This window comes from Cyprinodon tularosa, unplaced genomic scaffold (assembly GCF_016077235.1).
Source record: "Cyprinodon tularosa strain WSP-4 unplaced genomic scaffold, ASM1607723v1 ctg108, whole genome shotgun sequence".
Taxonomy (NCBI): Eukaryota; Metazoa; Chordata; class Actinopteri; order Cyprinodontiformes; family Cyprinodontidae; genus Cyprinodon; species Cyprinodon tularosa.
Window position 1 is genome coordinate 640,365 of NW_024037871.1, and position 144,179 is coordinate 784,543.

Consider the following 144,179-nt stretch of genomic DNA (forward strand, 5'->3'; position numbering starts at 1 on the left):
CTGATGTAAACATACACTATATTGCCAAAAGTATTTGCTCACCTGCCTTGACTCACATATGAGCTTAAGTGACATCCCGTTCCTAATCCATAGGGTTCAATATGACGTCGGTCCACCCTTTGCAGCTAGAACAGCTTCAACTCTTCTGGGAAGGCTGTCCACAAGGTTTAGGAGTGTGTTTATGGGAATTTTTGACCATTCTTCCAGAAGCGCATTTGTGAGGTCGCACACTGATGTTGGACGAGAAGGCCTGGCTCTCAGTCTCCGCTCTAATTCATCCCAAAGGTGTTCTATCGGGTTGAGGTCAGGACTCTGTGCAGGCCAGTCAAGTTCATCCACACCAGACTCTGTCATCCATGTCTTTATGGACCTTGCTTTGTGCACTGGTGCACAGTCATGTTGGAAGAGGAAGGGGCCAGCTCCAAACTGTTCCCACAAAGTTGGGAGCATGGAATTGTCCAAAATGTCTTGGTATGCTGAAGCATTCAGAGTTCCTTTCACTGGAACTAAGGGGCCAAGCCCAGCTCCTGAAAAACAACCCCACACCATAATCCCCCCTCCACCAAACTTTACACTTGGCACAATGCAGTCAGACAAGTACCGTTCTCCTGGCAACCGCCAAACCCAGACCCGTCCATCAGATTGCCAGATGGAGAAGCGCGATTCGTCACTCCAGAGAACGCGTCTCCACTGCTCTAGAGTCCAGTGGCGGCGTGCTTTACACCACCGCATCCGACGCTTTGCATTGCACTTGGTGATGTATGGCTTGGATGCAGCTGCTCGACCATGGAAACCCATTCCATGAAGCTCTCTGCGCACTGTTCTTGAGCTAATCTGAAGGCCACATGAAGTTTGGAGGTCTGTAGTGATTGACTCTGCAGAAAGTTGGCGACCTCTTCGCACTATGCGCGTCAGCATCCGCTGACCCCGCTCCGTCAGTTTACGTGGCCTACCACTTCGTGGCTGAGTTGCTGTCGTTCCCAAACACTTCCATTTTCTTATAATACAGCTGACAGTTGACTGTGGAATATTTAGGAGCGAGGAAATTTCACGACTGGATTTGTTGCACAGGTGGCATCCTATCACAGTTCCACGCTGGAATTCACTGAGCTCCTGAGAGCGACCCATTCTTTCACAAATGTTTGTAAAAACAGTCTGCATGCCTAGGTGCTTGAATTTATACACCTGTGGCCATGGAAGTGATTGGAACACCTGATTCCAATAATTTGGATGGGTGAGCAAATACTTTTGGCAATATAGTGTATCAATACTGAACAATGATGTTAAACTTTCCATATATCGCGCAGAACTGATTTGCTGTTGTTTATCACACTTTGCATTTTTATTTAAATAATACAGCAGTGCTCTGTTATCATGTTAAAATTTTTTTATTATTTTCTACTAATGTAATCTTCCAAACAACTTTCCCCTGACCTTTCCGGTTTGACTTCTGGATGCTGTTGGTTACCTAATGTTCACCAACAATGTAGATTAGAAAGCAGCTGTAGGGGGAAAGACGTGGAGAGATATTCCTTGATGTCTTTGCACAAATATCTAACCATAAGTGACAACTCAGAGCAAAACTTTAATAAGGATGAGAAATGTTTCCTTGCTAACTATGCATAGCCCTGTCCAATGTTGCTACACCTATTAAAGCAATTTGAAAAACTATAAATGTAAAAAAAAATATCCTGGTAACCAGATTTACATTCATAACCATTTAAAGATAATATGTCTAAACATTTTAAAACATATATGAAAAAGTCAGAAATTACTCAAACACAATAATTTCGAACTTTTAACATGCTCCTTGCACCCTTTAACTGTCTGTCTCAAACCATTACCTGATCGCACAAATTATTTGCTAGTCAAAAATAATTCAATCTAATGAAGTTCCTACAAAAATAAACCAATCAATCATTATATTATTTATAAAGCAACCACCATACCAAAAGAAGAGTACAGGGTTTTACCATCATTTATTAATTTGTGCAATTTTCGGGGCGATTTTCCAGTCGTGCGAGAATTTTCCGATCGGGCCGAGTTTCAGCCTGATAGTGCGTCGTGTGTCGTGTACAGGGGGTTATGAGGGGCGATCAGCCTCTCACGACCACCTCCCGATCAGGAATCATGAGAGTCGTGGGCAAATCGCTCAGTGCGCATGCACAAACAAGGATTCTTCTTTTTTTTCTTCCTCTCAGATGTAAACGCAGAAGCATGGCAGGGGTGCATTATTTCTGTAAAATTGACAGACCGTAGTAGCCTCGTTTGCTCAGCCATGTCTTTGTCCAAATATGCCGTCACTTTTCTTTTTAGGGCTTTCAGCACAAAATTGCAGAAATTGCCAATGCAGTGCATTTGTGTCTAGTGAGCTTAATATTCCTCTTCTATTTGTTTGGCTTCCGGATAGACGAGTCAGAGTAGCTCCATCTCACTGCAGAGCTGAGTCCGACATGGTTGTTAGTCATACAGTGTGAGCAGGTAGATCACATTGTATGGGCCGAACATAAATCGTGGGCTGTGAACTAACACTGTACGACGAAACCCTGCGGTTTTAAAAAATTACACAGTGTATGCCGGCTTAAGTCTTATCACATATTCAGATTTTTTTTTTTCAGCTTTGAGGAGCAACCTCAGAGGCATTAACAGAACAGTTATGTTCACACTGAGCTAAAAATGTTCAGAGATAAACTCTATTGAAGCTAACTGGTTGTAACTGAGTTTATTTACTTATTAGTGCTATCAGATTAAAAGGGGGCTGAATGCAAGTTAACATAAAATGCTACTTGTTTTGCAAAAAATGTTGAAAACAAAGATTTTCCACTTTAATTTGATTGACCTCATATAAATCCTGATAAAATATGATGTAGTTTTTGCTCATAAAAATGGGGAAAAGTTCAAACTATGCATCTGCAAGGGAATATGCAAGTTATTCTCTTATTTTAGCAAACACGCATGCAGGATCACACAGACCAGCTGCCGTGGGGACGTTGTGCATGTATACCATGTATACATGCCTGGTGGTATATGAAACATATAACTCCAGTTTAGCAGTGGAGGTGGGTTTTTTTTTGTTTCTTTTTTCTAATGTTCACTTTCCACCTACCTCCTTGACCTGCTACTATTGATAATTTCTGTATATGAGCGTGTGAGAATCCAGTAGAAATCTACGGAGAGATCACCCCCGCTGCTTGTATCCTCTCACCCCCTTCCCTTCCCCATCTCTCTGCCTCCTCTCCTGGCGCCCTGGTATGAAAGAGAAAGCTGTTGTTAATAAAAAAGTTTTAAAATAATGGGATGAAAAGGGAGGTGAAATTGAGCGGCCCTGGCCGTATTATTTCTTCTCTGTATGGGAGCTGGCCTCTCGCGGTCTCTCCGACGCTCCCTGAAGGGGAGGGGGTCACTAGCCCGATGACCATTCCTGCCCTGGGGCCAGAGCAAATCATTTGCCTCTCTGAGGCTTCAAAGGGGAGCAATTACACTTAAGTAACCAAATGAATAGATAGCCCAGCTTGGCAGCAGTTTGGGAGGGGGGGACAGTGGAGACTTTTGAGGGAAGAGGCACCACACCTCATGGATAATATGCAACAGCTTGCATCCCTGAGAGTGAAGAAGAAAATAAACAAGCCAATGTTATGCCGCTAATTTCAGTAAAAAAAAAAAGGTGCTGAAACGTTCCTAAACCAAAACAACAACATCATTGAGAATGGTTTACCAATGTAGACGATAGCTTTTAAAGTAATTATTGCCTGACAGAAATAGAGCCTCTGCCACTGGCCACTGTGGCTGCAGAATATCACATAAACTCAGATTGTGTGGAGAATCACATAATGGAAAACTTGGAAGAAATTAGACATCTTTTAGTCCTCTGATGAGCTGTACTGTTTTTTCTTCTAAGGTTTTTCTAAGCTAATCATCTAAGCCAGTCATGATCCCTTTGTTTGTTTACAGTGTAATCAATGCATGTACAAACTTCAAAAAGTCTAAAACAAGATGTAAATCATCCTGCAGCCAAGTCAAACTGAATGAACATTAACTGCAGCCCTGAGAACTTTGAGTCCCAGCTTGTGTCAGCGGCACACATAAAGTCAGCCTCAGCCTGCCGATAAAAGGCTTGAAAAAGGGCCCTATTGAGTGAAGTGGAGACTGGGAGTTTGGTAGGGGAGCTCACCTGTGGAGAAGAGTCTATAGCTGCATAGAATGCCCAACAGCTGCCAGGGTTGTAAGTCTAGGCACCTAGTGGAGCTGCCGAATGGGAAATGCAAGGAGCTCTTTGAATGCACTGCCACTTAGTAACAGAAGGCATGTGCCAAACTTGCAGAATGAGAATGAAAACTCCCCCTTCGGAGTTCACTAAATATCAGCAGCGACTCTCTTTTCATCCATGTCCCCGGTCTCCCCCTTCCTCTTTCTTTCTCTTTTAGTCTATTATAATTCCACCATAAAAGAACAATAGTTGACTGAAAGACCCCCAAACCACAGAGATATACCAACAATCGGCAGGGAGAGGGGAGGGGATGGGGGCCCGGCTGAAGTGTGGAAGCCATCAATTACAGAGGGCCTAAAGTTAACATCCCAGCAGGGTAGGTGCATTAGAATGCAGATATGGACAGGCCATGGGCAGCAGATGCCAAGCGGAGCGGTCAAAAGAGCATCTCAGACTCCTGACAGGACATATGCAATGTGGGAGACTCCCGCCTCTCCTGCCTCGGCCTGGAATCTGCAGAAGAATGGAAAATTAAATTGAATGATGATTGCACTAGTGGCTCAAAAGAACCATTGTGCGAAACTAACTGGAATTATGGGTTTGAGAAGCAACAAACAACTGACATCTCACAAAACGGTTGCCAATGCACATGGCTGCAGCGCAAGTTTCAATAAATCTCACACATCAGCAGTTAGGCTGATGTGCGAGAATGCAACAAGTGTCCCTGAGAGCTCCGGCTTGGTTCAAAACGCTCCACAATTCCCAAGTAATGGGATTTTCCCCCTTCTTCCTTTGCATCCTGCTCCATTCTAACTGCTCAGCAAGACTCGGCCCTGTGGGCTTCCTTACTCTGCTAATTTACATTAGGCTGGAGGCTATCTTCACAGTCAGGATAGTGCAGTTGTATTTTCAGGCTCATTAAGCAATAGCACAAAAAGAAAGGGGGGGGTCTTACCCCTCCCACCAACTTTCCCGTCAAAACCCTGTTCATAGGAGGGTAACAAAAGCACACAGGAGAGATAAATGATGGCATGAAGAACTGAAGCAAAGTTCTAAATTACAGTTGTTTGTGTTTACTGTGTCAGAAGGTTTGGTATCTGAGGAAGAGAAGAAGGAGGAGAAGGAGGAGGAGGAGAACCTGCGGGGTCTCTGCCCCTGAGAACCAATCCGGCTGCTCCATAGCAGCTCTATTCAGGCTCGACTCATGCTTGTTTATTTGAAAGAAGCCCCGCTTTTTTAACTTCCCACCCTCTCCATTGTTCGGCCGCTCATGGGGAGGACTTTGAAATTGTAATCTCGGGATATTCAAACACACACATTTGTTCTGACCTTTGGTGTCTGCAATAACATTATTACTGCAAGACAAGCATTGTCAGGCTAAACCTACAGTGCGTTCAGCCACGGCACCACTTAAAACGCTCACCCTTTGGTGTTTTATTGACTTAAGCACATATATGTATAAATGTATGTTTACATAAAACGGCTCTCTTTTTCATCCTGTATTAAACTAACTAGTGAAAGAAAAATACGAGTTCAGGGAAGGAAAAAATAATGAAAAAGTAAAATTTATTTAGTTAATTTCTATGGTGCCAATTTATTACAAATGTCGTCTCAAATAACTTTATTAAACACACAAGAACAGCCAATTGCCATTGAAATAATCCCTATTTTTGTTATTTTTCATTTTGTTTTTTTAATCCTTTTTTCTATATTATTAATATAATTTGTTTTCAAGTTGTATAATCTTTCTTTTGGTGTTTTTCCTCTTAGTGCATCTCAGGCTTCAAATGCATCTATTTTGAATCGTCATTGATGTTTTTGGACATGTTTATACCTTTATAAGAGTGCTGCTCTTCTTTTCATTGGTATTCTCGGGTTTTAGTTACCCTATTTTTTTACGGTTGGATGTTTACAGTACTGCTCCAGTTTGCACCCATCTTTGATATATCTAGTTGTGATTCAACGATGAATATTTTCAAGTATTTTTCTTTGATCGACTTACCGTCCTCTGGAAGGAAGTGTTGCAAGGTGACTCCATTACATCAAATATTGTTAGCTCTTGAACTTTTTTACTTTTTTTAAACTTTATTTGTGATTTTATGAAACAGACCCACCCTTATTGCATTGCAATGAGAACTGAAAGGTTTGGGTGAGTGGTTATCTGATATCCGACAGTATAGGACAGTAGTCTGCAGGATGCTCAGACCTGTGTTCATAACTCCACCTCCGTTTAAGCCTCTTTACACCTACCATTTCTGCTGTTTTCAATTTTTATAATAATTTTAATGTTTATCTCTAATGTTCACTAATATACTGAAGTTTCCATAAAACAACTGGATGTATTTGAATTAAATTACATAAACTCTTTATTAACTAAGTATAGGTTTTCTTAAGGTGGTTGGTTGCAATAGATTTTAAATGGGAGGTATCATAGTAGGGAGGATTAAATAGGAATTAATCACGTCATGAATATGTCACACTTTTTCCTAGTCTTCCAGAAAATATTTAAATGAAATAAACAAAAAATACAAGGTTCAAACTTGTTGAAATCTAAAAAAAAAAAAAAAAAAAAAAAAAACAGTTTAAGCAGGAAAAATATTTCTTGCAAATAGTAATTAGCGGGTAGATGTCATTCCAGGTTATTATTATGGTTTGCTCAGTCGTCACAGTAATCGTATGTTAATTTTTGATAATAACCAGGGCTCACATTTTAAACCTCAGCAAACATGCATCCACTGTAGGATTGAAGGGCTGCTGCTGCCTATCTTCTGCAATCATTGGGCAAGAGGCGATGTACTATATATTGATTGCCAGCCCATCACAGGAAAAGTAATACAGTTATTTTGAATTAAGTCTCATAATACATTATAGTGGAAAAAGTTGTATTTTAAACATTAAATGCCTCATTCTGTTATTAAAGCAAATGCTACTGTGTGTTATTCTTTTCAAACTTAAATAGCCAAGTTTCAGATTATTATCCAGTGAAAAAATGAATTTCTAATTATTATATTGTAAAGGGTGTAAAGCGTGATGGAAAATGGATGGATGGATGGATGGATGGATGGATGGATGGATGGATGGATGGATGGATGGATGGATGGATGGATGGATGGATGGATGGATGGATGGATGGATGGATGGATGGATGGATGGATGGATATATTAAAGTTAACTGTATTACGCTTCAATAGTTGAATGATCATCTCAAACTATTGAGTCCAACTTTATGAGTTCTTGTTCAGTGACTTTCTGAGCTAATATTTTCTATTAAGGGTAAGGTGGAGTAAGAACTAAAAAAAACAAAAATACACAATAGTCACTGTTTTTTATGGATTTAATCCTGCAGGAAAAGAGTGAAAATTGTTGCTCCCTCTCAGATGTATTCTATCCAGTCTTTGGCTGCGAGGAGCGTATGAGATTGTGGTGACATTCTTTGGTTTGGGAATGAAACCACAGAGTAGCCACACAAAGTTCCTCGTCCAAAGTGCTCAACCTAGCTCGCCCACTTGTATTGTCTCTAGGCTTTCCTCAAGAATGTGTATTTCTATGGCCGATGGCAGGCCAGATGAAATTGCCAACTGCATTGTCACCTCTTGTGGTTTTTCTCCTTAACGACCTCCACCGGCAGCGGAGGCCGTGAGTGAAACAGCTCAATCAGAAGTAGCAAAAAAAAACAAAATGTGAAATCTTTGAGCATCAGCATGGGAGCAAACATTAGCTCAAGGTTAAAATTTAGATCCTAACACCACTAACTAATGGAATCCACCCCGCTGTATGCTGGTTCGACTCAAAAAAAGCAGCAATTGTAAAACCGCAGGACACTCCATCCCCTGATTGCTTTTTTACAGTCCAAAAAAGAAGCTGTGATGGATGCAATTTGCTTCCCCTGCTTTCGCACGGCACGAATATTTCCCTCATTACCCGGCGCTCAAACACAGGGCACTGAGATGCCACAAGAGGAAGTGGCTTTGGCAGAAAATGTCAAACCAGCGTTTAAGCACAGGACCCAAGGCAGTCTGATGTGGATGGAATCAACTAGTAAAGTCAAATGAAAGGTCACAGATATTTTCCACACTGCTGAAAAACTCAAATAACTGTTATTTGAGTTGCTGGTAAAATCAGGATCTCCAAGCTGGTCACCTTATGTGATAATGGTGCAAAAAATGAAAGAATTCAGAGATAAAGAAAATAGGACCAGTAGATTTGAATATGACAGGATGTTGTTTTCTTTTCTGCATTTTGAGCAAAGCATCACTTATTTTCTACAGTTCGGGGGGAAATGTCAAAATAGTCTCTAAACTCTGTTATATAAACTACTTTTGTCTACTCCAATGTTGCAGGATCTTGCAAGATAACACACAAGCTATGTGTGTGCTATATGTGTCCCAAAGGGATTTGAGTAAACCAACTCAGAGTGGTGGAAAATTGTAAAGTGGAAAGAAAATGATATACCCTGTTGAATGTTTTTATATGAAACAAGAAAAATAAGGAGAGCATTTCTAGTCAGCTCCTATACAAAGTCCCTCACTTAACCTGTGAAGTGATGTTAAACATGTTGATGGAGTAGTCAAAGCCTAAAATAAAATTCCACAGAGAATCTGTGCTTACTTTAATAAAAAAAAAAAAAAAAAAAATTTAAAAATGCTCTCTCTCCATTTTGACTGGAGTTGAACTACTTAACAAACACCATTTAAAAAATGTTGGTTAATGAAATATCCTAAATGTTCTGCAGCAAAAGGTTGAGTTTTGACTTAGGGCAGGGAAATATGAAACTTTTGAAAGTTTTTAAATTTAAGACATATCACATGTCTTCATTTTCCCCCTCTAAAGGATGTAGTCTTTCATATTAGATTATCAAACAAAAGGACAATTAAAAACAGTTTGCTGTTTAAGCATGACAAAGAGTGAAGTTAAAAGTTTAAGGGTTCAGAATACTTTTTTAAGACACTGTAAAGAGTTTCAAAGGGGCTAGGTTTGCTTTATTGGCTAAGTGATGTTTATTTAACTCTGCAGAATAAAATCCATGCACCGTAAGTAAACAATGGCGTACGTTTGATCGTACAAACTAAAGGAACAGAAATGCATCATCCATTTGCAGATGGTTTTGATCAAGTGGATGCTTTGGCTTTTGTTGGGAGGCCTCCAAGAAAAAAAAAATCATATGAATCACATGAAAAGTGTATAGCCTAAATCTGTTTTCTCACACCATGCTACCACTTGGCCCTTGCACTTTATGGAGTAGATAAATGGTTTGATCAGAGCTCCTTGGTGCAGAGAGCGGCTCCTGCACACCCATATGTAAAAAAAAAATAAAAGAAACGTAAACTTCTGGTGCCAGCTGAGGGGAAAGTGCTTCCCATGGAGCTCGCATTGGCCTTGAAGAGCAGATCTGCTTTCAAACTGACTAACACCTTCTGACACGACTCACTTGCCTGCATGCTGTTACAAAAAATGTCTTTAGGGTTAGAGGAGGAGGATGGGAGGCCCAAGCTAAATATGCTATCTTTGGGTTTACCTGTATCGAATGAATCTCCATGAACTCTCATCCCATTCCCTTTACATGCAAGTGCCGACGTGAGACACTTGCCGACACTTGCTGGCATTTAAACACAAACCAGCTGGGCGGCGAGAAGCTACGGGGCACGGGAGAAGACAGAGGGCTGGTTTAGTCTGATAGGAAATGAAGGGAGCAGACTCAACATCAGGTCTTACTCAGACCTGAATCATTGACCCAGAAGTTGCACCTCTTACCTGACGAACGCTAAACTATTTTCTCTACCTGAGGGCTTTCAAGAGATCTCATTGCGGGACCTCTAAACACATCTCTGTCAGTCAAAGAATTGTTTGTTCTTTGACACATTTTAAAACACAAAAAAAGTCACTGATTCTGCAGTTTGTCAATACAGTCATATTAGTAGAAAAATAAATCTATCAAACTTATAGGAGATGGTGGAGAGAGATATTTTTTCTTCTTACCAGGTCCCATTGAATGTGTTTCCCAGGGTCCATGGCTGCTGAAATCCTCTTTTGAATCTTGACTTAGTTTGGTGGCAAGAAGGTCCTACTGACGCCCTTAAAGAGAAATCATTCTGAATACCCTGCATGACAAAAATTTAAACACTTAACAATGCATCTTCTATACATCTCACTATTAGTTGTTTCTACTTTTGAAAATATCGGCAATATTTACAAAATGATATCTCTCCTCCCTCCCTTAGTAAACAGATGAAACTTTAGAACCTCCCATTTAGTGAAGACACGTCAAGAAAATTTCTATATATTAAGAAGGAACTGAGCAAACATAACCTGCTGTCGCACCTGTCGAGGTGTAAAAAATGATCTCTGTATTCGGATTTGTTCTGAGTAATATTTAAAAATATATATTTTGTCTCAAACTTACAGACAGAATAGGTGGAGCACTAATAACAGCTGGTAAGTCCTATATGAGACGTTGTTGACAGGACAATAATTAGTCCAGCATGCTTTAAAGCTCCTTATATGTGCATTTTGATACATATAAAGGAAGATGCTCTGGGAGATAAACAATAGAAATATAATGTTTTCTTACTTGTAGGAAAAAGGTTTAGGAAATAATTTGGGACACAATATTTTATCTTATTTTTTGTATCTTTATTTATCTGGTCTGATCAAACGTCAACTGATTTAATCTTTTTATTTGGGAACAAAAATTACTTTATTTTTTACATATCTTATAGCAAGTTTTTTTAGTTTGAATGCTTTTGATAAACTAAGAAATAAAACGATGATGTTACTGCAGAATGGGCACCAGAATGTGTGTTTGTTTGAGATTTGGGCCCAGATGAACTCTGCCTGAGCAGCACTCATACAAGATCCACTGTGAGCAGATGTACACAAAGGAAAGCTTTTACTTTTTAAGGCCCAAATTACCTGGTTTAACACTGAAAATGTAAGAACATATATATATTTCACATTTTTAAAACAGGAGCTCACTGTTTATCCCAATAACCAATCACTTGGACCCAGCAAACCTTCCTGCTGTTCAGTCTCCTTTAGTTGAGCAGTCCAGCATGAGCTGCAGCCCTCTGCCTGCTTCCTCCCAGCTCCACGCAGCGGACTATGAAATATTCAGAGGACAATTGGTTAAGTGGAGTTACCCAGTTGCTTTTTTTCTCTCTCCCTCCCCGAGGTATCTTCCCTTTTTGATCCTGCCGAGCCTGGCGCCTTGCAAAACGCAACTTTGTCTGGCTTATTAAATAGTATGACCTGGAGAAAGAAAACGCCTGTTGCTTCTCAGCCGAGCCCATTGTGAAGAAGAAGAGCTGCTGACAGCCTTTAAATTGCTGTAATGCTGTGTGACCAACAGTCATACCTAATCAATTTCTATTCTAGGTGCGGAAGGACTTTTTTTTAAATAATTCTGTTAGCATTCCAATTGCTTTGATCTGGGAATCAGATTTTAATATTTTGAAATTAGTTTTTGTTTCATGTGTTTCTAATCTACTCTGATATTAATGCCATTGTGCGTGTTTACAGTAAAATATTTCGCTGTACTGCTGTTAATGGATGTAAATACGCAGGGAAGTCCTCCCCACCGCTTAATTGCGCTAAAATTGGTCAAAGCTATTTTGTGAGCGCCATCAATAACCCCGCTCTGCATGGGGTCTGTATGATTAAAGTCCCCTTGCCTTCTCGCAGGCCTCTCGGTGTCCTATCCAAATAAAAAAAAGGCAGTGGGCCAATCAAACCCGCAGGCTGAGACGTCACAGAGCCAGCAGGAGGAGCTCATTGGAGGGAGCGGAGAAAGGGGAACAGCCCCGGTCCTTTTATAGAAGACCCCCGTCCCGTGCGTAAAAAACGCTACTGGGCACTGTTGACAGGCTGAAAGCCTCACAGTGGAGACCTCACGCTTGGGTTGCAGCATACAACTAAACGGGCCACGCCGATGTGCATGGCCCCAGCCTCTTTTACCATGATGAATCCTGCGCAGGGGTCACCGTCTCAAGACGCCAAACTGCAGCTCCACCAAAAGGAGGACGCGGAAAACGCGGAGGGTGACGAGCTTCAGCCTAAAGACATGACCACGGAGAAAGGATACAAACCGCCGCGGAGCAGCCTTCCCTTCAGCGTCGAGTCGCTGATTTCCAAGAAAAGCACCTGTCGGACTTCTTACCCCGCTTCTGACTCTGCTGTGCTGCAGACCCCCGGGTCCGCTCAGGGCGCGCAGTTTTCTCCCAGGACTTTTTACGCAGAGAAAAGGCTCTCTGGAGAGAGTTCGCAGGGAGTTCCCAGGAGCTCCGGGGAGGACTGTGCGCAGTTTTGTGACAAAGATCAGAGCACTTGGTTCCAGACGTCCACCTTCTCTACACCTCCACGTAAGTCCGTCCCATCAGCTGTAGAAGACAACAGTGCGTAATGGATTGTCCATTCATTCTTTTATCAAAATAAGTTGAACTACTCCATTAAAATTACGCTTATTCTCCCTCAACACGGGTTGCATTTTCTCCTCCTGTGGATAAATGGAATAATCCAAAATTATATTTTAGCATCTGATTTTATTTTTTTTTTCATTATACCTTAAACTCCTGGTTATTATTTTCTTTACTAGGCTGGCCTGTAATTTACATGAGATACTTTAAATCTATTTGGTTCAATCAGTAAATGCACCACAAAGTAATCAGGGTGTTTTACTATTTTAAAAAAAAGTTCAAGTTCACGTTAAGTTTCTTAAAATTCAGATCGATTCAATATAAACTGTAAATTAGAGTTGCGCACAGTTTAATCTTACAGTGCAATCAAATACAGATTGTCTTATTTGCCGATTGGAAGTAGAAAGTGGTCTATAAAGTTAAATCAAATGATTGCAACTCCTGTTTTGAACACAAATTTGTATTTAGATTGACGTCTTTATGCATGCATTCGGCTCAAAATGGCCTGATGCACCGCAGTGGATCAATTCCAGTTGATCCACTGCGGTCCGATCCTGCATCAGCTGATCTAAGGTCGAACTAATCTTAAATATTTTCCCGTTTCTCTTCAACAGGGAGCTCCAGCCCCACTCAGTGTACTCTAAGGAAGCACAAAAACAACAGGAAACCTCGCACACCGTTCACTACCTCCCAACTGTTAGCGCTGGAGCGCAAGTTCCGCCAGAAGCAGTACCTCTCCATCGCCGAGAGAGCCGAGTTCTCCAACTCTCTCAACCTTACGGAGACTCAGGTTAAAATCTGGTTCCAGAACCGCAGAGCCAAAGCCAAGAGACTGCAAGAGGCCGAGCTGGAGAAGTTTAAGTTGGCCTCTAAGCCTGTCCTACCTGCGTTCGCACTGCCTTTCCCCCTCGGAGCGCACATGAGCGCACCGTCTTGGGGTCCTTCCAGCGCCTTTCCGAGGCCCAGCCTGCCGGTCCCGGGACTGTTCAGCGGACCCGTCACCTATGGGATGTATTATTTGTCTTAGGAATTTCGGCAGACTGTTTTGGAATGGAAAGAATTTTGTATTATCGAATTAAAACCTCAAAGTCAAATTGAGACATGTTTTATAAACATGCGCACATTTCTGGGATTAAATGATCTGCCCAATTTAGCCTTAAATATCTCAGAAAAAATAAATGCCTTCATTTCAGGTGATCCACTACGGTCCGAATCAAGAGCTGCAGGAAAAAAAATCAAAGGAAAATGTAACAGAAAAGTACTTATTATTCTGTGTCTGTGCCTTATGACCGCGACTCTATTGTCATTTGTTTCTATTTTTATCCAAGTGTGATTCTTCGTTGAATCTGCTGTTTTCCCAGCAGTTCAAATTTCTATATTTTGTAAAAACCACTAAAAGGGACCAAATTATATTTTAGAAATAAAATTATTAGATTTTAACCCTCACAATATGGCCTTAATGGTATAGTTTTTTTTCCTTTTTGCTAATTGTAAATAAAATGTGTAGTGTTGCAGAATAAGCATTGCAGCCTTATTTGAAGGGCAAGAAAAGTTGTATTTATTGAATGTCTTTGTATCTGTACCGTGTACATATCTTTGTACAAAAAATCCAAAAACAAAAAAACTGACTTTAATAAAACATTTAAAGACTTGAAACTTCTCTATCTGTATTTGATGCAGTTGCGTCATTTGTGTCTCATGTGTGAAAGTTATAAACTTTAACAATGACTTTTGTTTTGCTTTGTGACTTTCTGCATATTTGATGATTGTTTTCCTCCCACAGCCTCTTGTTGAAGTTTGCCAGACCTCTACACCTGATTGCTACTTTGAGGAATGTCAAAATAGGGAATTTGTTCCTGCTTGGTGATTCTTTTTTCCTCCTATCTTTTCTAAAACTTCTGTATTAGTGTTAAATTTGCTTATTCAACATTTTGGTGCCCAAATGTGCTCGTTAAATGTTAAAATATATTTGCTTTTGCTTTTTTATTTTGTTGTAATCCGAGATAAGGAAAAACTCCAACATTTTCCGCTTCCTTTTTCAGAAAAACAACATCTTTAATCCAAATGTAAAACTGATTTAGTGCCACTATAGAATTACATGCACATATGAAGTTGAATTTAAACACATGTAGCCTGGATACAGTATTATTAAAAAGGACAAATGGATATCTGACCTCAAAGGCTCTGCAGTTTAAAATAAGAAATGCTGCTATGTCATCAGATAGTATGAAATCCAGATAAGTCGGATTCAAATGCTACACGAAAGCTTCAACCTCCATTATAGGGAATTTGTACAGCTTCTTTTTTAACCCTATGAAAATCATACGTTATTTAAACCAACTTGGTCCATCAGCTGCTCGTTCAAGGGCTTGCATTGTGTGAGACTAATAGAACTTCATTCCAATATATCCAAAAGTGAAAAAAGGCCATCACCAGATCAATATTTGTATATTTGTGTGATACCTTAAAAATGGTAAATTAAGAAATTAAATTGTTTAACATGTTCACATATTTTCTATAAAGAACCAAAAAGTGCCCCAGTTATCTGCCAAAATAAAACCTTGATGAATTAAATTAGATTTACATGTTAAAATATTGATTATAAATATCAATCAATTAACACAATGCTCTTACGATGAAAACAAAGTTGTAATGATTCAATCTAATATACGGATTTTGTACTTATGAATATTTACAAGACAATTTACGTTGCTTAATGAGAAGACAGAATTCATGTGAAAGATAATATTTCAAATGTGAATTTCTTACATGTTACAAATGTCCAAATGTCTTTGTAAAATTTTCTTATAACATCTCACAGCTCATCAAGTCCATTCTTTGACTTTTATAAATCAGAAATCAAATTATGACTAAATAGTCTATACATCAGTTTTATTTAAGTGACAACATATACAAATATTTCTTTTTTGTTTTCATTTATGTGTGAATTTTCTGAACTCATACTCTACATAGAATTAAGAAGATAAGGCTTGTGATCCATGTTTAAGGTTTATCATTCTAATCTAAAACAACTATTTGAAGAAACTATCACTTTTTTATTTTTCATTTTATTTCTGTCAAATATTTAGATAAAGTTGAGTCATCAAATACTTTGTGAAATGCTATTATTTTGCTTTTGGGATTAATAAAGATTTTTTTATTAAATTGAATGAGTGATATATAGAAATTATTGATTTTAATTATTAATTAATTTTCATTTTAGAAATATCTCTACGAGAGAACCCAGCCATACATAATCCTACGTTTGACCATAAGAGTTATTATCAGGTCACTACTACACACATGCTTTGGGTTCTCAAGAAGCCTCACCGGCTCCCTTTCGAAGCGTTCTGGAACAGTCCCTGCAAATGATTCGAATCAATTGCACGTTTTTAATCCGTCCAGTAGGGGGCAGTAGTGTCTCCCCGCTTGCTGCTAGCTTCCAGCTCAAGAAGAAAGGACTTCCGTTGCTCCGTTCTGTCACTGTTATCTGCAGCGAGGTGAGTTCACAACTGCTTTAACCGCTGGAAGATTTAGAGAGAATAATTGTGTAGAAAACTATCGTGCCGTTTCACGACTGTTCCATGATGGGGTGAATTGTTCGGTGAACACACGGGAGGCTGGGTGTATTGAAAAAAACGCTCTTGTTCAAACAGGAACGTCTGACCTTGGCTAGCAGGCTAACCAAACGAGCTAACATTAGCTAGTGTTAATGTTAGAAAATGTCAAGGACGGCGACTTTAACCAGTTCTTGCTGTATTTTGATATATATATATTTTAAAGTTTTTATTTTAGATAAAACGCTCTACTGTGCACAGGTCATTGTTAGGCATTAAACGAAAATATTAGTGTTGAATTGATGCCGCAAAAGGTATCAAAAATACACCAATTTCTTTCTACGTAAAAGCTCTTAATGTGTTAGACTCTTTACCCTTATAATTACAAATAACAGACAAGGACAGATTATAACGTAAAGGTTTTTCATCTAAGTTTTTGTGATATGTTTGTGGTCAGTTTACAAATACGAGCATAATTAACACATATTCTCATTGTTCTAGTGCATTTTTGCAATTAAGAGTCGCATTTACTGTGCACTCCCCATTGTTATTTTATTTTTATTGTATCAATGTTTGTGCTCTGTTTGTTTATTATTCTGCTATTGAGTAACTGAATGCGTTTTTTCAGGGACCTACAAAAGAACTACCCAACACCTCCATGTCAAAGCTAATAATTTGATCTCAAAGAGCACTTAGAAACGTAACATTTGTAAAGTTAAAAAAATAAAACCACAGAATTGAATAGAACTGAAGTTCTGAAATAATTTGCATCCCCAACATTTATGTTAACTGTTAAAACTGAGAATTTAAGCCAAAGATAACCAAGACGGGGGGGATTATTAGTATATCAGTGGATAGGACATGGCACATAGACTATCTGTTTTGAAGTGTAATAACTTTTCATCTTCACATAATATCACTGCGGCAACGTAAAAAGCGCTCAGGCCATCCTTTCTCTAAAGACTACCTGAAACATGTTTTATTTGACTTTTTGCAGAAATGTGAAATGTTGTTTCATCTGGCTGAGTTGACTATTTGTACAACTATATAATGACTTTTCTGTTTTCAGAGAGTCAAGATGGCAGGCCGTCGTGCAGCCCTGAAAGCTATTGACTGGTTGGCATTTGCTGAGCGGGTGCCACCCAACCAGCGAGGCATGTTCAACGCCTTGAAGACTCGCACTGATGCCATCTCTGCAAAGTATGTCGTATCCCGTGGGTTGTAGCAGTGATTTCATTTGGCTTTTTGTTCCTGTTATGGTTGAAGTGAAGGTAGATCTTGTCTTTGTATTTACTCCCAGGTCGAAATTAAACAGTTCATGCATTAGGAAGATATCTTTGTTTCTGAAAGTTGGTTCTAAAAGAGCAAAGAAACAAATTTAATCCTGTTTGAAAAATGCATACTGTAAAAATAACACATAGTGAATACTTTAAGCAAATCTTTCTTTTCTAGCTATTTTGTGCTATTTTCAAGATGCCTAAAATAAAAACTGGTAAATGGAGATGAAAGGTTCAGTATCTTAAAGTAAAGCTTAGATAATCATTATTTGAATAGGCTTATTCAGCTAGGAAACTGGGATATCTTCTGAATTTCAAAATTAAGCAAATATGTGCTCTTTAGATTCAATAATCTGATTTGTAATGGGCTGGAAACTTGCACAAGTAGGTTTTAATTATTGTTTAAGCCTAAATCAGCAATCAACTAGCCTGGCCCACCAGACTGATATGTGCATGGCGTGTTAGTCTGGTACAGAGCTGGTACAGTTTGAGGTGGGACTAACAGGGTCGGCCTCAGCAGGTTAGAACCAATCTTATGACTACGGATGTGAATCAAAACTAAAAAGCGCTTCCCTTTTTTTTTTTTTTTTTTTTTTTTTTTTTTTTTTTTTTTTGTAATTTTGTAGTCTGTGACATGTGACAAGCCATCGAAGAAACTCTCCAGTTTGCCATTTCTGACAGTTTTGCCTAAAAAGATCTGAGGACATAAGGTGTGCTCTCCCTTTCTCAAAATGTATTGCAACTGCTTCTTTCATTAGCAAGCTAGTTGTTAGCAGAGAACTTGGTGATTCTGGCACTGAGAGTTACACACCCTATAGTCCGCTGTGATTAGTCCGGCCAGATCTGGCCACAGTCAAAGGCAGTTTACCAAACTACATTTAATAATAATTGAACTTTATTGATCTCACATTGAAGAAATTTACCCCTGCATTTTAACCCCTCCCCTTGGGAACCAGAGTGCAGGCTGTGGGTATTGAACCAGGTACTTGCAACCTTCTCAGAGCACAAGCACACTGCTCTAACCACTAGGGCAACATTCCCAAAATTATACTGTAGTAAGTGTGATTGGCCAGGTTAGCAATCACCACAATTGGTTTCATCTACTAAAGAAAAGGCTCGAAAGACTCAACTGACATAATAATAATAATAATAATAATAATGGTATGGCAGACTAGCACGTTACTACATTAAACCAAATTAGGGCTGCAATAATTAATTGGGTTAATCGTGATTTATTCATCGATCATTAACTAGAGTGTAGAGACTATAAAAGATGCCTTTAGCTGACAGCAAACCAGTTAGAGCAGTATTTATATCAAAATTGCATTTAAGATTTTAAAAGCTTTCCGTCAGTCAATATGCTCTATGCGGAGCTCCTAAATTGGAAAAGTTTTAGTTTCACCTGCTTTAACTTTAAGGTTTAAGTAACCTTTTGCTATCAGATTATTATTCGAATTATTGGAAGAATAATCGATTTGCAAAATAATCGTTAGTTGCAACCTTAACCCAAATATTTTTTTCTAACACTGGTGACCTTTGAGTTACAGGTACAATGAACTTTTTTTTTTTTTTCAGGATTTCTTTTGGTTGTATCTTCCTTTTATCACAGTGTGATTACATTGCAACATTTTTGTTTATTTATTCCAAATGTTTATACACATTTGTCTGCTCACCATTCCTTTCTGCTTTGTGTGTTAAAACTGATTCTTCTGTTCATACCAGACTGGCCTCATTGCCTGAGACTCCTGCACCCATCGACTGGAGCTACTACAGGAGCGCCGTGGCTAAAGCAGGCATGGTTGATGAGTTTGAGAAGAAGGTAATTTTTCTTTCCAAACACTTAACAATATCAGTGTTCCCATGAAAAAATGTGATCTAAAGAATTTAAGATTCTGCCTATTCTGTGCTGAAATTAATCTAGATAGATTTTTACTGGTTTTTATCTTTTTATAACTGTGCATTAAAAAAGGGAAATAAAAGATGTTATCTCTCTAAACGGACAGTTTTTCTTTAGTATGTGGTCATCCAGATGGTTTATGTCACAAAAAACTCTTCTCGGGTTTGTGCATCGCAGTGATGAGATGTGTATCTTGTTCATTTTACAGTTTAAAGCCCTGCAGATCCCTGAGCCTGCCGACACACACACGGCCACCATCAACACACAGGAGGCTGAAGCTGTGAGTGGCTATACATCTTTTTTTTTTTCATGGAAAATATAAAAATGTATCTGGCTTTTAAAAAGTGAACATACACATTTTTTTTATTGATAATATACTCATATTATATGGCATTGTAGTTTAATTAACTTTATATTTTGTTTTTCCACTTCTACCAGAACAAAAATGCAGCAGCCTACATAGAAGCATCAAAGGCACGCATCACTATGTATGAGCAAGAGGTAAGACTGTGTTTAAAGCTGGGAGTTAATACTGGCTCAAGGTCATCAGGTATGTTCTTAAACAAAACTTTTCTCCTTTTTTTGTGTGTTCAGCTGGATAAATTTAAGAACATGATTCCCTTCGATCAGATGACCATCGAAGACCTAAATGATGCCTTCCCTGAGACCAAGTTAGACAAGGCCAAACATCCTTACTGGCCTCACAAGCCCATTGCTGAGCTGTAATCCCACTACCAGGCACTCTTGTCTCAATAAAGATTATGTATTTTAAGGAGAACTACTTACTGTCTCTGTTTTTGAGGAATGTAGTGATGTTGGCAGATGTTATTAAAGGAACACTGTGGACTTTGTGACCTAAAGAGTTGAAGCATATGAATTATTTTAAATGATTCCTCAGGCCAAAACACAGCGCTTGACATCAATGCTACGAGTGGGGCTCCCCTTTTGAAATACAGACTATGTAAGATGGGAGAAGATGCACTGTCGTTGCCCAGGTGATGTGACCTGGAAGAACGCCCCGTCCGACCCAGTGGCCGTTCACTGGAGCGCCGTCACTGGTCCACCGGGGCCAAAAAATGGCATCGATGCAACACTAGTTACAGGCTTGAATCTAGTTTCCTCAGACGTCAACTGCTAACTACTACACATCAACTCTTTAAGATTTATTGGCAGTGTGGTAAAAACATTTAGAGGGAATTAAACCCCAGCTTATAGGGTGTGAAAGCTAATCTTTATTTTAGACTGCTCATCCTGTGATTACTCTTACATATACAGTAAAAAACAAAAAAATATATATTTTTACCTCAATTAAAAATGAAAGTTACTCATTTTGTTTTTTAAGTTTTTAACCGATACTTTATTGTAGTTGAGGCGACTCTATTTGTATACTTTATTGCGGCATTCATCAACAATGCGATTATGTTTTAAAGAAAAAATGCACATGTAGAGAAAAAAAAAATCTAAACTTTTCAGGAAAAAATAGGTAAAACTTAATATAGCAATTGAACAAGTAAATAAAATATTTCAATGTTAGGAGGAAACATTTAGCAAGCTGTAATATCAATCCTGGTTCAAATAAGGCTTCAGTTTCCACTCATTCAGGTTGCAATGATTCTTTTCCAGAGCTGAATAACACAGAATAAGTGCTTGTTAAGGTTTCTAATGATATAAAGGGTTTTCCTCCACATAGTCCCTGCTAGACCAACCACGAGAAAATGTAAATAGACTGTGATCCTAATGAGATTTTAAATTCTATTAATTAACAGAGTAACTATTGCATTTAAAATAGATTAAACAATACACCCTGGTGTCTGCCCTGTTTTCATTGAAAAATCCTTTTGGTTTTTTTTTTTTTTTTGCATGATCTGTGACATTTAGGTTTATAAAGCTAAGTTGGCAGTTAAATGTCTTTCATTTTTTGGACCAAAAGCAATGACATTCTTTTTTCTTTTCTTCATAAAATTGGAGCATTGAGGATCTACGAGAAATTTAAAGTTGCATGTGATGAGCCTAGATATGTTGTAGCACTCCCAATGACAGCATACTCAATCAGTATGCTGTCAAACGCAGCAAATTCATCTCATTCAAAAGTTTGACCTACTCTCAGTGCTGTGTTTCTACGGAAGAGGATTAGGGCCATTGGAAAAAAACAACAAAAAAAGTTAACTGATTTTTAAATTTTATTTCAGTATAATGTGTGAAAAAAGTCAGAATTCTAACTTCTTTCTCAGAATTCTGACTTCTTTCTCAGAATTGTCACTTTTTTTTTCTCAGAATTCTGACTTCTGTCTCAGAATTCTGACTTTAATCTCAGAATTCAACCTTTTTTCTTAGAATTCTGACTTTAATCTCAGAATTTTGGATACTAATATAGATGGGCACCATGAAGGAAGAGATGTGGGACCAATCAGCTTCACTGACAAAGATGTGAGTTGTTTGGGAGGGCCAGTAACACATTGGTGGAAAATGACGCAATTAGGCAACTTTTTACGTGCCCGAAGGGTCCCTGGTGATTCTATTCCATTAATGGAGGAGAATTAAAAAAAGACAGCTAATCTCTAAAACAGCTGTTAGCTGTCAGAATTCAGTCAGAATTCTGAGATTAAAATCAGAATTCTGAGATTAAAGTCAGAATTTTTAAAATTAAAGTCAGAATCCTGACTTTTTTCCATATTAAACTGAAATAATATTTAAAAATCAGTTAACTTTTTTCTTTACTTTTTCAGTGGCCCTAATCCCTTCCCGCAGTGGGTCTAATATAACCTGGCTGAAATAGAAATGCACATAAAAGTCGAAGCTGTGTCCACAAGGAGGCGCGCTAGCCTTATTTATAGTGGGATAGATCGGATAAGTCATAAATATTGTCCCGCAGTGGAGAATTTCAGGTGTGACGGTGGCAAAAATGGTGTAAAGAAAAATTTAAGGTGCACACAAGGCTAAATAATGTGAAATAAGCACAGTTTTAATAGTGAACCTGCTAAAAAAAAAAAAATGGAAAAAGAAAGAAGTGCTATTAAATGGCAGATTCAGATGAAAAAAAAGAGAAATGAAAAAAAAAAAAGCTGGTTGACAGACTTTTTTGTTGCTTTTGTTCCTGAGCTCTGGAGTGCTGTCCGGTTAAAGTTCAATCATTCCCACTGCCTCCACATCTCCTTGGATCTACCGTCGGTCTATAACGTATATGGGCGGGACATCCCTGCTCGGTCTTGTTCCGTAGTTCTGATTGGTTCGGCTTCAGTTTCCTAAGTAGCTGATTGGATAAAATCAGCATGGAAAGGGAGGGGCTTCGTGAAACATAATTTCCGTTGTGTTTTCCCACTTCAAAGTCAGTGGCGATTGACGGGAGTACAGCTTAGGTAAGTTTTTTCAGAAAAAACAAAAGAATTTTTAACCAAATATGTTATGTTTGCCGCATGTTTTAGCACAGGGCCATGTAAATGTACTGGCCTTTTCATTTAGTGTTAGCAAGAATCTGGTCTTGCGATTAAATAACGGAAAGCGTTGACTCTCCGTCAAAAATGCTATCATGGAGGTCAAAGAGAGTATAAAACATAACTGGAAGGCGAACATGGTTTTAATAACCGTTTCTAGAATAACATACGTGTGTGTGGTCGTCTCTATGGACTGCCATCTTCACGGCATGGAGCCTGTTAGCCATGAGAGGAAACGTTAGCAGCGTGTCGCCTTCACCTCTCAGATGTTTTTATACTGAACTGATTTAAACACACTGGACAGATAGGACAGGTTAAGGCATCTATCTCCCCGATTTCACCAATAATGCTTATTTATTTATTCACAGTTTTATTTTATGACTGTACATTCCTAATTGTAGCCCTTTATTCCATCTTTGCTAGTTTATAGAATGGGAAAATTCCCAATTTTCTGTTCCCCGGATTGTTTCTTGACTTTCATGTTTACAAAGCAGCCAATCAGCCCTGCAGAGGAAATTTCCAGTGGTCAGGAAGCCTCTGCTGTCAGAGGAAAACATCTAAAACTATTTGAGCTGTTTGGAAATATGAGCAGAGCGCAGCTAAATAGCTAACTGCTGCTGTTATCTTCCAATTTGCACAAATAATACATGCTATTTTCAGTTTAAAGACTATAAACTTAAGTTAAGTCTATAACTTAGACATTTCTATTTTCTAACACACTTAATGGGCCTAACAAGCAAGGTTTGACTCTCATAGAATGGTTTGCAGTTTTGAAATGTGGCTAGATGTGCTGGTGGTCTGTGTATGTTGGCCCCTGAATATTGGAGTGGACACTAGTTTCATTGTTTTTTTGAGGACAATGGAAGCAGGCCTGTACAGCAGGAGAGTGATGGGACACAAGGGCTTGGAGTCTGTGCTTCTCTAATGTTGCAAAACTCCCAAGTGTGAGGAAACAAAGAGACAATGTTGGTGGAGTAACAGCTTTCTTATCCAGCATGCAGTAGTTTTGTTGCTGCATATCCTGCACTCACTGCTGGATATATCAGCAATTTTGTAAATAGTATTATATTTTTCATGAGAAATTTGATGCTTTAATGTTAAGCCCCCAACAAGACAAAATATTTTAAAAATGTTCGAGTTTAATTTAAATCATCTAAATAAGAAACCATGATTGTCGCTCAAACTAGCAACATTTTTACTCTTTATCAAATTTTTGACAATCTCATAAGCCAGTGGCCTCATTGGCCATTGAGTACACTGACTCAATGGCAGCAATTTCTTCAGCAGTGACTTCATTCAGGAAAGACATAGCCGTACAGAAATGTTGAACTAGGAGCACTTTCTGGGGGCGTTCAAAGGTAATAACTGTCAATTACTCCTTCCAGGAAAGAAACACGAATAAACTTAGGATCCCTGAGCCGTGGATACTTTATTGGAAAGGAAAAATACATACTTTAGAGCGTGACACCACTTTCAATGAACTCTGGGAGTGAGAGTTAGCTGAATCAGGCTCAAAATCTGATAATGATTTGATAGAAAATCTGTTTTTTTAATATTTTTTTATACTTATCCTCATCAAAACTCATCCAACTTTTAGATGTTTGTTTATTTCTTGTTATTTTAAGATTGTATGGAACAAAATCATATGGGAAACCTCATAATTAACCTTTTCAGGTGTAAATCAGTCTCCTTAAGACATAGAGTGATTGCAAATGTAATCCGTTTAGATCAGTGCTTCTCAATTATTATATGTTACGCCCCCCCTAGCAAGAAGAAAACTATTCGCGCCCCCCACGCCCCACGTGACTATCCATCTCTGCATAACATTTTATCCTTATTAACATTAAAGAAAAAAAAAAGAAAGACATATGGTCAAACTTACAAAGAATAACTTTATTAAATCGTGTTTTAAGTCATGTTTTAAACATGTTTAAACTGTAAACATGTTTGACAAACTAATTGCACCATTGCAAAATTAAATCAAATCAATAAATAATATTTAATAATTATAATAACTAATAAACTACAAAAAAAATAACTAATTTATATTTAGTTCAGCAACATTAACTCAGGAGCACAATATATAAAACACTTGAACCTACAAAACAAAAATGAATTAAACAATTTGTGCTCATTTTTTCTTTTTTTGATCAAAATGAGGAGGAAGTCAGGTTTAATGGCTACAATGAGCACGTTTTGCAGTGCACAGCTTTTCGAAGCGAGGTTCGAAGCATGATAGTGCAACTCTCAGCTCCTGCTCAATGTTTAGCTGGGACCTGTACTTGGTCTTCAGTGCAGCAACAGCAGAGAAGCCAATCTCACAAAGGTAAGATGTTGCAAAAGGAAGCAGAATGCTTATAGCTTTCTCTCCTAAGAGTGGATACTGCCTCTCTACACTCAGCCAGAATGCACTGAGTGTCTGTGATGTGAACCTCAGTCTCAGTGTGGAGTCAGACGTCATGTCAATGAACTGCTCCTCTTCTGCAGAGCTGAAACCAGTTGGAGCTGCTGCACTGAAAGGGTCTCTCACCCAGTCATACTGGGAACTGTTTTCAGGGAAGTACTTTTTAAAGAATCCAATCAGTGAAGAAATATGCTGCTTAATGTGTGGAATCACTGAGATAGCATCATAGTCATTAGTGTCTACAAATTCATGCAGGTTCTCAAATGAATCTGTGTTTCCTTCATCAAGTTGCCTGCCCCACATTGCAAGCTTTCGGGTGAAAGAGCTAATCTTGTCTGTGACCTGAGGGAGGTGTTTATCTTTCCCTTGAAGCTGTAGATTCAGTTCATTTAGCTTTCCAAATATGTCACTCAGGTAGGCCAGTTTTCCCAGGAAGTTCTCATCACAAAATTTTTCTGCCACTTCATACTTGTGCTCCTGCTCCAAAAACACTCTTATTTGCTCTCTGAGCTCAAAAACACGGGACAAGACTTTTCCTCGTGAAAACCACCTTGCTTCACTGTGATAGAGCACAGTTTGATGTTCAGCTCCCATCTCCTCACAGATGGCAGAGAAGACTCTTGTTTTTAGTGGTCTGGTCTTTATAAAATTGACTACATCTATGATGTCAGTCATAACCTCACTTAATTCAGGGGAAAGTTGCCTGGATGCAAGTGCTTCTCTGTGTATAATACAGTGTGTCCACTCAGCATGAGGTGAGGCTGTCTTGATGAGTGCCCTAAGTCCTTTTCTCTTCCCTGCCATGGTTTGTGCACCATCACTGCAAACACCAATGCAGTTCTCCCACTTTAGCCCATTCTCAGTCAGAAAGGAGTCCAGAATTTTGAATAGCTCCTCAGCTGTGGCTCTGTCCCTGACATATTTACAAAAAAGTAGATCCTCACACAGGGAGTTAGACATGTCAAAACGTACATAAGCAATAAACAGACAGTCTTTGTTGCTGTCAGTTGCTTCATCAAATTGTAAGGCAAAACGTTTGTCTTTGAGTTTATCTACCAGCTGTTCTTGAAGATCGTTAGCAATGTCATCTATACGTCTGGCGACAGTGTCATTGGACAGAGGGATAGTTTTTAGTTTTGCTGCACTGGCGTCGTCCAGCATGACAGAGACCATGTCTAATGCTGCAGGCAGTATCAGCTCCTCTGCTATGGTGTGGGGCTTTTTGCACTGCGCAATTTGGTACGCCACCTTATATGATGCTAACAGCGCTCGATGGTTTACTGAAGTAGCCTTCACAAAGCGGGATGACTGTTGGCAATATTCAGCACGTTTTCGCTGAAAAAACTCTAGCGGCTTATCGGCGTGATTGGGGTGTAATGTATTTAAGTGACGCGCTAATTTATTTGGCTTCATGCTGTCCGCTGCGAGCATTTTTAGACACAGCAAACACACCGGTCTTTCCTCTTCTCCAACTGTAGTGACAGTGAAGCCAAGCGCTAAATACGCTTCGTCGTATTTCCTCGTCTTAGCTTTCGGGTGACTTTCTTTTCTCTCATTATCTTTGTCTCTCTCCGCTTTTCTTTTCATCCCTGTTAAAAACTTTTTCATGTTGGCGGTTTTTATGTTGAATAACAGAGGCTTTAGACAGAACGCAGTCGGAGCTTTCTGTTGACTCAACACTGGTAACCAGGTAACCTTGTAAGCCGTAAAATGTTGCACTGTCGCAAACGTGACAGAAGTAAAAATTACAGCGCCACTGCCGCCTACTGTAGTGGATGCGCAATTACACTTTATAATAGTACGGCCCCAAAAAAAAAGCCTGTTCCCTAGGGTCACACGCGCCCCCCCAGGTATCGCACCACGCCCCCCAAAGGGGGCGCGCCCCACTATTTGAGAAGGACTGGTTTAGATGAATATATATAAAAAGTCCATATATACAAAGGGAAACTTGGTCTGTCTTTCAAACCAAATTTTAACTCTCCATTCCTCCATTTTACCCCAAAGGAAAAGAAACAGCTTGTGTTTTGGCTTAATATTTAGCAACAGTTAGCAATTTGTTTATTTTTTCATAACTGGTTTAGCACAGATGCGGTGACCATTTTTGAACCGTTTTCTATTCGGGGCGACCAAAAAAACGGTTCACATAGATGATGAAGGAAATATTTGTGTCAATTTCTTTGTCCCGGAAGAAAACTAGAGCAAACACTGGGGAAGTGAGCGAGGGCTAGCTTGTAAGGCCTGGAAAGCAACATAAACTCAGTTTATGCTGGTAATAAATGCAAATGGAGAGAAAGTAGCAGACAGGGAAATGTGGTCAATAAGTCCAGGAAACAAAGCCTATAGCAGTATAAATACAGAGGTTTCTCAAGAGAACCTAATCTACCTATAAGCCAAAGGTTTTTGGTCTTTAGGAAGCATGTTTGCCCCACAACCACAAAGCAAAGTCCTACATGAAGTCGATAAGGGCAGCACAAATTTAGGAAAGTGTATAAATACAATGTCATTACTGTGGATTTGTAATGATGGAATCCTAACAATGTTTCCAACTTCCCTCCTGGGTCTAAGCATCTACTAAAAACATGCATCGGTTGGGGGTGCTGAGGACACTTAAAGAATAGTTATAAGAGGTACAAATATGGCAGGCAGGAAGATTTTGTATTGGTGGGAGTTAAATTCTGATTTTTCAATAAATATTTGATCCAAACAGTCATGCAGCTTTGCACACGTTTACCGGTATGTTTCTGATATCTACTAATTTTTATAACATCACTTGAATTCAATAAGTTCTAGCTATTAGTAATATATATAATGTAATATAATAATGAATGAAATTCCAGTGCTGTGTGCAGTAGCCCTCAAAGCTTTGCCCTTCATAGCAGCTTCCTGTTCTGGGGTTTGTTTATGGATCGCAGGGTTACTCCCATGTAACACGATCCTCCATGCTCCGCCGTGCACTGATTGAATTTCATCGATACAGCAGTTCACCCCTTCTCCCAGTCACTGATGCAGTAAAGTACATTTAGCAGGAAATGCATCAGAACAGACCTGCACTCAATCCTACTCTAAGTGTTGGAGACTGTGAGGGAGAAATTTGCATGTGTAGATCAACAAGTCTCATTACACAAATGATAAGCTATTCTAAAACAGGTTTCAAATCTATACATTTACATCTCTGTTGATGTGTCTTTTACAGTTGTTCTTTTTTTTCCTGCCTAACCTTAAAGTCAAAAAAGTCTTCCGTTTTACGTTAAAGTTACTGCTTTTTAAAATGTACTCTTGGCTTTTGTTTAGATTGAATATTTAGATTGGTAGTCTCAATGATTGAAATGAACATTAATAATAAAACCTTTATAACAATGAGATCTAGAAGGTTTAGAGGGGACATATTTGGACCAGCTTAGATCTTCTTGTTCTGATTTTAGTGGATTCATGATTTTCTCTAACATGATTAAAAATAAAGATAGCATTGAAACGGTTTGTTTCTCTGCTTCTTCCACTGATTAGAGGATCATTGTTGTCATGCCACACTTAAAAAAAAAAGTTTATTTCCCAAACAGGCTATTGTTTTACTATATATACATAAATAAAACTCAGATTAAATAATTTATATCTTGCTTTAACAGTTAGCACTGCTAGATTTACAAAGTCATCAGAATGTTGCTTTTTAATGTAACATTAGTATTTCGTAAATGCTTCCATGTTCTAGAGCAGGGGTCTTCAATGTTTTCCAGGCCAAGGACCCCTAAACTGATGGCGAGATGGAGCGGGGACCTGCTAATTTTGTATATATTGTATGAAACTGTTTTGTATCTAACTGGTCCTATAGTCACTCTATTACAGATGGAGAAATGTAACCAAAGTAATGTCGCCCTGGGATTATTAAAGTATTTCTGATTGTGATTCCTGGTTGATGGGACAGGTGTTGTGAATGAAACGGTGCCCAGCTTGCAAGTGCTTCTGTGTGTCACTTCTGTGTGCATTGATGACTAAAAGTCATTGTACTCTTAAGGTGATTATTTTAGATCAGCCAAGCCAGTGATGGATAAAGAATGTTTTGTTTTCTCCATGTTTGTATAATGGCTCACACTGGGGTTGCTGGGATCCCAAAGGATTACAAATGGGCAGCTTACTGGTTTTTAGACTAACGTCAGTCACTCTGTTTATCTCCTATCAGTTTGGGTATTGATCAAGGCATGAAGTGTTGTTTTCAGATCTTTAGTCTTTTTTCTGTTGTTAGATAAGCGACTTCTGACCATATTATTGAACAAGAAATGGAAAGGTCATGAGAGCTGTACAAAATGAAATTTCGCTTTGTATACTCTGTGTATACAAAATGACAATAAAGTTTGTCTAATATATGGCGCAGGGAGTGGTTCGTGAAATTAAAATTGTTCTTACCAAAAATACCAGTTTAATTTTACTATCTGCTACCAAAAAGGTAGATTCAGGTTGCATATTTTGTATTTTCTCAAGTTCCTCTAAAACATGTTTAATCCGACACATTAAAATTAGTAGATATTTGTTGGAGCAAAAATGTTTTTCCCCTGTTAAGGTGAAGGGAGCAGAAACAGACTTGTGGTGTGAACATAAAGACAGTATTTGACAAGCTGTAAGGGATGAATCTGTTTTTGAATAGAGGAGGGAAGTCTTGCCATATGAGGTGTTAATCATTAATTGTGTCTTAATTTGTCAGTGAGGTCGAGGTTTGGTTTGTGGAAAGAAAAAAAACCCTAATTAGTAAGAGGATGCTGATAAACAGCCTGGAATGCATGATATGCATCAGTCTGTGTGCCTTTTGAAAAGTTGATTTCAGAGCACTTGGCTGCTTTGTGTCTAGAGATGATCCTTTAATGCGTGACCTTGTAACTCTGCAGGCTGACTCACTGATAAGACAAGAAGTTGCAATTTACAAAAACAAAACAAAGAAAGAAATTCTGAAAAAAGGAACTGTATTTTTTCACCTTTTTGTTTGGTTAAGTTGTTTTCTTTGCATCAAGATTTTACCACTATTAAAGAAAATCCTCAATGGGAGTTTTTGCACTTAAAAAAGGTGTTCTTGTTTATGGGGGTAAGCAGAAAGATGCGGTGTGCATGTGAGGGGGTTTTGGGAAAAAGGGGGGAAACCATATATCTTTATCTCTAGCATGTGGATCCTGCTGAGTTTTGTCTGTCAGACAAAAGCTTGGCCTAATTTTTCAGTGGATCTCATTTTTTGTCTGCACAGATTTGTTCAAGGGTGGAAAAAAATCCCCTTTGTGAAGGGCAACACCCATTCAGAGCAAATGGCGAGGCAATATGCCAACTTTGCTGCTGTACAGAAATTTGGATTTGGACATACTTTTTTTTTTCTCAGATTCCCCCAGTCTCTAGAGGGACCCCTAATGGTCCCTGAGCTAAATCTTTACTATTTCAATGTGCATGTGAGCAGGATGAGAGGGCCGGTTGGAGATGTGGCCCTCAGTGGCCGAAGTGAGCATTTTCCTTGGTCTGTGATGGCATAATCAGAGGGCAGCCCCCCTTGGGAAGGTACTCTTTACTGGGCTACTTGGGCCTGCTTCGCTGGCCGTTGGCCATAGGGACTAGGCTTGGATCTGGTTGGTATCTTCCTCTTCCTGGCCCCTGAAAAGGCTTATTCCCAGGAAGGATGGTAATCTTTACCTTAGTCCTTAAAATCCTGGCTGCCGTGGTGGGTTGGTACCTACCCAGCAGACCAGCAGTCTTGCTTCTGGGTGCTTGGATCAGTGGAGACTTGATTCTCGTTTTAACTAGGGATGGGGATCGAAACCCGGTTCTATCAAGGACCCGGTTCCACTTTTTTCAAAACCCGAAAATCAATAACGTTTGGGCTTATTGATACCACTATCGAGTCTGGTCGTTTTTTTTTTTTTTTTCTCCCGGAGGTCCTGTAACATAATTGTGTGTCCCTCGAGTCGCGTCACAGCATTTAAATCTAATCAATCGAATCACTGCAGCATGTCCACCAATGTTTTGGAATGAAATTGTAAGCAAACAGATATTAAAAGTAAAACAAGCAAAGTCTGGCAGTTAACTTTGCTCGCGACTCGAGGATGGCTGAACAGAAAAGACTCCTCCTCCTCCTGCGGCTGCCGCCGCACCACAGTCGGGCCCGTCTTAATCATCCACTCAGAGTACCACTGGTAAGCGCGCACACAGACTTTGTAGCTTGTCCGGTCAGTTAAAAATAGTAATTGTGAAATCCGTGTTGTAATCGGCAGCATACAAGCTAGTTAGCTTGAAAAGTAAATAAAGTTTCAGACGTGCTGCGTGATGATGTGTTCAGATTGGCTCAGTAAAACGACAATTAGGTTATCATGATGCTTTAAAGTGTAACATAAAGAAAAGGGAAATTGAGTTTTGAGAAACATGAGTAATACAGTTGTATATTGCTCTAATTATTTTAGAATATATAATTAAACTACTGATGCCAACATTTATTAAAAATTACATTTAATTTAAAATACAATTATTTATTTGCTAAATATTTTCCTAATCACTAAAAACATGATGAAAGTGACAGTAGACAATACATTAACCAACAATTTTGAAAATATATTCTAGTTAGTTTTATGTCATTTCGAAGTGGCCTATTACATTAGCCATGTTTATTGAAGGCTAGAAACGTTTTTGTTATGCTCACTTGTTGAGCAATAAAAGCAGTACCAGTTCTGTTAAAAACATATTGTCGCATCGTCTTTCCACCAAATAACAGAAAAGTATCGATAGTGGTATCGATAAAGACTTGGATCGATAAGCAGTATCGATAAAGGTAGTGATATCAATAAATATTAACAATCCCCATCCCTAGTTTTAACATGTATGATTTTTCATGAAATTGTGTCTAACTAACAAGTTCAACAACCAGGCACCTCCAGGTGAAAAACCTGCTCACACATGTCCACTTGACACATACACTCTTGGTTAGCCACACACATTAACACACACCTGTGCGCCATCAAAACATATTGAATGGTTTAAGGGCAACTATGTGGCCAGCTTACTTTATTTTAATGACAGATCCCTCCCTGGCATAATCAGGTTCTCTCTATAGTATACGTACATACAATGCCATAACAGAACACATGAAAAAAAAAAAGGAAACTAATTTTGTCTTTATTCTAAATATTTTAAAATGCAGATTTTTTTTTAAATAATTGCTGTCTTTCACAGTCAGGGTGTGATCTTAAAAGTTGTTTTTTTTCTCATACAAAAAAAGAAAATTGACCAATCCTGAGAGGAAGGGTAAATTATCATCTTAGGTAAGGTAAATAAGAATCAACTAAAATCCGTACAAGCAGGTTAAACATTTATAAAGACTGCAAATGGGCAACTAAAATCTGATTGCTGCATCTGTGATTTCTAGTTTTATGACTCTCAGCAGTGGTGTCCAAAAACACAAATATACCTTTACATTGGTTGTTTGTAATAGCTGTAGAACAGAAGCATAATGCTAATGTTGTACAACTCTCTTGTGAAAAGAATGGCACTCATTTAGAGTGGGTGAACTATTTCTTTTTTGTTTAAGGAGAAAAATAAATGTCAATGCTCTGCAGCAAGAAGGATATTGATCTCTAGAGCAGAGGGAGCTGGATGTTTTCTGTCTTCGTTTGGAAGAATTTTGAAGCATGTGGTTAACAAAAGATGATATTAACACAGGAAGTGTCTGTATCAGCTGGGAGCTGTATAACATAGTGAGTGCAAACAAATGCATCTCACTTTTTTTTATCTTACAAATGATTAGATCAGTTATAAAAAACAACAACAATAACTATGAGTTTCAACAACTTTAATCATCTCTTTGGCATCAAGTATTTTTGAATTAAATTGAATCATTAACATCAGTTAGTCCTGCTCTGTATCTGTGATGAGATTAATCCATTTGATATTCCTGTTTGTCTGTAGTGGCCGTTGATGGACCATCCCTATGAAGACACAAGGCTACAATGGGACAGAGTACCTCAGAACAAGAGGTCCAAGACGACACTTCCCCGGTAGGTTTTAAAGGAAAGCATTAGTTATGAGTCAGAATTTAAAGACTGACTCATTTGTTTGCAAGTCGGGTCTTTATTAACATTTTTTAAAAGCACTTTTGCATCAGAAGAGATTTGCAATTTTACATATGGCTTTTAAATGAAATAAAATATAACTCCCCTAAGGGATTCAGTTGAGTTGCAAAAAGCGTGTTACTGGCATGACCAGTCATAATGAGCAAATTCCACATCCTAGCTGATTCATCCAAATACTAAATACTAAAGGCTGCATGTGCTTTACCACAGGATGAAATAAGCATTTATTGCAAAGAAGGTTTTATTAAACACACCCTATCATTTCTTTCTGTGACATTATTGGCAGTTAACTGGATCATTGTTTAGGATAAGAACATTATAATGTTCTGTGTGAATCATTGAAACTGATGTCATCTATTTGTCTTGATTTTCTATGATTTCCAGTAAATCCCATTAATGAAAACAACTGTTGTGAAATAACATATACTCGTGACATAAAAAAACAAAACAAAAGTGAAACCATGATTGATTAAAATCCTTTTTTTGCCTTTAATCTCTAATGTATGCTGTAATTTTTACATGTGGTATATATATATATGTATATATGTGGTAAAATGCCACATTTATTAGGTAAAAATTTTTTTAAAAATGCAGCTGTAGTAACCTAGCTGAATGCCTCTTCCAGGGATGCACTGATACCAGACTTTTTTTCAGGCCAAGTACTAGTACTGAGATTTCAGAAGTTGCCAACACAGCTTAAAAATCCAAATACTAAATAAACCCATCAGTTAATGAAGTATTGTATTCATATTCCTGGTTTTGCTAAGAAGACAAAGAGGGAGTTTAACCCTGGATCTGATACAGTTGAAATGCCGTCTCTTCTTGACGCCTTTACTGAACAAGGCCGGCCTTCATCAAGAGCAAATCCGCTTTTTATTATAGTTTCACATATTTTGAGCTGGAAGCTCTGCTTACAGCAGTCTGGATGCTAAGCTAGCTGGTGGGTTCATCTGGGAACAAAAGGGGATTGCTTATTTGTCATATTATTTACTTAAATGTGCTAAAATACTCATAAACCACTGAAAGCTTCTCAACTGTCTAGCTGCTAAAAGTCATGTTGTCGTTAACCGTAGCTTCTGCTACTTTATGCTAACGCCTGTCATATGGGTATCATTGCAACTCTTGTGTGTTCACCACAATACATTGTTGTTTTTTAATTAATCTTTTAGTCTTTTTTTTTTTTTTTTTTTTTTTTTTGGTACGATACTGTTGGTACACATCATATCGTGAGAATATTTTCCTGCTTTACTTTCCAAATCTGTCAGATTGCTAAGATATCTCTTGTTCCCAACTGCCTTTAGACAATGCCACAGATTTTATATAAACTTTAGCTTTTGGTACTGGCTGGCTCATTTTAAAACTTTTCTTTACTTTTAATAAAGCCAATCTAATTGGTTTGGTGTTTGTCTTAGCTCACTTTGATGTGGAGAATATAATATCTCCTATTCTTAGCTTTCAAGCAAGCACATTTAAATTGAAACATAAACAATCATTCTCCAGAGAATGATGCTCCCACCACTATGCTTTATTTCTGGTATGGTGTTCTTCGTGAGGCTTTTAAAAACCTTTTAAAACTGTTTTCCCAAGTTCTGGTTGGGTTTAAATGGACCATATCATGTTCTATCAATGTTAGACTATATTAAGTTTTATTTTTTTTACCAGGAAAAGCGGTTTCTCAGCCTTGTTCTGTAGTAAGGAAATATGAAGTATCCAGGAGCCTGTTGTCACTGGTAGAACACATCTAGTTCTCAACCAGAAGTTCCCACAGCTTTCTGTCTCGTTTAGAAAAGATCTAGTTCTTGCTAATGCCACATTCATTTCTTGCTCTCTCTAGTAATAAACTGGTTTCCCTTTGCCACATGGATCATACAATCCTCTTGTATTTTGTGTAGTAGCTTTGTATTTCCTAACTGATACATTTTTATAAAATCAGATAATTTTTGATCCTTTAAGATCTCTGAAAACTATGGCTTCAGTTAAATGGTACAGAGGGTAAATATATGTAGATGTTTCTATAAATGCACCTAAATTTAAATTCTGGTTTATTATCAAGAGGAATTTAAGGTGGAATGGAATCAAAGTGTCTAAGGCCATTTACACAAATCATTCTGTATTGTGAATCAGTTTATTTTCATTGTACAGGATGTATGTCACATTAAAGTGGAAAGGGCTTTAAATGATTCATCTTAGTATCCTATTTTAAACCTACAAAAGCTTCTGTTTTGAAGATGAGTTATTCTTGCAAGAGCCACTGTGTTTTCAACCCTCCCTCTTTCAGTTGTACTTTTATCCCATTCAGGCAATTTACTACCTAATGACCTTAGGCTTGTTGTAGTGGTATCTCTGATGACAGATAACACAGGATAAACTTCCCATGGCTCTCACCCAAAACCCCAAAGGCCATTTAGCTTCACTTTTAATCTACATGACCATATCTGATGGTTTGCTAAAGACATTCAAGGTAAACAGTAGTACTTATTTTTGCACCCACTCTACCCTAATTTTGACTGTGTCCAAAAAAGTGCACGTGAAGTAAAGACAATCTGATGAAATGCAACAGTTTTTTCTTTTGATTGCTGTCAGCTAGGCGTTGCTGCCTGCAGGGCAAATTCCTGCCTCCCACATGCCTTCAAAGCTCAGTGAGGTTATAGCTGCCGGCTTCATCTTTTTATGCAGCTAAGTGTTGGCATATAACCATTATCTTGTAGGCTATTACGTGTACTAGCATGCATCTGCATTTTTCTTTGTCTTTCAGGACAGATTTGAAAACCTCAAGACTTTTGTGGAGGAAGAGCTACAGACGAGTATGGTGAGTGGGGCTTTGTGTCACTGCAGCAGTTTCATTTCTGTCTTCCTTCTCTTTTAGCTGTTTTACCACTGCAGCAGGAGATTTTATTACTATGACTCACTGTAGCTGAAAGTGTAGTCAGACAATTTGTATAAATTTGCAAGCAGATTTGATAAGATCCTTTGAGATAAAAAAAACATGTTGCTGTCGTTTTGTTTTCTCATCCACTCCTTTCTTTTTCTTTTATTTCCTTTTTCCAGATGGTGGGAATGGTCATTGGCGCCGGTGTCGCCATAGTCCTCATCGCCATCCTCATCTTCTTCATCTTGCGGAGAATCCAACTTCGGAGTCAGTAAATTCAGAATCCTGTTTAATAGGCTGCTCTGAAATAAAATAAAAAATACATTATGAAATTCTTATGTTTATCTTAAAATTAACTTATATTTTACAGACATTGAGGCTCAGGAGGCACCCAAATATCGCTTCCGTAAGAGAGACAAAGTCATGTTCTACGGACGAAAGATTATGCGAAAAGTGAGTGCCTATCTGAAAATGTTGAGGTTTTTCACTATTGATAACACTGAAACCACAAACATTCCTTTAATTTGTTATTATACCAAATTATGTGGTAGACCAACATGAATTGGCACACAGTTAAGATAAACATTTAGACTTTTTTTTTTTAAAGCAAATAAAAAAAGCAGTTTGCATACCTTTACACTAAGTCTGATACGCTTAAATCAAATCCATTACAACCAACAGCCTCGAGGCTTCATTTAAATGTGGAACAGACAATCTTTATCCAGTTTAATCTTGATATAAATTAAGTGTTTCTTTGAAAGCCATGAGTTTTGTTAGAGGAACACGGCAGACAGCCCAAGGACAAAGTAAGAAGGAAGTTTAGATCAGAGTTGGGTATTAAACATTAGAGAAAAGATTTAAACAAGTGACAGAAAAGGAAACAATTAGAGAACAAATAAAAACTGCAAAGACAAGGCTGCTCATCCTAAACCTCCAGGCCAGGCAAGGAGAAAGTACCATGGTAACTCTGGAGGAGAGGTAGAGAACCACAGCAAACACATGGAAATCTGCTGACAGGATAATATTATTTATCTGCTGAAAATATGACCCTTAAAAAAAAAAAAAAGCAAAAAGATCTTTTGCAGAGAGCTGCAGTTCATTTAGGGGGCCTAGAAAATGTACTGGATGCAGGGTTCTATTTGTTTTTTTTTTCTTCTTCATGTCACACCGACTGCAGAGTGTATATATAGTGGCTCGTACTACATGGGGTGAGGAGCTCCTGATCTACTACAGTGCCGGTTATTAGCTAAGGCTGCAGGTGGAACACAGCGGTGTCTCACTGGGTCACTCTGACAGTTTGCATATTAAGGGGAGATATTGGGGTCATCTTCCAATATGGAGGAAAGATAAAAAAAAAAAACTGACTGTGCCTAATTAGTGCAATATGGTGAATAGAGGATAAAGTAGGAGGTTATTGAGCTTGGGAGCTACATTCAGAGCAATATTGGAAAAAAACTTATCAATGGCTGCAAAAGATTTTAAAGTGAAGGTTCAGTTTTCTTTTATAAAGATGAAACGACAGTACTACAGTAGGATGGTTAACCATATTAATATTTAGAATGGTCTAGTCAAAGTCTAGATTTATTCACTTCTATTTTCCAACAGGTTTCGCAGTCTACCTCTTCACTTGTGGGGACATCCTCCTCCTCTTCCTCTTCCTCTCGTCCACGCCTAAAGAAGAAGCAGAAAATGCTCAACATTGCCAAAAAGTAAAATCCAATTAAATCTGCTCTCTTCATCCACCTTTTTTCTGTCATCTTGCGTTACCACATTTTGTCTCACACTTACAGGATCCTGCGCTTCAAGAAGGAGGTACCCATCCTTCAGGCCAAGGAGCCCCCTCCCTCAGTGCTTGAGGCAGATCTTACTGAATTTGATGTGGCCAACTCCCACCTCCCTTCTGAGGTGCTCTACATGCTCAAAAATGTCCGGTAGGTTCTGGAAAAATGCGTTTGTTAAAGCTCTAGATGCAGCGCTTGTCCATGGTGTAACTCCAGAACTTTTTGTTTGTCGTAGCGTGCTGGGTCATTTTGAGAAGCCGCTCTTCCTAGAGCTCTGCAAACACATGGTCTTTCTGCAGTTCCAGCAGGGAGAGTACGTCTTCAGGCCCGGTCAGCCAGACAGCAGTATATACGTGGTTCAGGATGGAAAACTAGAACTGTGCCTTACAGGAATGGTAATGCTGCATTTCTTATCTCTTATTTTTGAACATGAATGACATCCAAACCGGCGTTTAATTAAATTAAACACAAATTTAAAGGGTGCTTTCTTTTGTTTTAGTGTTTAGGCTTCTTCTCTCACAAGGAAATACGTCTCAATTTTTTCTTTTTGTGCTTTTTTTTTTTAAAGATGAGAAGATTTGTATTAATATAATTGAATTTTAGCACTTGAAGAAACTAGTTTTTTTTTTTTTTACTCATTTGCGTAGTGATCTTTATAAAATTATAAATTTTTATTCATCGTGAATATGATTGCACGTGTTCTCAGACACATTAATGTTCAGCCACTCTGCTTTCTTGCTGCAGACTGCCTAATGGCTCAGAATCAAATCAGGAAGTTTATAACTTTTGTAATATGGCAAGTTTGCAGACAGAGTGTCTTTATGACCCTCATTAAAAAAGCCAAAGTGAAAGTTGTGTTTGGTGATGTTTTGTCTATGAGAGACACAATACGGAAAAGCCCACAACAACATTAAAGGATAGGAACATTCTCACATGGTCAAGTTCCCCAAGCTGACAGCAGCAGAAATAAAGGAGTTTCCAGTCTATTTCTGAAGTGTGATATTCTGTACTTTTATCCTAGAGGTTGCAGGGAGGTTTCCCCACATAGATGATTCCTGCACTCAGCAAAGAGGAGTGTAGCCATCTCTAGGGTTCTGGTGTAGAATTGGTGAAGGCTGACATTGTCTGTTATATTGTCAGTGATATATTAGCTACTTGCCAGTAACCCAATTATGGTTCTACCCTACCTCTATTTCAAGATACAGAAAGATAAGCCCCATTTACACTACCCTTGAAAAACCGATCCAGGCCGAGACCGGTCCGAGCTTGGATCGGTAACCAGGCCAAGCTCAGTTTTGACGACCGTTCACACGTCACACTTATCTCGGTTATCTCGACTCCTCGCCTCCTAGTGACGATGTGTGGTATTACTGCTAGGATTGAAGGAGGGACTCAAGCAGCTGGTGGCGGTAATGCACCAAACGCTGTTTGTCAACCGCCGTAAAACCCAAGAAGAAGAAGACGAAGGAGGAGGGAATCAAGCAAATCAAAATGGCGGCGCCTGTCACATTCAGAAAGTTATGCTTGATTATTATTGCTGTACTTCGGTGTTTGCGGTGGGTCAGGCGAAGACGGCAACCTTGCGCGGATGTACTTGAGAAAGTCGGCTTTTGGGAAGCCGACTTTCTGGAATGGAGTGTGAATCGGCATGTTCAGCCAGTCGGCGATGACGCGTTCTGCTCATGCGCTCTTGTTATCAGAGAACCGAGCCAGGAAAAAACCGAGCCGAACCCACCTCGGGAACTGGTCTGCAGTTAGCGCGGTCCGGTTATGCTTATCTCGGTTCAGTTCAGGTTGTTTCCGTTCACACACGACAAGTTATCTCAGTTACTGAGCTCGGACCGGTCTCGGCTCAGTTTTTTAAGGGTAGTGTAAACGGGGTATTAAATTAGTGAAATGAACAGCACCGATTACCCTCAGTCCTCTATGTTTAGTGGTAAAGAATTTGTGTCTGATGCTAAAAGTAAAATGAGAAAGACCTGCGTCTTAAAACAGTTTCTAAAACTTTTCCATAGAAAACATGATACAAAACTTCCAGAAAGAGAAAGTGAACAGGGCTGCTGCTGAAAGTATTTGCTTTACCCAGATCCTTATTTACTTTGAAACAACCAGCCTTCTAACTCGTTTTTAAACTTGACCCAGAGTAAATGCCTCCATCATGCTTATTCAGATATTTAAAAGTCGCAGTGGGAAGCACTGCTGCCTTGCAGCTAAAAAGGTTCGAGGTTCAATTCCTGACCCAGGGTCTTTCTCCATGGACTTTGCATGTATCCTGCTTGGGATAAGCATTATGGATGGTTGCTGAATTGTATACTACTGCTTTTGTACTGATTAAATTCATTATGGATACTCTTGTTCTGTTTTCTCTTTTAATAAGAATCCTGTTCAATGAAATTTGAGCAGCCTCCGAAATGGTACCAAATACTCTTTTTTTTTATAGTTTTGGAGGGTTCATTAGTTATTTAATGGATAGACTTTGATTGAAAGACGAGCAGATTGGTTAATATTTAGTTTTAATAATTATTTCTATATTCTTACAATTCACATGAAAATTAAGCTTCCATAAAAAATTAGACTGGTTTATATTCAGCATTAGTCCAGATTGAGACGTCTTAAAAAACAAAACATCTTTTCAAATGTCTGTAACAGAACTAGAAAAGAAAGGAAAAATCTGAAGGATTTTTTGTTTTTATTGAACATAGATCTAAATCTCTATTCCTGTTTTCCCAGGACGGCAAAGAGAACGTGGTCAAGGAGGTTTATGCTGGTGACAGTGTTCACAGCCTCCTCAGCATTCTGGATGTCATCACAGTAGGTCACTTCACACAGACACATCTACACACAGAAGCTTTTCCGATTCCTAGACAGAGATACTTTATCACGCTGTATTTAATCCCAACCACTCAGCATGAATTATATATACCTGAAATCATTAATATCCTCATAAAACCATGCCCAGAACTCACACAGAGATTATTGGTTCTATCTTGGTTTAAATCCATTATGATTTTAATGTCTAAATAATCAACTTCCTTTGTTTGTAGGGCCATCAGAAGCCTTACAGAACAGTGTCGGCTCGAGCTGCAGAGGTTTCCACTGTTCTCCGTTTACCTGTTGAGGCCTTCCTCTCCATATTTGAGAAGTATCCTGAGAGTCTGGTGCGAGTTGTTCAGGTGAGGTACCTTTATGCTTAAATCTATACATGTTCTGTAATAGAAATTGACTGTGGTTTAGGTGATCAAGTTGTCAGATATTACCTGCGGCGGCGGCGAACCGTTTTTTACTTGATCGTATTTACCCAACCCCACCCCCCCGCTGACCGGCCGGGCGGGGGGGTAAATACGATCAAGTAAAATGATACGACTGGCATAAAATCAAATACAAACAGCATGAAAATAAAACACGGTCCCATCCGTGGCGTAATCAGAGACAATGACAGACTAAGTGTGCTCCTGATGTCCTGTCTGCTCCGTAGCTTTGTTTTGGTCGCTGTAACCGCAGAAAATCCTGCTTCACAAAGATAGGATGTTATACATAGGATGAGTCCTGAACTGAATTAACCTGTGCCAAGAGGCACAGATGCACCGACTGATGTAACTGGGAGAGAATACCGCAATTTTTTTATATTTTTCAAAATAAAATATCACTCACACCGCTGCTTTAAGAGACTAATCAGTTAGAGAAAAAAAAAAAAACAACCTTATCTCAATTCATTAAACCTGCTTTGTCCAATCTGTAGCCTGATAGGAGTCCTGCTTTCCATTGCTACAAGTTACTGGGATTCGTAGGGCAGTGATTGAGTTAAGAGGAAGGTAGTTCATCATTTGCTAATATACTTTAAGCTTTGTCACACAGCAGGTGAATGTGTTCAAAGTCAGTAATTTTTTCCAATCTGCGTACCATATCCAACATATTCATGGTGTTCTGAACTGAACATGTGTTCATAGATGGTAAGATAAGTCAGATGCTTATCCAATCGTTTTCAGAGCATCGGTTATATAAACTGTCATTTCTGTATTTTATCAGTCTTTTAGGTCACAAACTTCTCTACAGCAGTAGCCATCTCTGCTACGTTAAAAGGCCTTTGTTCGTAGTTATGCATTATTATTTTTTATTATTATTTTTTTCTGGTAGCAGTCAGATCCATTACTGCTTCCATAAACACTGTTATTTGACATCTACAATCCCTCTTTGTGCATGCAGGTTGCTTTAGGGTCATAAACAGTTTAGGCAGAAGTCTGTTGATGGCAGCATTTAATTATTAGTATTAACAACCATGCAAGGAAAAAAAAGAAATCTGTTTTTAGAACGAAATTGGAATTTGACTTTCCTACCAGCTTATGAATGTAGCTTTAGCTAATTTATCTGAACAGTTAAAATACTTTAGAATGAAATTTGTCCAAAACAGAGCCTTTGGGAACTCCTTATGTTGAGGTTTTTTTCCTGTTGGTTTTATTTCTAATACATTTATAACTTATTTTATTTCTCTTTCTGTTCAGATTATAATGGTTCGCCTCCAGAGAGTTACAGTCCTTGCTCTGCACAACTACCTGGGCCTGACCAATGAGCTCTTCAGTCATGTGAGTTTTGGACACAATCAGGCAGTAAACGTGCAATTAATAGAAAACTATCTGTAGGTCTAATGCAGAGGCATACAAGGTAATTTTTCTTAGCATCTATTGTAGCTAATTTTACTTACAGTTCAAAGTAGATATATGTATTTAGATTGTACTGAAAGACACAACCACCTAGCTAAAGCTTATAAGCCATTTGAATGAGCAGTCAGAGGAGAAGAAATCATTACTTCAAAAACAACATTAAAACCAGGAACACAGTTTACACATGCGGGGACCAAAACCTTAATCATCAGAGGCATATTTAAGTGTTTTTAAATGGCAGTTTTTACATTTGCAGGGAGATTGGGATCCCTTCAAGCCCAAGAACATCTTCCCAGTTCTGAGGAGTTCTAGCATCATATTGTTTGGGTGCTTTGCATAGATAAATTGTTGCGCCTAGTAAAATAGATGGTATCATGAAAAATAGAATTAGTATGCAAAATAAAAAAAATTAAGCAGCATCGCATAGAATCAGCCAAAGGGGGAAGCCTTGGACATAACTCGGTCTCACAAGTGCGTGGTGACCCTAAATATAAAGACAATTTAAACAGAAGTCGTTTGAGGACAGTAAAGTTGGTGTTTTGTAGTGACAATCACAAACCTTGATCGTAGTCCCATAGAAAATATGTTTGCAGAGGTGAAAATCTGTCTGTTCCCACGTAGGGGGTCTAAAAACCTGACTCATTTAAACTGGTATTGCCTTATATAGAATGAGTCACAAATGTCAACAAACCTTTGTTTAATGCTTGTAAAATGATAACTATAATATTCGGCTCTTGTCTCACTGCTGTATCGATCACTATGGAAATGTATATAACTTGTATTAATAGTGACCTAAAAATCTCATGTCAAATGTGTATTATATAGAGGAAAAAGTTGTTTTAGACTTTTCAATAGACAGAATCCCATCTGGGGGAAAAAAAAAAATGTTTTTTATTCATTTAATCTTTTCTTAATTGAATTTCTTCTTTCATCGGCTCATAGGAAATGCAGCCTTCACGTCTCCCACCGCAGTCACCCCACGCTCCACGCACCAGTCCTGTCCGCCATGGGAAGCGCTTTGGCAGCTTGACTGTTCCAGAGGAGCATCGGGAAGCTGCAATTAAAGGGGAAGCTACAGGTATGGTCATAATTAAATCACAGTTAATATTAATTTATCTGGGAGTTTCCTTTTGATTATAGGAAGGTTCAATAAAGAGCATAAAACAGACAAAAAAAGAGATTTCAGGGATAATGGACTAGATTTACTACTGGTTAGTCTTTGACTTTTGAGTATATTTCCAAATCCAATTTCTTGTTTTTTTCTGTACACATCCAAGAAGCAATTGGAGGGGGAAAAAAAGAAAATTTAAGAAAAGGTAAAAAAAAAAAAAAAAAAACAAATAAAAAAACAGCAGTACAGCTAAGCTGCTTTTTTTTGTTTTACTTTGACAAACATCTCTCAAACTGAAAAAAAAATGTAGGGTTGCCTGATTGAAATGTGTTTCTGCACAATCTAGAAAAGTAGGGAAAGAGATGAAGAGCACAAGAACAGGACACACTTGCCTATCAATCTCTTAAGTGTTTACCTTCCTCTCATTTATCCTTTGTTTTTTTGCACCTTTTTATCTTTCCCTCCATCCTACTTTTGTTCATTTGCTTGATTTCTGTCAGAAATGTGTTTCAACTATTTAAATCTGCATAATTATAAATATAATTAATATGATTTGAAATGGGTTTAAAGAATTAACAAAGTAACCTTTTGTTGTTAAATCTCAGGCGGGGAACAAGGAAAAGAGGGTGGTCCGCCAAATCTTAGCAGGACAATTTCTATGCCTGTGGACATCTCTGGTGAGATATCACTGATCATTTTTTTTAACACTTTTCCAGTTTCAACAAATACTAGTCTCTTTCTTTAATTTCTTTAAAATCTTTCTTTTTTTTTTTTTTCGTCATGATCACTGAACGATTTGACCAAAACTTTTATTTTGATATATTAGGTGAATCAGGTGGGGGAAAAAAAAAACTTTTCCTCTTCAGGAGCAATATTGACAGACAATGTTGTTTTTTTGTTTTTTTTTCTTTTCTTTTCTTTTTTAGATTTTTGGTATAATTGCTGCTCAAAGTGGTTCGCTCTGTCAGCTAAAGACACATTTTAGCCAGTGATTGATTAATCGAGCACTAAATTAGATGATGATTATTTCAATAATCAATAATTGTTTCAGCCCTAACATGTATAATTTATTTGTTCCAGGAGAAAGATACAGTTAATCCAAAAGACTGTTTTACAAATAGTTTTAATAGATTAGAAATAGGGCTCATAACTAGCTCTAAAAATCCAAACTAAACTTCCCTAGTTGATTCTGAAACGTAACATTTGATAAACCCTTATTGGAAATGGAGGCAGTTTTTCTTTTTAAATCATCCTGTTCAGATTTCTCAAAATCGATCCCAACTCTATTGTTTTCCTGTGCGTTGACATCAATAGTAATACTTCCCAGCGTGAAACAAACCTTTTTTATTGCAGCTCAGTTGAAACAGATTAATTTATTCACGTTTCCTATAATGTCACGGTCTCGTTCTCCTTGTCAGGATGAAAAGGTCTCACTTCCCTATTTTTAGGATGCACAACAAGCTCAGCTCTTCTATGCTCACTGTAACATAAGAATTTATCTCATGATTTCAAGAAGTCTTATCAAATGCAATTGTCTTGCTACCGTGTGCAGATTATTGCATATTATTAAGATCAAAGAGACTTTTTAGAAAGATATATAAGGTTGTAAGACTTAGTTAGATGGATAGTTTTTGCATTGCATGAGCAACATGATTCTACAGATCATTCATCAAATGCTAAAATCAAAGACCTCCAAAACCTGGACGTTTGGTCATCTTATCATGGCCGATCAGTTTGTAGCTAAAATGTATTATGTTGGAGCTTATGCTAGGCTAAGCACAGCATACAGCTGCAGCCACTGACTCAGTGTCTGTGGTGAAAGTGATCACTCACACAGCCTCTGTGTCGTTTTTGAATATTGCTATATATTGATATTCAATTATCACCCAGCCCTATCCGAACAGCTTTCTATTTTACTTTTGCACTTTATGGTTTGAAATGCATAAAGAAAAAAATACATATTATTGACTAACCAGAGTTCAGGTTCAGGTCTGTTTTGCATTTAAGTGCAGCGCCTGCATTTAAATGCTCTCTGAGCCTTATCATCACAGTCGCTGCTTATCATTTCAACTTATAAACCATTACGAGCTTCCTCTTAAAGAGTCTTATCAACTAAACAGTTTGTTGCTTAAAAGACAATGTTTATTTTGTTCTGGTCTGCTTTTCAAAACTGTTCTAGCTGCAGTTTCTTTGTTGGTTATTTGGAAGCAGTAACTCATTGACTTATGGTTTTATGACCAAACTGATTAAAATTAAGGTCTGCAGAGAGGAAAATTTTTGCTTTATGAACTCTTTTAGAAGTTATGACGCATCAAAATGTTATTTATTTATAAACATAACAAATCAACAAGAAAGCAACCATTCCTGCTTTGAATTGCATAAACAAATATTTTATGTATATGTTTGTCCAGAGAAATGACTGAAGGTGAACCAATTTAAAGCCAGAATTAAATAGATTTGGAATAGATTCTTTACCATAGTAAAATTGTTTCCTTGTTGTTTTTGCAGGTATTCAGAAAAGTTTGAGATCAGATTTTGACATGGCATATGAGAGAGGACGGATTTCTGTGTCTGCAGAAGACGGCAACACTCCTCCCACATTCACTCGGGTTGGTCCACTACAAATCTCTGAGATAAGCTCACTTCTATGCAGGGTTCAAATGATCAAGATATGAAAAATGTATTTATCTCCAAATAAATGTGAATCTCTGGTAAAGGTAATAAAGTTACCATTGAATGCCTGACTAAAAGATTAAATTTAGCGTTACAATCCTCCTCACATGAACTAAGCAATTATGACCAGTGTGTTCAATTTCTCTTTGAAACAAAAAACTGAAGCTACAATAACTTATCATCATATTGATAAAACCAACTGCATAAATCTAGTTACTGTACTTCTATGAAACTATGTATTAAATTGCCTTTATTTAATAATGCATCTTCTATCTTCTTCAATCTTGCAGTCTGTTTCCCATGAACAACGTGAGAGGAGAGTAACAGTGGATGAGGTTCCATCAGGTATTTACTTGTATCCTGAGGAAGAATCGGGTTTAGACAACATTTTCACACCCGTATCCAGCCGCTCCAGCGCTTCTCTGTTTGAGGAAGCTCAAAAAGAAGTTCTCAGACTCATGCGGATTGAGGTATGATTTGCTTTTTCATTTATTTACAAACTGTATTTCATTTTACAGTTTGTTACAAAAAATTGTACTCAAGTAAGAGTAGCACTACTTTAACATTTTTTCTACTCAGGAAAAAGTAAAAAGTCATCTAAGAAATTACTCAAGTAAAATTAAAAAGGTATTTGGTAGAAGGGCTACTTGAGTACTGGGTAACTGTTGGATCACGACACCAGATTTAATGGTTATAAACTATGCAAAACATACTTTATATGCAAGTTCTGGCCTTTTAAAGAGTCGTATGACTAAAAATAAAAATGTCATGAATATAAATAACAAATTCATACTTTTAACATTTTTTTCCAACACAAAACCAATCCTTGCAACTGTATATTCATTAAGACAGGGTGAAGAAATATCTCTATTAATTTTTACTGTTTACTGTATGTTAACCTGATTTTACAGTAGTTCAAATTACTCAGAGAGGACAGAGTAGTCAGAGATTTTACTCAAGTGGGAATAATGATACTTTTCCTAGAATATTACTCCAGTAAAAGTAAGGAGTACAGAACAGTAAACCTACTCCTAAAAGTAAGTTGTTTTTTTCAAGCGTTTACTCAAGTAACTGTACCTGAGTTAATGTAAATATTTAATATACATCTCTGTTCTTGTGCAAGCAACATCAAATTAATCAAGCTCTACTTTAACATTATAGCTTAGTTTAAAGTAACTTATTAAATAATAACTTTGGTTATAGCATGTGGCTTAACTGAGAGTCCATGTTCTTTTTTGTAAGAATTGGTGATGCAGGCTAAATTTGTTTTTGACAGGCTTTAATTTATGAAATGTTAAGAGTGAAGGGGGAAGCACTTTGTACTTTCTTCATGTATGAGGGTACTAGAGCTAAAACAATCAGTTGGATAAATGGTGATTAAATGATTATTGAAATGATTATCAACTTATTTAGTAATTGATTAATCATTCACATGAATAAATAGACTGTAAAATATGCCCTTAGCTGAAAGGGCAGCTGACCTCAAAACAGAACGTAAATGGAAAAATATATATATTTTGTGTTAAAGATGAAAAACCATTTTTGTTTCTCAGTATGTTTTATCCAGACTTCCTTGAGCGGTGTAGTTTTAGCTTCACCCGATTAAGATCTGCATGAAATCTCTTTTACAGCACCTTCTGCTAACTGGCTGCTCATTGATTAATCTGAAAACTTATCGTCAGATTTATCGATTACTGAAATAATCGTTAGTCGCAGCCCGAGATTTTGCTTTCTTTTTATTGTTATTTCAAAAAACCTGTTGACATCCATCCATCCATCCATCCATCCATCCATCCATCCATCCATCCATCCATCCATCCATCCATCCATCCATCCATTTGTTTGAATATCCATTCACCCTTCCTTATCATCCTCTTTTTTTCATCTCTTCATTGATTGATCTATCTATCCTTCCATTTGATTATCCATCCATCGATTAGCCCAGATGTTAGTCCTTTCCTTTTTCTCCATCTTTCCATCCACTGATTTTGAAACTATCTGCAGTAGCTTCACATTGAGCTTTTATATTTATACTTCATCTACCGTGAATCTGGGAAGGTTTGCAGTTGCATTAAATGTGTGGAGGAACCATGGAATGAGCTTCCATCTAACTGAATCAATCTACAAAAACAAAATGCCATTTGCTTCTGTTTTTTTCTGCCTGTTGTTTTTTCTGAGTGGATAATGAGGTTAGCATTCCCTTGGTGATTGACAGTCTTCATCAGCACATCTAAAGTAATCATTTTAAACTCTAATAGTTGATGCTGTGTTAAAGGGGAATAACCCCATGTTGTTTCTGTGTGAAGATGGTGTTCACATTAATTTGATGCAATAGGGTAGATCCTCTTTCTGCAGGTTTGTGTTTCACAAAAAAATATTTCAAAATGTCAGTCATGCAACTAGAAGACAATTTCTCAGATGCATTTTACCGCTCATATTTTAAATAAGATGTGAATATTTTGTTTGTTTTCAATTAGCTTTGGCTCCTTTTATCTTCTCATCTACATAATTACTAGTGTTGCGCCGATGCCATTTTTGGCCCCGATACCTGATACCTGGCTGTGCAGTATTGGCCGATACCGATACCATAATAATGTAAAATAATTGCCATCATGGCTTTGTCAAGCTGCTGTTTACCTTTGTGAAGCAGGAAAAAATCTAATACAAAGTGAATCCAGTAGAACATTTTATTGCCTACCAGGAGTGGGTGACAATAGTTGAATAAACTTATGGCTCTCAAAATGGTTCGTGCAACACTAATAATTACCTTATGTCTGTCTTCTCTCTTCTAGGATCCAGGTTTGTTAAGCGGGAGAGCAACTCTTCACCATGCCAAAGCTGGAGCTGTTTTAGCTAGACAGGGAGATCAGGTATGTTATGATACATCTTTATGTCTAAAAGCACTGATTTCCAACTTCCTCTTTTCAGAAGTGTATATGCCGCAACTGTGACTTAAGCAAACAAACATGCCCTCTTATTTCTGTTTGGTTCTCTGTAGGATGTGAGTCTGCACTTTGTCCTTTCTGGTTGCCTGCATGTCTACCAGCGAATGATCGACAAACAGGAGGCCGTCTGCTTGTTTGTTACCCACCCTGGAGAGATGGTTGGCCAGCTCGCTGTGCTCACGGGAGAACCCCTTATCTTTACCGTTAAGGCTGTCCGAGACTGTACTTACCTGAAGATCTCAAAGTCAGATTTCTATGAGTGAGTCTTTCTTCTTATCTGTGGCACAGATCACATGGCAAAGCAAAGCAAGGCAAATTTATTTGTATAGCACAATTTAGTACAAAGACCATGCAAAGTGCTTTACATGATTAAAATATAGGAAAATAAAACAGAATGTAAGCAAGTAGGGAAAAAAAGTACATTAAAAACAGTTGGATTAAAGAAAATAAAAAAGTTGAACTAATGATGTTTCAGTTGAACTGTTGAACTAGAACAGTCAAAGGCAATCCTAGACAAATGTGTTTTTAGTCTTGATGTAAAGGAACTCAGGCTTTCCGCACTTTTACAGTTTTCTGGAAGATTGTTCCAGATTAGTGGAGCATAGGAACTAAATGCTGCTTCTCCATGTTTAGTTCTGGTTCTAGGTATGCAGAGCAGGCTGGAGCTAGAAGACCTGAGTGGTTTGGATTGTAAAAAAAGATGCTAGTTATGAACATTGCAAAGAGCTGAGCTTTCATGAATCAGCATATGTTCCTTTAAATTTTACTAATTATTGCATACAATGAGATTTCTTTCATTGCTGTTCAATTTACTGTGTTTTGCAGTTCATTCAAACCCTGTTTCTACCCATTTCTGCCCCCTGCAGGATAATGAGGGAACAGCCCAGCGTAGTTCTGAGTGTGGCCCACACAGTGGCCATTCGAATGTCAGCTTTCGTCAGGCAGATGGACTTTGCAATTGACTGGATGGCTGTAGAAGCTGGCAGAGCCCTCTACAGGTACTTCTAGTTTTTTCTTACATATACAAATTGAAAGATATTTTGCTAAATAAAGAAATATTTGCCAAAAAAAAATTTCAATGCATGTTTTGCCTACTTTCTCATTTCTCATTGTTTATTTCCACAATGTTGGCTGATGTTGGATCAGACCAGTATGTGCATTGCTATAAACTAGAATGTCCTATCAGAGTCATTTTATTTCAGTAAATTTTAAAAATGAAACGTACACATTAAAATGACCATGAATGGATGTATTCATGATGTGTACAACTTACAGGTTGTGAAAACAGATGTTTCTTTTTTGGAAGAAATTAACATATTAGTCATCTTTAAAAGGGAATAAACAGTTATGGAAAAAGAATGGAAGGTTTCTGATACAGAAATCTTAAACTACACAGTCAGGTGATGGATTGGCAGCTTGAGGATTGTCAGCTGTCAGAGCACCAAAGTTTGTTGCATGCTTGTGCACCTCTTTTTTAAACTTTTTCCTTCCACGCAATTTTCCATTATTATACTCGGATACAGCAGTTTGTAAAAATTACCAGCTGCATGGAAGGTTTCTGCTTGACAACTGTCAGTCTTAGAAGTCTATAAGTAAGAAGGCCTCACTGAACTTAAAGCTACAGTGTGTAATAATTACAGGGATATACAGTCAGAAATGTAATATATTATACATAACTATGTTATTTATCATCATCTACGAGCTCAGCCTTTTAACCTTAATATTTGCATTGCCTTAGAATTCGTTATTTATAATTACATAGGAGCGGGTCTCGTAGCCATGGAGGCAGACATCTTTGCGCTACGGCAGCGCAGAGCCAACAAACTAGCGATTGCGAGATCGCTCATTACGCTCGAAAGTAACTACGGCAAGTTGAGAGAGATGAACTGAGAACACAGACTAATGAAATACTATCTGTAAAATTATCTATGTAAACAAACCTCATCACTTGAGAAGCTAGGTGATGCGGACGTCGTGGAAGACATTTTGTCCCGTAACGCTCGCCATACTGTTGAGGGGAAGAAGCGGTGGGGGGGAGATGTTCATGTTGCTGCGGTCTGCAGTCTGGACGTTAGATGTCGCTGAAAATTACACACTGTAGCTTTAAAAGTTAATGTTTATAAATCAATTTCATTGCTTATATGTATGATCTTATGTCAGGTAAACTGATGTTGTAGTTTTGATTCGATGTGAGCTAATATCCAAAGTATTAAAAGTTTATTCATACATCATCTTTTAATGATACAAATATCACAGAGTTCCTTTATAGAGTTAATAAAAGAAGGTAGAACATATTACAATTTATTGATATGCCAAAAATAAAGAACCTTGTAGTATTAATTTGGAAACTTGGAAAAAACAGAAAAAACTAAACAAGATTGCTATGTTATAGTTCTTATTTTTGATGGTGACGACTATTTCATTTTTATAATCCTACTCATAGGCAGGATGACCAGTCCGACTGCACCTATATTATTCTGAATGGACGTCTACGTTCCGTCATCCGTAAGGCAAATGGCAAGAAAGAGCTGGTTGGGGAATATGGTAGAGGAGACCTCATTGGTGTGGTAAGAAACCCTATGCTCTTTAAAATGTATCCATTTTAGCTTTCGTAAATGCTTTTCATGAATTACTCTATTTATTTATTTATTTTTTATTCTTTCCTTTGTTGTCCTCTAGGTGGAGGCATTGACCAAGCAGCCCAGGGCCACAACAGTTCATGCTGTGAGAGACACAGAGCTGGTTAAACTGCCAGAGGGAACGCTCAACAACATTAAAAGGAGATATCCGCAGGTTAATGACTATCATTAATTCACTGCTCATCATGATTTCTGCAAAGTTTGTAGTTTTGAAAAGTCTTTCTAGGCCTTGATAATAGCAGGTGGTTTCCATTATTTAATGCCTGTCATGTTTTTTAACAGATTACATAAAAAATGGATGTTAAAAATTTTAATTTTATTTTTTTTTTGTTATTTATGAAACCTTTCATTTTTGATCAGCAGCATCACAGTTGGAGTCTATGTCATTTTCATTGATTCCTTTGGTTTTTAAGTTACCAACTGAGAACCTATAAATAAATAAATACTAACCAGTGTCAGGAAAGCATGAGAAGCTCCGTAGCCAGGTCCCAGCATTTATATTCATATATAATAAGTTCACATATATTTAAGTATTCCCTAACTGAAGGACTCGTGTATTTATGCAAATGCACATCTCTATCTGCAGTTTAACTTCTTTAAATTATTGATGTTATCACATCTATGGGTATATAAATACTTATCTATATGTATTTATTCATTTATCCTTTGTTTTGGCACTTTATGGCACTATTATGGTTGATTTTTGTTTCTGTGGTGTTGTTTTTCTTTCCTTCAGGTTGTGACGAGGTTGATCCACTTGCTCGGTCAGAAGATTCTGGGGAACCTGCAACAGGGCCGGGGTCCGTTCTCAGGTCAGAAGATGATAAATCCTTCCTTCATGTCTCTATTCTGTCTCTTGTATGTCATTCACACACCCTGCTCCCTGTTAATCAGGTTCAGCTCTGAGTTTGCCAAGTATGTCAACAAGTGCAGATGTTACAAACCCAGCTAGTAACCTCTCCACTGTGGCTGTGCTTCCTGTATGTGATGAAGTTCCAATAAACGCATTCAACTTGGAGCTTAGCCATGCCCTCAGTGCCATTGGTACATATTTTTTTCATTTTGTAGAGACAGATTTCTATGATATTGTCTTTTATTCTATTTCTTTTGGTTGTAAATTGTTTACCTTCCCTTCTTTTGGACTCTTGAAGGCCCCACTCTGCTTCTCACCAGCGATATAATCAGGGAGCGTCTGGGAGCTTCTGCTTTGGACAGGTCAGTCTGATGGAAAGGGAAGAATTTAGTTTTTACTTTAATTTAGGAGTTTAATTACCCATTTACTTTTTTCAACAAACACTTAGCCTGGTTTTCTTAAATTTATTTGAATTAATTTCATGTTTATAGAACCAATTCACAACACATCACCTCAGGACCCTTTATAGACACAATTCAACCTTTCATACAGACAGATTGGTTTACAGTTTTTTATCGGAGTTTCTTCCTTTAAGTAAGTGATTCTGGTTACTGGATTAAAATACTGTATTCTTAATTTTAGTATCCATGAGTATCGACTGTCTGGCTGGCTGGCCCAGCAGGAGGACATCAATCGAATCGTTCTATACCAGACTGACAACAGCATGACGCCGTGGACTCAGCGCTGCATCCGGCAGGCTGACTGCATCCTTATAGTGGGTTTGGGGGACCAGGAACCCGCTCTGGGAGAAGTAGGTGTTTGTAGGCAGAGAGTTTGGAGTAAAGGTTTGTAAGAGCAATGACGTCACTTTGGCACTCCTCCCACTCTTTGTCCCTGAAGTTGGAACAGATGCTGGAAAACACAGCAGTCCGAGCTTTGAAGAAACTCATCCTCCTGCACAGAGAGGATGGACCGGGTCCGTCCAGAACTGTCGAGTGGCTAAACATGCGCAGCTGGTGCTCCGGTCATCTCCACCTAAAGTGTCCCCGCAGGGTTTTCTCCAGACGTGGCCCCACTAAACTTGTACGTTTCTATGCTCTTTAGGGCTTTTTTGTGTTGCGCTAAGAGCTAATTGTTTTATTTCAAGTTGTTTGTAAATAAAGCTGGAATGGAGGATCTTTGTATTTTCTTTGCAGAGGGAGGTTTATGAGAAGGTGTTTGAGAAAACGGCGGATAGACACAGCGATTTCTCTCGGCTGGCCCGAGTCCTCACTGGAAACAGCATTGCACTAGTGCTAGGAGGAGGCGGAGCAAGGTGAGCTCATCTGAGCCCAAAGAAACATTATGGACTCTAATCTGTAGTTTGCCTATCAAGTACAACAATATCAGATTTCCTTAGAATTTCTCAATTCTTAGTCGGCTTATAAACAACACCTTTTATCAAACAACCTGCAACTCATATTTTTTATTTCTTCGAGCAGAAATATTACCTCTGGTGTTTTTTATAGTGCAAACGGGTTCAGTCACTCTCAGGAATCATTTTGTTATAATCTACACTGTCATATAAATTGCCCCATTCTGAACCTTTGCGTCTGCTTTTTTCCCATACAGAGGCTGCTCACATGTGGGGGTGATTAAAGCTATGGAGGAAGCAGGGATTCCTATTGACATAGTGGGTGGCACATCGATCGGCTCATTCATCGGAGCTCTGTATGCAGAGGAGAGAAGTGCTGTTCGGACTAAACAAAGAGCTAGGGAGTGGTCCAAGGTTCAGGACATTTCCTTCTTTTCTTTTTTTTTTATATCTCATACGTGTTGACATATTTGTATGCAAGATGGAAAAAAATCCCTGACTTTAATCTTTTCCATTCAAGGAATCAATAGTGAATATTTGTATTATTTTTATTTTTTTGGCTTAACAGGCAATGAATTCAGTATTTAAAACAGTCCTGGACCTCACCTACCCCATCACCTCCATGTTCTCCGGTTCAGCTTTTAACACCAGTATCTATAAAGTCTTTCAGGACAAGCAAATTGAGGTGAGACAAAACCTTTTTGAACAGGCGCGATCATTTCTGAAAGATTCTATATTCAACAAATAGACAAATATTGTTAATTACTACAGATGTTAATGTCTTTTATGTTCAGGATCTGTGGCTTCCATACTTCAACGTCACCACAGACATCACAGCTTCCGCCATGCGGGTCCATCAGGATGGTGAGTGACAGCTGAGCTGGGTCGAAGGCCATTTTTTTTTCTTTATCAGCATTCAGTTTTGATCTTTTGCCATATATATTTCACAATGATTCAGCAGCAAATGTGCATTAAAGCAAATAAAGGTATGTGTTTGTCACTCCCAACATTTAACAGGACAATTGTGTGGAATTGGCGCTGACTAAAATGGGTTTCAATTACTTCAAAGAAGCAGTCTAACAGCGTGTTATTGTAGTCAGTCAACCATCAAGAGCTATTCTGGAACATTTATATACCTAATGTTGAATCTAAAAATTATATTTCTGATAACCTGCAGCTCAATACAGAAAAATTCAACCCTTAGCAGATTGGACTTAATAAATGCAGAGATAAAGTTTACAAATTGTACCAAAGACCAAATAAATTTAGGAACTATGCAGATATTTCACAATACTCAGGAAATGGTTTCTTACCAAGTCCGATTATTGTCATGTTAAGTTCTCATTTCAAGCAGATGAATAATTGGTAATTGGTTGTAATACTGGTTGGCAGAATAGTCTATGCATTCATTGTTTTCCCCGCTTCCTGACGCCTGCTTTCCCTTTGATTTGGATTGCCATTGTTATAACTGCAGACAGGTGCAAACGTGCACCAAACCCTGAAAAAAACACTCAAAACTCACACATAAATGGTGCAAATTTGAAAATGCTTAAAGCGATGCCTCTCAAAGAATACCTAGATACACTGAAACCTCTTGTAATCTAAGGCTCAGTTCACATAGGTTGGACCAAAGATTTAGTCTAAACCCTAATTTTCAGCATTTATTGACAGCATTTAGGAGAACTGGAGGTGATGGACCTGGTCTTTATTCTCTGCATCAAAAATACCTCAGGAATATATAACCCTTTACTACTGGCAAAAAAATCAGTTTAAACCTGGCAAAAATTGGCTTTTAGTGGCAGTGTGTATTGCTCACTAAACTGCCCGGACTATAATCACTTTTAAACGGCTCAGCTCTGATTAGTGAACGGTAGGAACATTAGACCTGGGTCAACCCGTTAAATTATCTGACACCCTTGAGCGCAACATACGGACATCAACACACTGTGCCGGCCACATTTGATCTACCAAGCCACAACAACTCTGTTTACATTAAAAAAAATTGGAACAGATAAAAGAGCAAAACAATAAAACACACTCACTACAATTTTTAGTGAGAAAGAGGCTTATAGAAAGTCTAGTCTGAACAAAACAGGTCTAAAATTAGGAACGGACAGAAACCAAAGTCAAACACATAAACTTTATTGACATGCTCGCTGACAATTCTGTACAAATAAACCTCTAAATGTGTTAAAGTTGCTGCAGCCAGAGAGTTGGAAACATCTTTCAATGAATTTATATAAATGAGAACCCTGATTTGTGCCTGTCTCTGCTTTTATTAAATGTTTTGAGTAGATCTTAGCAGATTTTTAACCTTCTTCTATAAACCTCACAAATCCAGTGCTCTGATTTCCAGTCAATATAATACTTTATTTTCAGTCAATATAATACTTAACTATCCTTTACAATATGGTGCATCACATTGAGTTGTTGCTGATTCAGATGCCATTCCTGGAGTCTTAGTGCTGGATTTCCTGAGGTTAGAGTCTGTGGTCCTGCAGGAATGCTGCTGGTGTTTGCATCTTGGCATGTTTCTGGACTAACTGTTGGAGAACACCTTTTTCCTCTGTCATTACTGCCATTATGAGCTTTATATAGACTCTTTATCCCTCTTCTGATTCACTTTCTCCACTTTCCTCCTCCTCATAGAAGCTTCTTTCTTTTTATCGTTTGTCTGAATCACCTGTTTAATATTGTTGCAGAATAAATACACATAACACAGACAGCCTTTTAAAGCTTGTGCTCTAGTTATAATAACCTGTGTAGATGCTGATTCCATGGCACTACAATCCCCCCCCCCCCTGCCATGTTCATGTCAACTTGTAGGATCCAGAACACATCACTCTTAAATCTTCATCATCTTTCCCCTAATAACATGCTACATTGTTTGTGTCTTTTATTTACTTCCATTCTAAACCTCTGGTAGTTTGATTTGGTGCTTTTTCAGCAAGCAGTTATGGAAGGAAAAAGTTACTAGATGCCTTTTCCATGGCTCAGATAGAAAGAGACTGGACTTTTTATACCATTCATGGTTTCATCCTACCGTCGAAACTACTGGGACTACTTTTAATGATTACATCTCAAGCAGATGAAAACTGCCGGTCTGCTCACTCACTCACTCACTTTTCCTTTTTCCATCACGGAACATTTCTCCTTGTTGCACCAGAGTTGTTCTCCCAGACTACCTGTTTTAGCCAGTCTCCTAACAACACTAATGCTGTTTTAAACTCATTCGAAGCTCCAAATAAAGAGAATCTCAGGTTCTAAACAAGTTTTTTTTTTATGGTTTTCATTAGTTAACCAATGAGTTTGACTGATATTAAGCTGATCAAGATTTTTTTATTGGTTTATTTTTTCTAATCTTTCTACCAATTTTTACGCCATTAAAAGAAATTTGGCTGTTTTAGTTTTACACCATCCAGGATGTTGATATTTTCTTCCAGTGTACCATATTTTCTGACAGACTTTTGAAATGATCTTGGTCAATAACTGTATTCTGGAAAATACTTTTCACCTAGCACCAAGAACTTTAAATATTTAATCTAGAGAGTTTTGGCAGTTTGAGTCAGAGGTTTATGTTGCCAAATCTTTTACATGAAAGTCATCCATTTTGAGCTATTTTAGAGGATGTATTTGGTTCATTCTTCCACCATTTTTTAAGATGCTGCATTAAATATTAATATATTTTTAAAACAGGAATTTGGTCATAAGTTTGAATTTAGGTATGTTATTTCTATTAAAACAGGGCCATACAGCAGTTATATCCTTATGGCAGGTTTTAGATAAACTGCACTTATTTCAGGCTAAATATGTTCTAAATATGTTTCCAACCAGTTTTTAAGCCTGTCCCATGTATTATTCAACATAACTAAGTTGTGGGCATGTTACTAACATGCTGTATATGTTACTAAATGATTTATGATTTGTAGTGTAAAGCATTTCTTTTTGGTTTAGAAATGAGAAATGAAAGGAAGGTTAGGGCCAAGGATTAAGCTTATTATAACTGGAAGAGGTCTGCTGTCAATGTTTATTGTAAGGTATGTTTCACATTCACATGGATCTTGCTGGACATTCAAGATGCAAGGAATTCCTCAGTCTAGCACCTTGAAGAATAAGTTAAACTTGTCTTTGCCTTAAAGGACTAGCAACATCCCTTATACCATTCATTTGGCCTTAGTGGGAATAGATGTGTTTGGTGAAATAAGGCTTTTAGACTTCAAAACACTGTTATGCATGGCGGTGATAGCATCATTTGGTTTGGCTGTTTTGTAGGTTGTTGTGCTGGTGATGTCTATTATGAGTCTGCATAAATGCCTGACAGACTGTCTAAAGAAAACTGGGATGCCCCAGGACTTTAGCACAGTATTGGAAGTAGATTTGCTGAAAGCACTTCCTTTTCTTTCTTCTCCCTGTTGCTTCTGTCATTTTCTGTCTCGGTGTCACGGGCATTTCTCCCTCTCCACCTTTTACCTCCTTTTCTGTTCCTTTCTCTGTCCTCATTTTTTTTCTCCATGCGTGACGTGCGGTCGGGCTCATATTTTATGTGATCCTCCTTGTTCATCTCCATTTCCCGACAGGTTGCGTCTGGCGCTATGTTAGAGCCAGCGCCTCCTACACCCCCTATTTACCTCCCCTGTGCGACCCCAAGGATGGCCACTTGCTTGTGGATGGTTGCTATGTTAACAATGTCCCAGGTCAGATTTCAAACACCCTATCACTAAAACCTCCTGTTTTGGTCCCCGAATCGACAGTCAACCACTTGGCTACCCTCCTCTTTACTCTTTCCCACTTCTCATTTGTCACTAACCCGTCCTTGACAAGGTGGACATTGGGAGCCCATGGTTTGGAAGGAAATGCACAATCCCACATTTATGACATAGATTGTTTATTATCCTTTTAAATACATCCTATTGTAGTTTTAATTGGCTTTGTGATAAACTGACAGAACTCACTCTATTTGAAGGAATATGATCCAGCCGTGCAACATTTCTGAGATCAGAGATGTTGCCCCTGCATGTTTAATCATCTAAAGCACGACCATCAGGTGTTTTCTTTTTTTTTGTTTCTGCTAAATCTTTTCTTTTTCCTGAAAATTTAAAGACATGTACCGCATAAAAATACTGACCTATGCTCTCTTTTTAAAATGTTTATTTTCATGCAATAACTAGAGATTCTAGCAGATGAGTTGGTTGAATCTGGTTAAACAGCTTGGGACTTTGTCGACATTTAAACATTAGGTATTGATTTTATGATGGGGATAGATTTAAAGATATAGATTTCCAGCAAACAAATCAAACCTCTTACAGTTGTTTTTGTTTTATTTTTTTTTTAGCATTTTTTAACACCTTGCAGCCACAAACCAAAAAATACCTTTTATCTGGATTTTACGTGATGGGCCAACAGAAAGTATGCATGGTTTTAAAAATCATTATGAAATCTATAAAAGTAAGGACTGCATTTTTTTGTTTTTGTTTTACTCTGATATCTTGGATGAACCCACCAGATGGGTTAGAGATTTTACTGTGGACTTCTTTAAGGCAGGAATAGGTAATAAAACAACAACCAAAGCTTAGATTGTTCACTGAGCACCATTCATTCCATCATCTTGGAATCAGTATACTGTGACACAGTCGGCAACTTACAGAGACATGACCGTCCTTCTGCATCGACTGACTGATCAGACAAGGAGGTTTAGCCTAAGAAGCAGCCAGAACGGCCTTAGAGATCTCTGACTCAGATATGTTAAAGCACAGCTTTTATTCCCACACTTCACAAATATGGCTCCGAGCAGTTCAGGACCATGGCTAATACATGGACTAGAATCACTGCTTGGATTGACAGATGTTGACCTTCTGTAGCAAATACAATGTCTTTTTTTATGACATGATATTTAGTATTAATTTTCCATTACAGTCTTGATTAGCTCCATTCTTGATCCCATGTACTCAGAACGTATTTCAGCTCCACAAAGAGCATTACTGTCTGGAAGCAAAATGACAGTAACCCTCCATCCAGTCTAAAATGGAGTAGTTCAGGTCAAACTATGTCTATTTGCTGGAAAGAATAAATTTTTATCTGCAGCTTTAATTCCACTAAAAAGGTATTACTAAAAAAAAGTTATTTTTTTTTCTAATAGAAGACGCATTATTCATACACACTTTTCCTTCTACTTAACAGCCCTGCTTTACCTGGTATCACTATATATCCCCTAAAAATACTTTGAATTTGAAGGTTTTAACATGAAAAGAGGACAAAAACAAATGCCGTTTAAGATATGAATCCCAAGAGTCCTGAAATATCATACCTGCATCGTACGTCTTGTGCTGTTAGGGGTTGGAGGATCTAAAAGTTTCTCTCCTGAGGACTGAACTTATCCTGACCTTCAGTGAGTTCATCTCTGTCCTGTTTTATTTTATTCATATCTACCTACAGGAACATATTCAGCCTCTCCTGCTCAGCTCCTCTTCTCTTCCCTGGCTTTGCTTCCTTTTATCTGCATGCCAGTTCTTGTTGATTAGTTGTAAAAATGAGAATGTGTGTTCTGGATCCTGCTGTTGCACAATTTAATTCCCTTACATGAACCAAACAAACCCGGACACTCGTGCAGATGGCTGCCTCTCATGTTTTAATAGATAATCCCACCTCAGCGATGAGTTTACTACATGCACAGCGGCACCCCTGGCTTTTCTCTGTGGTGCTCCTTATCCTTCCAATCCATGCAGCTTCTAGCCTGCTCTTCCCCCCTGCTGGCACCGAGCTTTACTGCAGGACTGAGTAGGCTAGTTGCTTGTCTGCCATGTTCACAGCGAAAGACCTTGAAATATTGTCTCATCAACATATGCTACAGCTACGTATGTCTCTAGAAAGATTACAATAAACAGAGCACAGATAGGAGGCTGATGCGGCTGCTCCAAAATTTAAATTATCAAGATGAATGAATTCACACAGAAGTAATGTAGCATTGTTGATCGGACAAGATTTGGAGGTCTGAGCAAGCCTTAGCGCTCTCTGGTTGTTGCCGTATCCTTTATTGCCTTTTGCACAAGTCTCCCAGGGCTTCTGTGTCAGGTGATGTGGTTTGCAACAGAGTCTAAAGTTGAGCAGCACTGCAGTCCCAGCCCATGCAGGGATCAGCCTCCGTCCTCTGGCTGAGCCCCCTCCGGTGTTTGGATTGTGGTCTGTGTCAACACACTAATCAATTAAAGTTTAGCAAACATTATTGAGCTGTTATCCCACCCCCTCCCTCCTCCCCTCCCTGGTGTGCCAGGCTCTCTGTGGCGCTATGTACGGGCGAGCATGACCCTCTCAGGGTACCTGCCGCCTCTCTGCGACCCCAAAGACGGCAACTTGCTAATGGACGGTGGCTACATCAACAACCTGCCAGGCAAGTACAGGTGGAGTCGGCCCCAGATGGCACCCCAGCCCCCTCCCTCAACCTCAACCCTCCATACCTCCGATTGTCTGACCAGCTCCTGTTTCTTAGCGGATGGGGGAGTTGGAGTCATGGGTGGGGATGTTGTTTCAAGGGGGAGTTGTATTAATCAAATTACTAACGTGTGTTTATAGAGGTAAGTAAGGGGACGGGGTTTTAAGGGTAGTCCAGTGGTGATGCTGAGTTTTCCTAATCTAAACCAGTGACTGTAATTAATGTCTTTTATACTTACTCAAATTGGATCCATTTAAATATCATAGAAAGTCGTTTTATTTTACTTGTTGACTTCAGAAAATGAATCTGGTATATTACCAAGGCTCATTATAGTTTCAATCCTTTTTTTATTTTTTCTAAAAGTTGACTGATTTAGAGCTTATAAAACCCAAACATGGTTTAATTAGAAGGTAATGTTGATAAATGAAAGACTGCGTAAATGTCTTTTAGCTGAGTTTAAGCATTCAGTCGGGGCTATGAATTCATGAATGACTTCCTCACCGTGGCGTAACATCCGTATGGTGATAAGGAGGCTCTCATAGCTTTAATAGCCCGTCTATATTGTTTGGACTGGTTTAACTCAGGCCCATATTTTGGTGAATCAAACAGAGTTACTGTGGCCATTAAACCAGATAATAATAGCTTTGACTGGCCATAAAAGCCACGTCCTGCCGGAAAATAAAATGAGCATCTCTTTAACGGCATCAAGTCCAGGTTTGTATCACAGCCAGGATGCCTGTTGCCTGTGTAACATTAACTACCACACTTCCTTCTTTCATTCAACTTTGATTTTTATATCACCACATAAAGCAGCTGGTTAAACTCCCTAAACTTCAGCAATACTATGTTATACCTTTTAGCTCAGTAAGCCTTCTCTGGTATGTTTAAACCAGGGTTAAAAATGTTTTTAGTAACTTTATTTTACGTTATGATTTTACAAGAAGCTAGATAAAAAAGAAACAATCATCTAAAATATACCAGTCTTTTTACAATGTTAAAATAACATTAATTCATATTCATTATATGGATAAACCTTTTTTAAAGATTTTTTTAAGCCTAATTCTGCTAGGACTATAAATAATTTTGGATTTACATATAAGCTGTTAAAGTAAATGGCAGTAACAAGCTTTCTAAATCAGTCAATGCCTAATTTATTATTCAACAAACAGATGATGAAAAGTTTGTTGAATAAAACTGGTTAAAAGATGGGAAAAGTCAGCAATTTATTGAACTTCCAGCTGTGTTTTTTCTGAGGTTGAGAGGATTTACTCTTCAAACAGCCTGGTGTAGAGGAAGAAGAAATTGGAAGGATTCGGCTGTAATTGAAAACCAAAACTACTCAAAATTTGCTTTTATGTCACTCAGCACACCAGTCTGTTCTGATGGTAAAATTCAGTTTTTCTTTGTTTTTGTTTTTTGAAATTTCATTCATGAAATGTGTTTTTTTTCTTCTTTTTTATATATATTTTAGATTTATATTCATTGGCAACAGAACTGAATTGGCCTTTTTTAAATTTAACAGTGGGAGACATTTTGAAGTTTATGCTTGTGCTTGAAGATATAAGCACAATAGCTTCATGACCTAATATAAGCATAGTGACCCCAGTGCAATTCGCCCAGCCTCATATCTGTGTCTTCTTTTTTTGACTTGAAATTTAAAGTCATCTACTGTCTTTGTTAAAACAACAAAAAAAAAACACTTTGTGTGTTTTCTTGATGAGAGAAGAAATTTTGATTTATTCATTCATTTTGTAGATCGTGTATTTGATTACTTAAAAGCGTTTAAGTTATTAAGCATTTACCCTGCCTTTTAATTCCAGTATAATCCATTAGACATAGTATTGCTGCTTTAAAATGTATATACATAAAAAGTACTGGCTAAAGCTTCCCTGGAGGAAGATCTCAAAAGAATTGCTTATATTTGGAATCATGTGTTAAAACACTGATCTTCAGCTTTGCTATAAAGGAAGCAATTCTAACCCAGTTATCCTGTTATTGACAGAAGCCTCAGAATCAGGATCCTTTGTTATGATTTCCACCTCCTTTAAAGAGGAATTAGAGCTCTTTTTTTTTTTTTTTTCATAGGGGTTTTATTGTTTGGGTTTTGTTGATGGTCTTCCTGTTTCCTTCTTTAAATGGACTCAACACCACAAAAACTTTTATTGCCAAATAAGACAGAGAGAAAAGCAACGATTCAGACCACATGCTTACTATTCCATTTCCCTTATCCCCACACCAGATTTTTTTCCTAATGAATTTGACCATAAATGGAGTAGTGCAGTCTAAACTGGAGTTTTTGTGGTGTAGTCCATCCTGACCCTTCTCCACCCAAAATCTGTTCAAGGAAAGTCATTGAACATGGTTTTTGTTTCCCTCCGTTCTGTGCTTCTGGTTTCTCTGTCTTGCTTTATTTGAACATCTGTATGACTGTGTTTATGGCCGCTGGGTCAAACGTTCAACAGCGGACATTGCAAGGAACATAGGCACCAGGACAGTCATTGCCATCGATGTGGGTAGCCAGGATGAGACGGACCTCTGTAACTATGGCGACAGCCTGTCTGGCTGGTGGCTGCTGTGGAAGCGGATCAATCCCTGGGCAGAAAAAGTGAAGGTAAACTGATGAATTCAACTTGAATAACAGGAAAAAGCTTCTGAGGGTTTTTGGTTTATTTTTTATTGTTTAGATACAACAGTTTTATTTTAAGATGGATTGATTTTCAAAATGTTTACTTAGACAAACTTTATCGTCATTTTGTTCACATGGTGTATACAAAATGAAATTTTGTTTAGTACAGCTCTCAAGACATTTACATTTCTTAAATTGCTTAAGTGATAAAATGTAAACATAAGACTGATTTGATTTACAGTTTTACAACATTCAGGTTTTTTTTTTTTTTTTTTTGAACAGCTGCAGTCCCTACACTGCTGTTGATCTAAATGAATTGTTCCCACAGGTTCCAGACATGGCAGAGATCCAGTCACGCTTGGCGTATGTGTCGTGTGTGCGGCAGTTAGAGGTAGTAAAGAAAAGTGCCTACTGCGAGTACATCAGACCACCTATTGACCGCTTTAAGACCATGGACTTTGGCAAGTTTGATGAGATCTACGTGAGTGGAGTTTCTTCCTATAGCCTGTTTTTAACATATTGCACCACACCAATATTTGTACCATCAGGAGCTGCAGTTGGATCTCAATAGTATTAATTGATGTGGGAATTTAATTCCAACAGAGAACCTTATCTATATAATAGTGTATATATATTATGTGTTTTAAATGCCTTTATGCGTTACCTAATGAAAATAAATAATAAAGTAAACAGTTTCTCAGAGTGTAATCTCATATAAGGCCAATGAAGAAAATTGTTCTTGTGCTGAAATGTTCTGACCTGGGCGATAAGTTACATTAGGTCACTAATGAGGAATTGTCTGCTTTTTTCAACCATCTTAAGAGTTTAGTGGAAAAGGCAAAAATAGAATTTGCTCCAGTGGATGGAAAATTGTGTAATTCACGCATTCTTTTTGAAAATGTACCCAAAATTGTCATCACATTTGGATGTTAACGCAGCCACTTGGGGAGATTCACAAGGACACGGGTCAACTAAAAATCATACGAGCACAATGATATAACTGCTTGCTTTATATGTTGGGCATGTATGTAAAAAAAGAAAAAAGAAAAGATATCCCCTTAAAACGTACCAATTAATTCTAAAACACCTCATCTTTAGATATCCTCACTACATCCTGCCTCAGTATATGGTTAAAATCTAAAAAACTGATGATAGCTGATTTAATTTTTATTTATTCATTTTTTTGTATTAATGACTTGCAGGACATTGGCTATCAGCATGGCAAATTGGTGTTCACTGGCTGGGCTCGAGGCGACATCATTGAGAACATGCTGAGGGATCACCGCTCTGCTGACTACAATGACAGCAAGAGAACAGATGTAAGCTGAGCTCATTCATACACTTGGATCATAAATGTTGGTTTGATTTAGAGCATACATTTCACCACAAAGGAGATTTTATCGACACTAATGAAGATGACTCTGTGTCTTTAGTCCTGCACGTGTCCAGGAGCTGACTTCACGGATCTAGCAGAGATCGTGTCCAGGATAGAGCCTGTGCAAAGCTACGTAGCTGCAGAAGGTGAAGGCGGCTTCCTAGTTTGGAATTTAGAACAAGAATCTATCCTTTCTGACTTAAATGGAATGTTTCTGGGACATATGTTGCTTCATTTATTTTGTTGATTATTTAGACTTTAGAATTCTCCAGAGGTGTGAGTGTGTGAATGGTTGCTTGTCCTGTTTCTCTGTGTTGCCCTGCGATGGACTGGCGACCTGTCCAGGGTATACCCCGCCTCTCACCCATTCACTGCTAGAGATAGGCACAAGCACCCCTCCTGACCCCAGCTGTAATAAAGCGTGACAGAAGATGGATGGATGGATGGATGGATGGATGGATGGATGGATGGATGGATGGATGGATGGATGGATGTGGGGGTTAGTTACAGTATCTTAGATAATGTGTGCTTTAAATCCCTGTGTTCAGCAGAAGAGTCTGACTGTCTGACAGAGTACGAGGAAGATGGGATGGATACAGTGAGAGAAGAAGAGGGGGAAGAGGAGGAGGATGAGGATCCTGAGGACCACTCCCCAGGGGAGTGGGGACAAAATGGAGTCTTCCAGACTGTGAGTCCTGGTTAAAATCAAACTTACAACCAGATTATACATATAAGCCAAATTTATCAACAAAGACATTAGAAATATTAAAACTGCTTGATAACTTCCTCTGTACCTCCCTAAAATTTAAACAAGCTCGTTTAAGCTCATCCAACCAGACTCCCTTGTTTTTCCTCTGTTTTATTCTGCTTCTGTAAGTATGCAGGCACAGAAATAACTGAATATGAGAAAATATCAAAGCTATATAACAATAATCAGTAGCTCTCATTTTGTTGAGAATTTGTTTAACTGGAGAACTAGTAAATGACATGTCAAACAAATGCATATTTTCTTCACAGATGTGACACCACTGGAACCTTGTAGGCATGTTTTAATTACCCTGAACCTTTATTTTCCTCTGTAAGCAGAGGAGAGCTCAATGACCATGACTGGATGCTACAGAAGGTCATAGAAGGGACAGAAAAATGTAGAATTAAAACCTAACATGCCTTTGATATATCTTCTTTAAGAAATGGCTCCAAAATGATATCCCTTGATTTTCTGCAACAAATCTGCTGGGTTTCTTTCTAATGGATTTAGTAACACTAACGTGGTTCTAAACATATTTGCACAGAGAAATGCACTGGTGTGCCATTTAGCATTCAAACTTAACCGTTGTAAATGAGAATGGAGCTGTTTTGTTTTGTAACAAATGTTTCTAAACCCTACAGTTTTACTTTGTTAGATTTGCTCCCTCCGTCTCTATACAGGTGCTGGTCATAAAATTAGAATATCATGAAAAAGTAGATTGATTTCAGTAATTCCATTTAAAAAGTGAAACTTGTATATTATATTCATACATTACATACAAACTCATATATTTCAGATGTTTATTTTGTTTAATTTTGATGATTACAAATGACAACAAATGAAAATCTCAAATTCATCATATCAGAAAATTAGAATATTGTGAAAAGGTTCAAAATTGATGGCCCCTGGTGCCACACTCTAATCAGCTAATTAACTCAAACCACCTGCAAAAGCCTTTAAATGGTCTTTCAGTCTAGTTCTATAGGCTACACAATCATGGGGAAGACTGCTGACTTGACAGTTGTCCAAAAGACGACCATCGACACCTTGCACAAGGAGGGCAAGACACAAAAGGTCATCGCTAAAGAGGCTGGCTGTTCACAGAGCTCAGTGTCCAAGCACATTAATAGAGAGGCGAAGGGAAGGAAAAGATGTGGTCGAAAAAAGTGTACAAGCAAGAGAGATAACCGCACCCTGGAGAGGATTGTGAAACAAAACCCATTCAAAAATGTGGGGGAGATTCACAAAGAGTGGACTGCAGCTGGAGTGAGTGCTTCAAGAACCACCACACACAGACGTATGAAAGACATGGGTTTCTGCTGTCGCATTCCTTGTGTCAAGCCACTCTTGAACCACAGACAGCGTCAGAGGCGTCTTGCCTGGGCTAAAGAGAAACAGGACTGGACTGCTGGTGAGTGGTCCAAAGTCATGTTCTCTGATGAAAGTAAATTTTGCATTTCCTTTGGAAATCAAGGTCCCAGAGTCTGGAGGAAAAGAAGAGAGGCACTTCATCCACGTTGCTTGAAGTCCAGTGTAAAGTTTCCACAGTCAGTGATGGTTTGGGGTGCCATGTCATCTGCTGGTGTTGGTCCATTGTGTTTTCTGAGGTCCAGGGTCAACGCAGCCACATACCAGGAAGTTTTAGAGCACTTCATGCTTCCTGCAGCTGACCAACTTTTTGGAGATGCAGATTTCATTTTCCAACAGGACTTGGCACCTGCACACAGTGCCAAAGCTACCAGTACCTGGTTGAAGGACCATGGTATCCCTGTTCTTAATTGGCCAGCAAACTCTCCTGACCTTAACCCCATAGAAAATCTATGGGGTATTGTGAAGAAGAAGATGCAATACACCAGACCCAACAATTCAGAAGAGCTAAAAGCCACTATTAGAGCAACCTGGGCTATCATAACACCTGAGCAGTGCCACAGACTGATCGACTCCATGCCACGCCGCATTGCTGCAGTAATACAGGCCAAAGGAGGCCCAACTAAATACTGAGTGCTGTACATGCTCATACTTTTCATGTTCATACTTTTCAGTTGGCCAACATTTCTATAAATCCTTTGTTTTTATTGGTCTTCAGTAATATTCTAATTTTCTGATATGATGAATTTGAGATTTTCATTTGTTGTCATTTGTAATCATCAAAATTAAACAAAATAAACATCTGAAATATATGAGTTTGTATGTAATGTATGAATATAATATACAAGTTTCACTTTTTAAATGGAATTACTGAAATCAATCTACTTTTTCATGATATTCTAATTTTATGACCAGCACCTGTAGTAGCCAGTAGCAGATTTCTGTATCTTTAAGTTAAAATAAAAAATGTGATCAGTACAGGAGTCTGTATAGGATGATTAAATTATAATACCCTCTACAGAGACCAAAGGTTCAGGGGAGTAATTAAGGCGTGGCCTTCAGGGCCGTTCTATGGGATGAATTCCTAGTTAAAACCCACTCTGATTCCTGGGAAAGGTTCTTGGGTTGGAAACGCTCTTTGGGTTGGATTGTATTTTGAATAATTGTTTTCCGCTCTTCAGGATGAGGAGAAATCGGTGAGGCAACGCAGGAAACTTGCCAGCGACTCCAACGCTTCTGAAATCTCTGACTGCTGACAGAGGGCCCTGGAGGAGCAAAGGACCAAGTGGCCATAAACTGGCAGGACCTTAAAAGTGGCTGCTGCCCCCAGCACCTGAAATCTCTAAAACATCAGAACATCTTTATTTTTTTTGGACCACTTTTTAAGAACCAAGTTTGTGTTTAATTGAGTCGTCTTTGCTATAACCACTTTGGTCCTAAACATAAGAAGGCTTCTTCAAACACTTCCCTTGGATTTCTGCACTTTGAGGTACTAAGCTAACCAGAAGATGAACCACTATTCCACTCACTAAATTTAACCATAACACTTTAGATCAATGATGATTTATACTCTCTACAAACTTGATTTGGCAAAGCTTCTCTCCATTGATAGTTTATCTTATTCTATGACCCTCACTTTTTTGGTTTGAATTTGTATCTTTTATTTTGGTCGTGGTCATTTCTTATTTCCGATCGGCGGAGCTTCAATTAGCTTCTTACCAAAACAACATGGAGAGACGATGTGCTGCTGGGTCTAAAGGTGTGGTGATCAAGAAAATGTTAATGTGGAGTTTAGGCTGAATTAATTGATAAGTTTAGAACCATGTTGATAATAGTCCACAGATGATAACTAGAGAGAGAAAAAAAATTGATTTTTTGAGCAAACCAATGCAATTTTTACTAAATTTACAACTTTAGTTCAGTAGAACTAAATGAGCTAGAAGTGCTTTATATAGAGTAGATCAGTTATGAGGAAGAAACCTGAACTGTAAAGAGGAATGAATGATTTGATTGGGTGAGTGAGTGAATGACCTTATTTGGGTTTCATTAGACATCATCTCAGAATCAATTAACGTGTTTGTTCGTTTTTAACCGCCGTTCACGTATGCTCGGTGAACTCAAGGCAAACAAGCCTGTTGTTTGTGTTTGCACAGCGTCAGCACTCAGGGTTCCTGCGTATGACTTGATGTTTTTGTTTTGTTTTTTGGAGGGGTGGTGAATAACTGGGTTTGTGTTCAGCTAGGTTCTCCAGTTGTTCAAATAAAATAAAAATCCCCTTAACTATGTAAATAAGAAATTACGCAGAAATCCAGAGTATCTTTAGCAACATCTGTTTCAGAAAATAAGATTATAGCAAGATTTCCGAATGTCAGTATTCACATATGTACATGAGATGGATTTTTTTTTTGAAAGTTGATGCTTTAGTACATAATAGGGAAACTAAACCAAAAATAATAAGGGGTTCTTTTAACATCTGTTCTGTTGGTACCAGCAGGTTCTCATCTTTGTTTAGTTTTTTTTTTTTTATTAATTTATTTTTTAAGTTATGTGGCTACTACTGGGTTTGTAAATGAATGAATGGCTGTTTTATTTTAAATAACATGGCTTAAGCTTTGTGCACTGAAATGTATGTATGAGGTATTTTTTCCTAGGAAAATAATTACAAAGAGGTTTTAATTTATGAGGCATATTGGGAAATAAACATAACATTTAACCTGAACTGTCTGACTTTATTTATTTCTTGTTTAAATGGCGGTTTGTGAAAATGCATTCTGGATTTTGCCTCTGTCACCCTGAATAAAGAGATTAGGTCAGAGGATCTAGATTGGCGCATATGGACACAGTTCCTAAGGCCGATGTTTGTTTTTGTCACCTGTGCAGGAAAGGTTTTATTTACAGACTAAACTAAAGTGAAATTAATGGCGTGAACACCTGTTTCACTGTAGTACGGCTGAGATTCTAAATCCCAGGTTGCTTTAATTCTTTCAACTTAGAAATATTTTGCGCCCCTTTCATATCCAAAGAGCCATTTTGGCTCAAATCTGGCTAAATAAACATTGTTTGGAGACTCACATGTGATATAAGAAATGATGATAGATAAAAAAAAAAAAACATTTTCAAGCTAATTAAAAGAAAAATAGCCCTAGAAACACACTGCAAAAAACAAAAACCTAAGTCAAAGTTTCTTACAATCATTTTTTTTTCTTTTTTTTTATTGAATGTGAATTAAATTGACCAGGTAAGAGACATTTTGCAAATGAAAAAAGACAATTTGCATTTAAACTAAAACACAGCTGTAGTCTCAAATTAAGTACATAATATCTAATTATCTTATTTTAAGGGTAAAAATATTCATCCCATTGGCAGATAATCTTATTGATCTACTAGAATTAAGGTTAAATATATTGTATGTATAGGTTTCATATATCTTTTATGTTATTTTGTTTCATTGAAGACATTGCTGTGATGTTTCTACCATCCCACTGGAAGAAAAAAAACAGCTTTTCCATGATTGGGAATGCTTTGAAACTTATGCTTAAATCAAAAACGTATTGATTGCACAGGTTCAAAGTTTATGGTTTTCCATAAACAATAGACCATTTTCACCTGCAGTAGAAACACTTCCTAATCCCTAAATTCCGGTTCAGGTGCTGCAATGTCATCCTAGAATAATCTTCAGGCACATTTTAAGCACACACCAAATGCAATAAAAAGAAAACAAACTAGACTTTATATCTTTGGAGTCAATTTATGATGCTTCTACCTTCTAAAAAGAGTCGCAGTGCCCTGCAAAACTTTTCACTCCCCATAAATATTCCATCAGCAGACATTAAAAGAGCAAATGCACCCTGCAACTTTCACACCTACCCAAAGCACACCACATTCAAAATGCTAAATGTCCTTATCATTCAAACTGGTTTTCTTCTAGATATATTTCTTTTGCTGAATTTATCTTGAAACATCAGGAAATGAGGGCCACCAGCCAGTCTGCTAATACAATTCTTTCCTAGTTTTTCTACAGCTCACTAGGGCTATGTCCTTTCCCCAGTATCTTGGATCTTCATCTGTCATCCCATCATTTCTGAGTTTCAATCTTTCTGCTTAACACATCATTCCTATGATAAATGGTGCTGGAGCCGCCATATTTCTCTAGTGGGAGTGTTTGTTTTTTTTTTCTTTTCCCAGATGGATGTAAAGTTCAAATTTTACCTCATTGGATCAGAAAGCAGTGTCCAAATGTTTTCTGTTTCGTAAATGTTTGAGTTTAATTACTGCCTGGCGCATCAGTTTTGATAGACTGGGAGGTAAATTATTATAAAACAGAAGATAAATCAGTAAGGGTATTATTTACCAAATAATCACTGTTTTAAACTTTTTTATTTTCCCCCCACATCTGCTGTGATACTTTGGTAATCCTGTTATTGTTGTTCTAAAAATATTCAACAAACCTCTGAGATCTCCACCGAAACCGAACATAAAAAGCTATAAATATTCATACGGATGGACTCTACTCACTATTTAGAGGTCATTTAACCACTGTTGGTCGCACTGCATTTTATTCAGGGATATTATTGACTTTTTTTTTAATGTAATACTTCAGCTTTCTATTTAAGGAAAGGCTCCTCATCTGAAGAAAGTGTTTATCTTATAAAACACAGCATAGAAAGAAAAAGAAAACTACCCCTGAGCTGAACATGTGAACAGTATCTCAGACTCTTTCTGCTGTCTTATTCTGTCGTAAAGATTATCTACCTCATCTGTTTGTCTGTCTGCCTTTTCGCTTTTATCTTGGTCACAGATTTAGCAAATGCTTCTGCATCATCTCAGTGTCAGGATGATATACTAAGTAGGCAGCATTGTTTTTATTCCATCCACCAAAACGTCCCCAATCATATTTTGAATCAAAATTTCCCCTTAATTTTGTGAAGAATAACACATACAGAACCAAATTTCTGCATTTCTGATGAATCTGGCAGATTACCTGTTGGTATTTGGTGAGGTGTCTGCCCTGTTATTCTACTATCGTTTTGCTCTTGGCAGCTGTTTGGACAGGAAAGTCATTCAGGCAGCTGCCTTTAATCAGCGTACATCCACCTATCTCTAAATGAGTACGCCAGCCCCACTAAGCATTTTGGTGAAGCAGTTGCTTAAACTCAGCTTTTTTCATTGCATTATAGATCGTTGTATCATTGGATTTGTTTATATAGCTATTCCATTACTTTAATTCCTATTTAGTCATGTATTATTTTTTTTTTAACTATTGTACCACTAAAGTGTACTTTTCTCTCTAGTTTTTCCTAATTATGTACAACGCTCTGAATTATCTTGTTGCTGAAATGTGCTGCATAAATAAATATGCCCTGTCTTTGCAATTTCTGGCATCTATTTTTGAACAATAATCAACAGGCATCAGCCTATCTCGAATGCCATAGACTCACTTCTTTGTTAGTGCAAAGCACATTTTTGCTTTATTAAAATTGAACGTTTTCATTTCTTAGTTCCCCATCTTTATAAGTGGTACTGTTACTGCATTATTAAAAAAATGGACATTCCCTTCTTTTCTGTTTTTTTTTTTTTTTTTTTGTTCGCTTTTGTTAAATCACACTTAAATGATTTATCGAGTTTAATTCAATAACAGTTTTTTAAAGTATGGTTTTACTTCGTAATGAGGTAAAAACTATCCAAACCAACATGACCAAATGTGTAAACGTCAGCATAGTTAAACCAAAAATGCAACCAGTATTTATTTTACAGTAGCTGAGTTGTATTTAAAATTGTAAATTTAGCTCACCCATATCTGGTTAGTTCTTTCTCTAAAGCAATTCAAAAAACAAGATTTATTCTCTAGGTTCATGAAATAAAAAAGACAGGGATAAAAATCTAATCTGACTGAGACTTCCAAATAATCCTTAACCCCATCTCATGATTGCCAAAATGTTGTAACGATCCTTGAAGATAGTTTATTTACTGAAGATACAAAAGAAGAGATTTTTGGGAAGTGTTACGTTAAAATCTGGATAAAACCAGTGCAGCCTTTCAGGGAAAACACATTTTACCTAATGTCATACATGGCAGTGAGGTGGTGTGGAGCTCTTTTACTGATTGCTGAACAATACCTACTGGATGAAAATCCTTAGTTTCATCAAATGAATATATCTAACTATTCATTTGTGTTTTTGAGCTCAAGTTCCTTCAGTTTAAGCAGGAGGACAGTGACATAAAAGTACACCAGAAATGTGTACCAGGTTCTATGGCGCGATCATTAGCACTTTGAATCTGGTAATCTTAGTTCAACTCTCAGTAAAACCTACAAACTGCTTTTAAATGTTTGTAACTGCTTAGTGCTCCATTTAAAAACTAATGTTTGTATTCAAACAAATACAGCACTTAAAAACCTCTTCCAAGAAATTGATAAACTTTCTCCCACATGAGAATGGTCCCCTAAACTTCCTTACACCAGATATTCTGCCTTTGAAGGAAAAAGGAACGGCCTAGTCAAAGTCTGGATTTGTAATCAGATTGAGATGCTTTATCCTGACTTTAATCGGACCAATCATCATCAAAACCCCCCAAATGGAGCCGTCTTACCTTTGCTCTTTTTGTAAACAACTTGTCTTAAATACCTTTTCGACAGCAACATGTTTTATGTCTTTAGGACCATATTCGTCCGTCTTCACTGAGATTAGCTGCCTCCCTTTGACTTTGACTATTTTTCAAAAACAGTATGGACAACCATCAGGTTGGACATAAAAAACACACAACATGGACAGGTGATGTTCATAAAACACTTTTATTATTATATCACAAAGAGAGAGATTCCTACTTTCAGGTCTAAAAAAAAGGTTCATTGTCTACTTATCCACTGTTGTATTTTAGAACATAATTCAAATCTGGGTTTTATTGGACAATATGTTATAACAAGCATGTTACGCTATATAAATATTTCTTTAATTATTTAAAAAATAAAAAATTCTGCACAAACAGGTGAAGTGAAGTGGAAAAAAATATATAAGGTAACTTATGCTACCTTTGTTTTAACACTGCAGTTAAGTGCCAATTAGTTAAATTCATCGCCAAACTATTCAATAAAAAAGAATCAAAGAATAAATCAACAGTGAGTGATTAATTAGATTGCATATTCGTTTGTCAATTAAGAATACCAACAATCTCCAAGCATTTTACTAAATCTAGTTATTTGAAGAAAAATAAATTACAAAACGTAAACTTTCAGCACCTATAGCTATAGTTAAGTGATCATCTTGTCTAATCCTTATCCTTTCTTTCCTCCCCTTTTTGTAATGAAGCAAAAATGGAGTCTATGATGCCACATACCTTTTTTAAGGGAAAATATATGGACTGATCTCCAGGAATGTATCAAAAATAATTTTTAAATTTTGTGACACTAGAGAATTCACTTCTGAATTATTTTTCTCTCTGCTATTTCAAATAAAAATTAAATAAAGCATTAAATTATCTTAAATTATCTGAAAAAAATAAAACAATTAATAAAAGTTGATTTGAATAAAAAAGTGAATAAAAAATAAGTATAAAATAATTAAATATTAATTTATGCCTCAGTGCTAAGTTGTAAGATCAGGAAAAGTTTTATTCTTGACTAAAAAATAAAAAAAAAAAGGGGAAAAAAATAAAAGTATGTCCATGTTTGTCTCACTTGATGCAGGCCTGTTCACTTCAACAGCTTTTAGGATGCAGCAGCAGCCTAGGATAGTGATAATTATCGTTCTTCTTTTTTCTTCTTTCTATCTTCTTTCTATCTTTTTTTTTTTTTTTTTTTTTTTAGAAAGACTGAACCTACTATCAGCAGGAATAATGTGCAAACTCCTATGATCAGCAGATGGCAGCAGCGTTGCTCTGTTTTTTTTTTAGCAGACCATATCTGACTTCAAGGTAAATGTTTTGCTCAGTTTTTTGAACCACGGCCGGAAAACCACATCTCCATTGTTATACATTCAGTGTATTATTATCTTTACCTGGCTAAACCACAAGTTTATTTCAAAAACCTTATTTTTTTCTTTTTACTCAAGACTGTCAGCTTGTTTTTAAAGAATAAAAATGATTAAGTTTATTGCTGCCATTGTTTCTTGGACTATAGGCTTGCTTGGAAATACTCACTTGCCTCCTTTTCTGATTCTAATAAAGAATTCCCCAATAATTCTCCTCATTCATTTCTCTCTCTGTTCTACGAGCTCTACTAGAACTAGTTCCTTTTAAACACGCCAGCGGCATGTTGTTACCTACAGCAAACATAAAGTGCAGGCGGTACAATTCCTCCTCTCTAAGTTTATTGATGTGCAAAACCTTCCTTCCTTCCTTCCTTCCTTCCTTCCTTCCTTCCTTCCTTCCTTCCTTCCTTCCTTCCTTCCTTCCTTCCTTCCTTCCTTCCTTCCTTCCTTCCTTCCTTCCTTCCTTCCTTCCTTCCTTCCTTCCTTCCTTCCTCCTCTCAGTGGAAACATCTGTTAGTGTTTCCCTTGCTTGTGTAAATCTTCTGCACCAAACTTTAAAGAAGCTCTCACTCATACTGGTTGTCTTCTGCTTATCGAGGAATGGGGAGCAGTGGCAGCTGTCTCACTAAATACTGTACACCCAGACTTCCCTCTTCCCAATAACATCCTTCAGGTCCTCTGGAAGAAATTTGAGGCGTATCAGGAGCAGCCGAATTATGAAGGCTCAGTCCAAATACTTCAGACTGGTACTGTAGGGACTCTTAACCCAAAGCAAAACTGAATTGTAATAATAAGTGCTATCTGAATAGTGCTGCCAGTTAGGAAGAGGCTCAAGGCTTTTTAGGGCCCATTCATTCATTACAGGGACTCCCTGGCGTCCCTCCACTACGAGCTATACAGGGACCCACAATCTTTTGCATGACTGGGTGTATTGGCATAGCCCACTTCATGGAGTTTAACAAAAAAAAACATTCCTCCTTCATGTCGTCTGTGTCCTCACCTTCAAAAGGGAGAAATTCAGCAGTTCCCATTTCTGTAACTTTTTTTCCCCAGAAGGCTGTGGTTCTAATTTGACACGCATAACCCATGTGTCACATGTCACTGGCGTAAGGCTGAAGCCCTGGATTGTGTTCTTAATGTTGACCCAGCGAAATGTGAAGGAACAGGAGGTAGGTGGTACAGTTTGAAGTCTTTGGGTCAAGCTCTAGTCCCTCTAGCCTGTTCTGGGCCATCCATTGGGTCTCCCCCTGGTGGGATGTGCCAGCTTTATTCTGCTTTTTCTTCAACATTGGAATTTTGCACAGAAAGCATTCATGTAGGTTGTTTTGGTTAAAGGTGCTGCACCTGATTTTGCACAATCTTGAACCATGAGCAAGGAGACCAGTTTAGTTTGGACCTCCACTAACCTTCTCCCATTGATAAACCTTCCCCACTTCCCATGAAGGTGATAACGTGCACATTTTTGTGATAAAAGTAACAGAAAGTTACCTGTCTATAAGGACTAAAGCAGTTTTAGGTCTAGATTCAATCCGAGACGGCCCCACAAATGTCTCTACCTTGTGTCGGCTGGTCCGAAATTTGAAAGCGCATTTGGTAACTCTTGCGTTTCAACTTACGGCTGCTTTTTGTATTTCTGCTTCTGTCTCCTTGAACCCCAGTTGGCCTCAGCAGATGATCGCTCACACTGAGCCTGTTTCTGCTGGAGGTTTCTTCCTGTTAAAAGGGAGTTTTTCCTCTCCACTGTCGCTACAAGCATGCTTAGTGTGAGGGATTGCCTTCGAGTCAATGAGTAGATGCAATCACCTGGTTTTCCTTTGATAGAAAACTTTGAATCAATTGGACTGTATGATCTGGTTGAACTTTAAAGTGCCTTGAGATGACTTGCGTTGTGAATTGGCGCTATATAAATAAACTGAATTGAATTGAACTCTCTGTTGTCTGTCTTCATTTTGAGCCTTTAACACTGTGTTGGTGTATATGCAGAGACAACCAGCAGAGATATTGCAGCTTTCTTCCTGCTGGGCACCATACATCTCTATTTACAGGATGTGCCAGGCATGTGCATGGAGATAACTCCCTTTACTGTGAAATCCTTTAATGGTTTCACATAAGGAACCACATTGGCAGAGAAAACTGTCACATTAAAGATTGAAGTTTACACAAAAAATACATGGATTTCTGCATATGTGCAATTAGTGAGTAAATTATTTCTGATAAAATGATTTTTTTTTCTGACGCACAATTTTCCATATACAAAGCATTTCTGTCACCTAGATTAGAAATCAGGTACATGTATGTTTCTTATTCCTTCCTTTGAAAATGAACATATCCATGCCTTTCTATGGTTCCCTAGGAGCGCCTCTTTGATTTCTGATAGCTATTTATGATCTTTTAAATGAAAATTCCATTTGTAGAAGTTTTATGAGGGACACCGTTTTAGTTTTTTTTGCTGGCTTGTGATGCTGTGATGTTCTTTCCCCTTCAATATTACGGCTCCAACAGCAATTACTGGAATATTAAGAAGTGCATCTGCAACCATTTACATTTTTTCACACACTGAGACTATTTGTCTCTTTGCTTTAACCAGTCTAAAAACAATATAGATTACTTAGGGTAGAAATAGATGTAGTAAATATAAAAAATGGGAATGTTGAATAAATAGCATATTTCCTCATATTTGGCATATTTTTCCTAATGTGTTTAGTGGTCCTTGATAGTTTATGCCCATTAGAAAGGTTGTAAATTGAGAAAAATGTTGAGATGCTCAATAACTTATTTTATCTGCTTTAAAACTGATTTTAACTTACACATTTAAATGACTAATTAATAAGACATGTTAATAGTTTTCTTCTTGCAAAATTATTCAATATATATCTTGATAGGGTGAATACTTTCTAACCCAGTGTCAGCAACATAAGCAGTTCTTGAACTCATTGAAAGCTTTGTCACACATCACCTCTAGGCCTTGAAGATATGAGTCATGTTCTTACAATCATCATCTGTTTGGTCAGAGGTGGTCACCTATCCTCACTGTCAAAAATTACTCATCTGCCTTGTGTGATTAACGAGATGCTAGTCTGATCTGGAAGCATTAGTTACAATAATAGGATTGCCGCTCCAATTATCAGACTAATCATTCTCTGGGCAAGCTGGGTCTTTGGCTGAAATAATGTGTAGGAGGAGATGCTGCCGGGTCTGAAGTGCCTGCGCTGCGATAAGAAAATTATATGGTTAATATCCATTGCAGCCCCTCAATATCACCAAAATGTACCTGAGCCAGACTGTTAATGGTGGAGACACTGCAATTATGGTTATTAATTTTATGCCTGGCTGGCATTCAAAGATGGAGCCAGTAGAAACACAAAGTAATTGCAGACCCCTTTTCGTTGAAAAGTCATACTCTAAATTAAAATTAAAGTCAACAGTTGGACGCATACAACAAGATAAACTAAGCTTATGTAAATTCATAAAACTGTGATTATGTTCTGTAAAGAAGTACTGCTATATTATTATATTACAGTTAAACTGGCCTGTAGAAGCTAATATTGCATTAAGCACTTCTTTAAAATATACATTACAAATGCTATGGGATGGAATATTTTTTTGTGTATTATTAGTACAGTAATTCCACAGTTGAATATAAAACACACATACAGTTAATCTGTTAACTTAACAATTTTAGAAATAAGAAATTAAAACAATGATACCGTTATGAGCAAATACAAGAAGGTAATCTTAAAATGTATAAATATATTGAGATAAAGTGTAACTAGATTTTGCATTCTGTCTTTTTCCTAAAAAAAAAAGGTTGCTGTAAGAATTTCAATGTCTTGTTTGAACCTTATAGTTGATGGAATAACCTCAACAACAAAAAGAACAAAGCTTTCTCTATGAGCAAATCCAAGCAGTTTTAATCTTTTTAAGCTTTTACATTCAGGACTGGTTGTTAATCACATCAGTCCAAGTGCTAATTGCCAAATACTTATGTCCAACTGAAAAGCCTGCAAAAGTTTTACAGCTATTCTGATTTAGGTTGAGTTCATGCATCGTAGGTAATAAAGACAGCTTTTATTTCCTTCTGTGGTCATGCTGTTTGTTTTTTTTTTTTTTTTATGCAATTCTTTATTGAGCAACAGCAATGACTGAAAAAGGATGTGGTGGACCCCAAACACAAAAAATACTCACAAAAAAAAGCCCCTCTCATGTCATGCTTGTTTTTAAAGACAGTACGTTTTTGTTTAAGTTGTTGTAATAGTGGATGCATTTTAAACATTGATATAAGACACTTATAATACACAGAACCACTCTTTACGCCATCGCCCACAATGTACATACAAAATGTTCCCGGATATATTCTCATTTCCTTATTTGACTGTTTATTCAAAAGGGCAAGGATCACATGAGTGTTTTTCTCTCAGAAGTTCACACAGGACTCCTGTGTGTTTCCTTTACATTGACAGATGTCAAGTGGCTTTGTTAAGTATTATTTCTATATTCTAAATTGTTGATCAGTCCTAAATGTTCAAATGTTGGGATATTATTTAACAACCTATTGCTCTCTACATTTATATTACTGACATGTCCATTGTGTGTTCCTTGATTTTCATGATGCATTTTCCTCTCTAACATTATTTAACAGACCTCTTAACCTGACACAGAGCTGCTAAGTTGATTATAAGAACAAATAACACACAGGAGGCCAACTATGTTTACTAATTATATAGAAATATTATTTATTCTGCCTCATCAACCAAATAGGCAACTGAAAGTATGTAGCTAGACACAAGACTAAAAGACTATGAAAACAACAACAAAACAGCTCAAATAAACAAAAATTTTTTTTTAAGACAAATAAGAACTCATTATAAAAATAGAAAACCCTGGATATTACATTTGTCTAGATTTATTTGTAAAACTTTCAAACCTATATATAACCTTCTCCCTCTATATTAAAACATGATACTAGGTGTTGGTTTTTCTCATAAAATCCATTTTGACGACTTTATATATATTTGCATATATATATATAAAAAAAATCTGAAATAAAAAAAAAAAACAGTTAATGACTTCCTAAACTTCTCTTTAACCCACTACACACCAAATGAAAAAATGCCCACAGACCCTCTCTTTTCCTACCCAGTATACTTTGAGTATTCATCCATCCTGATCAAAGAGCTCTAATTACACGCATTACTGAATAATAAGTCTGGTGAGTGGGTACTACACATACAAAGGAGAAACAGTTTGCAGGGTCACAGGTTTGACTGTTTGTGTGCGGATATTTGTGGGTGTATGAGTGGCGACTCTGACCCTTGGTGTCCATTTTTGCTCGCAGGTGCCTGCGTTGCAGCAGAACATTGTTTTTCTCTTTCACCCTGTTATTCTGCAGTGGATGGCTAACGTCAGGAGATCACACCAATTATCCTCTTTTCACCGATGGAGGAGATTCTTCATCTGCATACTCTTTAAAGTTAATCCTCCCTAATCTACTTACTCTCACTTTGCTTGTCAATTACATTTTTTTTTCCTAATTCCTAGCATGTTTACCAAGCTGGGAACTTTTTTTCTGTAGTATTTTTTGCAGAGACTAATGTGAATAAATGTTTGAGCAATCAGCTGTGTGGGTGCTGTGGTTGGAGAGGTCACAACATCCAACACAGTGGTGTTTATTAGGCTGGTCAATTTTCTTTCTGAACTGCCACTTAAAGTCCACTCTTAGAAATAAATGTAGATAATTGACTTATCGTGGAAGACTAAACTTACTTTCCTGACCTGTATGGTACCTCATTCCTCTGATTAACTCAGCATTTGATCAGACATTAACTAACCTGGATCATGGAAATGCATACCGTTTGGTGCACATCTGGAGAGTGGGCGATGAGTGGAAGACTGCATTCAACACCCTACCAGTCACTATGAACATCCGGTGATGCCTTTTAGGCTCACCAATGCACTAGCTGTTCAAAACCTTCCCAATGAGGTACTCAGGGATATGGGGGGGTCACTTTGTTTTTGTGTATATCGACAACATCTTCATCTATTCTTGGGACTTGGAGTCCCATAAACGGCACAACAGATCTGTATTGCTTCGCCTATAACAGAATCTGTTGTCCATAAAGGCTGAAAACTGTGAGTTTCATGTAGACACTATTTAATTTCTGAGTTTTGCGGTCTCTCCTGAAGAGATCTCCATGGATTCCATGAAGATGAATGCAGTCACCGGCTGTCCCAGGCATAGAAAGCAACTTCACAGTTTCTTGGGATTCGCTAAATTTTACCTCAGGTTCATCAGGAACTACAGTAAGGTGGCCTTGCCCTCACATTGACTGTAGTTGACCTTGGCCCTAAGTGGGCCAGTCAACTCCATTGTGTCAAGCATGCTGTAAATTTTGCTCCCTCTAGCACCACTGGGCTCTCTCTGTTTTGTGTTGTGTTTGGTTTTCAGCCATCGCTGTTCACCATTCAGGAGAAGGAATCCAAAGTTCCCTCTGCCCATCTTTCTCCTCTCAGGTGCCAGCAAGCCTGGAGAGATCTCAAAAGCCTTGTTTGTTCAAGCCAAAACTGCCAACCGCCAGGTGGATCAAAGAGTTTGCCTTTCTGCCAAAGATCTGCACCTTAAGGTGGACAGTATTTAGCTTTATTGGGCCGTTTTCCATTGCTAATTTGGTGAACCATGTGACGTCCGCCTCCACCTCCCTCATTCCTTGAAAATACACCCCACTTTACATGTGTCTCGGATCAAACCCATTGTAACTTCCAGGTTTGTGCCGGCCTCCAGATTACCTCCTCCCAGCTGATTCATTGATGGGGGCCCAGCCTACACTCTCAACTGTCTCCTGAGGTCTAGAAAGAGATGCAGGGGGCTCCAGTACTTGGTTGATTGGAAGTGTTATGGACCTGAAGAGGGTTCCAGCCTGTTTCACTCTGGACAAGGAAATGATCAGGGCTGAATAGCCTTTTTGGAAATCTGGAATCCGCCCTTGAGGTCGGGGTTCTTTCATGGTCTTGGCGCTGATGTTTGGCATTATCATTTACTCTTTTCACCTGTCTAATTTGCCCAGCGGCTCATTACATTTATTTTGTCCACCTGGTTCATTTTGGTGAGATTAACTCTAGTGTTCTTAATATTGTTCTGAGTTTCTGATTCTGACCTGTTTCTGCCTTTTGAATTCCCGAGTTTGCCTCTGTCTGCTCTGTAAGTCTTTATGTTCTGGACTGATTCCTGGATTCTGCCGGCTAACCAAATTTTGGACTGTGCTTCTGACCTTGGCTTGGATGCTCCTCGGGTACCTCCTTGGCTCTCGGATCTTCTGGTCTTTAATTGTGGTTCTGCTTTGACTTTGGCACTGGATATTCCCTCACAGACACTGTTGCTCCTCAGGATCTGTTGGCGTCAGCTTTGCTCATCGCTCGGAACTCTGGGGACGGCACCGGGCTCAAACAGTGGCCAATCTCCCGTTTAAATTCCTCTCCTTCCTCTTGGATCGAAATGAACTCAGAACCAGGTTAGTGACTTTTGCTCACTAACCTGAGTTTCTATTCCTACAGAGGATCCAGAGTATCTACCCCAAATGATGAGCAGCAGCACGATTAATAGTTTAAATAAAGGCTTGTTTGAAATCATCCAGACCTGTCTGCTTTGAATATTGGGTCCAAAGCTTCAGAGCCCTTGACATATGCGCTAGAGTCCACAGTGTGCCTTTAAGGCATACTCCCCTTTAAGGCATACATGTTAAAGAATTATTTTTTATTTCATAAGGCCAAATCTCTACTATGCATATTGTTGAGTGCCTGTCAAGCTTTCCCTTGATCTGCCATGCATGTTGGCTTAACTACAAACATGTAAAGATCTAATATTAAGAAACAATTTTATTACCTTAAACTTTACATCACATAAATGCATTTAATGGCCTGCCATGTTACATTGTTTAGCCAGTGATTTGAATAAATAAATGATACTGTTCCACAACATGTGTGAGACATGACTCTTTGCATTGTTGACACGATTTTTGTTAATTCATTAACAAATTCATACTTGTCTGGCTATCTTGGGAGTAAAGTTTAGGGATACAAGTAAAGTGTCTACAAGCGATTCAGTCAATTATTTTCTGTTATTTACTGATCATTTATTTGAAGACTGTATTAACTGATCAAATGTTAAGCAAAATTGCTAATTAAATAATAAAAAAAAACACTTAATTTAATGAACCTATTTCTCAGCAATATTAGATTTTAATAGTAAGAACATGTCAACCAAAGACTAAGGGAAAAAAAAAAGATTTTAAATTTGAACAAGGTGTGCATTCAAGATGCATATAACTAATCTATCTTGCATTGGTAGGTATTTACTGGTAGAGCAAGAAGGGAAAAGCCTCGGCAAATCTGACTAAATGAAATAGACATAAACAATGGACTGACAATGGATTTTTTTCTTACCAAGCTTTTTAAACACAGCGTGTGGAAAGCTTTTCTAAATAGTTCAACCCCAAAGAAAAATAAGCCTCTTTTCAGGATTGCAGCCATGAAAAATAAGCAGGACTTTCACAACATCAATCTCAGATTCTTCAAAATGTCATACTGTAAGGAGCCAGTAGATCATGTAATGGAACATGTGTCTTGTAGTGTTGAACTCTGAGGTGTTTTTTTGTCCCATTAGTGTCAAAATGTCTCTTTCCACCAGTAGTCCTTTTCATGCCAGGGACACCAAGTCAATCAGTAGATGATGTCCTTCCAGAAAAGCCTATGTGTTGCAGAGGATGATTGCAGTGCTTATTACACTTTATTAGGCTTAATAAGGTGTCATTTTTATTTTTATTTATTTATTTCTTTTTTACAGTGCACCAGAAATAATTCTTACAAAGCTTTGAAAACAATAAAAAATGTATGTAAACATAAAAATGTACGATGGTCATCCCAATCAAGTGTAAATATTTTAAAATCCTTTGATGCAAATTTCTGTCATTAAATGAAGCATTGCATTTATTTAAAAGTTAAATTAAAATTTAATTCAGTAAAAATGTTTCCTCTATCAACGTTTGTCAGTTTGGAGGAAATAATGCGACACACAACTCTAAAATTGTTTATTAGTACTCATGAGTCTGTGGAGAAACACGTTATTCTGTTACCTACAACAGAATATTAGAGGTGGCGCACTGTGCCAGTTAAAAACATGCAGAGAAATAAACAGTACAGAGTACAGATAAATCTGCTTCTGTCCTTCCATCTCTGCTCCTTTATAAATACAACAATTCTCTAATCTCTGTGGTTTGGCAGCTACACAGAGCAGACAAGAAAGTACTCCAAAGAGCTGTCGAGGTTACCCAGAAGATCATAGGATGCCATATTTCCTCCAGCATAAATCTTTAAAGTCCCTTTTCTAACCACCATGCTGAGTGCATCCAAACCCAGACACCCTCTGTTTGAAGTTCAGCCCTCAGGCAGATAATCCAGGAGACACTAAATCATTTTTCAACCATAAGTTTGGACAGAGCTCTGGCATTAATCAATGCATGACACTGTGCTTGATGCAGTTTGGCATAAATACCTAAATAAATAAGTCATGTTGGTCACATTCAGACCAGTAATAATATTATTTGCAGAGAAATAAGATATATTATATGTTTTCTGCTATATGTTTAAAAACTGTTTATAATTCTTAATATCAGATGTTTCTTTATTAGTTCCTTTAAAAAAAATATGTGATGACGTTTGCTTTTTATTGGACATGTTCCTATTAAAACTGTTACTACTTTCCTGGAGGGGGTCGTGTTCCTCAAATCATATTGTTAAATTTCAAAGAACATTACAAAGCTTAATAATCATCGCTGACTCTAAACATGGGAGGCCAATAAAAAAGTCTACAGCAACAAACCAAACAGTTTTTCTTTCAGTTTTTCTCCTCCGAGAGTCATGCAAATGTTTTTTCCTGCTGTCTTTCTCCTGCTTTTGTATTTTTACTCCTTTTCAGGATGAATCCTATCAGCATAGACAGGAAGCCTCCAGGCTGCTGCTATAATGACCACAATTTTCACAAAGGCTAAAAAAAGCAATGCATCTAAAAAAAATAGTGTTAAAAAAATCAAACATACATGTACTAGGTGAAAGATAGGAAAAATGTATTAACATTTAGGGCACAGACAAGGCTTCATTTTGTTTCAGAAACAGACCGAGGCTCAAGGATGTGAGAAAAATAAGGAGTTGAAAATAATTCACACATTTTAATCAGTGACTGGTGTTTTCCCTTTTCATCAAAATGGCGTGTACTCTTAAGGAAAGCCTACAGTAAATGTCAGGTAGGCAGTTTAAAAAAATCAGATTAGCATGTCTGTCCGTTGTATTCTTTCTTCATATTGCTGAAAGATTGCACTAGGTTTTTGAGCTTAGCCAAATGATAAAAATTTTTGTTTCAATCTAAGACACTGTTTGGTTAGGTTAAAACAACAAAACAAGCAGAGTGTTGGTGCAACAAGTTATTATAAAGTCTGAGTTGTGCTAAATGTAATTCATCAACAGCACTACACTTTTCTACAACATAAACTGCATATTTTACCAGAAACAATGCTGAATAGTTCAGAGAAAGGTATCCTCCAACCAGGCCAAAGATATTTTTAATCCTGACACTCTGTCGTTCACAAGTCACAAATGTGTTTAACAGCTGAATGAAAAATCTGGATCTCCAGAGAAAACATTGTCTTTTTCTAATCTAATCTAATCTCTCATTTGAGTACTCCATCTGAACTGGTTATCCCCTAACAGAAGGTGACTTTTAACAAAGTTTAATAGGATTAACATCAGCTTTCTAAATATTTCCTTTAAGTAAATCTAAGCACCAGCAACACAGTTTTACAATTTTTTCTTCATCTGCATCTGATCTAAAACATTGTTGATAGCATGCAAATTTTGGTCTCAAGAAATATGTCTGCTTTACATTCCTTTTTCTAAAGCCTTTTTTAACAAAAGATGTTATTGTATATATGTTTGTCAAAGTACATAAACAGGTGCATGCGATCAGGCAAAGAGTGCACCTGAACAAGGTGATGGCCCCATGTGCAGTGAACACGTTTCTTTTTATGACATGGTGCAACAGAAAGTGATCTATCCTTAAGTAGTTCACATTAAAGCAATGCCAAACTGTTGATGACAAACATCACCTATTGAATCTATGTAATAAAACATGTGTGATAAAGCTATGTGATAAATCTTGAGGATAATGGTGATCTTTTGCAGCTGTGGAGAGTGAGATGATATATGGAAAGACAAAAGGGTCACAATGATAGCACTTTGCAAAGCCTTGTGGCGTCTATCTTTTAGTGTTGTATTAATGAAACTTAACATAGTGTTTTTGACCGGTAGCGAGTTGTTTAATTCAAGTATGGCATTAAAAAAAAATGTTTTTAAGATTTCAGATATTGTCATTAAAAGAAAGACTACTTTTTATCTATAGTATAACTATCACTTCAGCATCAGTGGCACAATAAAGGGATTTTCTATTCTAATAATGAAATGAAATTAAAGAGTTTTTAAAGAAATCTGGACCATGTATTTCTGTAATTATTCAAAACAAATTCCCCCCAGATTTAGATCATACCATCAAATTGTACATACATATTTAATGCTCTGAACTTCCATACAAATGCATTATATTTTTTTTTGCATCATGTGCACTGTTTACGTTTGATTACTGCGGCAATTTAAGGAATGAAAATGTTATGAAAGTTGTACAAAAGGAAATTTCGTTTCGTTTACACTCATGCAAAATTAAAATAAAAGTTTTCTAAGAATAAGTATTTCACCAATTTTGCTTTTTCATTACACCAATTTTTTTTCTATGTTACATAACTTTTATTTTCAGGCTAAACAGTCAGAATAAAAAGAAAACGAAAAAAAAAAAATTAACTAACAACTCTTTCCTTAAGGGAAAAATATTTTAACCCAAGCCGACATTAAAGGGATAGTTCAGGTTTTTTTGTGACATGAAATTGTGTGAAATATACTAAACAGCTCATCAAGACACGGATATTTAAAAGTTGTTTACAAAATATATTAGACCATTATTGATGAAAAATATTCACTAGCCCTCTGTACTGAATATATTGTTTATATATAGCTATAGCAAGAACATTTGTACAGGCTGATGACACAGATCCTCAGCTCAGCTGTTGTGGTAGATGAGCTTTTCTTATCAAAATGAAAGACACAGATAATAAGGTTGTCAAAGGATGAAGTGGGGTAATCTCTAAAGAGTTTTGTGGGCGGCTTTTAAGAAAATCTGTTTTAATTTAGCCCCAGAAGGACTGTTTCGTGGTCCTACCTCCAGGGTAGACATGGGTGAGCTGCAGCCCCTCACCCAAGCTCTGTCTCGATGTTTGCCTTGCTAGCTTCTCTGATTTCCTCCTGTGCTAGCACCCGCAAACTACTTGCCTCTGTTTTTGCTTGCCTAGAAATTTGTCTGGCCAGCAAAAGTGACAGAGAGAAGGCGAGTCGGCGTTCACTGATTTTCTGCTGCTCCTGTCTCAATGCTGTCTCATCTTCCTTTACTTGTACATAGTGGATCCTTGTGCTGGCCATTGATAAGCTGTTTAGTTAATTTCTGTTCACAGAAACTTTTTTCCACACCTACGCAGCAGAGTGAAAATAATCGCAAATAATTGATATCAGGATCTTGCATCGCTTAAAGATCGGATTAAAGATGAAATTGATAAAATAGTCTAACAAAAACACATGCAAAGTTTTTCACGCTTCAAAACCTTTTATTATTTGTGCCCCAGTACCGTTCTTGTTCTACTTTTTCTCATTAAAGTATATATTTTTTTTTAAAGTAATTTCAGCTTTTTTAGGTTGTGAACTTTAAACATAAATTAAGTTTTAAGGTGCATGCTGACCAAATGATAAGGATGAACTACCACAAGAGTAATAGTTACCCTACTGTCAGCAAAGCACATCTATTGTTGGTTTGAAATCTTCTTTTTCACTGACAAAACATCATAAAATGTTTATCAGGATTCTTTCAGGCTCTGGGCACCAGCTGGCCTTAGATTAGGGAGGCCATTTAAATGAAACAACAGTCAAAGCTAACAAGAGATAAAAACAATTGTCTGTCTCTATTTTATGTCTTTGCTTTCAGGCCATTTTTAAAGTCATTATGTTCCAAAACCATTGCTTAGTCCCATTAAGAGGTTTACAATGGTTACAAAAAAGGATGTTTCATGAAAACCATGAGATTGTGAAAGGCAGGTTGGATGGTAACTTTCACTCACTGAGGTCAAACCAATAAAATTCAAACTTTTTTTTTCATTACTACTTTTGACACGCTTGCCTCGGTTGGTTTTCAAATCCTGGAGGTGTATCACAGAGAACACACAATAGGGGCATGGAGGTCAGGTGTTTCTTTGACATCTTCCTGTCAGAGGATGGCCAAGAGATGTGAGCTCTATTGTTGGACTTTTGTTGGGTTGTTGTCATTTTTCCTTTTGCATTTCTGTAAAAAGTAGATAGATGGTGAGCATCAATGTGTTCCAATATTGGGTAATCTCTTGCCAAGACTTGAGCAGAGGTTTGTAGTATTGGTTTGGACATTAAATAAAAATTACACCTTTTCTTTGGGTGTATTTCGTGAATTAGTGTTCTAGCATCACATTTGCAGCTCCTTTGTCTTTCTGTATTTGCACTATGTTTGCACATTGCGTCTCTATATTTCCTCTGATTCTGCTATTTCTTTTTTGCAGCATTTTCCTTTCTGCATGTTTTGTGTATGAGTCTTATTTTTGTGCTTGCTAACAATGTTTTTTTCCAGTCTCATTATTTTTAGTTAGTTGGTTTTGAATTTCGTGTTTGCAGCCCTGTTTGTTTGCACCATCTGTAACTGTATGAGATGGCATCAATACATTACAGAAGCATGTTAGAACAATATATAATTTAATGAACAGGATAACACTTAAACAAAAAAAAGGAAATAGCTGTGAATTGGCCATCAGAAAAAAGGTGACACTCCCTGTGTTCCTGGCCTGATTAGCAGGTGCAGATCAGGCAGGATCTATGAGCTTCCTCCAAAGGGGGATAGAGTGGTCATGAATTTTCTCAGAGATAGAGGGAGGAGCTTGGTGTTACAGAGAATCTTAGGGTAGAGCCACTTTCCACCTCAAGAAGAGTAAGCTAAATTGGCTCAGACAGCTTTTTCGGATGCTTACCTTAAGAGGTGTTCCAGGCATGGTCTGCCTGGAATAGGGCCAGCGGGCGGCCAAGGATATGCTGGGGTCTCTGGGCTGGTCGGACTGCCACAGGATTCCCCAAGACGAGTTGTAGGAGATGTTTAGGGAAAAGAAAACCTGGGCATCTCAGCTGAGACTGCTGATCAGGGATCCTGACCCGAATAAACAATAAAAAACAAGTGCTATTACAAATGTTCAATTTCAAACATCTATCTTGGAGCTAGTTTAGATAAGTGACCTTAAAATGTGGGCCATATTGACTGAGCTCATACATAAATTAATTTGAGATCTATCTTCTGCAAGAATTATTTTAGAATTCGACCATCTTTGTCAGGTATATTATCATGTTAAATCTTTTTTGTGGTGTGTTACACTATATATTGTTCCTAAATCTTAGTTTACTTTATTTAAAGAGAACAATTTCATCTTAAAAGAGACCTTTTTTTATGAACACTCAAATTTATTTTTGTGGTTTAACCCCACAGCATATTTGATCTTAAGCTAAAGATGGAAACATAAACCAAAGAATGTAGTTGCACAGACACAGGTAAATATGCAGAGGATATTTTCTAATCTTATGACTACTTGTTTGTATAAAAGCGATAAAGTACAGATAAATCATTGCATAGGTTGTAAAGCTTACATTAGTATTTGAAAGTCAGGGGGTTACTTCACAAAAAACACACACACAAAAAAAAACAATTAGGATGGTTGCTGAGAAATCTCTGGCAAATGAGAAATCAAAGTTTATGTTTAAATGTTGGTTATAAACTGTCATTTGGAAAATGCAGATTAAACTGACGAACCACGTTTCTCACAAATATACTTTTATATGTTACATATTTGGAGATAGAATGAGCTCAATAACAAAGAGCCTTTGTTTGACATGGCACTGCCATCCCTCAGATGTGTCTGTTAGATAAAAGAGTGCACCATGCAGGCATTGTTATTCCAGAAACTTTGCTTTGCAGCTTAACGTCAACCAGTGTGGTCACAGAATCATGCTGCGCGGATCTGTTGATTTATGCTTCTTTACTCAGGGGGAAAACACATCATATAGTGTGTCTGAGAGATCCGGCTTGACAACTGCCATCCAGAGCTCATAGCTCAGTGTGTCAATGAAACCTAACTAACAACCAGGTAACTAAAGTGTCCCTGCAGATGTCCATGCTGTACTGAGTTTTTGTTTGCACTGGAAATGTGTATTTGAACATGATTGTTCTTGTTAGCCTGTTTGGGAGGATTCAGTTTCAGCACTATAAGAGATTATGACGTTTGCTCCAGTTCTGACAACAAAAGTCAGTCCATCATCCCAATCTTTGTTCTGTTTGACATATATACTCCTCCTCTTTTGTTTCTGTTTGCTAGTTGCTCGTCATTTCTTTGCCCCCATGTGTGTTTTCCCTGACGTTTTTCAGTATTTTGTTTATGGATTATTGCTTCTGTTACCTTAAATGATGCATCAAACCTATAGGAAACCACCTAAGCTTCCGTCTCTGCATTTGGGTACTCTTCAAACCTCCACTCAGTTAGGATAAGAACTGGTTCTACCTTCTTATTCTTCTGTTTGTTTGTTCTAATTTTTGGTTCCTAGTTTTGATGCCCAGTCTGCCAACCAAATATAGAAGTTGGCTTATATTAGCAAAGAAGAAGAATCCACGGAAGTGTGTGTAACCATCTGTTTGTTCTGCAGAATTCAAAAGTGAGACTTAACATTAATTAAGACAATTACCTGCAAAACTGCAGATGGGATTATATTATGCAAAGGGCAGCGCATGAGCAACATAGTTAACACTACCTAACTGGTCTTTGCTGCATTTCCGTTGTACGTAGCAAGGCTCACTGAGGGAATTTGTTCTTCCTCTGAAATCACAGCGCAACGTTTGCAGGAAGAGTGAAGCCCTTTTTTACACTTTATTCTTCTTGCTTTATGTCTAAACAGCTGTTTCATCCTGGATAAAATTGAAAGCACGTTGATGTTGATCTGCCAAACTGAATCATAATTTTAAGCACAACTTCATCAAGAGAGAAGCTCTGAACCTGCTCAGTAAGATTAACTGCTCTGCTCTGCCTCTGCCTAGCCCTCTGCCTGCCTTCAGCCTCTGGACCCTCCTGGTTCCCCCATTCTACCGCTCTGCTCATCTCTGATCAGGTATAGACCTGCAAACACCCAACCTGCAAGTTCACTGAACGACTGCTAACCAATCTGTCCCACTCCACAGTGAAAACCAGTCGTGACTAGACCCGGACCCAGTTTATCCCAGAAACCATTGTTCTTTATTGTCATTATTCTTCAATAAACTTTGCGAACTTTTTCCCAGCCTCTGAGTGTTCTGCATATGGGTTAGATCCCTTAAAGCAGGGGTGTCAAACTGGTTCCAGAAAGGGCCGTGTGGAAATAAAACCTGCAGCCACAAGGCCCTTTCTGGAACCAGTTTGACATCCCTGCCTTAAAGCCAACATGACAAAATCTAAGGAAACAAGACGGGTATCTTTTCAGACATAAAGTAGAAGGAAAAAAGATATTTAAAAAGGCTCTGTTCTTGATGCGGATGCTGTGATACAAATTTAGAGGATGAATAAGTTTCCATGGGAAACCTATCTTGTTACAACACCAGTCTGACAGGTCAAAGACAAGACTCTCATCCTGAGTTTGGCAATTTACACAAATTCCTCTATTCCGTCTCCTTTTTATAAAACTCATGTGAAACATTTCATATCAGAAAATAATGTTTTCTTGTTAAAGGGACAGTGTGAAAGATTTACTTCCACTTTCATTTAATGGTTCAAAAAAATTAATTACAAACAACAGAATGGTGCATACCTGTCAAGCATGCGAGACCTACTCTGGAAGCTGAGGAGAAACAACCTATTCTTTCTGAATAGAGGGGACATATCAACCTCCCTCAACCTTGTCAAAGCAGCTAAAATAAAAAATGAACACATGGAACAGTTCTCTGAAAACAGAGCTGAAAAAAGTTTATGCTTGCAAGCTGATATGATTGGTGTAAAATACCAGCAGCAGGAAATTGTTCAACTGGAGCTTGCCCAGTGTAGGATAACAAACAAACTAGCAGTTTCTCCTCGGAAGACAGTGCTGGCTTATATACCACTGATATATCAGCACATGGAAAATCTCCCTGCAAGCAGAGCTGAAAGAAGCTTGCAATTGCCTGCTTGTAGGACTTTTATGAAGAAAAACAGCAGCTGATAACTGTTGCGACAGAGCTAATCCAGTGTAGCATAACCCTCTCTGCCTATGGAACAGACTAGTTGCTGGACTACACCTCCCTGTTTCTACAATAACGACTAAATAAACCTCACTGCTGTTATTGCATAACCCATGATGTCATTTTTGGACACGAGGACCAGTGTCCAGTCTGGTCATCTTTGAACAATGGTGTAGAACAATGGTGTAGAAAAGTAGGTTAAAAAAAAGCCTGCATAAATTCTCAATAATCTGGGTCATGGAAACAACAAAACAAGCTTGAATTGGAAGGCGTCTGGTTGTTTTCCAATTTAAGGATTTTCTGTGCTTTTTCCTGTAATGGCTTAAAGACTTAGTGATAGATCTAAAAACTGGCAACTGGACCTCAGTTTTCAGATCTAAAAGGGAGTGTTCATAACTGCCATAAGACATTATAGTAATGTTGGACATTAAAGACAAAAATAAGTATTTATTAAAGTGATGCTTGAATTTTTCTGTTACAAAGTTATAACACACTGCCCCTTTAAACTCTATGAGGTGGGTTGTGCCTACATGTCCTATCAAGCAAAGGATTGTGGATAAAAGTGTAGCTCCTACAATATGCAGCAGATAAGGTTCTTGGAAGGTTGCAATAAACCATTGATAGGAAGATATCTTTGGAAATTCACAGAGAAACTACGCCCCCCTGCATGATTTGTGTTGCCTTGAATTTAAGCCTGTTTTGTGTTATCAATTGTGAGCAGTCTGTCTCCGTTTCCCACAACCTTCCTCACCGCCAGCACTATTAGGATACTACTTATCATTGCGACCACTGACACACTTCCACTTTGGCTTAACTGTCCTTACTACTGTAATTTGCACTATTGGGAAGCAGACAGAGTTTGTACTTACCCTCTGTGTTTCCTAGAAGTTTTGGTTTGTTTTTCCCTTGCCATGGGACAAACTACCTTCACCATTGAGAGATGCCTCAGCTGTCTTAGTTAAAAGTGGACTCAGCCGCATATTCTTGGGAAGCACGGTTGTCTTTCACTCGGCTGCCTTTGCCTCAGCTACCGACGCATCCTTCCTCCCAACTCGTCAAATATTGAGGTGTGGGCAAGCCCCCGTCCTGTCATATTCGTGACAGGAAGGGGGCTTGACTGTCTGTATCAGATGCAAGGAGGATACCACTCTAGTCCTTTATTGGCATGCAGGGTACTTGGCAGTTTGTGGCAGGAACTTACAAATATTTTCTATTAACTGCAAAGTACAAACTCACCATTTCATCCCTGACCCTAACCCCTAAACCTAAAGAAACACTATTATACTTACACTTCCAAGAATAATATTGTAGGCTAAAAAAAGGAAATAAAAAAGAATGATGCGGGTCAAATGTCTGTCACGTGACACAATGTCCGCTACTTGGCTGTTACCATGAGGGTCCATACAGGACAAATGGGGTACCTTTGTTGTGTCAGTTGTGTCAGTATGTGATATTGTTAGGAATCCAGTTTGTGTGGTTTATGTTCATTCATTTTGGATCTTACCCAGCTCTCTGTTAACTCCTCGCATCTCATCCCAGCAGAACTATAGCAATCCAAAATTACAGGAAAGCTGCCCAGATCCACCTCCTGCCTTCTTTATTAAACTCTTTAACTAATCCTCTTCCTCTGTGGTTGTTACCTGAATACGGAGTCGTACAGGACAAACGGGGTACCTTTGTTGTGTCAGTATGTGATATTGTTAGGAATCCAGTTTGTGTGGTTTATGTTTTTGTGTTATCTCCCTCCACCACCAGGAGGCGACCGGTTCTCGTTGGCCCTTTCACACACCTGCGGATGGTTGCCTCATTACCTGAGGACTCTTAAGCTGCTGACTGCCACTACCTCGACGCCAGAGTGTTTGCCAGTTTTGGGTACTCTAGCCAAGCTGAGTTTTGCTGAGTCAAACTGAGTTTTTGTCTCCCTGAGTCTTAACCTTGTTATTTTTGTCTTTGCCTCTCGGCATCCTGCAAACTGGATGTTTGGGCCTTCTCCCCCTGGAAGGATCGTCTGTAGCTTCATACTGAGCAGGGGATGCAAACAGGAGGTTTGGGCCTTCTCCCCCCCGAAAGGATTGTTTGTGCTTCAGACTGAGCAGAGGATTCATCTCCACACGTACCGTTCAAGTGGCACAGGAAATCTAAGGGGCAGTTAGCACCACCGCTCCTAAAGGAACCAACTTAACCTGGGTAAACCCTGTCCGCCCTCCAACGAGTCAACCTATTTCTGGAACAACCCACACCGACTGGATTTCTTGGAAGGACACCTTTTCTGAAAACGTGAGTCCAGTTGCTGTTTCTGCTTTTGCAAATCGAAGCTCAAATTTCCCACTGGGCCTGAACTAAACACTGAACTTCCCTTCTCACTTTCCAGTGCCGGCTCACCAGCGTTCAGAGTAACACTGGACCCATCTCGACTTGTTTTCAATAAAACCTTTTAAACCTTCCCCTGGTTTCTCTGAGTGGTTTCCTGCATGTGGGTCAGATCGCTGAAAAGATCACGACAGACATGCTGGGAGCTTTGACCAAATGTGTCAGTATTTGACAAGTTGGGAGTAAGAATGTGTTGCACCTGCACCTGTTACTGTATACCGCTCTCCAACAGTGGGCCAAAGCAGACCCAGACCCTGACAGTCTCTGTCTCCATGGGTAAACATCTCCTCCTGCAACTTAACTAATAACCACCATAAGCCAGTTACCTTTTTTTGTTCATTCATTTTGGATCTTGCCCAGCTCTTTGTTAACTCCTCTCATCTCATCCCAGCAGAACTATAGCAATCCAAAATTACAGGAAAGCTGTCCAGATCCACCTCCTGCCTTCTTTATTAAACTCTTTAACTAATCCTCTTCCTCTGTGGTTGTTACCTGAATACGGAGTCGTTTGCTTAGCATTATGACAGATTTAATTAATAATGGTTTTGTTGTCATTTTCAACACTCTGGACTATTTACTGTAGGGAAAGGTAATTGTGTTAATTTCTTCTGTAAATTAATTCTACTATTATGAGGTTGCTTAGAGCATAAATGTGTTCAAATAAGGTTCAAAATGGACCAGAACCAGGTTAATGGGAACTCTGGTGATCCCTGTATGGTTTGTGCTGCTGTTTGGAACTTATCAACCTACATAACTGAGATCTCTACACAATTACAGCCTGATGGATCATTTTACAAATACAGACAAATTAAACAAATTTGAGCATTCCTCTGGACAGATTATGAATATAAGTAACAGCAGATAACAATAAGCTGAAACAAAATTGTGTTTTTACATGGATATGAAAAAATAAAGACAGTGTGGTAAAGGTAATAGATGGAGCCATAAGGAATAGACACATTTTTCTTCAAATCCCAAAGACCTGCCTCTAAATTAACTTGGACCTAAGGTACATATTAGCTTATTTTTAAACATATTTATATGATATATCATTTTTCAAGTCAATATAAAGCCCTTGTCATGATTTAATGCTTTATGTGGACAACCATTCTCAAAAGCTCACCTATGCAACTTTTAAGGATCAGAGCTGTTGCTGACCGGGTCATATGACCTAGACTACATCTTTCTAGTTTCAGCTAACTCGAAAGGAGCTAAATAGGCTAAGAGCTAACCCGTTTTGCTCCTGACAAGCTCTGTAAATGTTTTTACATCCATATCAATGCAGACCTCTTGGGGTGTATCAGACTGTCTTCATCTTTACTACACTAAACCCAAGATTCAACTTACGGTTGTAACAGGAAGAACATCTGGTGTAAAAACCCTTCTAAGTCTATTTTATGTCCAATGAGGGGAATTAAAATCATGACATTTCTTTGTGCAGTTTTTCCTGCTCAATAAACCTTCACTTTTTTTGTTCTCTGAATAGAGGGGACATATGAACTCTCCTCTCCTCTCCTCTCCTCTCCTCTCCTCTCCTCTCCTCTCCTCTCCTCTCCTCTCCTCTCCTCTCCTCTCCTCTCCTCTCCTCTCCTCTCCTCTCCTCTCCTCTCCTCTCCTCTCCTCTCCTCTCCTCTCCTCTCCTCTCCTCTCCTCTCCTCTCCTCTTATGGTGAAAAAGGTTTGTCGTATCCAGTAAAAGAAAAGATAAACTATAAAAATAATTATGAAAAACTTTTTTTTGGTAACAGTTACTAAGATTGAATTTGTCAATCCTTACGTATAGTAATTACATTAGATTAATGTTCACCCCCTTGCTGTGTCTCCGTTGAATTACTCTGTACTAAAGCTTAAACTCAGTAACAGCAGACCCACAGAAAATGACTGATGGTAAGAGAAGGGTTGGGGTGGCAGTGATAAATGGGAAAGACAGATTTCGGCTAACTGTTAAGGAGAAGCTCTGTAAAGAAGACACTGAGCTCCTGCATGGTGCTTGTCCTTCAGACATATTACCCTCTACGGGAATTTTCGCACATCATTTTCAACAACAGATCACATCACGCGCCTGGTTAATGTGGCTCCAGCTTTAGAGCTTCCCCATGCTGTTTTGTCACAGCTGCAAACTTTACAGCCACTGCCTCCTTCATATTACAGAGACTTCGATTGTGATTATCTCTTCTACAAATTGCATTCATGCAATGTTTTAAAAGCATTCCGCATATAATATTTACAATTATTGGAATGCTAGATAGATATTCACATTTCATTACCTCCAGGGTTTTTCAGTACATATCTGAGAAGAAAAAAAGGACATAAAAAACACAAGAATATGAGCAGAACAGAAGAGGCATGGAGAGGGCAGCAACTGAGAGAGATAGAGTATGATACTCTCTCCTGAAGTAAAAGCCCTCTTCTATAAGACACTATGATGAGGGTAGAAATATGGGCTAAAGTAGAAAATAATCTGCACAGGCCTCAAAACTAATATGCCATAGCAGTAGTAATGTTAGACAAACTTCTCAATGAATTTAAGCATCTTTTTTTTTGCCTCAGTTGCATGCAGCTTCTCAGCTCCCTACCCATTTTCTGGCCCAGAATATGACCAGGTTAGAAGGGAACATTGTTGATAGCCAAGGTGCAGCAATCATTTGGAGAAGAGAATGTTTTTAACAGGTGGACAAAACAATTTGTGTATTGCAGTAAATCATTACATTGCAATTCAATGAACTATGATCAATTTAAAGCCTAATGGACCACCTTTATTTAGTTATAGTGCAATCGGTTACCATATAGTAGAATTAAACATTGCAATCTAAGCATTTTTAATAAAGAAACTCTTAAATTGGTTCATTTTATCTCATTTATCTCTACCTTGATCCCACCTTTACAATTAATGAAAAATAATTCAAACTATGGGGGATAAGGTTGAATGTTTGGATGGTTTAACTCTTTTAGAAAAGCTCATCTCATTCCTATTTTCCTGTTTTAACAACTAACAGCAGGATGGTAATCTGCCAGTGTCTGTTTTTAGTTATTGTTTGTTCTTTAGTGTGTTGGCCAGGAAGTCACCTGACATACAACAGAAAAGCCATAATGGCCATTATATCCTATTAAAGGTCATAAAGGAATAAGAGGGGGCAAATGGCGAGATGGGTGTACAATCTAGCTAAATTGCCTGTCCACCACATGGCCATCAAGCCACTGATGGACACACCTCTAGTAACTTTCCATCCCATAATATTAAGTAGGCTTGACACTGAGAACTGAGAACATTACAATGAGAACATGAAAACTTTACACTGCAGAGAAGCTGCTGCAAAGGTCTAAACCTGCATGCAACAGTCATTCTGCTGCTAATAAGAACTTGCAACTATCCTGATATTTATAATATATGCTGTCCTGATGAGGAGGTCGTACACTTGGAATAAAACTTTGGAGTAATGCTCATTTGAAAAACCAACGCTTTGTGTGGTGTAAAACAAAGAGTCCGTAGGATGTTTTTGCAAAATATTCAGAGCTGTTTTGTTCATTTCATATTTTTTTCAGATCAGTAAAAGCAAACAAGCCATTTCAGTTTTAGTTCATGTGAGAACCAAAATGTCTCTGGGTTGAACCCAAAAACACCTGCCTCTGCTGTGACTGTAACACAAACAGCCAGCAGCAGATGATGGGAGGAATAATGGAAACAGTCCATCATCCGCTTGCCATTAGCCACTTGTTAATCCCCATGTATCTATTTAAGTTCTGTGTTCATGCCCATGTGTTTGTCTCTATTCCTGCAGCTGCTGAAATAGCTCACATAGTGGATGTGTAATATGGAGCTGAGGTTAAGTATAGTTGGCCTCCATTACTTCCTTTGCTTCTGCTGAAAGGCTGTGTATTTCCAGGCGTTTTCTACAAAACTGACTTATTTTTTCATACATGGGCCATTGTGTGCTCAGGCTAAGGAAGATGAAGGTACATTAATGTCTGTTTGTTTGTATATATTCTAAATGCAATATTTTCCTCTAGTTGGAGATAACAACGTTGCCAAGGTTAGTTAATTTCATATGCGTTTTTCTGCTTTTGTTCAGGAAAAATATAAAGACATTCTGTCAAGATTATATATATATATATATATATATATATATATATATATATATATATATATATATATATATATATATATATATATATATATATACACATATATGTGTGTGTGTGCATGTGTGTGTTTGTGTGTATATGTTTGTTGGTGTGTATTGGTTTGTTTTTGTGAGTGAGGGATTAAAAAATAATATTTCAGACCTATGATTGCCTCTCAATTAATACTTTTTTCAATCAGATATCACTCAATTAAAAGTGTAACTGTACTTACCTATGATATTCACCATTCCATATGCAAAGTATTTTCAGTTACCTTTTTTTCCCCCTGCTTATATGGGCTTTATTAAAGATGATAACAGGCTTTATGTTTGCACATTGTTTTCCTTGTTTACATGTCAAGGTGAACTCACAGATTAATTAAGGTCTTTTAATAAAATCATTCTTTTTCACCCTTTTCTCTGCTCTGGATTTGATACCCTGTGCATATATTTAAACATAATGAAATTGGTCGCATAGAAATTTCTATATGATAGTGTTTAACAATTTGTGATGACCTCTCCAATGCATTGATTTGACTTTACTGTGCTAATTTGAAGCACATTTGGATGTACATTTCTTAGGGTGATGTTCCTGGATGATGTCTAGTGATGTTCCTTCTTCATCCTGTTATTTATTGATACTATCATGCTCTTCACTATCGGTCTGCTCCGCCATGATGCAAACTGAAACCATTGTGAAGTTGATCAGAAAACAGACAGTTGGTAGCCTTATATCAAAATTTATTCCACTGTGAAATGTTCCTAGTGTGCTGCATGATTGGCTGCAAAACTAGACAAGGATACAAATCAAACTTGTCATTTTATCATATACCTTTAGATAAGGACAAAAATGGCCGATGGATGGCAGCCAGCAGTTGTAAGGACTGGGAGCCCTTGATTAATTTTTTTGATTTACAGAGAATGCTTTTTTCAAGGTAAGAAGGTCTTTCATTAAAACGTTTTTGACCAGTTTAATTGGTTCCCTTGAAGAAACAAAAACAGTCTGACAAAGCAATTCAATATGATTATATTAGCAAATTACATAGCATTATCAGTCATGTTTTACCTTTGCCATTATGCAGTATGTTGTCCCCTTTATGGGTGAGTATTACATTGTCCCGTTGATCTAGTTATGGGATAAACTTTTTTCTGAGTGAAATTAATCACTTCAATTCGTAGATTATTATTATTTGTTTAAAAGATTTGTCAACCAAATGATGGAATTGCAGTTTAACAGTTTAAATGTGCTTTTTCATTCACATTGTGAGCTCTTAAGCTCTACAGAACCTAACCCGTTTTTTCTCCTACATTACATTTATAATAGGCAAGCATGGCCTTACTGTCATTAAGTGTGCTAATCACAGACCTTTAACAGACATGTTTCTTTAAAGCTAAAACAGATAATGAATATCAGACAAACCTTATTTTGAGACAGCTTTAATAAAAAAAGAGAAATGAATTTTACATAACAAATTGTTACTTATGAAAAATACATTTCCAGATAACATCTGAAAAAAAATCACATAAATCACTATATTGATTTTTTCACCTCTTCCTCTCTCAGTTCATTGCTATATTATGTAAGTAAATGAAATGGCACCTTTCAGAGTGCGATTCTTGGCACCAATTTACTGTTTTACTTTAACAGTGGCTTAAAAATTCAGGTGTTGCTCTTTTTGTTCCTCTCGTGTAGTTATAGATTCACAGTTTTCATTTCTTAGGCTGTGTTGATCACTTACAGTAATATACAGTATCTAAGACCAAACTATTGCCCTGCTTAGTATTTTTTTGTTTGTTTTGTTTTGTTATTTATTTCCCTGTAGCCCCATGAAAAACATTGGTTCCACCCTGGTCTCTCTGGCAAATTTGGTTGAGACCAGCCTCTGCATATTAGTGATATTTAGTCTTTGATTTGATTGAAACAACTAATCATTAGTGGGAAGGTATGGGTCAGTCTCTAAGCTGTCTGTTTCCAATTCCTGCAACCACTGCTACGATGCTACTAGATGTGCTAATTCTACAGTAAAATTTGTTGATTTTTGTGAAAAAAAAAAGATACTATTGCTCTAATGGCTCAGAAAAAAAACCCTTGTAATGGCATTGTTTAATGTTCGCCCTAACAGATTGGTCAATACAACTATTACAATTATTTTATTGTTGATTTATCAGTCTGTTAAACCCTAATAATACCTGCCAGTTACATGTCAACACTGATGTTTCCCAAGCAGTTTATCTAATTAGGTATTTAATTTGTTATTTAATGCATATACAGTATGAAGGTTTATTTAAAGAGTTTGTCCTGAGAGATTTCTTTTCAGGAAAGAATTAGGGAGAGAAAGCTTAAAGGTTTAGACATAGATCTTTCCAAAAAAAAGACAAACTGCAGTTTATTTTGGCAGAACTGTCCTAGATAAACTGCTTGGGAAAACATTAGTTTTGACATGTAACTGTCATGTCCACTGCCCTGATAGCTGACCAAATTGTTATCTTCACTCACCTGCAAAACCCTTCCCGGTCACTAATTATTATTCATCTTATCCACCTATCCACCCTCAACTAATGAGCCTGCCTGCCTGGATCTGAACGTTTCTGCCTGAACTTCCTGTTGGACCCATTGAACCCTGAAACCTGCCTGAACGCTGTGTGGATTCTTGGAAACGTTTATCTGTCAATTCCGTTTTTGATCTGAACCCCTGACTGGGCCGCGGACTCCTGGATCTCAGACACTCCTGGACTGAACTGTTTTCTAATCGGGCTAAGACTTCACTGGGGCTGCTGTACCAGGGAAACTTCCACCGAATCTCGTTGGCTCTCCATCGGTCGGATCCTGCCTCACTCGGAGAGAATGGACAGAACTGTTAAACCAGAGTGCCTGTGAAAGGTGGTCCCCCAACTCACCCCACAGCCGCTGCAAGATCCACAGCACTGCGTTCTGTGTTTTGTTTAACCAATCTATAATGGTAAAATGGTCACTTTTACCAAAATATTGGTTAATTAATGTGTAACCACATAGTAAGCCAGAAACAGGGAATGATCCTTGACCAACGGTATGGTGATAAATCCCTGCATCCAACACCCCTGTCCCAACTAAAGCTTCTTGGAATTTACTAATAGTTAATACTAATGTTATAGCCAAGGTTAAAGCCAAGATTTGCATGCTGTACATGTGCAAATAACAGTGATTGTTCTCTAGGTCTATAATTATTGCACACTACAGTTGACTACATCCAAACAGTCAGAGTAGTAACTCTCAGTTACCTGTACCATTTCTATTGGTTTTTTGGTTAACCAATTAACTTGGTTGATCTGAAAACAATGGCTTGGTCAGTTTCTGACCAATATATTGGTTAATCTAACTAAAACTAGTTTCACCACCTAGTTTGGTTGTTTTTCAAACGGATCCATTTATAGTGTTTCATCCTCAATTCATTAGATAGTTGCAAAGGATAAATCCTGTAAAGTAAATCAGTATCTCCTGCAGCTAGTGAGGGCTTTTTCCTCTCTGAGAACCCTTTCATCACAGTGGCATGTCTACACGGGAGTAGTTTAACCCTGATAGAGACAGGCAGACAGACTACACAATGTGTTTTAAGCATGTTTAACAATGCAGCCACAGGTGTGCTTAACAATGCAACCACAGGTGTGCTTTTATTATCTGTGATGCTGTGTCTCAACCTATTAAAAGCTTTCAAAGCCATAACATGTAATCTTGGCATTGTTGAAATTAAAGGCAGAGGAATCTGAATTTGAATACACAGAGTATCCTTTATCCATGTGTCCTCCATTCTGACATAAATCAAAGCCTTTATGTCAATGATGTAATTTCTACTGGCTCTGTTGCACTGCAGCATGACAGAGAAATCCCCTCCATCGTTGACTCTATTCTGCAAAGATGATAAAAAAGACCTTCAATGTCTGAAAAGCTAATGAAAGTAGAAAGGATCCATAAAATGTGATGCATGGATGGAAGTTATGGCACTGTCACACCTTGACGATTTAGCTAGCATATGCTGACGTACGAAAAATTTGGCAAAATTCCGGTGTACATTTGATAAGTGATGGGTAAGTTTTGTATAAGTTATGAGCATGCTGAAGCATGCTGGCACACGTCAACATACGGCAAGTACATGTCAGTATATGCCATACATGGGCCATAAGTTACAGGAAAGTTATTTGATCGTTGAAATACTTTAATTGTAAGTTACTCATAAGTCGTGGATGTTATCCAAAACCTATGAGTAACTTGTGCATAACTTATTAACAACTATCTCCAAAGCATATTGACATATGCAGGTATATTTGATGTGTTCTAGAAGACTACCGAACATGTTCCTGTAGGTAACTTACGGCTACCTTCTAATGGTGTATTGGCAGCAATTTGGTATAAAAGGGGTTTCACAGGAGGAAACCGCCAGCACTTCTCCAGACTTCATGTTGGGCAGACATTCCACAAGAGATGAGAGAATCCGGCGAGGCTGAGATGGGAATACATACTAGCTATCCTCCAACATCAGCTTGATCTCATGAATTTGATTTTGTTCCAGTTGTAGCGTGAGTGTGATGGATCCTCCCCACGTTCACAGCCATGGCCACCACCAACAAGCTTCCTAGCAGACATGAGGCTGAAAATGCTGCAACTGCAAACTTTATTTATTTTTATTTTTATTTATTCATCTATTTATTTGGCAAGCGTTAAACAGTAGGTAGGTTAATACCGCAATCAAAGAAATCTTTTTATGCAGACTGGGAGCCTCTGGGCACATTGCTGCCCCCTCAGGACACTGACTTGTGAAATATCAGGGGAATGAAGCCGCTGTGTGTTATATGTGACAGCATTTTAGAAGATTCTGGGACGTCAGGCATACACTGGCTAAAACGTCAAGGTGTGACGGCGCCATTAGATGTGTCAATTGTGCACTGCATAGCACATTTTGCTGGGGGGAGTGCGGTGTAAGATAACTCCACAACCAGTCAACCTCTTTATATTCACCTCCTCCTTGGAAACTTCTTTTAAACAATGGTAAGCGCTATCCTTCTTCTCCGCATTTAAAAGATTAAAATCTCCCCTAATCCCACATGAATATTCACTATTCCCTTTTTTTCAATAATCATTTAAACCTTTCACTGTTGTTGGCAGTTGATGCAAGCACATGCAGGTCTCACAAAAACACCAATAAATAACATTACAAACATCATGACAACCTTCTGCTCACAGATACTTTTATGGCCTTCACTAATGGATAGTGTGAAGTAAAATGAGTGCTGAGAGTCGATATGCAAGGAAGCAATAGTTTTATTTTACTCTGCAGAGGAGAACAACACTCACAGTTGAACTGTTAGTGAGACTCTGGCAGGATGGTTTCCCACTGGACAATGAAATTGTCCAGTGAGCTGTTTCCAAACAAAATTTCTTTTTGTTTTACACTTGTGTAGACAAAATGACAAATAAAATCTGTGTAAAGTCTAAAAATTCTATATTTCACCCTCGTCTAGAATTAGGAGGCAACCGCTCTCCGTCATCTCACTCCCAACTCCCCACGTAACTCCCAGCATAGAGACAGGTTCAAGGTTACTTCTATTTGGCTGAGGAAAGGCACAGTCTAATATCTTAGCCTCTATAGCCTTGTAGGTGGCAATAATGCTTTGATTTGTCAAATGTGGATATGAGAACGAAGAAAAACCTTAAAAGCTATAAAACAGAGCAATGTGTCACTGGGAAATTTACACATTATTTAAATGTGAAAAAATCCTTTCAGGTTTTGCCATTTTACTTATGTTGTGATCAGTCTACTCAAAGGATGATTTATTTTACAAGTTGGTTGCAAACTCAACACCTATTTTGTCTCATTCATCAGCGGGCTTTTAAGAATTGGTGTTAATTTCTAGATCTAATTTCAAGCAATTCTGTTGTGTTGATTTTAAAATCAACACTAAAACATTTTTTTCCTGCATTCCAACCTATTTGCTTACTTATATGTATTAAAATGTTTGCGCAATTAGAAACAAAAGAGTAGTTTGGAATTGTGTTCAAATCCTCAGTCCATCTCAATAGTTGTGTCCTTGGGCAAGATGCTTGAATCACATAGCTTATTTCAGAGGTTCTGATGTGCCTGTTGACGGCCTACTGGGCCAATCAGTGTGTAACTTTTGACGTTTTTTATATCTATATATATACATATATATATATATATATATATATATATATATATATATATATATATATATATATATATATATATATATAGAGAGAGAGAGAGAGAGAGAGAGAGAGAGAGAGAGGGGGAGAGAGACTGATGTATATTAATATGTAGGTATATATAAATGTATATGTAATGTATATGTATATATCATTTTGTATACACTCTGTGTATACAAAATGATAAGGATAAATTGAATGTATATGTATATATAGGTATATAGGTGTTGAATTAAAACTATCAATAGTGTTGAAAGTGTTAAACAGTTAAAATGGTTTTTTTTTTTACTCTCATGTGGACTGATATACAACCTTTAAAAGTGTTTAACTCCCTTGGAGTTGAATTTACACTAAGACATTAGCGGTGTGGCTGTGTTGTTATAGAGCAGCACTCAAGAAAAGGGGTTCGCTTGGAGGAAGAATGTATAGTCAGCTACTGTTTATGGATGACCTACATGAAACAATAACACTACGGCTTTTAGGGCTGCAACTAACGATCGTTTTGCAAATCAGTTTATTTGTTGATTAATCGATTAATAATCAGAAAGCCAAAGGATCTTTAAAGAAGATTTTTTTACTAAATTAAACCAGGTGAAACTAAAACATATATATATATATATATATATATACATATATTTTACATTCTTGGTATAATTGCTGCTGTAAGTTGGTTGCTCTGTCAGCTAAAGGCCTTGTGAAGTACTTTATTGATGCTGTGTGCAATGCTTGAGTAAAACACAAAGGATTAGTAGAGACAGTGGAGCCACCAGCCATTGTCTGATACTAACCGTAGTTACCATAGTGACTTTGGGCACAGATAAAAATCCCCAGGCTGCTTGGGTGTCAAGAGATGCCAAGTAAAAATGCTTGGAGATTTTTTGTAGGGACCTTTGCAGACCAAAGAACAATTTTATTTAAAAAGAAAAAAAAATTGCAATCTTGATTTTCCCTATCTTTACAAAATGACTTTGTCAGCTTTATTTTTCCTCATACTTTTGTTGTATTTTCTTATCTCAATATTTAATATGTGTGGCCAAACTTTTTCATTCCCATATTCCTCATCCCTGTTCTCTTAGTTTTGCTTTTTAAATCTGAGTAAAGAAAACATCTTCATTTTCCCAAAATATTTTGTTTTTCAGTGTAACTCTGCAGTGTAAGCTATGTAGTTTTGCCAAAACTACCCAGCATGCATGCAATGTTACTGCCAAGCTGAACACTCACCATCAGAGGCTTGATACCAAGCCCAAATTTCAAGAGACTGTTAAACATCTACTGAAGCCCCTGGCATTATCAAACCTGTTCTCCAGTCAGGCAACTCCTGTTGCTGTTCCAGACTTTGTTCCCCGCTCAGTCCACACTCACACAGTTTTAGCCACTGCCTTGGGCAACATTTCCCTTTCAATCCTAAACATGATAGTATGGTAAGCACTGGGGTTTTCTTCTAAAAAATAACCAATTCCCTGCTTGTTCCTACATATTGAACTTTCCATCAGTCTTCTTGGGCTTTTTCCATCCCAGCTTCCTCTTACCTGAACTACAGTTTTTCATTCTGCCTTCGGCCTTCTGTGTTCTGTTTGCTCATTTGTTATTTATCTTCGATAAAGTTGCCTAACACTTCATGAACACTAAGTAACTTTAAAAACCCAAGGACTAGTTTTTTGGTTTTTTTCAAGAACAGAAGCTAATTCAGTGTTTTTATCAAATTTGTTTTTCACTTTTGCATCACATCATTTAGCACTTATAAACTTGCTTGCTAAAAGGTAATTAATGATCACTTTGGGCTCTAACTGAGCATATTGTCCTTCAGCTTCTATTCTTTTTCCTCTCACTCTGTCTGACTCAAAGGCTGAATACTGAAACTCTATTATTCAACAGATTTTTCTTTTCTCCCCCCTCCCGACTGGAAGCATTTTCTATTTATGCAGACATTTTCTCCCTCTGTCAGTTCAAATTGCCAACTGCGAATTTGCATCTAATTGGGTCTTTTCGTTTACTTGTATCCATGCCACTTCCAAAAATGCACTTTGCATTCCGTGTGAAATCAGTTTGACAGGTGTAATTATGTGAGTTCTGCCTCTTGAAATGACTGGAGGCACAAAGCGACAGGGCCGTTTCTCCCACCAGGTGTGATCATAATAACGGGAAAAAGATTTATCTTTACAGTCGGAAGACTTTCTTAATAGAATTTATGCAGGAGAATGAAATTGGTCATCTCTATAAATAGGTGTCAAGTCAAAGATAAAAAATGTGATTCAAATATAAATCATTTTAAAGAACACTCCTCTCATTGAGTATGATGGAATGAAAATGGAAAAATTAAAAATCTCTGAAAATTTCGAAATGTTTCCGTACTCAGTTTTGTTTTCCTCATACTTATCCAGACCTATAAAATATTGAGAAAATTAGTTGCTGATTTTAAGGACCGAAAAGCAACCCGTCTACCATGTTTTATCAAATTTTGATGGAGACTTTGGCTCCTACTCACAAACTTCAACTACCAACGATTTCTTGAATGATTACAGCACTACAGTATGATTTACTGGAAAACTCACCTGACTTAAAAACCACAGTGAAACTACTGACTGTATTCAACAAGTTAATGAGGGACTTAGACTCAAGTGTGTTTATCTCTTGGGATCACTATACTTAGCCTATATACTGTAGAGTACAAAGAGTTAAAACAAGATACCATTAAAGATAAAAACACAACATACAACATAAAAAGAGCCTATATAGTACAAAAGAGCATAAAAAAGTTGTAATTTCCTGGAATAAGTTTCCTTTAGGTATAAAAATATTTGCACAGTAGAGATCTAAGGAAAGACTACACAGAAGTTGACTTGGATTATTGCAGTTGCACTGCAGAAATGTATTGACCATATAAATAAGTAAAAGATTACACAGACTACACAGTAGTTGGCATGCGTTATTGCACAGTGAGAGATTGCATATGAATAACAATAGGAAATGTTCTGCACAAGATATCCAAGGAGTAGAGCCATTAGTCTAAGTTTCCTGAGAAACCAGAAACATTCATTTCAGCTTATCTACAGAACTGGTGAAATAAATTTTATTTATGGAGATGCTTCTGTCTTTCTTGCATGCATGTCGTTTAAATAACAGTTCTGATTTTTTTATACCAAACTCAAGCACTAAACGTTTTTTTGAAGTATTATCAGTGGATTTATTCTTACTGGCTTGCACACTGAGGGACTATAGACAGCCTGCAGATGGTGTCCAATACCACAGCAGCATGCATACCTCAGCTAAACTGTCTATGACAAGCCTCAATGGTCTACAGCCAGCTGAATAACATTTACAAGGATATTCTTCCACCTGGACACACAATCCAGACACAGATGGTTATGGTCTGAGATAGGAAAGCACAAAAGACATGACAAACTGTACTATCAGCATCATTTTTTTTATTTTTTATTTTTTTGTTTACTGGCATAAGTTGAATAGAATAGGAAGTGATGGACCATCGCAGCCAGACATGTCTAACGTGTTTGTTCTGAGGGCCAGTCGGAGTTTCAAACTTCACTGAAAAGGTGCTGAAAGCAGTATAATAGTTGCAGGCTGGCCTCGCAGTGACAGATCACTTTAAGAAAAAAAATCTGTTCAATTTTCAAGCCTGTCTAGTTTGTTACATCGCAGGCTGTGAAAGCCAAATTGGCAAATTGAAAAGTGTAATAAGAAAAAGACGAAGAGGAGGAGTTGCTTTTAAATTAGCTATCATGATAAGAAATGCTTCACCAGTATAGCGATGTAGGGGTTTTGACGGATAGCAGAGTGGCAAAGGAATGCATTACCTAAGCCAGCATTAAGACAGAGTTACATACTGATAGGTTTCCTCAAGCTTCAGTCAGCTACAGTGTAGGATCTGAATGATGTTGCCCTATCCTTCCAGGCTTTATGCCTCTGCACATCTGAAAATATTAGTGATCGATTTATTGATCCCTTGACCAGCAGGACTTGCAAATAGTGTTCCAATCTGTAGAGGCCTGGGTTCTGTTTTACTTTTACATTTGTTTTCCGCATCTTCGTTATTATATTTGGGTATGGCTTCTTTTTTATTTTAAGTTTAGTTACCTACTTATTTGTGCATTTTGTTAAAGGTATTATGCTGATTATGTTACATTTCTAAGATTGTTTCTTTATTTAAATTATGTTTATGTTTTTAGTTCCATTAGGGTGTTATGCAATGATCACAATGAAAGGTCTTCATGCACAATTAGAACTTTTTTTGGTGAAATTCGTTTTTTGTTGTTGTGGTCTTTCATACTAATTAGCTTTGAACGCTTTCAAACTTGAGGACATAAAAGTGATCAGCATACGCAGAAGAATGCAGACATCAGGCTCTTCAGCACTGCAACAGCTTTATGCATGAAGAGAGAAGGTCATGCTGCTTTTTATTATTATTATTTTATTTTTTTTTAGTGTGTGTCATGTCTCCCAACATCTGCAGTGGGTCAAAGTGGCATCCGAGGAAAGAACTGCTCTTCTTTTTAACAAATATCTGCTTTCTCTAAGCTTTAGAAAAGCTGCTTCTTCAACAAGCTGCAAGACAGACAATGACTGATGCCAACACAGAGTCAAAAATATTTTTAGAGTTCCCCATACACTCTCAAAGTTTTTAATATCTTTAGCTGGTAGAATTTACTCCAACTCTTCAAGTGAAGAACTTCACTGATATGACCACGGGCAGAGCTAGACATTCTTAGCATTACGGGCTTGGGACAAAAAAATATTTAATCAATACCAAGGTGATTATGTACACACTCATGTACTAAAGACAGTTATAAAATTATTTGCATTTTGTCATCATTTGGTTCTGGAGTAAGAAAAATAGGTAAAACAAAATGTTTACCTGTTTTATATCGATTCAAGCAACATTTGAATCATACCATACTGGGAAGGGCTCAGACCATAATATCACCTGCTGAACTGTTTGCCGTTACTCTTAGTATAGCATTTTGGCATGAGTCCATGTACACACATTTTGCTAATCATAATTTTAACTTCAAAATAAAGGATACAAACTGACCCAGATATTGATACTGTAAGCTCTATGCACTGACTACTCCTTGCTTAATGCTCGCTGGAGAATCAACAGTTCAAACTAACTGCTGCAAAATGCACCATTTAAAAACTCAGATATTTGAGCTTCAAACTACTTTTTGCTTATGAAACTATATTTATCCAAAAGTAAGAGAAGTTAGACAGTGAGTCAACTGTTGTCTTTAGTCATTGATTCTCTGAACTGTTTACTCTTTTTATTAGGTCATGGTTTTATTAGGTTTTATTAATCCCAGCATTAATCAGATCAAAGGCAGGTACACCTGGACAGGTTTTTAGTCCAAAAGTTTTACCTAAAAGATTCACTGTAGCTGCTTAAAATTTCATTTTCCAAAAATATTTTTTGCTAAATGGAAACAATGCACGTTTGAAAAAAAAAAAAAAAAAAAACTTGTGTGCCTTAATGACATTATCTTTCAGTCTTACCGAAATTCGCATAACAAAAAAAAAAAAACTGCAAACAAAACTTTAAAGAAAACACTTTTGGCATCACACTTATCATGTGATCTGCAGATGATGAAGAAGACTGGAATTAGTTGGAGGATGATGGTGCCAGCTAGAGCTGTCCCCAAAATATGGATAAAACTCATGTTTCTACATCTGCCTCTGCCATCGTTCTTTGGGCATAAACAGACATATATACTGGCAATTTTCTGGCAATATCACAAACGCAAAACTTTGCATTTTCAAAATTTAGCAGAATATCCATATAGTTCTGTGCACTTTTGTGATGGAGGCACAGCTTGTTTCTACATGCAGGGTTATTGGAGCCAAAGTAATTGTTAAAGCCCTACCAAACTAAACTTGGTAGGACTTCTATTAAGTTTCTGTAGGTGCTTCTTTAGGTTCATTATTAACTAATTACATATTATCATTAGCTCTTTGTTTTATGCAGTGGTACAATTTCAAAAGTAGTCAGAGGTTTGCAGTACAACTCAAAGCGAGAGATCTGTGTATTATCATAGTTGGATCAGGTAGCTGTTAACTGGATGCGGAACCAGAAACTAATCTCAGAACTCTAAATGGGACTCTCCCAGGAGAGCACCCTCTTAAATCATTAATGGCACCTCTGGGCTTATCTAAACATCCCAGCTTTAAATGACAAAGGCCCTAATCATAAATCTGGCAACAAAGATAAAGTAAAGTTACTTTTGAGTGTTCCAGGAACAATGGCTTAATAGCACCAATTCCATGTTTCCATGAATTGTATTACTTAATCGAAGGTTCTATTGATCATAGTGGTTAGGACTGAGTGAGGCATAATCTTCTAATGGAGAGGACCAACAGGAGACCAGACGATGGTGGCTCTACTGAGAGTGCCACTCCATAATCACTGGGCCTTAAGATTACTTTATATTTTCAATAAGAGCTTTTTAATTGTTAAACTAGGCAGCCATTTTAAAGGCCCACTTGTGGTTGCAATCATTTGTGTTGAAGATAAAGGATAATTGTTTTTATACATATTTATGATTATTTATTATTCTTTTTGATAAAATTGTTGAAATGTAATTTCTAGTGTGTTATGCTGCTTTCAACATTTCTGATCCTGATTCCTCCTAGAGACAAACACGTTTTTAAGCGAGGATAATATACTCCTAATACTAATAGAAAAGATCTAGATCTTGTCTTTAACCTTTTCTGCTAGGTTGTTGCCCCATCTTTGTGTTTTCCTCCTAATGTTGGCCTGTTTTTTTTCTCTGTTGTTCCTCTGTCTGTGCCACATTCATATATTAACAAGAGCAAATCATTATTATTCAGTGTTATATGATATAAAATACTGCGTTTCGGTAGTCATCCTAACGGGTTCGGGCGGGTGCGGGTTGGTAAAACTCGACCCGTGCAGGACTCTAATCTGAACTTACATATCAATGTCGGTTTTTATTTTATTTTTAATTTATTTATTTTTTTTTTGCACCATGTTTTTTTTTTTCTCCCACACTGTTTACATTTGATCACTGCTGCACTTTAAGAAATGGAAATGTCATGAGAGCTCTGTGTATACAAAATTAAAATAAAAGTTGTCTAATTAAGTCTAAGTGAAATATGTGTAGCCTATATGTATAGTACATTTTGACAATGATGATATTGTGTCTGATCACACTTTTTTTTAGCTGTCATTAGGTGTAAACTTTCATCTTTTGTTTAGACAAGAGACCAGGCCAGTTTTGATGCCCTGAGCTCCCTAAGTGAACTAGATGGACTACCAGTGTAGCTGCCATCAGAGTAAACTCATTTAAATATTTAATATTTAGTTAAAAGCAAGAGTTAATACATACTAGTTTTAAAATTAAACTTTCAATCATAAATAAATAAATAACTTTCAGTAAATGCATGTCACGTTGTTGCCCATGGGAAGATTGATTGACAACTTGATTGCATCACTGGGATTATTGTTCAAGAAAAATCCCAGTGATGCAAAGATCCATAAAGATTCAGGACATTGGGTTCTGCTTAGCAGATGACAAAGTTTATCAGAAGAGGAACACTGTAAGTTTCAACTTTTGCAAGAATCTGGCCTTTGTATTACATACATTATAATGTTATAATGATTTTAATACATTATAATCATCCATCCATCCATCCATCCATCCATCCATCCATCCATCCATCCATCCATCCATCCATCCATCCATCCATCCATCCATCCATCCATCTTCTAGCACGCTTATCCCGAGGGGTGCTGGTCGCGAGGGGTGCTGGTGCCTATCTCCAGCAGTCAGTGGGCGAGAGCCGGGGTACACCCTGGACAAGTCCATTATAATCATATTATGCAGATATTAATTAATGACATTTGTGTTATGCTGGTTATCAGCTAGGTTCTTTTTTATTGGGCATTTTAATGTGAGTATAGTGTTACAAGGGGTTATTAAGGATAGTTATGGTAAAGCTACACCAATATCTTCCTACTAATTGAGATGATACTTCTTATTTGGGGATGTGGAGTATCTTTTTAATTAAGTTAGAGAGAAGGCTACTGGTTGAAAAAGTATCTCCTACAAAGTAGATTCTGTTGGTGGCTGGTGACTGTATGTGTATTGTGTAATACAGTATTATTTAATATATTGTATTTGTTTCTACAACAAAGAATCTTAAGTAAATTTCCTCTGACAGTTGCTCTGAAGATGTGCATGATTTCAACCACATTAAGATGAGTAAAATGTACGGTACATGTCATACCTCCTGTAAGAAGTAAGATAAAAAATCAGCTCTTTTAGGAGCATTTCTGCTCTTACCTTTAAAAGCTGATTTATACTCAGGAACCAGGTCGTCTATGTGTATGTCGCAGTGAATGCAAATGTGCCCCCGCCCCTGCCACAGACACTCTGGAGCACCCTTTCAAAATTGGAGGTGACCGCACACAGTGCTGCACAAGAGGTCTCTGATTGGTCAAATCTACATCTGCTCTACACTATGCGTATTTCCTGTTTGGTACCTTACCAGCTTGTTTTGTTTGTATGACCGCCATTGTGGAAAACTTGCAAAACTTGCCCCCCACGTCCTCACCGCCTTTGCCGTATCGAGACCCACAGCTAGTTTGCGTTGTCCCTCTTGCGTTGTGGCGTGGAATAACATACTGCAGACCACGCTTCAATGTTGGGCATATATGAAAAATATCTGCGACAAGCTCACTGCAACACACTACTATGGGAGGATAACCAGCCCTTTACTGCTATGTTCAGCAAATGAAACAGGATGAGTTGGCCAGCTCTTTCCAACTCAGCATTGAGAAAGCTACTTGCACTTATACCAAGTCGACATTTTGATGGTAAACTTATGATCTTGTTTTGTGAAAAAAGGACTGTAACTGGATGGGTAGGGAATTTTATTTATAAAAAAAAAAACAACAACCTTTATTCCCAAACTGAACTCCAGCAGCCTGACCATCGACTTCGTTGGACCCTCCTGTTTGATTTACTACTTGTTTTGTTCTCTCAGTTGTAAATCGCTCTGGATAAAAGTGATGGCTAAATGACAATATTAGAATTTGTAGTAGTAAATTTTTAGATTTTTGTCCTAAGAGCTAAACATGTTACATATTACACTGGTATTGCACATTTTATTTTGTAATCTGTTTCTTTAGGTACTGATGATGATTCGGTACTATGCAATCCTCTTAGTTTTTCAGGAGTAGCTGGAGTCTGTGTAAGTTTAAACTGTGAGCTGTTAATAAATAAATATAAAATCTAGCAAGTGTTGGGATCCTGAGGCTTTGCCCACCAGAGGGCGCCGAGGATCCTCTTCTGTTTTATGTTTTCTGTTAGGGACTGGGGTTACTGTTGGGATCTGGAGATGTACCACCTTTCTCCAGCAGAGTGCGCTGTGGGTCTCCTGGGCTGGAGCCCTCCAGCACACCTGAAGCTCATCAGCCCATCAGGAGACCTTCCTATATAAGCAGCAGCCAGACCTTCCTTCAACACCGCAGTGTTGACCAAGTTTGGTTAGCAAAACCTAAGCCTCTGTTAATTTATAGAATCCTAGTAGACTCTAGAGAGAAACTAGATTCTAACCTGCCTCTGTCTTCTCTGCCTTATAGGAAACCTGATCAAAGTCTGAAGCTCTGGATGAGCTTGTCTGGAAACCTGCCTGCCTGCCCAAGGAAGCCAAACCCGGAGACATCAATCTGGATTCCTCCAACAGCTCTCAAGGAAGAGCTAGGAAACCAAGTCAAGGACTGAAACTCAGGAGTCAGAAGCTAGACGCTGCTGCCGCTGAGCTCCCTGCTGAATCTACAGTCTCTGGACCCAACCGGTTTCCCCTCTCTCAAAGGATCTGCCAGAACCTCATCAAGGTACATTCTGAATCCACAAACTCGACAAGCCATCTCGCTGCCTGGCTAATCAAACTATCCATCTCTGCAGATGTCAGTGATTCCAGTCCAGGACCTGTACCAGAACCAGTTCATAATTACTCTGTGTGTTTTCCAATAAACTCTGTTAAACTTTTACTCAGCTTCCTGTGGTGTTCTGCATGTGGGTTCAGCCTCTTAAGCCTATCATGACAGCAAGAACCTATAGACCCTATATCACAATTTCAATAAGCTTCAGTCTAAACTTCTGTATTTCATCTTGACTCTAGCAGGTGATTGGATGCATATGAAATATGTTTTTTGATACTCTCAGTAGTTAAGTTGTAAAAAAAAAAAAAAAAAGAAGGGCTCAACGCCTCCACTCCCCCTTGGTTTGTTTATCAATCTCTTCCTCGTGGCTCTGGCCGCGGGGGTGGTCTCGCACTACTTCATCGCGTGAAGTGGAAGATGTTTCCAGTTTCCACTCCAGTTTTCCGCACTATGGAATGCTCTGCATTTGAATTGTCTGGTCCCACTCCGATATTCATTGCTATAGTCAATCGTCCCCCCTAAACCACACCGTGACTTTTTAAATGAACTCTCCATACTACTCACCCACCTGACTACTCTCTCTCTTAATGTCTTTCTTCTAGGTGATTTCAATATTCATATGGACAATATAAACCTTTCACTCGTCAATTTACCTCACTTTACCTCCTGCCTTGATAGTCCTGGATTTTGTCACTATTTGGATTTCCCCACCTACATAAAAGGACATTCCCTGAATTTGATTTGCTGCTCTGTTTTGATCCCCTCTAACTGTTCTGCTGATGATGTTCATATTTCTGATAACTTTCTTCTGTCCTTGATGTCTCCCTGTCTCTCTCCATAATCATGCCAGTCCGCCAGATTTCTTTTCGCAATATTAAGAACGTAAACACAGACATTTTATCCTCCCACATTGACACCATCCCAATCCCAGCTCTTTCTTCTCTGCACCACTTGTCGCCCAATACAACTCTGCACTTTCCAACATTCACAATTCCTTGCCCCTCTCAACACCCGGTCTGTGTCTTTTTCCCGCTCTGCCCCTTGGTTTACTTCTGAGCTGCGCCTCATGAAAGCCAAAGGCCGGCAACTTGATTGCTCAATAAAAAACTGATCTCTCCGTACATAAAGTAATGCATAAAACTCATCTTATTCACTACTCTAACTTAATAGCCATAACTAAATCAAACTATTATTCTGACCTTATCTGCTCCAACAATGGCAACTCCAAGTCTCTCTTCTCAACAATACACAGTTTTGATCCCCCTGATTCTCTGGCTTCTCACATGTATTCAAGTCAGACTTGTAATTCATTAATAATCTTTTTAAATAAAAAATATCAGCTCCAAATTCAAACCCAAGTCCTCAATCTGTTCTCTTGACCCCCATCCCACAGCTCTGGTCAAAACCTTTCTTACTCCCTCCTCCCCTTCATTACTTTCATTATTCATTCCTCACGCTCCGCTGGTATTATCCCCTCATTTTTCAAAACTGCATCTGTCTCTCGCTCCTCCCATAGTACTGAAACTGCCCTAATAAAAATCACAAATGATCTCCTCGCAGCTGCTGATTCTGGACTCCTCTCCATCCTCATCCCCCTTGATCTTAGTGCAGCCTTTGATACAATTTATCGCTCCATTCTCCTCAATAGATTATCCTCTCTTGGCATCTCTCACACCCGTCTTGACTGGTTTCGCTCATATCTCTCTGACCGCTCTTTCACATCACACCCTTCCCCTGTCACTACTGGTGTCCCTCAAGGCTCAGTTCTTGGCCCCCTCCACTTCATCACCTACCTTCTTCCCCTTGGCAGTATTTTTTGCAAATTCAATGTTCATTTTCACCGTTACCCGGATGACAACCAGCTTTATTTATCCAGTATACCCACGTCCTCACCCCCCATGTCCCTTACCCACTGCTTACTGGAAATTAAAGACTGTTTCACCTCAAACTTCCTCCTCGTCGCCATCAAATCCACCCTATCCAAAATCAATAATTTCTCACTACTTATTGAAAACTCCTTGGTCTCCCCCTCCCCTCAGGTCAAAAGTCTGGGTGTCATCCTCACCTCCTCTCTATACATTCAGTCACACATAAATAACATTACCCGGTCTGCATACTTCCACCTTCACAACATTAACCGCCTCCATTCCTCACTCAGCACACGCACTGCCTCTGTCCTTATCCACAGCCTCATCACCTCCCATCTTGATTATTGTAGTTGTCTTCTTTTCAGCCTCCCTCATAAATCCCTCCATAAACTCAAACTTCTACGGAACTCAGCAGTTCGTGTCATCACCAGAACCCCCTCTTTTCATCATATTACCCCTGTCCTTCAACAACACCATTGGCTCCCAGTTCAATTTAGAATACAATTCAAAATCCTTCTTTATAGTTTAAAAGCCATCCATAACCTTGCTCCTCCATATCGGTGAGACCTCCTTCCCATCACCACCTCCTCCCGCTACCTTAGATCCTCCTCCTCCTCACTGTACCCCCAGCTCGACTTGTCACTTTGGGGAACAGAGCCTTCAGCCACTCTGCTCCCCAGCTCTGGAACTCACTCCTTCCTGACCTCCGCAGTATTGACTCTCTCTCCTTATTCAAAACCAGACTCAAAACCCATCTCTTCCAGCTCGCTTATTTGTAAATACATGGCTCTTGTCCCTCCCCATAATTATTTTTATGTTCCTGTATTTGTATTTTTGCATTTACATTTTTATTTCTGTAAAGGGACCGTGAGTTTCTAGAAAGGTGCTGTTAAATAAAATGCATTATTATTATTAATTATGCTACATTGTGGAGACTTACATGTACTTGTGGAGACCACTCAACTTCCTAATGAGGAAATCTAACCATCTTTCTTGCCTTGAAAACTGGTTCCTCTTGTCTGAGCCTTGACACTTACTTTGTTAAATAAAAGTTTAAGAAAAATAAGAAAAACAAATAAAACTCACTTGAACTTTTCAATACTGAATCTCAATGTGTTACTATGGATGTAATGTATTGATGTAAACTAGTTGATTTTGTTTTATATTTCTATATCATAGATATGGATTAATTTCACTATTTGTTTCCTGTAAGGGGCCTTGAAATGAAATTAAAGTTTTTGCATTTTAACTAAACTGGGTTTGAAGGGGCCTAGTCACGTTCTAACACTTTACAAATTTATATTGACAGTAACTTACTGTTGATACCGTTTGCCATGCAAATGCACTGAGTAAGGCAATATCTATTTAATAATCATCACTTGGACTAAATCAGTAATATCATACCACAGCTGGCGTTCTGTCAGTGCCTGATGAATACAAATAGATTTATGTTTCCATTAGGTTGCTCTCTGTAAAACAAAAAACAACTGACATCATCAAGTATTCTTAGTTCTGAATTCTTTAAAAAATATTAAAGGCACACAAGAGGATCAAAGAAACAAGAATAAAAAGCTGTTCTCAACTTAACCTTAACTTTATTGTCTATAAGAAACATAACCAAATAGTAAATAAAAGTTTTTGACAAGAAGTTTTGCATCTACTCTTGATGATATACATTTTTGTGCATCAGAAGGTGCAGATATTTGAGATTCCCTGGGCTATTTAAATGTTAATCACATTAGAGGAAATACCAGAGTGTTTCTTTCATCTCATTCTCTGCATGATTCAGTCTTCAGTTTAAGACACTGGCAATAAAATTCTCCAATGTGGCACCAAATAGTCAGATTTTACAAGCACAAAAGCACTATGCTTTGATTTCGGAAAAACGAAAAACATTAAATGTGCAAAATACCAGGAAAAATTTTTCTTTTGGAAAATTTGTTTTACTTAAACCTCTGCGAGAAGTGCTGCTATGTTTCAGGTAAATGTATATTCAAGTTTATTACTAACTTATTTTTGTTGTGATCTGATGATACTAAAACCAACCTGAATAAATGACATTTCATATGAACCTAGGGAAAAACAGAAGAATAGAGGACAGCTAAACACAGTCTACGTCGGATTGCTTTATAGAGTCAAATTCTTGTATATTTAATAAAACATTCAAAACCCCCAAAAACTTTTTCAACATCGTATAACAAAAGTGCAGGAAGAATGACAGCAAGAACAGTCTGGTCGTTTGCAAACCAATCATAACAAAAATATCATGTGGCGAGAAGGGGAAATATTCTGTAGCTGTGCAAAAGGCATCTTCCTCCCTCTGATGGCAACAGTAAGCGGGGGGTTTCTACTCCCCACTGCTTTAGTTGTTTTGCTTTGTTTTATCTTGTGCTTGTGTGCTGCCACTTCTAACAACATCCAAGACAACTGTCCATATCAAAATCTGCATGTAGAGCAACACATACGCTTAAGAGACGTAAATTAAACCTTATCCATTTACAGTCATAAAATATGACAAGTTTCAAGACTGAACCATAAATGAAGTAACTTCAGTTGATTTATTATCAGTAAATAAATGGTATATCATAGCACTGTGCAAAATTGTAAAAAAGATAAATGAAAAAGAAAGACATCAAAAAATATAAATGTACAAAAAAATGGAATCCAACTAAATTGACGGATTATGTAACTTTCAAATTAATTTGTTATTAAGCAATTAAGCTCTTGTTTATTCATTTGAAAAATGTTTTCTGACTCGTGAGACTGAGCTAAATGCATCAAGCCACTGACTCTGCAGCAATCCCTCCTGAATGATTATGTAGCAACACTGAGCAGATGGACTGAAATTAGTCTTTACTTTGTCACAGTTCCTCATACTGAGTTCAAGCACAAAAAACAAATAGGAAAAAAATGCTGCAAACAAAAAAACGCTGCAATTGGTGAAAATACAAGAAAAATTTGCATTCATTAAAAACAAACGCAAGTAAAATAATTAGTATAATTTTCTGTCTGTGATTGAAGCTCTTTGTTTTTGCTATATTTTTTGTTTCCATTTGTTTCGTTGATTGTAGATTTTTCGTGACTGCAGCATTTTTGTTTATTTGCATTTTTGTGTTGCCGTGTTTTGAGGTTGCATCAGATGTTTTGCATCAGATATGAATTTGCAGCTCGTTTCATAGTTTACTGGGTGTTTGCACTTGTCAAACACCATACAAAAATATATTTTGGAATTACTGATTTTCTTTGAACAGCAAAGCAAATAAACCACTTTCATATTCATAGAAATGCACACTGAAGTATAAATAGATGTCAAAATGTACTTTTAGATAACAGTTTTAGTAATAGTTGATTCACTACTTAATTAGTAATATTTATGATTATTATTATTATGATAGTTTACATTCTTATATGACCTTCAAAACTAGTTAATAATAAAAAAGGCAGTCTTGATGATGAGTTAAAGCATTTTTGATCAACACAACCCTTATTTTTATGTGCTTCTTTTTTTTTTTTCTCATGTAAATTTTATTGAGTTTTTTGTTTTGTAAAACATACAACAGATATTTTATGCCACACCGACCTTTACAAATTTACTTTACCGTTAGCCAGTTGTGAAAGGCAGACCATGTACTATCATACTGATGAATTTTACCTAGAAGACTGTAAGTCACTTTCTCATAAGAAGCCAGTTTAACCATAGTCGTCAGCCATTCATAATAAGGAGGAGGGTTCTTTTTCATCCAGTATCTTAACAGGATCCTTTTTGCTGTGGTCAGAGCCAGAACCAGCCATCTCTTGTCAAAAAGTGAGAAATATGAGTCCGGGAGTTCTGCTGTGGAGCCTAAAACTGCGAGCTTGGCAGTGATATTAAACCTTCTTTCCAGTACTTCAAAAATTACTTCCATAATTTTTTTTTTCCACCAATCTTTAAGAGCAGGGCAGGTCCAAAGAATATGTAGAATAGATGCTCCCTCCTTGTTGCACCTCCAGCAGGTGTCTTTGGGAATCAGGTTCCATTAATGAAGTTGCTGAGGGGTTCTGTGCCATCTGTGAATTATTTTTAATTGAATAAACTTGTTACTCATTTCTTTATACATTGTGTTTACATTTTGTAAACATGAGTGCCAATCATCCTCAGAGATGTCTAAGGCCATGTCTTCAGTCCAGTGTTTTTTAACCTTTGATAATGGATCGCCCATTTGAACAAGTAACATCTTGTATATATTAGAGGTAATACCTTTGCCATTGGCCAGCTTGGAAAGCAAGATTTCTACAGGGCTGCCCGAAGGGCATCTCAGACGGGTTCCCAGCCATTTAGACAGTGAACTACGTAGTTGGACATATCTCCAAAATTGATTGCGAGGCAAATTATATATATCAACAACCTCATCGAAGCTCAGATAGTTTTTGGTTTTGGCATCAAACAAATGGAATACACAGGAGATTCCCACCTCAAACCACTGTGGCCAGTTGACTGATTTTCCCCCAATAAGAATTTTGTTATTATTCCATAAAGGAGCTAATGATGACTTAATGAAATCCCAGCGACCTGCTCTGTGTAATTTATTCCAAATTAATTTGTCCGCCATAATAAGGTGATCTCTATGAATTTTTGTTTTGACACCTAATAAAGTAGCCCATGGAGATTCACCTCCATTCGCATCAGACTCCAGCTGAGACCAGGAAGGTTTATCAGAGGAATTGAAAGTGGGTAACCAAACTCTAAGTTGTTTTGCCTGCAAAGCCCAATAATACCATTTAAAATTAGGTAAGGAAAAACCACCCCTGTCAGGGCTCGCTTGTAACTTTTTAAGACTCAGACGGTGATGGGATTTACCCCATAGAAAATCCAATATTAAGGTATTTAGCTCTTTGAAAAAAGAGTCTTGAATATGGAGAGGAATATTACGGAGGAGATAGAAAACAACTGGGGCTGTCATCATCCTAATAGAGTTAATCTTTCCCCACAGGGACAAGTGAATTTTAGACCATCTACCAAAGTCAGTTCTTATTTTTCCAATCAATTTTTATGTGCTTCTTTAATTGATATATATATAAATATTGAACTAGGAGCTAGTTCAATATTTGTGTAAAATTAGAGCAGAATTGGTTGTAGATTTAATTGTTGTTGTTTTTTTTTTTTACTGGAAATGGATGTTTCTTTTATGTATTAATAATTAAAACAATTTTGAGTTTAATTGAAAGGAATAAACAACTGGAGGATGCAAATCTCCAGAGATCAAATATCCACCTCTTTTTTGGCCCAAAACATTCAAAATTCATGTGAGTGTTACCAAGCAACTGAAGATTATGATTATCAATTATGATGCAAAGCACTTGCTTTTATTGAAAATAATTGCAGACAACATCACTAAGATTTCCACAAACACAGAGGTCCAACAATGAAGGCTTTTGGGGGGAAAAAAACAAAAAGCTAAGTTTTGAAATTGTTCTTTTTTTTAGATGATAATTTAATCCTAAATGTTGAAGTTGTTTGATTGTAAGATTTTAAAAAGTGAAGGTCAATAAATCATTGTTTCAGAAAATGTCTTGTTTTACCAAATATCTCAGTTAGAGTTGTTAACATCTAAAAAGTGAATAAGCCTTTGAAAAAAGAAAAAAAAAAGATAAAAAGTATCTGCTTTTAAACTTGACTCATGGAAAGTAAGGTTTGATTTTCCAGAACAGAAAGCATTTTTATGAAAATGTGTTTTTCATAATTACTAAGAGTTTTTATACTGGCATTTAACAAATTGGAACACTTAAGTAGAAATCTATTCTCTCTTTGTGTAAGTATGCTTATATAAATCCATGTGATGGCAAACTGAGTCCTTTCTGTTGTGACATTTCTCTGAGCAGAGTATTCGTTCTTAGAAAAGCCTATTTTCACTTTTCATTTCATCAATTTTATATCATTTAATCTAAACCTTGATCTTGCATTAAAGACAATTAAGACACCTTCAGATCCTCCACTTCTGTTTTGTATGTTTTTATATCACTATTTAAGAGACATTTGATACATTATTTTAGATTCATATCAAATCTATTACCTTTATTATATATACTGGAAAATCCAGTTTTCAGTAGCAAAAGATATTTGAAATGTTTTCTGAACTCAAAGATATTAATTTGAGCTTGGTAATGATGTTATTAAATATAATATGATGAGGTTGTTTTGTTGTTGTGTTTTTTTTGTTCTCTCTGTGCATTTAAATGCATTTAGGGTTGTTTTCAATTTACAAAAGTACATGTATTTTTTTTATGTGTGGCATGAATAAAAATATTAAAGAGTGATGAGCATTTGAATTCACCCCACATTACTCAGATATCCCCTAACAATTAAAAACACAAGCCCTAAGAAGCCCCCTAATTAGATAGCAGAGATCAGCAGGCCTGAAGGCATGAATTATTAAGACTACGAAAGGCAGCATGTAGATCAGGGAGAGAGTTTTAGAGATGCTTAAACCAGGATAAGGTTATAAGCAATATCCTAAGCTGTCACAATCTGTTGTTGCATTGTTTATACATTATTTAAAAACCAAGACCTCCTAAGGCAGTCCACCTAAAATGTCAGGAAAGCAGAGCATCTGTCAAAAATCAGCTAAGAGAACTTCAGTAACTCTGGAGGAATTTCTGGTTCATATATTTTAGGAATTTGACAGAATTTCGGTTGTTGGTCATTTATCCCATAGCAGAACTCCTGGTTTCACAAGCCATTTATAGGGAGTCAGCAGTCCTTTGAAAGAAGGTCGTTTGTTTAAAGAAGGCCATGAAATAAGATTAAAAGCCATGGAATAAGAAAAATAATCACCCCCAATGCAGCATTCCTTGTGGCAGCATCATGGGGGTATGGGTACAACACTGGTAATGACACAAGTAGTTTGAATAAATTTGGAGGTTTCTGTAATCCAAGACCCCTGCTGCTTGAGGAACAAACTAAAACATGCATTGTCTCCCTCAGATAAGATGGTTGTTTCTGGTAATAAACATGCATCATCTACATTGTTTTGATACAGGGGAAATCAAATGTATCCAGCATTGCGGTGCTCACTTTGCATAGAATTTACTATAAGAACCTTTACATAATACCATTGCATATTCTTGGTCATGTAATCAGAAATGGTAAATGGCATGTACTTATATACTGTAGCGCCTTTTTTCAAGGCAGGAGACTTGACCAAAGCGCTTTACACTACATTCATTCACCCATTCACACACACACTCACACACTGATGGTGGCAAGCTACATTGTAGCCACAGCTGCCCTGGGGCTCACTGACAGAAGCAGGGCTGCCGTACACTGGCGCCATCGGGCCCTCTGACCACCATCAGTAAACAATGCAGGCAAAGTGTCTTGCCCAAGGACACAACGACACAGAAAGTGGGAGCCGGGGCTTGAACCGTCAATCCTTCGATTTCAGGGCAAACTCCAACATCCAACGCTACTGTCTCGCCCCATAGAAATAAGCACACCAACACAACTTTATCTCAACGATCAAGGACACATTTTAAACAGGAGCAAGAAATGGTTTGAGGCAATAGTGAGAGGATCTATTAATGTGTAATAATAATAATAAAAAAAACAGACATGGCTACAGGTTTCAGACTCTATAACTGTCTCTTGTGCAAAGATTCACCTGTGCAATTTGTTCTTCTAAGGGCCTGCAAAGCTGTGAGTTTGATTTCTCCGAATATCTATGATCAAATATAGTTTTACTTTTTTTTTCACAATCTGAAATACGTAGAATGTTAAATAATCGAGTTAGATATGCTGATTTTGGTTCAAAAAAGAATGCATGCATTAGCATAATATATATATATTTTTAAAGTTGTGGATTAAAAAAAAGGTCATTCTATAATTCAATACAAAGATAATCTTTTCTTTGTTGAGATCATTTGATTAGTTTGCTCCTCCAGTACATTCTAATCAGCAGGAAGCATGAGAGAAAGATTGAGTTTGGCTCTCAAAAGCTGCAGAATACTATATTACCATTTATTACACCATGAGTTTGAAACTTGGCAGCGTTGCTGCAAAGTGCAGACTTTAACCTCTAGCAGAGGTTGCTCAGAAGCAGAGTTGAACAAATATGTGTAATTCATCCTTTCTCTCAGCTGAGAGCCCAGCAAGGCTTTCCACTGCCTGGTTAGGGATTGGGCAGTACAGTTTAACCTTCTCTTTTTGTTGGCTTTACTCCAGGCTAATACTGAGAGGTTGTTTTTTTGTTTTTGTTTTTTAGATTTATGCCTTTTACATCCACTCCCATCTGAACCAAACCAAAAACCACAGAAGAGAAGTGAACAAACTCTGAATCATAAAAAAAAGAACATATGAGCACAGTAAACAAGATCAACCGCTAAAATATACAGACTGAGAGGGATTTAGGAAACATTTCCACACTATGCTCTTCTTGTGAAGGATAAGGGAAGCTGATGAACATCCCTTTGGGGCCCTGAGCTGCAATCTGTGGGAACGTCTGCAACAGTGGAAAATACTTTCAGCGCACTCCTCTAAAGTCCTTTGGGGATGCTCCTGATTTGCTGTCATCTCACAAGTTTAGAACCGGAACATGGCCACCACTCTCACCCTACTTAACAAATTAGAGAAATTACTCACACTAATTTACATGCTCTAAACTTGGAAAATGCATTTTCGCATTCCAATAGTGCACAGTTTTGAAATGCTAAAAATGAAAATCCTGAAGGAGTAGCAGAACTCTGATGCTGGACAACAAGCCCATGATTTCGCTGGTTCGCTTCCTCTAAAACTCATCAGTAAAACGGTTTCTGGCTTTTATTGCACAGGACTGTTTATGGTTAAATTCATAATGAGATATTAATGCTTAAGTGCTCCAAGTCAAATAAAAAAGTAATATTGAGTGTGGTTAGTAAAAGGTCACATTCATGTTTCTCTCCCATTCTCAGCTGTTCTGTCCTTCCGCCTTCTCTAATTGTGCTGTAAAGTTGGCTCAAGAAGTGAAGCTCAAATAGAATTAGCCCCGTTCTGCCTCATTTGGCTCAGGCAGAATAATCCAGGCCCCCCCCAACTTGCAGTCAGCAGTGAGCGCTGAGGGCTGACGTTTACTGGTTAAACACATACTGGTAAACAGAGAGGAGGCAGAACCACAGCCTCGATCTCTAGGAAGCTGCTCTGCGTTTTAATTTTGTCTTGGAAAGCTGATGGTTGATGATCTTTTTTTAAGACCATGTTTGGTAAAATATTATTGAATTTTAAGTGATAAAGGTGGATAAGGTTTTACTCATCAAGCAGCTAAATTTAAATTATGCTGTTTGGTTTATGTATATGAATCCTTTATAGGCAAATTACTGAGCTGCAGCTTTGAAAAACTGACACTGACCACAAACACCTTAAGTAAATATGATACTTATAATTAAATTAGAATCAATACATTTTCCCTTTTCTAATGTTTAATAGAAATAAAATACCTACATATATTACTTGAAAAAAGATCATGTTTGTGTTACCACTCTATGACTGATATGTCTGGGTGTCATCCTCGATAGCACACTATCTTTCCAATCCCATATAAATAACATTACCCGGTCTGCCTACTTCCACTTAAGAAACATCAACCGCCTCCGTCCCTCCCTTACCCCACACACTACTGCCATACTTGTGCACAGCCTTGTCACCTCCCGACTAGATTACTGCAACTCCCTCCTCTTTGGACTTCCTCAGAAATCACTCCACAAACTACAACTGGTCCAGAACTCAGCTGCTCGAATCATAACAAGAACTCCCTCTATCCACCACATCACTCCGGTCCTCCGACAGCTCCACTGGCTCCCCATACAGTTCCGCATTCAATATAAAATTATCATGATGACTTTCAAGGCACTTCACCATCTTGCCCCCCCATATCTGTCAGACCTCCTGCATGTTCCCACCCCCTCCCGTGCTCTTAGATCCTCATCTGCTTTGCACCTGTCTGTCCCCTCCGCCCGTCTCACCACCATGGGGAGCAGAGCATTCAGCCGCTCTGCCCCCCGCCTCTCGAACTCTCTACCACCCCAACTTCGAAATACGGACTCAATTCTCCATTTTAAAATACAACTCAAAACCCATCTGTTCAAGATTGCTTATTCTCTTTAAAAATATCAATTTCACTGTCACAGCCTCTGTATTTTTAAATGTTTTTAAATGTTTTTATAATTATAATTTTTATTTTTTCTGACACTTTTTGTTTTGTACGGTGACCTTGAGTGTCCATAAAGGCACCTTTTTAAATAAAATGTATTATTATTACTATTATTATGATATAAACTAAAGAAATCCAAGCATAGCAGTATAATATATCGATCGTGACTATAATACAATACTTCTGAATATAATACTTCTGTAATTTAGATTTCACCTTAAATCCTTGATGTTAATCCTGGGAATGTACTTACAGATGCAGTACTTAATCACTGCTACACACTCCAGACGACCTGGTTTCTGAGTATAAAGCATTCTTTAGAGAGAAATTGGAATCCATCAAAGAGGTGAGGTTAAATTTGGCTGACAACATATGCACGTAAATGCTCGTCAAGTTCAAATTATTCTGAATGAGGCAGGCAAACCTGAGTGTGTGTTTACAACACACAACAGTGTGCATTATTTCTGCCCTGACTGTCCAATTACTCTTGAAAGCTGTTTTCAGAATATTTGCATGTTTACTTGACATATTTTTATTTACTCAAATGTTTTATTCTGATTACTTATATCCATATAAACATTACAAACCAATATTTTTTTTGTTTAATTTATGAGAATACATTTCAATCTGCTCTTGAAATCGTGTGCTTGCCAACATTTGAGCTATAAGTTATTCAAACATAATTAATAGGTCAGCAAATCAGACAAAAGGTAGGACTGGCAATTAGTTGGAGCTATTTTGAGATTAGGTGTTGTTCACTCATATTTGCGTAGCATTTTTTTTTATTTCATCAACTCCCTTCTCACAAAATCTTTAATGTCTTTAAAAAATCAGTGGTAAACAGAAAGGCAAGATGGTGATGTATTTACTTAAAGTCATGCATCCATCGCTTCAGAGTATTGTGGAATGATTTGCTCTGCACCAACTGTGTCTTCAGGTAAGTCATTAGTGCCTGCATCCGGTCCAGCTATTATTAGCATCGAACAGATCACAACACAAGCTACTCTTTCCACCCTGACCTGCTTACAGAGAGCAAATTTTAAATCCAGTGGTTCATTAAATTTAAATACTTTTAATGTTATCTTGGTTGTACTAATACACAAAGAAAAAAGGGGATCTCACAACAACAAGCTTATAGATATCAAAATTTGATAATATAATGTGAAAGCTAAACCTGAAATGAACCTAATTATTTAAACAGAGTGCAATAGGCAGAGCTTCTTGTCATTTTAACACTTCATTTTGCTGAGGTTATGTATTTTGTTGTCTGAGTAACCAATGTACAACACACTGGCTGCATTCCTGCTTCCTGTGACTCGTAATTCTATTGTTCTTGATTTCCTGCATTGTGTTGAAATTCCCTCGTGATCTATTTGATATCAGGCAGAGCTTTTCTTCTGTAACCAATCAATTTTATTTCCATTTCTTCTGCCCTTCTCTGCTGGTTTGAAGAATGAAATGAAACAAACACTTAAGATTCCCAGCTTCTATCATGTGGGAACACTGAAAACTCAGATAGTGGAATCTCAAAACATGCAGCATGTGTGACATCCTGACAATAGCAGGTTTAATTTGGGTGTTTTGGCTGGCTGGCTGGAGGTACTGTCTCTTGGTGACACTGAGTGGGAGCAGGTCATAGTTTGTGTTGGTGTGTTTGTATGAAATACTGTACTGGAACAGCTGAGGAGGAGGAGGAGGAGGAGGGGGCAGAGGAGTAAGCAGCCTGAGGCTACTAAATAATACCGACCCATGTAATGAGCTTCAGGATGAACACAGACATCTTTAAACTCTCTTATTGATTTCAACGAATCAGGCAGAGTCGGACGAATGCTATCAAACCTGGAGGTTTGTGGAAGGGAACGATGATTAAGGGTTTTAATGAAGTTTGCTGCAGCTGATTTTTTTCCCTCTCATTTTGTTTGAAGAAGATGGATAAAAGCAGGTGTCTGCATACAATATATAAACCAGAGGATCACAGTAGTGTACAGAGTCATGGTGTCATGACAAATATATTTAACACCATATGCAATTTAATGTAAAATATAAGGGACAGCTTTAAATAAATATAATATTTGAGCACCATTGGATTTGATTCAATTTCCTTTTGCTACAACATCATATTGACTCTGACTAACCAGACATTCAGTTGAACCGTTCAGCAGTTTAATGTCATTTTATCCTTTGGCTAAAACCATACAAGGATCTCAAATTAATCTAATAATTTAAAGGTATCTGTCAGGAGAGGGGAGGAAAATACGACTCTTTCATCCATCCCTCCATCATCAGTTCAGCCTTATAAACACCTTTGAAGGGTTATGGAAAGCTGGTTGGGGTAAATATTGTCAGCAGGATGATAGAAGATTGGTATTTCCAAAAGCCGTCAGAAAGGCTGTCAGAAACAGTGAATTAGAGGCTGCAGTAGAAGAGCTTGTGTTCTGTGTGTGACAAATGTATGCTGTAGTCTTCAAATTTGTCAGCAAAAAGCAGGCGGTGAAGGTAGAAATTCTTCATCCAGAAACAAAACATCCATTTCCTTCTGAAATTTTCCTAGACTCAGTAGAAGAATGAATTAGTTAAACCAAATTTTAATTCTTGTCTACTTCTCAAAAGGCACAAAAAAAACATCATATCTCTTTCCTAAAGTGCAATGTCTAAAAGGTGCTTTTGTCTACAGTAATGAGGATAACTTAAAAATTATAGTACTATTTAGTAAAAATAATGAAATAATGAAATTAGAAAATGGGTAAAAATATATAAAATCTTTGAAAAAATACAAAATAAGGTAAAAGAAACAACAGTACAAAATCTACTATGCAGTACCAGTACCTGCATTATTATTACAAGATGTTTGAACAACTTCCTTGCTGCAGCAGGGTCAGAATAAATAAAGAAAAGCATAACTTGTTATGAATCGTCCTTAGCTTCATATTGAGGGACTGGGTCTAAGAAATAAAACATTTGGTGCAGGAAACTATGCGGAAAATTAGTTTTTATCTATTTCAAAATCAGATAAATGTAGTAGTACTTCTTATTACCTCCTCTGTTTTTGATCAGACTTAGACAGCTTTTATTGTCATTTTGTATAAAAAACATAGTGCAAAAATGCATTGATATGGAAGTTCAGAGTATTTCAAGACAAAAATATATGGTGCAAATTTGCAGTATTTGGGTTAGGTGTTATCATTGTGATGCAGAGTCTGTGACATGATTTAGAGTTTTTTCAACAGATTAGCTGTCTGATGGCGATGGGGAAGAAGCTGTTGCAAAATCTGCTGGACCTGCATCCAATGCTTGGAAGCCTCCTCCAGAGGGCAGGAGGGAGAACAGACCATGGTGGGGATGTGAGGGATCATTGATGATGTTACGGTCCCAAATACCAGTTAGATTTGTCCTCAAACCTGGGATTTATTTTTTCAATGATTAAAGTGAGTCCAAACACGGACCAAATTCAATTTAAGAATTATTTTCTTTTGGTGTGCCTCAAACGTTAGTATGGGACCTCCAGGGATGCTCAAAATTTAAGCAAGAATTCACTTAGGGTGTCCACATGTGTTTGTTCTTCAGCTAAATTGTAAAAGGTAACATTAAAGTTTAAAAAAATTCTAAATGATGTGGCATGATCTTATATTATTGACAGAAGTTTGGCATTCTCTATTGTATCTTTTCACACTTTTTTTTGTGAGGCTTTATATTTTGTTCCTTCGCATTTATATGATAAAAAAAAACTCCAATTCTACAGGCCATCAGATGTTAAAATTAGTAACATTTGTAGAACTACATGTTAGAACCTTTTCATGGACACTGCTGCACCAACACCTTTGCAGCCTGTGCCCTTTCGCACCATTAATCTTGCCCTGTTTGTTCAGCTTGTAATCACTCCCCCAGACACCTGTTGGTAGGGTTTAATGACAGCTGCTGCAGACAGAACCATGTCGACAGCAGACTTAGATGATGATTACCTAATGTAGTGACAATTAGCCGACAAGCTCCACCTCCTAATTTATTTCAACAGATGTGGAGTCTCTAAAAGTCCTTTTCCTTCTGTGTAGAACATGTTCTACCTCTTAAACAGACTTTCAACTAGACTCCCTCTTTTAAGTTCAAACTATTCTTTCAGCAAGTTGCCATCTTAATGTTTAACACTTTTACCCAAGGTATCGATATTGTTTTTGATGACAAAGGGAAGGTCCTTTTTCTCCCCCTCAGCTTTTCGATCAGTCACTGAAGCACATTTTAGCTCCTCGATTCTTTTTCATTTTCTCACTCGATCTTCTTCTCTTGGTAAACGGTTGTCCTTAAAACCCTATTTTTCCCAGTATCTCATTTCTTTGAGTCCCCCTCCTGACCTTTTTCCTGCCAAGAAATTGTTTTAGCTGACAAAGGATTTCAAAGTAGACATCAAAGGTACCGCAAGTGTTAGAGGGAATAACAATGCCTTCTATTGAAAAAAAAAAAAAAATGTTAAAGATAAGTTGCTTTAAGATAAAAAAAAAACATTAACTAATGTCTATTCTCTCTTTATCCATCTAGCATTCAGTGGTCAAGTGGCAGGATACACCTTGCACCAGAAGAAGAATTTGACACGAATGATTAACCCATCCTTTAGGAAGCAATGGGCGGCCACACTGAGCAGCAACCGGAGAGCAGTCTCGGGGGTTAAGAGTCTCGCAGCCTCTCCGTGGCATGAACACCCTTCTATATTGGCCTCACTACCCCCAAGCCAATGACTAACAGAAATACAAGTTGCAAGGTGAATGAAATGCCATGAAATGTCCAAGAAACACCACATGTTCTGGCTGATTCTGGGTCCAGACAGGAATAACCAACTTACAACAACAAAAATAAAAGATGAAAAGGTAATTTATCAAGAATCGGAATACAGAAACGAACATTAGAGAGCCAAAGCCTAAGTAATTTATGAACCATTTTTTTCCACCCTTTTAAATTGGCAAGCTGCTGGTGGGGATTGTCTAGTGGCTCTGAAATCCGTGCAGAAATTACTTAACTAAAATCATGTAATATTTTTAGTAAATGAGAAACCCACGACTAACACGCAGGAAGCAGTGCACCTCTGCAGCAGAGGAGAAACACCAAATTAGATTACATAACTCTGGTTAGGTAATCTGCTTAATAAACTGAATTGAATTGCAGAGTTATGTAAAGAAAACACTTAAAACAGAGATATTTGCAGAATAATGTTCCCTCATCTGTCGTTTAAATATGAACCACAGCACAGTGTAACCTTAGATACGTCGACATCTTTAGTTTGAGTTAAATAATACATTGTCATAAAATTACAGCTGCAAGTCTTTTGGCGTAAGTCTTTTCAAGCTTGGTCATTCCCAGTTTTCTTTATGATGGGACTTTGACTGGACCATTAAAAAAAAAAAGGCTTCCATCTAGGTCATTTCATTTTAGCTCTGCCTTTATGTTCAGGGTTGTTCTGCTGAAATGTATATACACGCTGAATAATGCTTCCACTACCATGCTTCTTGGTGGGTATTGATGCAATACTAGCATCTCTCCAAAATGTTTGCAGTGCATTACACGGCACACAACTGCCATTTAGAACACCTATGGCTTTCTTTCTACAGATTCTTTCTACAAAGGGTAGATTTGAGGTAAATCAAAATTTGCTGCATCACTGAGATGCTGTATATCAATTTCCATATATCATTTCAATCTGAAAAACTCACAGAGAGAGAAAGATGCAATTAGAAGAGTTTATTGATACGATAGTTTGAACTTTGGCGCTCAGGTTTTGGCAGGAAACATAAACGCTGATTTATACTTTAATGCAGATAAACTGATGTATGAGAATAAGGATATTCCCCCCGGGCCTGAACCTGGTGGTGGAGTTTAGATAGATGAAGTTTGGTTAATCCATAGAGGCTGGTATACAGGGTGATATTTGAGTTAGATGTCACTGAATGAACAAAGTTTGCATAAACTGTCCATGAACTGTCCATGAAGAGCAAGCATGAAGCGACTGTAGAGAGAAAAAACTCCCCTTTGGGAAGAAATCTCTGGCAGAACCAGGCTCAGCGTGGCGGTCTTCTGCCGGACCTTTTAAAGGGACAGGGAACTCCATGAAAGTCTGGAGGGAGTGCACGCTGGAGGTGAGGTTGAAGTAGCATCGAGGAGGAGTCGGATGAGCTTACTACAATGGTGGAGAAGGGGATGGAGGTGGGTTGTCTGAATCAAAGTCCGACATAGGAGCGATGGATCTTGCGCTTGTTGAAGAGCAGGCCTAGAGATGATTTGAAGTGGCTTTAAGTAGAGTGCTGGAAGATGATTGGGCATCGAGGAAAGTGGCTTGAAGCGGGTTGGCTGCATCGGAGGCGGATCAGCCTCAGATTGAATGGAAGTAATCAGAGTTTCTTCAGTTGAATTTCCGCCTTAGCTTCATACTTAATTTTGTTGTCATTTTGTACACACAAGTTTAAACAAAAATATATTTTGTTAAGTACAGCTCTCTAGACTATTTAATTTTTTAAAGTGCAGCCTTGATACAGGTAAGCGGCAGTGATAAAAACATTATGATAAAAAAAAACAAGTGATGTAAACATATGATTGTGTAGTTACAGTTCCAAACTTCATTTTTTTTTAAAATATAGTTATATATAATTATAATATAGCATTAGGAGACTTGATCAAAGCGCTTTACACTACATTGAGTCATTCACCCATTCAAGCACACACTGATGGTTTCAATCTACATTGTAGCCACAGCTGCACTGGGGCTCACTGACAGAAGTGAGGCTGCCGTACACTGGCACCACCAGTCCCTCTGACCACCAGCAGTAGTCAATGCAGGTGAAGTGTCTTGCCCAAGGACACAACAACACTGACAGCCGGATCGTAGGGCAAACTCCTGAACCAAATGCCACTGTCCCCACTATTTAACGTCCTTTTCAAGCAATGCCTTTATCTTTGTCTGCTTCATTTGATTGTAAATATACAACAATTTTCGTTAATAAGAAAAGAAAATGAAATGGACATCTTAAACTAATTATTCAGGGTCAGTAAATACAACATCCTAAAGCCTTCAAGATCAAATATAAAGTAATAATTTACAAAATGCATGTATAAATTCAACTAAGACTAAAGTAAACATCTCCAACAAAATTAAATTAAAAGTGTTCTCTGCCTCCTTGTATACCAACAAACGCAATCAACATTGCTTCAAAGTGGGGGAGGCATGGTGGGGAATTATTCAGAGTTCATATTCTCATTTACAGCTCAAACATGCATTACTGTCATGGAAACCATCTTCTATCACTGCAGAGAAAGAGCTATGAAAGCACACATCCAGGCAGAGGCTCGCAGCAAAAGTCTCTGGTTACCTTTCGATGCATTTTCTTTGAGGCTAACTTTGATTCATCAGAGTATTAACACCATTCTTTTTTCCTGCAAATTCAATTTTCTTACTCTGAGGGAGGAGGAAGGAAGGAGACTATTCTCGCCTGAGTCATAATAATACAGGAGGCAGCACGGTAAATAGCAGAGATGATTTGAGCTATGTATTCTGCAGTGCTGACACGTTCAGTATGAAGCCTTTGAGACGGTTCATCAGCGCAGAGCTGTGAGTCCTGTAACCCATGGGTTCAAAGGTTAATATTGTTAAAGATGGGTTTGGCATGAATGACTATCTGTGCAGTACATGTGAATGTCACCTCCATGAAATCTCACTGATCCACCATATTTACAACCAATTAACTGTTCACCTCTAAAATGGACCCAAGAAATCATGGTAATACCATAGTAGCACCTTCTGTGTACCTTTAAGTAGGATGAAAGTAACGTGTACTGCTTGGGAAATGAATTTGAAGTCTAACTTGCTGTGTATGTGCATGTTTTTGCTGAACAACATATTTGGACAGAGAAAAAAAGATTCTTAAGATATATTAAGAATATGTATTCTCACAGAGTTTGCAGTAACTTTGGAACAGAAACATGCCCTCAGCATCACAGAATCTCTACCATACTTTATAAGCGCTGTGAGGTAAATGTATTGATCCTTGTTTTGGCTCCTTAGTTACCCAAAGAGTTTGTTGCCAAAAGCTGTTGAATTTGGCGTTACCCCCTTGTGGCCTAGCTGTTGAAAAACGTGTGCTAAAGCGCCCTCTTGGGAGCCAAAATGTGTGCTCAAATCCCATCTTTGTTGCCAAAAAAATTTCCTAAAGTGCCCTTTGGGTGCCAAAACATGTGTTAAAGGGCCCTCTCTGGGCCAAATGTATGTCTAAGTGCCCTCTCAGGAGTCAAAACCTGCGCTAAAAAGCTCCCTCGGGAGCCTAAATGCATGATAAAAGGCCCTCTCTACAGCCTAAAACTTTGTTAAAGTGCCGTCTCAGGAACCAAAAGTAATTATAGTGCACATTTTGTCAGGATTTGGTGTTGAATGAGGACCCAAATGCAGAGGCAAGTTGGCAGAGGTGAATTTAGGTTGGTTTAATAAGGTTCACAGGAACAGAGGCAGGAATCAAAAATCCAACAGAAATTACAAACGAACCAGAACCAGGGAGACATCAGGGGAAAACCAAAACCTAGGAGCCAGGGAGAGACGAGGAAAGCAGACAGACGTTTGACGAGGATCCAGCAAACAGGAACTGAAGAGGGAGGGCTTTTAAAGGGGACAGAGACAAAGAGATGGCTAACGAGGGGATTGAAAACAGATGAGGGCAGAACAGAAAACAGAGCTAGGGAAATTGGACACAAGAGGGCAGCAGAGGACAACAAATGGAAAATCTGGAAAACAGGAACTAACAAACCAAGACTGTGACACATTTGGCACAAAACACTCCTTAAAGTACCCTCTTGGGAGCCAAAAGGTGTGCTAAAGTGTCCTCTCGGGAGCCACGGCTCTACTATTGTGCCCTCTACAGTTGTGAGGATGCGCTATACTGGTCCTTCTCGAAATATTAGCATATTGTGATAAAGTTAATTATTTTCCATAATGTTATTATAAAACTTGAACATTCATATATTTTAGATTCATTGCATACTATCTGAAATATTTCAGGTCTTTTATTGTCTTAATACGGATGATTTTGGCATACAGCTCATGAAAACCCAAAATTCCTATCTCACAAAATTAGCATATCATAATAAAGCTCTCTAAACGAGCTATGCACCTAATAATCTGAATCAACAAATTCACTCTAAACACCTGCAAAAGATTCCTGAGGCCTTTAAAACTCCCAGCCTGGTTCATCATTCAAAACCCCAATCATGGGTAAGACTGCCGACCTGCCTGCTGTCCAGAAGGCCATCATAGACACCCTCAAGCAAGAGGGTATGACACATAAGAGATATTTCTGAACGGATAGGCTCTTCCCAGAGTGCTGTATCAAGGCACCTCAGTGGGAAGTCTGTGGGAAGGAAAAAGTGTGGCAGAAAAAGCTGCACAATGATAAGAGGTGACCGGACCTTGAGGAAGATTGTGGAGAAGGGCCGATTCCAGACCTTGGGGGACCTGAGGAAGCAGTGGACTGAGTCGAGTAGAAACATCCAGAGCCACCGTGCACAGGTGTGTGCAGGAAATGGGCTACAGGTGCTGCATTCCGCAGGTCAAAACCCTTTTGAACCAGAACCAGCGGCAGAGGCGCCTGACCTGGGCTACAGAGAAGCAGCACTGGACTGTTGTTCAATGGTCCAAAGTACTTTTTTCGGATGAAAGCAAATTTTGCATGTCATTTGGAAATCAAGGTGCCAGAGTCTGGAGGAAGACTGGGGAGACTGAAATGCCAAAATGCCAGAAGTCCAGTGTCAAGTACCGACAGTCGGTGATGGTCTGGGGTGCCATGTCAGCTGCTGGTGTTGGTCCCCTGTGTTTTATCAAGTGCAGGGTCAATGCAGCTAGCTAGCAGGAGATTTTGGAGCACTCTATGCTTCCATCTGCTGAACACCTTTATGGAGAGGAAGATTTCATTTTTCAGCACGACCTGGCACCTGCTCACAGTGCCAAAACCACTGGTAAATGGTGAACTGACCATGGTATCACTGTGGTCAACTGGCCTGCCAACTCTCCTGACCTGAACCCCATAGAGAATCTGTGGGATATTGTGAAGAGAAAGTTGAGAGACTCAAGACCCAACACTGTGGATGAGCTAAAGGCCGCTATTGAAGCATCCTGGCCTCCATAACACCTCAGCAGTGCCACATCCTGATTGCCTCCATGCCACGCCGCATTGAAGCAGTCATTTCTGCAAAAGGATTCCCGACCAAGTATTGAGTGCATAACTTTACATAGTTATTTGAAGGTTGACTTTTTTTCTATCAAGAACACTTTCCTTTTATTGGTCGGATGAAATATGTTAATTTTGTGAGATAGGAATTTTATGTTTTCATTAACTGTATGCCAAAATCATGGGTATTAAGACAATAAAAGATATGAAATATTTCAGTTAGTGTGCAATGAATCTAAAATATATGAATGTTCAAGTTTTATCATTACATTATGGAAAATAATGAACTTTATCGCAATATGCTAATATTTTGAGAGGGACCTGTATGTGTGCTTTTATTTTCTTTCCGTGCCTGCCCTTCAAAAAGTCTTTGTCTCTAGATTGATCTCCAAGCCATACATACCAAGGAGTTTAACTATACTCTGTTCTTTACTCTGCCTTTTTAGTGTCTATTTTAGTTGTTTTTATCTCTTTATGTAATGATCTGATCAGAGATACAGTTTAGGTAACCATCTGTCTAACTGACAGGCCAACACACATCAACCTTCTTTGAACGGCATGTCTTCACAAGTTGCTAAGAAATGGAGGCCTCTGTGAAAAAACATAAACCCATGGAGTAAAGAATTAACACCATGCTCTTTTCTACTTGGCCACCATACTTTATCGGAGTGGTTAGAGAGCACAGGATGAACTTTAAGCATAGCACCCACATTTTTTTTGTTTTTCCAAAAAGAAAACCTCCTTTTCCTCTGCAGGAGATTTAACACACACCTCTGGCTTTTGCATTAAACTTCAGAGCACTATTTCACTTATCTGAAGCCACAGATAAAAGTTACTAAAGAAGGTATGAATTGTTGAGAAAAAATTAGAAAGTTACCTGTCTAGGATATCGATGTTCACAACCTAGTCCAAATTTCGAGTCTAAGTCAAGTCCAAGGCAGTTCCACAAAGCTCTTCACCTGGAGGAAGATTTGCCAAGAGAAACATAGAATAAACAATCCTGCGTTTCAGGTCTCTCTTCTCTTCAGCTGGTTTTCTCCTCTATGGATCTTTAGCAGCCTGTGTGTGCAGTGACAGGCAGTGAAGGTATCATTACCTTCCCTGGTGCTTCAGCACCCATGCTGTTCTGTTTTCATGCCCTGTCATGCACAAGCTGGAGTAGCTGCTGCTTAGTAAAGGCTCTGCCTCTTGTGAGATTAGCAGAGAAAAGCCATCCCGAGTTGTCCACAGTTCCTTCTTATATTGACGAAGAAAACCTATCCACTCAACCACACAATCAATGAGTTAATTGCTGATGTCAAATTACATCTTTTTACTTCTAATAAATTGTGCAAAAACCTTTTGCTTTACCAGAAAAAAAATAAATAAAAATCAGGTGCAGTTTGTAACCCCCAGGATATGCCACACTAAGTGATGGTTTAAACTCTGATTAAAATTTCCGCACTGTGGGACCACAAAAGGATAATTCATTTCCTGTCCTTTAAAACAGGAATCTCCACCACATCACACCGAATGACTTCTAATGTTTAAATTATTCATAATTACACATAATTGTATTCATAATGTCACTTTTAGATTAAATGCAAATGTTAAACAGACTCACTGATTCACGTGAGCAAATAATGACATTTTATTATATTCCGGTTACATGAAACAAAAAGGTTAGTGATGCATTTTTTCATTCCACTTTCCCTCTTTAGGCTGTTTGTGCAGGTAAAGTACTGAGAAGAAATCCCTTCAACTACAAACTATAATTCTACACAGGAGAGCCGGTCACTTCTGTGATGCTCCTCATTGAAATAAGAATCTGACCAGTCCTTCAACTAACAGCAGAAAAGAAGCTTTTTAGATGTAGAGTGAAAAATATTGAAAAAAAAAAGAAGAAGTCCAGCCGCTTTTACTTCAAATACTCAGGACTCCACTGTAGTGTAGAGGGCTATAGGCCTCTTATTTTATTTTTAACCTCCTATCTGAAAGGCTTTTTCTCTGTTCTGATCTAAGGAATACGTCTCGTGGATGAAGAATGAAATATATTCAAGATTGCTTGGGGAAAAAACTGCTGCCTTATTTTCAAGAACTTTAAATTACTTTCGCCTGGAGGATCATTTTCACCACCAACCTCTACAACAGACTTAAAAAAATTGTAAGCTGAAACATTTCTAGGATTAAATTACTTTCCTGTGCAATCAGAGGGGCTAGACTGCCACCCAAGCATGTTGAGCAAAAGATGTAAAAACCAAAGAGTACTGAAGCTGGGAGGCAGTCAACACTGAACTTGAAATTTGTTATAGTCTCCATTTAAACTTCAAAGTTAAGGCGAGATCTTTTCTTAAAATAAACTTACCGGTATACAGATCCATTGCTGATTTAAATTCAAGCAACATTTTTTTAACCTTCTTTTATCATGTTATTCTGACTTAAAACAATATATATTTTGGAATACCTTGACAACTGTTCTGACTTAAGTCTGATAACTATTCTTTAGATGGAGTTGAATATAAGGCTGATGGTGAGGTGCCATCACCAGTATCATCAGATCAGTCAAAATGGAGACAGGCAACAATTATTAGAATGGTTTGATTCTTGTTTGTTAATGAAGAATTTCCCCTTGGTTATGTTATTGAAAAAGTGTTTTTAACAATAGTATTTAAATAGAAAATATTCTTTTATTGCAACTCTCGATGCAAATATAAAAACTATTATTATAATTTTTTGTCTTCATTTCACTAGCATTTTTACATTTGTTCATTCTAACAAGCTATAATATACTTTAGGTTTTAATTTGTAAATAAAATTAAAAAATACAGGTGCTTTGATGTAAATGTGTTCTACTTTATTTCATTTCTCTAAGGTTCTCTTCTCTCTCTTGGTGATCCAATTAACAGTTTTGTTTCAATGCTTTTCTTAGTTTTTATTTTGAAGTTAACACTTTAGAATATTTTATTTAAAAGGAAATGATAAGAATGTATTGTAATTTTACAATTTATGCAGTAGAGAAAAAATATGAGTCCTAAATTCATATTACTATTTGCCACCTTTTCCTTTTGTCATTTCCAGTCATACTAAGTTTATAGTTTTTAACAGACAATAGATAAGGTAACAGGTAAGTAGAAAACACAGGAACAATATTAAATTTGCCATTGGTTATTTTTTATTTCACTTCAAGCACCTATAACAATATTTGTTCAAACCATTTTTTGAACTCAACAGTAGAGACTGACTTGTTTCTCTAAATCAACTCTGAGTTTTAATGGAAGGCTATATAAAATATTGTCACTAATTTCTTTATAGGCTAAGCTTTGATATCAAGTCATAAAATTGTATTTACTATCATTACTTACTGCTCACTACATTATTCCCATTAAATTCTTGTCTCTCGCTCAGTCAGCATGGAGCAGTATTTTTTTCCTCTCATAACCAAACACTTTTATAGAAATCTTGTTTTAATATTGTGTTTGTGAGAAATATAACACTTATCAAAAATATTTTTTCCGCCCTCCGTGCTGTGGACAATGTCTGAAACATGGGAGCAGCAAACACAATTGTTTGGGCAGAAGATTTTGGCGCAGGATGCTTTTTAATCTGTATCTCTAGTCAATTCTTATTTGTAGAAGTTGCTCAATAATTGTAATTTTTTCTTTTTTTTTCTTTTTTTTTTTTTTTTTTGATGAAGCAATTCTGGTGCAAGTTCAGGATAATTACAAAGACAGAAATTGAGTCCTTCTAAAAAGAAACAAGTTATTAAGAGTACAGTTTTGTTTTTGGTTTCAGACCCCTGTGTTGGACAGGGCTCTTTGTAAATCCAAAAGCAATTATTTCCAATAGCTGAATGGTATTTTATAAACACCACTTCACACAGGAATCTACAATCAAGACTAAAAGGTATTTGAATGTATTAGCAAACACCGCCGCTCCAAAACATAGAGTCAATATCTCTGTGGAGATGCTCAATTTTAGAAATATCTGTAAGTTTGAAAATGCACATGGTAAGGGGTTAGTGTTGCACCGACATCAGTATCGGGTGGGGCCCCGATCCGGCAAAAAAATGGCTTCGGCGCAACACTATGAGGGGTTTTAAGAAAAGCCTAAACTAATATTAGTTAATTTACGAACTAGGTTAAAGAAAATCAATGCCTCCCAGAAATGGAAGAAAGAAATATTTAGAAATCATTTGTGTGACAACTTTTTGGTTAAAGTTGACTTTTCCCAGCCTAGATCCAGTACACCTCAGTTAAAATTACAGTTTTGACTGTAAAATAACTGTAAATAGACTGTTCTTTTAAAATTATTTCAAATAAATTCTTGCACAGTTAAACTAAAAGAATATAATAAGTCTAATCATAGTTCTTTATAGTACAGCCCTACTATACTAAAGTTGTCTAATTTTTTTGAAGTTCTTGGCTATCTAGTCTCTCTTGGGCTCTGAATCATCAAAATCTCTCGTTCCAGCTGAAGGAAAGTAAACCTCATTCATGCTTGTCTTTATTAGGATTATGCCAAGTACAACACCAGGATTTTCAGGAGTATACTTGTTTGAATTATCAGCATTACATGATAATGTTACAGACTGAAATAAGGAATGTTTCTCTAAAAGATGGGTTTGTCACTCATGCAAATAGCTCATCACTGTGACCATTTTTCTGTTTTTACAGTTTACTTTCAGGTATTACCTTTAGACGATTATATTTGCTGTGCAACTAATATATCGTATACCAAGAGTTCTCTTCTCTAGTTTACAGGGAATAGATATTATTTGTTATGAAGTTGCACTGCAATTACTCTTTCAACAAAGGATGTAGGTGTGTTTCCAGCTTCTCCTTGTAATGTGTGGATGTAGCATTTGACCTCAGGTTCCCTGATCTGCATATCTGTGTATGAATAATTATAAAAGGGTGAATATGGTTCTATTGTGAAGTGCATTGAGTGGTAAGTATGACAAATAAGGGCTTTTTAAGTTTTGTAACTTTATCATAAAGTTGTGAAAATTAAGCAAGGTTTCCAACCTTCAATATATAGCTGTTGCATTTTTACCTTAGTGCTCCCTAAGGTAAAAACACAAATTATCTAAACTGGGTTTCAGTCTAATTTAGAATTTGAAAAAACTGTATTTTACCACATTAACCCAGGAAATTAATAACAATATTAGGGTATCATTTGTGTCTCATTTTACAGAGTGTTCATGGTAGCTTTCAATGTACATAACACATCTGATTAGGGTCAGAGGAAACAAGGAGAATGTTGAAATAATAAAAATCATGACGTCAGTGTGTTTGGCTTTCATCAGCACTTCAGCATCATCCAGTGAATCACACTGAGACTACAGGCTCTTAAAGTGTGTTTTATTTTGTGCCGACGTCTTACTACACTGCTCCATCTTTCTGCATCTTGCCTGGAATTTTGTTTCATCACAACCTCTTGAACAATATTTAATTTCCTAAAATGCATCTGGGCGAGAGAGAAGTGAGGACACAAAAAGCCTCAAGGAGGAGCTATAGAAGATGCATTAGTGTTTCCTTCATAAAAAAACATGTTTGTCTCTCATTGTGTGTAGCAGGAGAGAAACACACCATAGCCCACAACACATTTTAAATCCAATTAAAAATCAATGTGCAACCTGTCATGAACACTGTTATTGTTCATGTGAGAGAGACAATGAATACTGAGCTAAGCGTAAAAAACATGGACGGATCATCTGTCCAGCATGTCGCATTTCATTAAAGCTGCTTTGAAATTATGCCTCTGAAGCACGGAAGTCATATTTTATTAAATTTTTCCACAACTCCTCAGAAAACAACTTGGGTGGAGGAGACAGAGAAGAGATGAGCCATGAAGAGCTGAGGATAGAAATTAGGAATGTGATGTCTGAGAAATTTGAAACTGGAGAAGAATAAAAGAAGAAAATGATGCATTAATTCAATCCCAGGGATCTGGTTTAATCTCCAAGCACACACAAACACACTTAAATGAAAATAATTTCTCAGCTAATGGAAAATGCTTACATTTTGTGTAGCACAGAGAAGAAGTGATGTGAGAAAACAGTTATAATTAATTTAAAGACAGTAGTGGTAAAGAGTAGAAAGGTGCAAACCAAGTGATGGCCGTGTTACAGTGTTTCAGATGTGAGGGGAGGATGTTTTCCCAGAAGACATGAGTATTCAAGACACTCTTCAGTGTGATCTGATAGGGTCTAGTAGCACTTCCCCCCATCTGTGAAGAAAAAAAGGAGAACAGTCTGTCCTTAGACTTTTTTGTGTGAAAAAAGGTGAAAGTGCC

General features: G+C 37.7%; 4 protein-coding genes across 8 annotated transcripts; 3 read left to right on the forward strand and 1 right to left on the reverse strand.

Moving 5' to 3' along the window:
* Positions 1-12,024: 12,024 nt before the first annotated feature.
* LOC119787292 (homeobox protein MSH-C-like) lies at positions 12,025-14,271 on the forward strand. The gene is made up of 2 exons (XM_038291071.1): positions 12,025-12,561; positions 13,230-14,271. The coding sequence occupies exons 1-2, from the start codon at positions 12,132-12,134 to the stop codon at positions 13,640-13,642; spliced, it is 843 nt and encodes a 280-aa protein (XP_038146999.1). The 5' UTR covers positions 12,025-12,131; the 3' UTR covers positions 13,643-14,271.
* A 1,701-nt stretch (positions 14,272-15,972) lies between these two features.
* Positions 15,973-20,127, forward strand: atp5pd (ATP synthase peripheral stalk subunit d). The gene is made up of 6 exons (XM_038291081.1): positions 15,973-16,115; positions 17,242-17,372; positions 19,172-19,268; positions 19,555-19,626; positions 19,785-19,847; positions 19,941-20,127. Exons 1-6 carry the CDS (start codon positions 15,984-15,986, stop codon positions 20,070-20,072), a joined length of 627 nt encoding a protein of 208 aa, XP_038147009.1. The 5' UTR covers positions 15,973-15,983; the 3' UTR covers positions 20,073-20,127.
* Positions 20,128-22,577: 2,450 nt separating this feature from the next.
* On the forward strand, positions 22,578-70,410 carry pnpla6 (patatin-like phospholipase domain containing 6). 5 transcript variants are annotated; one of them, XM_038291095.1, is made up of 37 exons: positions 22,578-22,702; positions 33,102-33,190; positions 36,021-36,074; positions 36,314-36,401; positions 36,505-36,587; positions 37,740-37,843; positions 37,925-38,065; positions 38,151-38,310; positions 40,646-40,726; positions 40,960-41,088; positions 42,415-42,495; positions 43,516-43,651; positions 44,290-44,361; positions 46,193-46,293; positions 46,648-46,827; positions 49,150-49,227; positions 49,356-49,561; positions 50,169-50,300; positions 51,746-51,869; positions 51,982-52,095; positions 52,678-52,753; positions 52,836-52,985; positions 53,093-53,156; positions 53,437-53,605; positions 53,695-53,877; positions 53,991-54,109; positions 54,406-54,562; positions 54,717-54,833; positions 54,943-55,012; positions 58,726-58,842; positions 61,416-61,532; positions 64,037-64,185; positions 64,529-64,681; positions 65,403-65,519; positions 65,634-65,721; positions 66,124-66,263; positions 68,873-70,410. In XM_038291095.1, exons 2-37 carry the CDS (start codon positions 33,143-33,145, stop codon positions 68,945-68,947), a joined length of 4,173 nt encoding a protein of 1,390 aa, XP_038147023.1. In that variant the 5' UTR covers positions 22,578-22,702; positions 33,102-33,142; the 3' UTR covers positions 68,948-70,410. The 5 variants fall into 5 exon arrangements, with proteins under 5 accessions (XP_038147023.1, XP_038147030.1, XP_038147046.1 ...); XM_038291102.1 differs by having other exon boundaries at positions 66,127-66,263; XM_038291118.1 differs by lacking the exon at positions 61,416-61,532.
* On the reverse strand, positions 24,951-26,789 carry LOC119787577 (zinc finger BED domain-containing protein 5-like). The gene has a single exon (XM_038291538.1). It carries the CDS (start codon positions 26,787-26,789, stop codon positions 24,951-24,953), a length of 1,839 nt encoding a protein of 612 aa, XP_038147466.1.
* Positions 70,411-144,179: the final 73,769 nt, after the last annotated feature.

Bases quoted from the DNA above. Each gene is read 5' to 3' on its own strand.
- LOC119787292 (XM_038291071.1), top strand. From the start codon at position 12,132: ATGTGCATGGCCCCAGCCTCTTTTACCATGATGAATCCTGCGCAGGGG. The intron at 12,562-13,229 runs GTAAGTCCGTCC...TCTCTTCAACAG, and splicing joins CACCTTCTCTACACCTCCAC to GGAGCTCCAGCCCCACTCAG.
- atp5pd (XM_038291081.1), top strand. From the start codon at position 15,984: ATGATTCGAATCAATTGCACGTTTTTAATCCGTCCAGTAGGGGGCAGT. The intron at 19,627-19,784 runs GTGAGTGGCTAT...CACTTCTACCAG, and splicing joins ACACACAGGAGGCTGAAGCT to AACAAAAATGCAGCAGCCTA. The intron at 19,848-19,940 runs GTAAGACTGTGT...TTGTGTGTTCAG, and splicing joins TCACTATGTATGAGCAAGAG to CTGGATAAATTTAAGAACAT.
- LOC119787577 (XM_038291538.1), bottom strand. From the start codon at position 26,789: ATGAAAAAGTTTTTAACAGGGATGAAAAGAAAAGCGGAGAGAGACAAA.
- pnpla6 (XM_038291095.1), top strand. From the start codon at position 33,143: ATGGGACAGAGTACCTCAGAACAAGAGGTCCAAGACGACACTTCCCCG. The intron at 44,362-46,192 runs GTGAGATATCAC...TTGTTTTTGCAG, and splicing joins TATGCCTGTGGACATCTCTG to GTATTCAGAAAAGTTTGAGA. The intron at 53,878-53,990 runs GTACGTTTCTAT...TTTTCTTTGCAG, and splicing joins GACGTGGCCCCACTAAACTT to AGGGAGGTTTATGAGAAGGT.